This window comes from Aulonocara stuartgranti, assembly GCF_965226115.1.
Source record: "Aulonocara stuartgranti genome assembly, chromosome: 5".
Lineage (NCBI taxonomy): Eukaryota > Metazoa > Chordata > Actinopteri > Cichliformes > Cichlidae > Aulonocara > Aulonocara stuartgranti.
In genome coordinates, this window is record NC_138943.1 from 14,897,123 (window position 1) to 15,035,280 (window position 138,158).

The window sequence follows — 138,158 nt, forward strand, 5'->3', positions numbered from 1 at the left end:
AGATGAATGTGGCCAAGTACAGGGATATCCTGAACGAAAACCTTCTCCCAAGTACTGGGGTCCTCAGACTGGGTGAAGGTTTACCTTCCAACAAGACAATGACTCTAAGCCCTTCTACTAAATACTGAGCGAAGGGTCTGAATACTTCGGACCATGTGATATTTCAGTTTTTCTTTTTTAATAAATCTGCAAAAATGTCAACAATTCTGTGTTTTTTCTGTCAATGTGGAGTGCTGTGTGTACATTATTGAGGAAAAAAATGAACTTAAATAATTTTAGCAAATGGTTGCTTTATAACAAAGAGTGTAAAAATTAAGGGGGTCTGAATACTTTCCGTACCCACTGTATGTGATAATTATTGTGGGTAAATTCTTCATTCATAAATGTCGATTTCTGAATATAAAGCCGTCCTTTTCATAAACTTTACGAAGAACTGTGCCTCTTCCTGTCATCTGTAAAGTTTATGGACAAAAAACAAACAGTGGATCTGCATCATATGGTTAATGAACTAAAGCTTTTAGAAAACCCCAAGGTTTTAATTTTATTATATGACTTTAATTTAAATTTTTGTTAATTTTATTTATTTCTTCAGTTGCTTATTTTTATTTTATTTTCATTATCTGTCTTTTATATTTTGTAAGACAGCCTGTCGTGGTATTATCTGTTGGATAATAAGTTGGAAAAAGTCTTTGGCAATATTGCCATATTTGTTATACTTGTTTATGGAAGCCAGTTTCCGCTACTAAAAAAACAAAACAAAAACAAGTATCCATAACTCAAAATTTCGAGAAAAAAAAGTCGAAATTTGGAGAAACATAGCGAGGTAAGGATCCCCTTCTTTTTTTTTTGTGGCGGGAGTATGGAAGTATGGGCTTCCATACTTGTTACATTTGTTTAATTAATAAAAAAAATAAATAAATCCATTGCTCTTGTTTTTTGTCCAGTAAAATTAAACTGGGTTTAACCAAATTTTCTTGAACTAGCCCATTAGTTGCATACAAGTTTTCAAAAAGTCTGTATGCACGGGATTTATCGATTTTCACTTTATTTATATTCCACTATTCTCATTTAACTTTAAGACCAAGAAACCTTGTTCTTGTCAGGGTCCTGGGTCTCCTGACCCAGCGTTTTAGTTCTTTGTGATTTTTGTATTATTGTACTTGGTGTGAGTCTCTAGTTTCGATCCCTTGCCCTTCATGTTTCTCTATGTCCCCTCTGTTCTGTGTAAGTCTGTGTCTGCATGTTTGAGTTCCCCTCTGTGTCTCTCGGTTCTTAGAGTCCTCTGCCTTATGGTTTATGTTTCTGTGTTTCCTAGTTGCTGTCTCCACTGTGTCAAGTTCGCGTCTCTGTGTGATCCTTCCTGTTTTACTTTGTAGGTCCGTGTCTTATGTGAATGTGTCCTGCTTTGCTTGTCTCATCAGTTCTAATTTCCCCCAGCTGTGCTCTCCTTCTGTGTCTCATTCTCCTCGTTACTTCCCAGTGTATTTAGTCCCTGTGTTTCTCTGAGTCAGTGTTGCGTCGTACCCTCAACAAGCTGTGTGTGTGTTTTGCCTCCGTGTTACCAGTGTTTTGTTTCCAGCTCTAGTTCCAGTTCAGTATTTCTGCTTCAGTGTTTTAGTCCACCAGCATTTTTGTTTGTCTTTTGGTGAGTTTAGTTAGTAAGAGGTTTTCCAGCAATAAAGCTGCGCTTTAAGTTGAACTTCTGTGTCTGAGTCCTGCATTTTGGATCCACCACTCCTGCTTGCACGCCTGCCACACAGCCAACCATGACAGTTCTATTATTAGTCTGTGGATAGAGATGCTGCAATAAGCCCGTTTTTAAAATGACTCTTATTCTGAAACGCTTCACCGGATAAGCTATGTCACGTCGAACGAGTTGATTGGCTGTCTCATGCACCGGAAGCCAAACAAGGATTCGGCGTTTTGATGATCTTACGTGTCATTTCCAGAGTGTCAGTGATTCAGATCTGCTGTAGACTATTAACGAAAAAACCCAGGTGAGTTTTCATTTACTCTCACGCTGTTCGCAGACTTTAAAACCTGAATATTAACCAGCTACCTGTCGATTTGTGTTCATTGTAGATAAATAAAGTCAGCTCTGTCAGCTGACGTTAGCTATTTAGAGGCACTGTAAGTTCACTACAAACCAAAACATGATCATTGTCACATTTTATCTCACTGTTTCCCTTAAAAGTTAATTCATTTACGATAAAGTGCTGATGTAATCTGTATAAAACGCAATATCCTTAACAGGTTGTTTTAGTAGTACCCGTTAGTTCTACCTGTTTTAATCTGTGTTTATTCCCATGTGTATCCTCGTTTTATCGCCTGTTTGTGTTGGTTGGTTCTTTGGTTTGTTTTTCGACACTTTTCAGGGACGTAAATATCACCCTATCACGTGTTCCAGACCGCCTGATAGAATGAATGAATGAAATCTGTTGATCTGAGGCGACACCATGACCTCTTCTTGTTCTTCCTCTTCTTTTTCTTCCCGACGCCACAGCGTTTACCACAGCGATCTGCTGTCACACCAGCCATCGACATGTCATCACTACAGCTTTAAATGTTCTTTGTGCTCTTATCCATCTGCCTGAAAGCTCGATATTTAACACCCTTTGTCCAGTTTATCCACTATCCCGCCTCTTGTATTTCTAACTTTGTCTCCAAACCACTTCTGCCTGAGCTCTCCCAATGGAAGTCTGAGCATCTTGATCTTTATCGCCTCCATGTCATTGGCTAATAATTAAGTTGAATTTAATGCAGCCAAAAAGGTAGCAAATGCCTGAATTACTGCATCCAAAAGAGTAAATGCAGTAACAAAATCACCATCACTGTGATTTTTATTGTATTATTAACTCAAGTGTACAACTGTAAAAAGCCATTTACTTTTATTCAAGGCCAGTAGATATCAGGAAAATGCACAGACGTCTGTAACACAGATTCTTTGCTTTAACTGTAAGTGGACCAGACATGTTTACATATATAGTTACTTTCAAAGGTCCATTTTGAATCAGGAAGACTCTGACCTAAGTTAAACACGTTAAAATAACAGTGCAGAAGTTTAGTAAGTAAGAATATAAATAAAACAAAGTGGAATTTAATCATCCATTTTCTTCTTTTCATACTATTCACCTTTCCACCCTGAATAGAATTGTGTAGTAAAATGGCTCAATAAAAATGCGACAAACCAAAGTAAACAACACAGTGGATCAGGAAATAGTCTCTGATTTGCTTATTTGTGTTTCTGTCCCCGATCACAACGTCTCCACTCTCATGTGTACATAAATGTTATATTTTTATACTTTAGGAGGGCAAAGAAGTTCACATTTAGAGGTCAGAGAGAGAGAGAATAATTTTCTTCAAAGTAAAAAAGTGACTGTATTTGAAAGTCACTTTTAATTTTAAATCCAACACAGAAACAAGCATGACTGATTTTTTTTTTTCTGTCTTTCCTTTAGAAAATGTCTGATTTTAATGATGAATGTGAATCTGGTCTTTTCAGGGCATCAGCATCTGGTTATTGATGAACTTGGGTAACTGTTGGTAACGGCAGAATCATGAAGGCTTTGATCCTAGTGGGGGGGTACGGGACCCGACTGCGACCGCTCACCCTGAGCGTCCCAAAACCCCTCGTGGAGTTCTGCAACAAACCCATCCTGCTGCACCAGGTGGAGGCACTGGTGAAAGTAAGGCATGGATATCAATGAGGATTTAATGATGCTACTGAGAGGTTATTTTGTGTTGTAGTCATGAGTCACTGTCTCTGTATGTTTTCAGGCTGGGGTGGACCATGTGGTTCTGGCAGTGAGCTACATGTCAGAGCTGCTGGAAAGAGAGATGAGAGTGCAGGAGCAGAGAGTACGTATGACAACCTGCACTGTTACAGCAAAAACCACCAGGTTTCTCCTGCATGGAGGCTATATGATGGATTTATTAATCAGGATATCATTTACTCAGGTGTAAATGTGCACAACAGTCACTGTTGAGTATGTTTGGTTCCCTTTTCAAGAAACTTTCGGCATCTCTGCTTATTTTTCTTGTTCTAGTGTATCCAGGATATTCAGAAAGTCGGTAACAGGTTTTAGGTTCACGATTTCTCAAGACAGAGAGAGTTGGACTGGAACGGACTGTTTCCCTTGAATGCAGAATTGTCAATAAAACACAACACTCGTGAGCACAGTCACCGTGTGTGTCGTGTACTTTACAATCTTTAATCAGCGTGACTTCCGTGTTGTGCTTGAACAGGACCTCAAAGACTCGGTTGTTGGACTTGTTGGATTTCTGTATCTCTGGTCACATGTTAGGAAATAGATTCAGGAGACATTCATTTGGATTCATGTGTGATTCCTAACTGAGCCCAAACATTAAAGTTGAACCTGTCTGTTTTTTGTTTTCTTCTCAGCTCGGGATTCGTATCTCTCTGTCTCATGAGAAGGAGCCTCTGGGAACAGGTGAGCTTGTCTTTACTACAGACAGATCCAGATAAGCGTAAATGGCTCTCTGCAAGTATCCAGTAATTCAACATCGATTAACTCGTCTTTTAAAAACCATAGTAAATTATTGTGAACCATATAAAACTGTATGTTTGTGCACAGCGGGTCCCCTGGCGTTGGCTCGAGACTTGCTGAATGATGACAGTGAGCCGTTCTTCGTTCTCAACTCAGACGTCATCTGTGATTTTCCGTTCAAAGATCTGCTGCAGTTCCACCGCAACCACGGCAAGGAGGGAACCATTGTGGTGAGAGAGACTGTCCAAGTATCTGCATATTGACAGGTTTTTATTAGTTTTAGGTGGTTTAAGGGAAGCTTACTACTGTGTGTGTGTGTGTGTGTGTGTGTGTGTGTGTGTGTGTGTGTGTGTGTGTGTGTGTGTGTGTGTGTGTGTGTGTGTGCGTGCATGCATGAAGGTAACACGGGTGGAAGAGCCCTCTAAGTACGGTGTGGTGGTGTATGAGGCGGACAGCGGGAGGATCCATCGCTTTGTGGAGAAACCACAGGTCTTTGTCTCCAACAAAATTAATGCCGGCATGTACATCTTCAATCCCAGCATGCTCAGCAGGATCCAGGTGAGGAGGCTCTTGCACTCACTCATAGTGTCGATGTTGGTGTGTTATTTAGTAACAGACTCAGTGTTTCCCACAGATGGACTTTACCTTGGTGGGCCAGCCTGTTAGTATCTGGTATTATTGAAGACTGAAAGCTGAAAGGGAGCTCCCTTTCAGCTTTCAGTCTTCAATCCAAACTTTCAGCCTTAGTTTGGATCAGAGCGAAGAATGCATCTGGGTCACTGTTCAGCCTATCATTGTGGCAGTCACTGATATCATTCAGCTTCTTGATCAGAGCTCATCCTAGATTCAGATGTACTCAGACTTCACTATCTTGGACTGTAGCTAGTGATTGCAGTCCTCCTGCTCTGAATATCTCCTGCGAGACCCTGGGTCACTCTAACCCGAGCCTACAACAGGTTTGCATCTCTGAGGTTGAAGAGCGGACTACAAGAACTACAGCCACCAGCTCCTCTTCAACATGGTGGAGTTTAAATCTGCCAGCAGGATGAGACTCACTGGAGAGACACCTGATTATGTGTGAATCTGTGGGAAACACTGAGTCTGAAGACACTATAGTTTTGTTTATTTTTTTTGGATCATGTTCATGACTTTTTATGCATTCTTTTTGCAGCTGAGACCAACATCCATTGAAAAAGAAATATTTCCTGTCATGGCAGGGGAGGGACAGCTGTATGCCATGGAGCTGCAAGGTAACTAATACTAATATTAAGACTGCAGTACTACAGCACAGGACTCTTCTCCTCCAGTGGCGTAGTGGTCAAAAAGTCACTGGTTTGATTCCAGCTGGAGACACAAATCCTCTTTGGGGTTGCGTCAGAAAGGGCATCCTGCGTTTAAAGAAAATCTGCCAAATCAGACATGTAGAGCTGCCCACTGTGGCGACCACTGGTGGCAGGGAAGCAGCCGAAAGTAGCTTCTACTACAGCACAGGACTGTAAAGCTGCATGTGAGATCTGAACATTCAGCTTTTGCCCAAAATAGGGGCCCGTGGAGAAGATCGTATTAATCAAAATGATGCAAGTCAGTTCATAAAAGTATACAGTGGTGACCTCACCTTTTTCTTAACACAGCAGTAGGATCAGTAGGATGGAAATGTATGGTTTGAAGCTGACCTGTGTGCTTGATCTGGTCTCTGCAGCTCACAGCTCCACCAGACGTAAGTGTTTGGGCTTTTCGTGCAGGTCTGGAGAGGAAACGTTTGCAGAAAAGCACCACTAACCTTTATGCTCAGACCTAAAGGTTCTCTAGAGTTCTGATACAGATGTTTAAAAAGAAAAACTCCAACAAAAAACATAAGAGCTCACCAGCAGGAGGAATCACTAGTTGGTGCTTCTCTACATCCTCATTCCTCTCTGACATCCTTTGGCTTTGCTGAAACAGTGGAACCACGTAGTGAAACCTCCACCCCATCCTGACCTGTAGTCCAGGCAGGCTTACTGGTCCCAGTCAGTAGTGGATTTCCCTTTAGAAGATGATGTGATTCATCATGTTTAAGTAGTAACAGAAGGTCCTCGAGATTAGCGGCGAAGCATTTACAAAACTTAAGAATCACAGGATAAATAAAAAAAGATGGGCTTGATTTGTTCTTTAAATTTTCTTAGAGGAGTAGGAATTTGTACAAGTGACCTAAATTCTGTTTTGTCTTTGTAATAAATATGGACAAACCTATGTCGGCCTAAAAGGTTAAATAAATTCATTACATTTTAATAACTGAGCTCTGGCTAGTTTATGCTTGAATAAATAAATAAATTCAGGTTAAATCTGTATGTTAATCAGAAACCAGAAACCCTGATGTTTTTTTATGATGCTGGTGCTCGTAAAAACCCTGATTAATGTTGTTCGTACCAGTCGTGCTTTCCTGTGTTTTTATTCAGGTGTTTGGATTAATCTTTTTTCAGGATTGGTATTTATTGAATTATGAATTGATGGTGATTTTTCTCCCTCTTTTTTGTTTTTTTTGTTTTTAACAGAGATCTGTAGAAAATCCATCAGTCTTTCCAGTGAAAATGTGGCTTTTTTTTAACCCACTGAACTGCATTTTCAGTTTTTAGTTTAAATCTGTATCTCTGCTTGTCCTGGTTTCCACTTTTGCCCCCACAGCCTAACCAACGGTAAGGGGGTGACACCATGTTGCAGTGGTTAGCACTGTTAGACGCTGGGTTCGAACCTTCTGGTTGATTTCTGTGTGTTTGTTTGCTCCTGAAATTCATAGACTGCGGTCATACTTGTTAGGTTATAACTGGTGATTTTGGTGGCCGTAGGATTAGATGTGAGGGTGCCTGTTTGCCCCGGTGTTCTCCGCCTCTTCTCTCTTGATCCTGCCCCCTCACAACACTTAGCTGGATATTTGGTTGAGGCAGATGAATGATTTGTGCAGCTATTAGAACAAATGCTGAAAACTCTGCTGGCAGTTATGTAAAATTTATGGCAGAGTTTGCAGTCAGCAGATTAATGTCTGCCTCTTACTGTGACCTCATTATTCAGTGAGTCACCTGTTAAAGATCACTAGGAGCTGCCTGGTTGCTTTCACCTTCCACCCTCTGTCCGTCTGTCTGCAGGTTTCTGGATGGACATCGGCCAGCCTAAAGACTTCCTGACAGGGATGTGTATGTACCTCCAGTCAGTACGACAACACGCACCTGAGAGATTACGCACAGGCCCCGGTTTCCTCGGCAATGTCTTGGTTGTGAGTGCACTTTGTTGATGTGACATCAAAATAAGGGCTTGTACTTCATGATAATGATGATCCCCATTTCTTCTTCTCTGAAGGATCCCACGGCACAGATCGGGGAGAACTGCACCATCGGCCCGAATGTTACCATCGGCGCCGGCGTTGTCGTGGAGGACGGCGTGAGGATAAAGAGGTGCACGGTGCTGAAAGGGTCAAGGGTTCGATCGCACTCGTGGCTGGAGAGCTGCATCGTGGGGTGGAGCTCGTCAGTCGGCCAGTGGGTGAGTGGGAAAGATGTGTGGACGTTCTTGATTCATTCATTTATTGTGAGACGCAGCTAATTGTGTCTCTGTCTGTTTAACAGCAGATCTCACTTGTGGTGATGTTTGTACTCTATAACTTAGCCTAGTTTTCTTTTTTTCTTTTTAGACCTTGTATCTGCTTACGCACTCATGGATATAATTTATTGGAATTGCTCAAACTTGTCTGTTTTTTTTTTTGTTTGTTTTGTTTGCTTTGTTTGTTTTGTTTTTTTGTCTTAAAGTAATAACCAAATGGGACTTTTGGCCAACTTCACAGTTCACTATTATATCTGTCCTTTTCACATAACTTATAGTAGCTAACGCCAGAGAAGCAGTAGGAGAACAGGAGTACCGAAGGCTGTGGCAGCCGTACTCTTTCTGCTGTCTACTTAAATCCTCTGTTTCATCTCGTACAGCACATGCACAAAGACTTGTCACGTGCGATGGTAGATGACTTGTGTCTTAATGTGCATCCTCAGGTGCGTATGGAGAATGTGACGGTGCTGGGGGAGGACGTGATCGTCAATGACGAGCTTTACCTGAACGGTGCCAACGTCCTGCCTCACAAATCCATCAACGAGTCAGTCCCGGAGCCGCGAATCATCATGTAGCGTCAGATGGAGGAAAAATCCCAGCGCCTTTTATATGAACACTATGAGGAAGACCCAAACTGTGCCAGAGAAGAGGGAGGGACATTCAGGCAGTTGAATGGAAGCAGGAGGAGGAAGAACAAAAGGCTTCTTTGTCTTTCTTTTTATAAATTAATTTGGACTTGTTTTAGCCCTGCTTGGCTGCATTTGTCAGAAAAGGTGACGTGTGTCATGGAAGGTTTCTTAAAGTACTGACAGGTCAAACTCTCATGTTGGCAAATATGAGAAAAGTCGAGAGAGGGGGCTTCTTGGTGGAGTAAAGATCAGTATACTGAGAGGGAAGGGGGAAGTGGGTGTGTGAATATATGAACACTGCTGGTTAGATTTACTATGCATTTACACTTCCTGAAAAGAACAATCAAACCACAGCTACAGGTTGATGTCATGACTGATGCTCAGATTCTGATCTGACTTATTGTGAAACATAATGCAGTATTGGTCACAGTTAAAGGTCCAGTGTGTAGGATTTCTGATGCTCCATTAACATAAATGTAATCCAGGATTTATAACTAGTGTTTCTACTGAAGACCAAAAAGGACAAACAGCACTGGCTATAAGTAAATGGAACTGAAGGTGCTCCTACATTGTTGTAAACAATAGACTGTATATCAAAGATGGACAATACCACCACTGTTTGCTTGTGGAGGCTGCCACGTTTTTGTTTTTGTTTTGTTTATTTGGAAGTAGAATATTTACTTACAAAAGTGTGAAGTTGTGAGCTGGGTCCAGCAGAGGTGAAGACTAGGAAAGAGATGAGACCACTGTCAGCACACTGTTTAATCCACGCCACACCCCAATTTTAAACCTTGGCAAAATCTTAATGGTTGTATTATATTTAAATATATTAAAATCACTGTCCGTACAGTTGTTACCAACCTGCAAATGTGTTTATTTCTGCTCTTGTTGGAAACAAAGGGCGATTCAGTATCTTGCAATCTACAACTTCACCACTAGATGTCACTAATTCCTACACATTGGTCCTTTAAAGCCATAGCAGTTTATTATTGAGGGCAGCAGAGCAAGCTGTAAGCAACTTCATGGAAATGCGAATGTTTTGAGTTGGAAGTCATGTTTGCATCCACCTGAATGTAATTGACATCAAATAACACTCAATAATTTGATTTGTTTTTATACGGAAATACCAATGACTGCAGCTTTAATCATGGGAAATGTTGGTTAAGTCTTGTGTTCTTGATGAGCTTTCCAGGTTTCTCTGTTCTTTGAAATGGCTTGTTTCAATGTCAGACGAGTTAATGATCATCAATATGTGCTCCAATACTGTAGTGGGTGAGCTGACAACTTTATAATGTGGACAACTTTAGTCTTTAAGATTAATTTTACATTATAAATAAATATACAGCGCTGTCTAAAAGTTCCTACTCCACATGAAGTAAGCAGTTTTGTCACAAATTAGGCAATGGCCATCAGATGCAATAATCCTCTTAAAGGTGAGAAAAGCAGATAAGGAAAGGTTTTCAGTATACTAAAAAAAACTTCAAAGGAACAGGAGTATAAGTCATTGCTTCCTGTCAGGGTTTTCAGAGTAAAAATACTTAGATTGTAAATTAGCTTTCAGCCTCGAGGAGAAGACGCAGCCTAATTTAGGACCAGTTTCTTGCATTGTCACCAAAAATAATAGTCCTGAGGCCAAAAAGATGGAAAGCGCATGGCACCATGAAATTACTGGACCTTAAGTTGGAACCACTGACATCACTGAAGTCCACCAATGACTGACAGATTTCTTTCCAACTAAAAGTAGGGGCGTGACTCCAAAAGATCATCATATAATCTCATGACCAGACTGCCCAAAACTAAACAAAATGTATCCGACCATCAGTAAACTTTATAAACTTCATGAATTTGACATTGCATCAGTAAATCATAACATTTTCAGTATCACTAATGTTGACACTCATTCTGTGTTCAGTATTTAATTTGTACAATAATCTGTGTATATAATTAAAGAGACAACTTTCAAACAAATCTAACGCTAACATTTTAGCCATGTGTCATTTACTGCTACTAGCATAAAAATCAGATGATTTTGAGCTTTTACAAACAAATGTAAAGTAAAAGTAAACCGAGCCCAGTGTAAATCCCCTCTGTCATTAGAACTACTGAAACTTTTCTTTGACTTATTTCAGGGTCATAATTAAACACTCACATTCAAATTTCTGAGCCAGATAGAATCCTTGGAAATGAGAAACCTTCAGTAAAGAACTGTTAATCAGCCCTGTGCTAAGACTGGAAAAGTTGTTGGTGTTTTCACATAGCAGTTTCTCCTTAACTGCTGATAAGACAGACATCTCTCCCCTGAGACAGTTTGTAAAAACAAAGTGTTTTAACTTGAAATAATTACACGCCTGAAAATCTTTTAAGGGTATCTGTTCTGCTTTTCTGGGTTGTTTTTTTTTAAATGTTACTGGGTCAGATTTTCATATTATATGTGAACAAAATAGACGTTGAAGGTCCAGGGTGTTTTTGTGTTTCTTTACATACTAAATGGGGACAGTTCACAAGCACTGGGTAAACCCCTCTGTAGGCTTCCAAGTGCCAGCCAGTCAGCAGATGAGGGGTTTAAAGTTTGAACTGAGGGGCTGCATAAGGGACTGGAATAAGAAAAATAAGGATTGTTTTTAAACTTTGAATCATTCTGTGATACTGGAGTGGAGTCAAAAAGCATAGAGCAGCAAATTAACAATATAAATGCAACAGGTCGCCTTTAAATAAATGCTCTCCTGTGGGAGGTTACTGAAACTGGTCAACAGGTTAGTCCTGTGTTAGTCCACACTCAGCGCTGGTGTATCGATGTAAAGCAGTGATTCTGCTGTTTGTGGTGAGCACTATTAAGAGCTTAATGTGCAAAAGAGTTTGAGTGAAGGAAGTTGGTCTTTGTAAAAAAATGTTTTTAATTTCTGAAAGGAAAAATATAATCTACTGACCACTGCAACACGTCTGATCTCGTATTATTCGATGTTTAACAGGTGAAGGTCACAGTAAATCTCATGTCAGTGATAAAAATTATCACCACAGTTAGATTCGCCTTCCTGGTCTCTCTGCTTTACCCATGAAATGTAAAGGGCATGAACATGTTTTTCTTAAAACGTCACAAGCCTTTGTGAATGTTCTAATTTTAATTTAGAGATATAAAAACTTTATAGAGTCAAAGGTTGTTTATCATTTTTACCTGATGTACATAACATCTGAAAGAATGTTTTACATTTAAATCCAAATCTGTTGGTTTTACAGACACTTTTGAGCTTCGTTAGATTACTTCACTAGACTACCATAGAAATTGAAATGTATACACAATTACATTTTGTTTTTGCATCTAAAGTATATTTGTATCTAAATAATACCAATTTAAACATTAAATTGCACTAAAAAAGTCATAGCTTTTTATTATTACGTTTAGTAAAAAACCCAACTCTTGCACACTTGACGTTTGGATGGATCAGGGTGTGTACCACACTCAAAAAGTCCCTGTTATTGGTCCAAAAACGAAAAAATATTGATGACACACAGAAATGTAAAACTACATTTTCACAGATACAATTATTAAAGCTTGTAAGACTGACTATTACCAGTTAAGCCAAGTTAGTTTATATGTAGAGCCCATTATCTCGCCTAAAAGGCTTTATAGACACATGACACAGACAAACATATTAAAACAAGAAAGAAAATATACAAGTAATAAAATCTAAAAGGCTTTCAGTGTCTTTTAACATTAAAAGAAAAACCCTAATAAGCTATTGAAATGTTTAAATTCTTAAATAAAACTCATCAAAACTCAGAGATTTCTGAGTGGAAATAAGAGCTAGCTAAACCAAAAACCTGTAGATAAAGAGGGCGTGTGCTGTTCCACTCTCACAGTCACAGGTAAAATCTTCATTGGTACTTTATTGTGCGTGCCAATGTAAGGAAACAGCTTCTCAGTGAAACTGAGTTTGAAGGTGTGTATGTGTGTGCTGGTGTCAAGATCGAAGAATGAGAGTTTCCCTCTGTCACAGTCCAGCTGAACTTTGACCCTCTGGAGCTTCTTCACTGAGAGAAGTTTATCAGGAAGTGGTGGAGCAGCTGCTGTGTATTGTCCATCCTGGAGACATATTTCCCAGAATCCAGTCTGTAATTGTTCTTTTCTCTTAACAGACTCTATTAGCACACCGAGGCACCTGATCCCATCCTTTCTAACCTCAACATGCCAGCTGTGAGTCCCTGAGTCGAAGCCCTCGGAGCCCAGAACAATTGGATGGTGGTCGAACCTCTCTGGATTGTGGGGAAGCTGCTGTCTCTCACCGAGACTCACACTGGTCAGATCTTCTGAGAGGATGAGTTGTTGATGAGCTGTGTTTGGATCCAGAATCACTGGAGTGCAGGAGACCATCTCCTTCATGTTCTTCCAGATGTTGAAGGTTAGGTTGCCCAGGTGTTTGGCCACATCTATCAGAGCTCCTGAGACCACATGTGGTTCCTCCAGCAGGCTTGATGTTTTGCAGAAATGAGACATCTTCAGCTCTCAGGTTCTCCTCTGTGGCTCTGATAGCATCTAAAAGAGCTGCTATTTTTCTGCTCAGAGCCTCCATCTTCTCCTTGATCATCTGACTCTTCTGCTCCTCTTCTGCCCTCAGAGCAGTGATTCTTGCTTTTTCTTCTTCTTGTAGAAACTGGTGCATTTTTGCAAACTTCTCCTTGATCTTCCTCTCTGTGTGAAGGGCCTGGACTTTAATGTGTTCTCTGGTTTGATCAAAGTCTCCTTTAACTATTTTAAAGTGCTTCAGTTTCTCTTTTAAGGGCTGTAGTAACACCTGAAGCACTTTTCTGTGATCCTCCGCAGCTTCTTCGATGGTTCTGAATTTGTGTTTGTTGTGTATTTTTGAATCCCTACAAACAAGACACACTAGCAGCTGATGGTCCAGACAGAAGAGTTTGAGTTTCTCACAGTGCAGACTGCAGTGAGCCTCTGACTCCAAAGAAGCTTTTTGATTTCTCTCCAGTAAGAAAGCTTCACACAGGTTCTTTAACACCAAGTTACAGGGTGGGTCATCTGACAAATGCAAATTCTGCATTTACGTACTGGTTTCTCCTTCCACCACATTTGCAGGCAGTCTTTACAAAAGCTGTGGCTGCATGACAGCATGATGGGGTCTCTGAAGATGTCATAGCAGATCGAACAAGAGAGATTCATTTCTGACTGAGAGGACATTTTGCCTCTGAGTGAAAAAAAATGCAGCTGGGGTAATTAGAGACTGAAGATGTATCTTGAAACTTACTGTTCTTCCAGCTGTGGCTTCTTTAAAAGTCCTGCTCGTTATATGAAATCAGCAGCAGGTAGAAGTGGCAGTATCCCCGATAGTTAGAATTCCTCTTTGCTCCGATAGTGAATCTCAAACACACTGCTCACAAAGTGAAACTGTGACATATAACTGATGCCTGGTTTGATTCCAACTAATGTTTCTGTTGCACCTCTATTGTGGCACTTATGCTACCTTTGCCTACAAAGCCTCTTATCTGCATTTACAGTTCTTTTGTCTGTTACAGTCAACCAAAAACGGTGGAGAAGCAGAACGTTAGATCATATCTCAGCAACTGGGAGAAATTTGCCTTCAGGGATTTCTGCCTGGCAGGCTCTCTAACACCTGTCAGAGATGTATTGTAGGACACAGCATATGGAGAGGACTATGTATAGGTGACTGATTACTCGTGACAAACAGTGGAAAGTAGGCAAATAAAGTGCAGGCGACATCAATCAGAGAAACAGGAGAGAAGATGGGAAGCACAAAACAAAATAAGATACAAGAAAACTATTTTTTTTTTCATTTTTAATGCTAATCCTTACCTTAGAGATAAAAAGAGACTAGCGTACAGAAAATAACCAGAGTACCAATCAGAACAAAAAGGTAGCAAAACTCAGCGATATCACCAAAAAGTAAAATTATTGTGACAGTGTTATTGTTACATCTTGAAAAATGCATATTCGTGGATCCTTTTGATATTGTGGAAGATGAGTAATACTGTAAGATATGTTTTCACAGAATCGAAATATTCTGGGACGTCTTGAGTGATCAGTGGTTCTGGAGTCAATGTGAACTTCAAAAAAAGGTTTACTGATTATATGACACATGACTGTGAAACCAGAGCGTATGGTTGAAGTGTGACTGTGTTTAAGAGGAAATGTGTTTTGCAGTGTGTGCATGCATTTCTGTTACTGGTAGTGCCCCTCAGGATGGCGAGTCATCGCTACTTTAAACCACAGTACTTCCTTGCGTTTGAGTGGCTTCCTTGAGTCAAAAAGAAACTTTTTGTCTATTATTTGAAGATATTTTCTCTGCAGGAATGGCGGACACTGGTGTGGAACTGGACAGACTTGTTGCTGCAGTGCCCCAGAATCCAGATGAGCAACAAAAAGATGACAAATTGGCACAAACGCTGCTGTTTGTCCTCCTGACTGTAGTGCTGTATGGCATTGCTGCACAGGCTTTTTTTATTAACCTGCTTTACCACCGTGAATTGGTGAGTATCAGCTCAGTGTACTCTAGTCTTTAAATCTAAATATTTATTGCCTGCTTTTTATCCTCTCTTATTGTGACTTTAGAGGTATAAAAATGAATTGATTAACTGTAACAATTATGCAATTGTTGTGATATATCAGCTGATAAGATAGATACTACTGTAGCACATATCTAATTGCAAAAGCTTCTATTACTTTGGGCACATTTGTTGTGAGCTTGTCTCGTTTTAACAGTCATTTGTTTATATTTTACTCAATTTTCCTGTACTTTTAAAAAAATTTATTTTATTTTTTAAAAATTCTTCTCTGTACAAGTAAACGTTGTACTCTATCATCAAATATGACGCATTGACAATTTCTTTCAAACTAATTTGTAACTTCCATTGCAGGCTGTCTCAAGACTGAACAACAGATCAGGTACACAAGTCTCTTATTACATTTAACCTTAATTCAACCATGAACTAAAATCTCGAGACTAAGAATATCTTTTGTGAGCATATCTAAAAAACAAAACATACCCCTCCCCGCATTTTAGATTTTTGATTTCATTGCAGAACAAGATGAACCCATCCGTGGTTTTGCACATCTGACAGGATAACTTAAAATAAACAAATAAACAAACAAACAAAAACAGCATTTAGATTTTTGTTTCCATTGCAGAACAAGATGGTAGAATCCGTGGTTTTGCACATCTGACAGGTTGGATAACTTTTTTTTTTTTTTGTAAATAACACAAGTGTATACCATCCATAAATAAAATAACCGTCGTCATGATTTTCTGATTTGCACGATTTTTGCATTTGTTTCTCTAATTAACGGTCAAACTGTATAGAAAAGCCTTCATTTCCCATTGTCAGTGATAAATACTTTGTCTTGCGTGCTGTATTTATATATCAGATGTAAGGCAGCAGAGTTATATGCTGAGTATAAACGGTGAGTTTGTTTTGAAACTGCAATAAACACACCAAGATTTGATTTCAGAGAAAAAAGAAGCTAAGAAGAATATTTTTAATTTTATTCATTTGTTGGCACATTATGTGAAGAAGCCACATTAATTTAAATATTTACCAAATAAATAATAATAACACTAATAATAATGATTTGGTGAATATTATCACAAAACTAAAGTCCTGCATTATCAACTGTGTGCTATCAGGGGCATTTAGATCTTTTTTAAATGGGGTGGCACAAGACGGATGAAGAACAAGGCGAGGTGACTACAGGAAATTCAAATTTTTATGACGGCGTACAAAAAAATCTGATTAATAAAATGCTGGGTATAGTTTAGAAGCAAATGTGCGGGTGTCTTCTGTCCCTTCTGTCAGATCAACTCTGCAGTCCCTATTTCCTTTTGAACAATTCATTGAAACTAGCAGTTTCACAAAACAGATCATAACTGGCCCAAAACAGGAGCTGAACTTTACATAAATTGGTTTAATTGTTTGCCGTGTCTGACTGAAAATACACAACTTTAAATTGCTACATCCATCTTGTCTTTTATCCCTGCAGGCGGGTCGGTTCAAGAAAACGAGGTGATGCTTTGGCATATAAATAATCTGACTGTTCTCAGCGGCATGGCCTACAAAGATGGTAGGCTTGAAGTTCAGGAGGAGGGATTTTACTATGTGTATTCCAAGGTTTGCTTTAGTGACCATGGGCTCTGGAACCAGTCACCTGATTTTTTTCACCACTTTGTTATGAAATCTGCTCACCTACATGGAAATCATTATACCCTCATGCAGTCACAGAAAGAGTTACGGGTGAACTCAAGCGACTTGAACAAGGGTTCAAGGTGATCCTTTAATTTCTCACCTGTCTGCAAAATTACAATTTATACTAAACAAATCATTTTACCAGCTTTAAAGGTGAAAGCATACAAATGATACACACTTAAACAAACTACAATGTCATTCTGTCATCGGTGCAGCCTCATGGAGTGGCTCTTTAGGCTTTCTTTGCTTACCATAATGACAGAAGAAAAGCAGAAACTTATTAATTCTTAACATAACAAACAAAGTTAAGTTAAAGGCACACAACAAATCTGACAAAAGAGGTAATTATAGCACAATATATGTAGTACAGAGATAAGAGCAGTGCTGGGCATTATAACAGGTTCTATGTGTGACATTTTGCTGAGAGAATGTCATAAGATAAAATCAGTATGACAATGAATTCTTGCATTTACTGTCATGCTTAAATGTAGTTTTTGTGTCTTTGAAAAACACAAAGATTACACATCCCTCATCATTTTTAGTTCAGATGGCATCTAAATGTAGTAAAAAGTTAAAAAAAATCCCAACATTTTAACATTTTATTGAGTTTTTTGTGAACATGATGATAAAAAGTGATGGTTTGCAGACACAACAAGTATGTGGATGAAGAGTGGAAAAACTGAAGCACAGAGGTTGCGTTGTTCTTGTTGGTGGGTCCATTAAAATATGCTGCACACATCTTGATTGCAAAACTCCAATATATCTGTTGGAAAGGAAAGCAAACAGACCCATTAGTGACAGTTTAATTGTGCAACAATCGGCCACTCTGTCGGGCTGCTGTCGTACCAGAGTGTGTGCAGTTGAAGACCGTGTCTGCGTGGGTGTAGAACTCCTCTCCGAGGATGGAGCGGTAGTCCATGTGACTCGTGTGGGCAAAGCATTGCGTTGCATCTTTAAACAGCAAATCACTTTCTCCATATTGATGAGACTCAAAGAGCCTGAACTCTGTGTTTGAGTTGACGGCCAGAGCTTCCTATATGGTCAAAAAACAAGTAATAAATACATTTAGAGGTATAATTATCCACCTGTGTCCTCGACTCAACTTTGGGCTGCATATTGGTGCAAAAATGATGCTATGCCATTAAAACATAGAGCTTCACTGAGCAAATATAAAAGCAGGAAGATAAAAAGCATTCTGCAAAACTTTTATAATAAAGAAATAGAGCTGAGGTAAGTCAAAGCAAATGATTATAAAAAACACACTGAGTAGTAAAGTAATGTACTGGCAGTAGTTTGCTGCTGGGGAGATTTTAAAAACAGATTGTTTAAATAAAATCTAAACAGACCTGTGACTTCATAAGGAAGTCGTACACTCGTGCTGTGAGCACGGGCCGTGTCATGACGGTGTTTGGTGGGATGACTCCCAGATTACAAGTCTCCCAGTCTGACAATGGGGCCCGGCGACCGTCAGCACACAGCAACTCAAAGTCTGACGATGACCACCCCTCTGCCCAGCCAGTGGTGTTCAGACCTGCAGGATGTAGGAGATGTAGACATTTGTCATGTGAAGTTAGAGTCTGTTAGTGTGAGTGATCGCATCACCGGTTTGATTTTGAATATCTCACCGAGGATGTTTGTGTGAAGGCTGTGTTGCTCGAGAAAGGCCACGTCACCATAGCTTTTCCCGCTGCGATCTCCAACTAAGCACCTGAGCAATGAGTAACGGGTTGAAGGGTCAGTTTAGTAAAATGGTTTAACTCTGTTTCCACCACTAATTTATATTAGAGGAAACCCCAAGAATCAGACTTCAAACAATCGCTTGGTGACAGTGGGAAGAAAAAAACTCTTAACAGTAAGAAACCTCTGGGAGAATGAGGCTCAGGGAGAGGCAACCATCTGCTGAGGCGGTTTGGGGATGAGTAGAAAGAGAAAAAAGTAGAGGGGCTTTATATTCTTCACTTGTCTCACACTGATGTTATGTTTTCTAGTGTTGCGCCATGGTCATGTGGAAATTCTGTTATAATATTTTTGGATGGAAGAATGATAGTAAAACCCATTTGAACCACTTGATTTCCAAAAATGCTTTGTTTAAAAAAAAAAAAAAATCTCTGTCAACTTTAGTATGTGTCTACAGATGACCCATAGAGACGAACGAAATTAGTTTATTCAGATTTATGCGCATTATGATGACGGAAGATACTTCGAAAAAAGAGGACAATAGAACTTAGAAAGACTAGATTTAATAATATTTGACGCAGGACATACACTTTACTACACATACCTTAAAGCTCCCATATTTCCATAGTAACGCTCATTGTGATTTTCAGTGCAGCGTTTGGTTGCAGTCTCCCCTGTGCCTCCGATGCATACCTTGCAAAGATTACCCTCAGATCCAGGAAGACAACTTTTCCAAAACACCTCATTGTACACTAGGAAAACACAAAGTGGCAGACTGCAGTCACGTGAGGGTCGAAGCAGCGTTGGATTAATTTAAAAGGATAAGGATCCAGCAGTGTGGGGTGCAAAGGTCCAGAAAACATGAACAAGATATTTCTAAGAAGTGGACTTGAATGAACACTGATTAGTGGTGAATAAGTTTAGTAAATCAGGATTTCCCATGAATTTTTCTGAAAACACTACCTTTGTCAGGATCACAGGGGGAGCTGCTGTTGTTCGCCAGGCTTAAGCTGTGTCTGTATGGCAGGAGCCAGCCTGCAGGGCTGTAGGTGTTGCTGTGGCAGGAGCGACGGCCTCCGAGATTCCCGATGAATATGTTCCTGCTGGAGCGCTTTGCGACTGCTAAACCCACAACTGAGGGAAAGACTGAACAGAGCAGCAGACGTGGTTTCTATGTAGAAATAAGATCATTGTAGACTGATTATGCAGCTGTTTTTTGTCTTCATCTCACCATCTGTCTCCAAGTGAGTGGATCCTTCAGCAGGCACGCAGTTTTTTCCTGTGAAAACCCAACAACACAAGAGTGACACAGAAAAGCACGCGCTTTATTGATTAATCTGATGAGACTTTTTGTTTTGTTTTTTTACAAGGGAAAATGCTATGCAATCCTACTGGCCCTGTGTGAAAAAGTAATTGCCTAAACCTATTAACTGTTTGCGTCACCCTTGGCAGCAAGAACTGCAATCAGACATCTGCGATAACTGGCAATGAGTCTTTCACCTCACTGTGGGGGACTTTTGGCCCATACTTCTCTGCAGAATTGTTTTAATTCAGCTACACTAGAAGATGTTTGAGCATAAACGTCATGTTTGAGGCTATGCCAAAGTACCCAGACTTTGGTTAGGCCAATCTAAACCTTCATTTCTGTTATTTTGAGCCATTCAGAGGTCCTCGTGTGTTTGCTTCATAATTACATTACATTATTATATTCTGCAACAGTCCTACCATAATATTCCGTCACAACGGGGACAAGACCACACTTCCCTGCGATGAACGAATGCGTGGCATCCAGCGAGACAGCGTCCACCTCATCCCTCTGTGGTAAAGGCACACGTCATTTTAGCTTGTATAGTGTCCTAGAGAGTTTGATAAACATCTCAATAATCTGCAGTCTAGATGGCTTACCTTAATTTTCTCGATACAGTCACGCATTGAGACAGCTCTGACGCACACCAGTGGGTCAGACTTTATGCTGAGCGCCCACTGCTCACACTTCTTCTGCTCTGCGTAGCTGATGCAGCACCATCTAATGACACTGTCCTCCAGTGAGCTTCCTGCAAACACAAAGACACCGTAAAACCCAAGCCTGTGCGTTCTGAGTTTAAAAATGTACAACCGTACATATACTAGAACAAGCACCTTCATGCCCAAGTCCTTTGAGCAGCGCCACATAATCCAGCCCCAGCACCTGACTGACATCTATGTCGTCTTGCAGGACAACGAGTTTCTCAGTCACATCTCTGAAGAGAAGATCGTTTTCTCCAAAAGATGAGGAGCTGAAGAGTTGGAAGCGCTGCCTTTCTCTTCCTTGCCGACCAAACAGCGTCTAACAAATTAATAAAAAATGCTTGAACAATCAGTTAGTGGGTACAGTAACAGCTATGACCCTTAGGCACAGAGATGGAAATTGAACAAACTATTTACCTGCACAGTTGCTAGAAATTTGCGAACAACCTTGCGAAAATTAACTCTGGTGACCATGCCCCCTCCTGGACCACGACCCAGATTACAGCTTCTGTACTGGCTGAGGGGAGCTTGTGTGCCATCAGTACACAGTAACCTGAACTCATCACGCTCACTCTCTGACAAAAGAGACAAATAAAAAACTGAAAGGTAAACAAGTCTTAAGGGTGGGTCAGTGCAACTTTCTGCAGTTTGGTGGTTGAACTGATTTAAACAGGATATTTACAGCGATCAGGCATAACATTATACCCCCTGCAGGTGGGGTATAAGTGAATAATGCTGACTGTTTCTTTATCTTGGCACCTATTAATATGTGGGATATATTTAGGTGCCAAGAGAACATTTTGTCCTGAAAGTTGATGGATTAGAAGCAGGAAAACTGGGCAAGCATAAGGATTTGAGTGAGCTTGAAGAGGACCAGATTTTGTTGGCTAGATCAGAGCATCCCCAAAACTTGCTCATTGACAGCTGGATTAGGCCCCAGCCTTTCAGCGACCCCGAATAATAAGCAGTTAAGAAAATAAGTTGAAGGACATTTTGATGAACAACATATTATATTCTATATTTTGGTTTTCTGTGCAAGCTTTTTCTGTACATTATCTTTTAAAACCTGTTAGTCCTGATGACTATGTGTAAAATAAAGGAACAAACCCCTCTCAGTTTATGGTGAAAGCAGTTTGTAGCACAAAGATCAGGAAAGTTTATTTATGGCTAAAACATAGCAGCAATACAAAGTAATACAGAAGTTTGATCATGAAAAACAAAACAAAAATTTGATAATTGGCTCAGTCCCAAGGTTGTGCGCAGCTTAGCACTTTTCTTTTAAGCACGTTATCTATCTCACATGCATTAGCTGATTAGGCTCAGCAGTTGCCCTAGCATGAATATGGACCAGCCGGGGTACCAGAGGAAACACACACAGGCTGTGGGGTGCTATTGTGGTTAGCACTGAACAACTATATCACCCACTGTCATCAGAAAGACTCTGTTCAGTCAAACTGTAATGTCATCTTTAGTTTTATTGTTTAATAACAACCAACAGTCAGTTTGCCATGACTTTAGGAACTTAACATTTTTTTATAAATATGATATTAATAGACCCCTTTATGCAAATGTCATTTTCAAAACATTTTGCTGGTTTTGGGATATCCCCATATATATTTTTATTTCAATACAATATAAAAAAAATGCGTACCTTCAATAGTTTCAAGTGCTAAATGGTCCACAAATGCAACATCCCCTATCCCCCTCCTGAGACATCTGTAACAGAGCAAAACAGGAAATAAAAACAGTTTCCTGATGTTTTAACTGGTTGACCTTTTGTAAAGCCTGACCTGAGAGCTCCCTGGTTGTTGTAGAAGAGCTCGCTGTGGGATGTTTCGCAGTGGTAATTCTTCTGGCGTATGTAAGACTTCTGGCCCTGGCACAAAGTGCACAGAGGAGGTGCCATCGCACCAGCACCAGGAATACAGCTGGCACTGAAAAAAGTGCTGACATCTGTCAGAGGAGGAGAAAAAACAAGTCAGGGTGGGGGACTGAAAACCCAGATCAGAAATGAAAACACATTTATGGAAAAAATGCAGCTGACAGTTGATTACAGTCAGATTACCCTGACTAAGCGGATGCTCCTTTGCCCAGCTCAGGTAGTTTCGGGACAGCAGGAAGCCGAGCGGGAGACTCCATCCAGCTGTCCATCGAACTCCGCTGTGACAGCTCCTGTGGCCCTGCAGGGATCGTATGTCCAAGCTGCTGTTTCTCACCACAGCCACAGACAGAGTACAGCCTCCTGTAGATAAATATATAAACAGACATGTGGGTCTTTTCATATCAGTATCAACCAAATCTTCAATAACCCCACCTGAGTTATTGAAGCTATACAAAAAGATTCCTTTTTTAAGAGTCAAGACTGGGTGCTTTTTCACAGGTTCTATTTTTTGTTTTTTTGAAGTTCAGAATGTCCACTCCAGGTGTCCCAATCTAAAACTGAAATCTCAAGATGCAGCTCCTTTAACATTACCAAGATCTTAACTCCTTCAGTAAACATAATTTCATATTTAACTGGCAATTTGGAAAGTGTTAAATATATAAACTATGCTAGAAAATGATTATATGCATGAGGAATTACGGCTAGAAGACTAATCAAAATGTAGGTAAAAAGGGGACCTTTCAGATGCTACAGCATGTTGTAACTAGTCACTCTTCCTGCACAGCCCTGAAAGATTGACACAAAATTTACTTTTTCAAGTTTTCTCTTGTGAATTATTATTAATTATTTTCTACCTTCATTTTGTCCATGAAGCTAGCTCTTACATTGCTCAAAAATATGAAAAAAAGGTTATTAAAAAGCACCAAATTTCAAACCACTCCTGTACTCTGAGGGTGTTAAAGTCAGAACATTTTCACAGTATGATGGTACTATTTTGCATGGTTATGCTCATTCTAAGCTCCAAGCTCATTCTGAATGGGGTTAAGTTCGAGAAACGTATTTTTCAATAACCCGCTTTTTAGATCAGTGCTGAAGATACATCTCAGAAAAGTGAGCTTAAACCTACCATCACTGTAGATCTCCTTAGCAATGGCTACAAGGTCAAACTGCTTGACAGCTGAGTAAATTTCTCCTGCATCTAAAGTTACAATGTCAGCACGATTAGCCTGAAACAAACAATTGACAAAAAGAGTTTTAAATAGTTAATTTTACATCTCAGCAAATTCAATTAATACAATGCTAATACACAGTTATCCCAAAAAGAAGGGATGTGCAATGTACTGTTTATAAGGTTGGGGAAACCTGCAGTCAGCTGAGACTAAAAAAGTCACTTGACTTGGATGAGTGAGGAAACGTTTCTCCCACTGAAAACGCTACGTCCAGATGAACAGAATCAACTTTTGGGTAATGTACTTGCACTTTATTGTGTCCTCCATGTTATGGTGCTTTCTAATTTTACTCCACTACAGTCTGGATGTAATCATTGAGTTTTGTAATCCATTTATTTTACAGCTTAATTTCATTAGTGTAGTTCTCCTTGCAACTTCACTATTACACTTCTCTCTCTCTTATAGTCCTGCACACATATTCTGTCTTGCTTCTCGTGACTTTCATTTGCATTTGGTAAATTTTTATTTACCTCATTTTCACCTGCCTGCCTTATCACCAGTGCAAACAGGGGGCTAAAAGTCAAACCCAGCCCCACCATGAACACAGGAGTCACTCCAATCACATATCTCACCACTGTCCTCATACATGTCGTCCACCATCCACACATAGTTCTCTGGCACTCCCTCGTGCAGTATCGCAGTTCTTCTCTTGGCGCCTTATCATGTTATCTCCATAAAGACAAGTGCAACTCCTTCCATCTTTCCATACTTTTCCATCAACACTCTTAAAGCACACATGACATCTGTTGTGCTTTTTCTCAACATGAAGCCAAACTGCTGCTCACTAATCCTCACCTCGGTTCTTATCCTAGCTTTAACAGCTCTTTTTAATATTTTCATGGTAAGGTGAATCAGCTTTACTACATCTCTGCTCATCACCCTTGTTACTGATATGCAAGCAACTTTAAATAATTTGCTCCAAGCTGGATTAAAACGCCTTTTTATTGTGTATTGCATTGTAGACTTGCTCACCTTGATCCTATTGATGCAGTCAGTTGTGCTAGATGCTCGTATGCATGAAAGTCTGGCAAAAGCTGCCAGAGTGGCTGGTGACACCACTGCTGCCAGAGCTTTAGCTAGTTCTGCACACTTCCTCTGTTCAGGATCTGACACTGCGCACCATCGCATCTTCTTAGCTGCCATGAAGGGAGCAGTTCAAATGGTTAAAGAAAGAAAATAACAGCCATAAGAATGCATACAGTCCTTCCAACTTTCAGTAAATTCAAAAGACTCTACAATATTCATATTATTAAACTCAGTTTTATTAATGTCCTGAAAAGCAAATGCTCCAAACAGATGGTAACAGGAACCAAAAACACCTCAACAATACGAGGCTGAAGAACATAAAATATTTCAAGAAACAATAATAATCACCTAGTTCAGTAACAACACTTACCACTTACAGAGCACACAAAGATGGAAAAGAGTAAAATGGGATAAAATCCTTGCATTTTGACTTGCTCTTGATCAAAGATATAATAACTCTGCAAACAGACCGCAGTCCTCTCTGTTAAACTAAAATCTGTGATTTTAGTTCAGTGATTTTCTGAAGTACTAGAAGCACTGCTACAAACAGGGTAATAGCAGACCTATTGCGTAAGGGCACCTCCTCCGAAAACAGTAAAGTCACTCTTTGCACACATATGGAAAATATTTTGCACCATCTGCAACAAGGACGACCCCTATCCAATGTTTTGCTGGATTTACAGCTATAGAGCTGAGTGTTCCTTTAAGGCACTTGACGTTTATGTTTTGGGAATGCCGAAGACATTTTACACAATAATTAATAAGAACCATTCAAATTGGTCCCCACCAGCTGAGGGCAGCAAAGACATAAGCACAGAGTAGTTAAATATGCATGTGCTGATTCAGTTCTAAGATCAGACTATTTTTTTAAAATGTGATGCTGGCAAGTGAACAACAGTTCAAACAATCAGCAGGTGAGCCCGTCACGCTCTCCATTATTCCTGTCATGTTGGAAATGCAGAGTTTTGAGATTCTGACTCTTCTGTTTTTTGATGAGGAGCATGAAGTCCTAAACTCCGGAGGACAGTCTGCAAATGCTGGATTCTCTTTGCGTGCAGCAACATCACCGGTTTCTGTTTTTCCAGCTTAGTGGACAGCCTGTCGATGAGCTCCTCCAACTGTCAAATGAAAAATCACCAGGAGTGACACAGTCAGTATCATGAACAATAATTTAATAATTTAATTGAATGCACCACCCTCTCAGCTCAGTTTCTTTTCCTCCACAGACAGAGATTTACAGGTCAAATGACGCTGTAGAAGAATGCATGGAAAATCTGAGCCATCAGGAAGAGAAACTTCAGAAGTTACTTCAGGTAACTAGCATCATGATTAAGACTGCACATGCACACATTGCAAAGTTTTCCTTTCCATAAGGAAATAAATGTGAACCCTTAGATTTATAACAGATAGTTAAAAAATGAAAAGGGTAATGTATGTCATAACTGAATCTGTTTTCCTACCTTATCACACTTACTTGTTGCGTAAGATATCTGTTGTTATAAGTGCTTATACACTTTGTAGATTCAATAATTGCATAATATTTGAAATGTCAGGAATTTAAAATATCTTACTCTAGAACTGGTCGAGGAATTACCTAACAAAAATACTTTTTTCAACAAAAGGCAGTTCACTTCATTAATAATCTCTAAAGCTTCACTCACACAGGCGTAGAGACTGCTTGGCAACTCCAAAAGAGGTTGGTGAGTGGTTCCTGGCTCAACTAGTTGAGGAATATGCACTTTTGGTGGTTCCCTAGCAACCACTGTTCGCTAGGGAACGCAAGTGTAAAATTAGTCTTTACACTTGTGTGACTGGGGTACTAAGCTTAATACTTATGTGAACCTAAATGTGAAAGGCACCAAATTTTGGGCTGTGATGATTAAATCAAGCTAGTATAACAGCAAACAATGTAAGTTTATGTTCAACATAAACAGTGACAAAAGTATCTTGTGTCCTTACGTCCTTCAACTCTTGACAGATAGCATTTTTTTCCATCACTTCATCCTTTCCACTGGTCTGCAGCCAACTCTGTAACACCCCTTTCAGCTTTCGCCATGCCCTGAGTGAATAAAACACCGGTGCTATTTTCACATCACATATTGCAAAGAAAAGAAGAGTGGAAAAACAGATTTCTACCGGAGTTGCTTTCTGTCCAGCTGGAAACTCTTCATGTCCTGTTGAATCCTGAGAAGCTCGCTCATCAGAGCTGACGTTGAATCACTTGTTGCATTTTTAGCATCAGGAACCTCAGTTTCTCCACCAGATGCACTCAGACGTGTTTCTTGAAAAAGCAACAAAACAGTTCTTTTGAGTTTGGTGATTTAATAAGTTTTTTTTTTAGTTTTTTTTTATAAATATTGAAAACATACTCTAGAAAAAAAGAGCAGGGTCTATACCTGGATATGCAGATGAGTGGGGATCTAAAGAAGTGACAGACTGAGGAAAACGCTCAACTGGAGAGTCTCCAAGACTTGATTTGAACTTAAAAAGAAAAAAAGGTTTAACCCAAATTGAGTTACTTAATACAGCAACAAATAGTTGCTGATATGTCAAACAGGTGTATCTTATCTTACTTTATTCTGTGTCCCAGTAGTCATGAAAGCAGAAGGAGGTAAAAGAGGTTCTTGGTTTTGGGTGTGCTGAAAAAAGTCCATGTTGGACATTAGAGATTCAGAAGGTGGCACAGTTGACATGACACTGCACTCATGTGGAGAGGCAACAAAAACTTCATCAGCATGGCGGCAGTTTGACGCTGGATGGTTTTTCTGTGTGGGACAACTGGACTCAGATGAGTTTGGAGCTGCTTTAATGTTGGTGACGGCAGATTGTGGCTGGGCACTTGAGTAAACGGAAAAGAAAAAGCTTTAATCAGTGATTCCTACACTGACTTTTAACACAATGCTTCAATTTAAGTAAGCTTATTATAGTTCAAACGATATTCAGATGCTTGTCTTCTGTTTTTATTTTCATGTATTACCACATACAGCATTGGAAAAAGGATTTTACCATCAAAAAACATGAAGCAATGTTTCTTTTACTGATAACTTCTCTTCCCTTTACGGGACTAAAGGCTGCAATGTTTGGGTATGCAGCCTAAAAAAAAAAAAAGTCAAACTGCATGTGTGGAACAGTTTCACGGCTTGTCAGAGTGAAGTACACACTCACAGCTTACTGTGCAATCCAGCTGCAGCTTCCTGCTTTGTTGAGTCAGAAGATGAAACACTGCTCAGACAGAAGCTCACACTCTTTTTTGCTGGCTGCCCTCTCGTCTCTTGCTCTCTTCGGGGTTTGCACAGTGCCCGCTGCTTCCACCGTGCAGCACAACGTTTAACAACTCTCTGGAGGTGTTGTGATCTCTGCAGGACACAAGCAGAGAAGTGAGGCACTGAAATCTTAGGTCTAGAAATCACAAGAAATGCACAATAACCTACTTGCAGTTGACTGTGTTGTGTTAGGTTTGTTGTGAGATCATTCATATGAGCGGCATATGTGAGGATGCGTGTCACCCCCTCCCTCAGCAGCTGGTCTCTGTAGACCAGTGCAGCTCTGGCAGCATGTTCTTGCTTTCTCCGCTGCTCTGTGACCCAAATCCTCCACCCATACAACACCTGCGTCAGGTCCAGAAAGTATAAGAGGGCTTGTTAGACCCTGTGAGCACCATTTCTGCAATGCATTTGGTGGTGTAGAGAGAAAAGAATGTGGAGGCAGGTTATTTACCTTGGCCTGAAGTGTGAGGGACCAGTGCCAGAGTGCTCTCTCCGTTTGCTTCGCCTCTCGCTGTCTGTGCTGCAGCTGTTAGCAGAAAGAAAAACCAAAGCCTGTTTAACTGCTCTCAATCAAAACCAATCAATACTCATTCATTAGAAATGCCACATTTGCAGCATGACGACAATAAACACACAGACAGATCTCAAAAATCGCACAGTCAGAATACACAGAGACAGCCTAAATCCATAGAAGAAATGTGGCAAGGTCTTCAGATGGCCAAAAATAAACCAACCTTCAAAGTGCCATAAAAACCTGGGAGCAAATGAAGTAAGGGGAACTGATGCCATTTTAAAAGTAAAGACTGTCCACACCAAATACTGATTTGATGAATCAAATCTATTGATTTAAAGTCTGACTTTGCTGTTTTCCCATAACTCTTTTTCCTAACAGAAATGATTAGCAGTAAAAGCAAAATAGAAGCAAATGGTAGATATTCACTTCTTTTGAACAATCAGTCTGTTCAGACCACAAAAAAAGGAAAATCAACAAACCTTTGTTTTCCACTGCTCAAAGTACATCTGGTACATTTTTAATCTCAGCAATAACAGTCCCTGTCGTTTCATCACCTACAAAATCACAGTTTTAAACAAGTTAGATTACAGCTTGATGACAGTATAGATGTATATGCATTGAGGGATAAAAGAAGTTAGAACCTTATTCTTCTGGTGCTGGTAGTGATGCTCTTTCCAAGCTTTCAGCGCATTAGAAAGGAGTTTGGAGTTATGGTGTCTCCTGGCTTTTTCCATGATTATCCTCTCCCTCCGAGCCTCCCTGGTCCGATTCCTCCATCGTCTGAAAAATTGCAGCAACCGCACTAAACACAGAAATCATTAAAAAGTTTACAACAATTTGGATACACCTGGTAACCAGACAACACAGTTCTGATGCAACAGTTACTTAACAGGTACAAAATCTTTGACAACTGCTGAGGTAACTGCTGCATTTGTCTAGGCGGTATCTTTCCATGACAGCCAAACAACTCTAAGACTAAGAAAGACATGCTGGAATATCAAAATTACTTACCACTGCTCTTAATGGTTACAGGTAGGTGGCAATCACAAGAGCAAAGTTAAGTTTGTTTAAAGAAAAATAAATAACTAAAAGGAGTTAAAATGGCACCATATGACATTACTTTCATTTATAGACTGCTGAGCCCTGCTTAGTGCTTCCCTCTGCTGGAAGCGCTTTGACACCGCAAGTGTTGTTGCTTCTCTCCACGTATGAAACACCTTGAAAGATTTAGTGAAAAGAAAGCAATCGGTGTTGAAAATATGAAGACGCCTGATGATGTTGAACATGTATGCATCAGATCGCTTTGTAACCTTAAGCTGAAGGGAGTGATCGAAGTGATTCTGTGCTTGTTGCTCTTCGAGCCGGATCTCTGCTCGCTGCTCTGCATTTTCCCTCCACTCAGTAAGCGCCACTCTGGAGAGACATGACTGAAACTTAAGATCCTAACAAACACCTAGGATTTCTAAACAGAAGAAATGAAATTCTGATTTTAGAATGAAACACAGTATTTGTCTTTATTACCTGAGAAAACACTGAGTGTGCTGCTTGTGAAGCTCCTCTGCATTGTCATAGATCTGAGACATCTGCAGGTGGTGTTTCTGTGAATACAGCAGGCCACAATGCATAGACTTCAACATTGTTTTCATGACCCTAAACAAATAAAATCATGTGGTTTTAACTGATATAAGATGTGCACCTTCCAGGCCACAAAGGAGTGTTTTAGAAGTTTAACTTCATGCCAACTCTGAACCTCTTCCAGCCTGCTTTTCTTTGCTCTCTGGACCTGAACAAACTGACACACACAGAGAAAAAAGAAAATGGATACATCACACATGAATATAATAAAAATCAAAGCGGGGAAGAAAAATCTATCAGCTTTCATAATGGCACTCCAAAGCTTTGGTCTCATTTAGGCAGTCTCATGCTGTCAGAGATGCTGAGCAGAATTTATAAGATACACATTTCCACATCAAAAAGCAAATTCTTTCAGTCTTTTTCAAATCTTAAGCACTGATTCCTTACTGCACAATGACTAAAGTAACAGATGGAGTGCAGACTAGACTCAACAAAAATGTAAAATAATCACCTTTTCCCATTTTTCTACAGCCTTTCTTAAGCAGCGCAAATCACCCTGATGGCAGGCCTGCTGCTCTCTGTTTCTCCTGAAGTAAAACAAATAAACGATTCTATTAGCCGACAGCACATTTAGCTCAAGCCCAAATTATTCAACAACTTCACCAAAACGTCTTCTTGAGCTTCACCTGTCTCGTAGCTCAGTGCTGTTTTCCTTCCACTGCATCATCGTCCTGTGTAGAAGTGTGCGACGATACAGACTACGTGAAGCCTCCTGTTTCTCCACCTCTTTGATCCGCTCTTGTGTGCGCTGCCTCCATCGCGTCCAGACTCTCTGCTTCTGGCATCTCTCGTCATGAAGAACTGCCTGGAAAAACTTAAATGTTATTTATCACCAGTGCAGTGCACCACAACAAAGTTTTCATCTGCAGTTGACGTACCAGCCGCTCAGAAAGCATCTCTTCCTTGAGCTTCTCCGACTTCCCCCACCAGGTGTAAAACACCCAGGCGCACTGGCGCCGCCTGACAACACAGTGGACAGACAGATCATTTGGACATATTCATCCACCCACTGAGGTTGAAAACTACAAAGTCTACACACAAACCAGTACAAACCAAAGTCTAGATAGTGCAAACTGAATGTTCTCCCTGAGATGCCTAAATAAAGTCAATCTGATACTCTGACTGCCTGGGAAATGATTCCTGATTGTGGTGCCTCAGGGCTTGGATACCACAGACAGTTCCATAGAAAACTACCTTTTTTGTCTTTGAGTTACAGCCAGAGACCAGCTCCCACGAGCAAAAATGATCCTCAATAAAATTGGGGTCAATTTGGCACAGAAGATGATGTCTGCTTTCTGTTTAAAGACTGTGGTGAATCTGTATGCGTGCATCCCACCACTCAGAATGGGACCAGTGATCTAAAAATAGAGGGTCTAAAAACAGCATCCACACTGAAAGTGGCCCAGAGAAGCCAAAAAAATAAGAACCTTAAAGGGGAAAGCAGCCAAATTTAAAAAGGTATATTGTTATTTTAATTTCTTGGGAAGAGTTGCATAACTGAAGAGGAGAAAGGTGATAACTCACCGATTATAAGCTTGAGCTTTGAGTCTTCTCTGTTGAAGCATTCTGCTGTGGAGGGTAAACTCAACCCAAGACTGGAAACACCGAGGTAGCATACGGTCTACAAACCAAATGTCTGCACGACGCTCCAGTTCCTGTAAAAAAAAATAAACAAAAAAACAAAACATAACAAGTTGATTGTGTTGTAATGTAAAAGCATCTGTATCTCTGCTGTCTTGAGTTGTATTTGAAAATACCTGCATGTATCTCTGCTCAGCAAGTTTCTCTCTCCAGTGGTGAAAATGTCTTCTAAGCAGTGAAGTGCTGCAACGAGAACCAAATTCCATTTGTAGCACCAGTATTACAACAAAGAACTGTGAATATAGCCCTGTGGATTGGGAAATGTATGTAAGAGCACCTGTAGTTACTCAGGGCCATCTCTATGAGGGGTTTAAAACTGCAGTTTTCAGCTTCCTCCACACGATCCTGCCATAGTTTCCAGTACTTACGAGTCATCTGTGCAAAAAAAAAAAAAAAAAAAAAAAAAAAAAAAAAAAGCATTTCAGATGCTTTGAAACCTTCAATGAGATTAACACTGACTGTCTGCAGTGTGAAGATCAGTTACCGTTTGCTGACAATGTTGGATAGCCATACGGTTGTTCAGTCGATATGTTTTGTTCAACACGACATTAAGAGACAACCCTCGCAATCCAGCACGCTGCAATGAGAATGTGCTGAGATGAATACATGAATTGATCGTGCTGATCTTTGCTTATGAGTGGGTCCATTATTTTATTTATTTATTACCATTAAATGATGTTGGTAGTGTTGATTTGCTGCATTCTTTCTTTCAGTTTCTTCTCTGCACAATGCCACATCTACTGAAGAGCTCAAGAATCAAACAACAGTGCTAATAACTTAAAACTGATTTAGTAGCAGGTAGAAAAACTAGTTTATCCAAGTTTTATCCATTCTACAGGTGGATCAGGATACAAGCTCTCCAACGCACTAGTGCTCTGCACTGGATGCTCTGCGTGGCCAAACTGGCTGCTGCTTGCAAACGGGTCTCTTCACTGTGTTTGCAATCGAGAGCATTTCTCCATTTACTCCAACACTTCCTCACCAGGAGGCGAGAGCAGGCATGCTGAGCCAAAACTGAAGGCGAAACACAAAAGAACAAAAAATAAAAATGTGTTAAGAGATAGCAAAATAATGATGCTTCAAGAAAGCTGTGTGGGTATTTTATAATGACCTTGTGTTTCTTTCTTGGTGTGGCGATACGACACATATCTTATCCACTGATGCAAAGCTCTTCTTTTCAATCCGGAGATATAATGAAACGCAGCTCTGGATTCTTTTTCTTTCTGGCAAGAAGCAGCCGTCTGCATCTCTTTCCACTGAAGCCAAGCCTTCAATACAAAATATATCAGGTGACTCATCACCAGAGAGAACACACAGGAGTAATATACCTCAAGGTTCACTACTCTTTGGTTTTCTTTATACATTTTACCCTGGGAGCATGTCGTCCATGGGCATAATATAAGTTGACAACCACCTCAGCTTAGATAAGCATTTCAATTCAGTCGTATTTTATGCTGTTTAGGACTTAGACTCAGTAAGAGTTAGTTTTCACAGGATTGTCGTATAACTGAGCTATTTTCCCATTCCTGATTTATTTTTGCACATTTATCTCACTTAAATGTTTCAGATCAAATGTTAATATTAGATAAAAAATAACTGAGGTTCATATGAAATGCAGTTTTAAGTAATGATTTCATTTATCAAGGATAAAAATAATCCAAACCTACAAGGCCCTGTGCGATAAAGCAATTTCTCCCTAAACCTAATGACTATTTGTGCCACCCCTGACAACGAGAACTAAAATCAGGTGTTTGCAATAACTGATAATGAGTCTTTCACATCCCTGTGGAGGAATCTTGGCTAACTCTTCTTTGCAGAATTATTTCAATTCAGTCGCACTGGTGTGTTTTGGATCATTGTTCTGCTGCATAGCCCAAGTGCGTCTGAATTTCAGAGCATGAACTGATGGCTGGACATTCTCATTCAGGATTTTCTGGTAAAGAGCAGAATTCATGGTCCATCACAGAGTCACCACCATGTTTGACTGCTGGTGTAATGTTTCTTTTATGAAATACTGTGTGAGTTTTATGCCAGATGTAACGGGACTCAAACCTTCCAAAGGGAGATGGTGGTATGATGTGAATCTACTTGACTTCGTCTGACAGGTTCCATTTCCATTATTTCTTGATTCAACAGGTCTGCCTTGAATCAGGCTGAGGTGTGGCTATTAAAATTGAACTCAACTTTCTAAAGAATGTGATTATCACAGTTAATTTAAAATTCAATAATAACAACAGATGAAATTATCAATATATTATTGTTATTATTATTTTTTGTATTTCCTTGGGTCATCTTTATCTAATTAGTTTGACAGATTGGAACAGCCTGAGTAGATCAGACTGCCGAGCTTACTATCATCTATCATCACCATAAATCTCTCTTAAAGACATACTTTGATGAGCAAGTTTTTACTGTGCCTCTGCTTTGAAATGAATGTTGTCCTTCATTTATTCTTGGTGATAATTTTTTATTTATTTTAATTTTTCATAATTGCTTTTAATTTACATGTTTATAATTTTAATTGTCTTTATCTTTATAAGGGGCGACTGTGGCTCAGGGGCTTGGGAAGCGTATCTGTAACCGGAAGGTCGCCGGTTCGATCCCCGGGCTCTCTGTCCTGGTCGTTGTGTCCTTGGGCAAGACACTTTACTCTACCGCCTACCGTTGTTGGCCAGAGGGGCTGATGGCGCGATATGGCAGCCTCGCTTCTGTCAGTCTGCCCCAGGACAGCTGTGGCTCCAACCGCAGCTTGCCTCCACCAGTGTGTGAATGTGAGAGTGAATGAATAATGGCATTGTAAAGCGCTTTGGGTGCCTTGAAAAGCGCTATATAAATCCAATCCATTATTATAAAAATAAGATTTGTCTTTATCTACTGCCTTTGAACTTCTTCTAATGTCAGTGTTCCTACACTTTATGTTGTTTCACTTTTAATTCTTCTTAAACATTTTGTAGTTTGTCACTTTGTTTTGAAAGGTGCAGTATTGAAAAAAAGTTATTGTTGTTATTTTTATTATTACTATTGATAATAATATTAACATGTGATTCACAGGGGTGTTCGATCACGCCCTTACCCTTGTCTTTAAGGTTAGCGCCCTCTGTTTCTGTGCTTGATCCTCCAAAATGTGAAGGTCTCGACGGTGCTGTAATCTGGTCTGCCACAAGCTCCACACTGAGCTGCAAAACAAAAACAAAGGTAAAACCAATATTATGGTAAAAATCATAATGCTAGAAGTTTTCATTTGCTAACACAAATCTCACTGCATAGCTGAGAGCCTGTACTGCTCAAGAGCTGATTCCAGCATTCTGCTCTTCAGTCTTCTCATCTCTGTGAAAACCTCCCATCTGTCCAACACCAGACGCATCCGCTGCTTGTCAGCTGATAATAGAAACAAAGTGGGTGATGACACGTCAGTGAATTATGAAATCTGACAAAAAAAAAAAAAAATCCCCAAGCCAACATTACGCTTGAATGGTAAAAGTCACACCAAATGACTGAGCCTTTTGCTGTTGCATCTTCTTTTCCCTCTGCAAACACACAAACATTCGCCAGCTGTGGAGAGTCCAGTTGCACAGGTAATACCTGAAATAAAAGCAGCATGAATACATGAACAGACTTTGGTTATTCAACTATAAAAGTCCTTCATAATGTCCTATAATGTACTGTAATGACCTGTAGTGACAGTCTGCTCGCATGTTCAGACTCCACTCCCTCCTGGATGACCACCACTCATCTCTCCATCCTTCAAAGGTTCTTCTCAGTACCACTCTGTTATAATGCGACCTGGAAAACACTGGAATTAGTGAGCAGGTAGGAAAACGAGGGCAACCAGATGGCAAACTTGAAAATGCTTTCAATTTCCAAAATAAATGAAACAGGTTACTTTGCTTCATGAGGAAGAACTCGGCCAAAGGTGTTCTGTATCCATATCTTCAGAAACTTTCTTGCAAGGTGCCTGCAGAAGTTAAAAGAATGGAGACTTAATTTTCAGGAAGACAGTAACATGATAACAATGGGTCAAGGAATAGTCTCAGCACCTTATTCTCAGCTCCTTGAGTCTTCCACCTTTGTTCCAGCTGTATCCAACTCTGTAAGCGACCTTTCTGATGTGAATTTTGCGCACTTGTTTTGCTTCGCCACGAGATCTGACATAGTTTAAACGGGGTCTTACTGGATCTGAGTTTCCGCTGCTACTTTGCATTTTTCAAGCGGCTATTATACAGAGCACCGAATCGTATCACTTCTCATATACAATCATCCTCATTTTACACTTTGAAGGCTGTTGTAGCTTACATGACAAAATTACCTTCATTTATCCTCACGTTAAAACTCTTTACAAAGTGCCGCGCGTTTGTTTTTCCTTATCACGTGACCACTTGGTGTCTTCGATACACAGTTGTCAACAGCAACAACCTCCGCTACCGCTCCACACTAAACTGGTTGTGGTAGTTGTAAGAGTCAAGGTCTGCTTAATAAACTTCTCAATATGGGGTGGTGTTTTTCATACACCTCCCTCTACAACAGTTTACATTCTGAAATGTTTACTTCACACGGGAAGAACGTACTTAAGGTCCCCTCAGTTTAACGACGATGACACGAAATGTCAGTCGTTGACTGCCCGCGAGGACGGGGTCTTTATTTTCATACGGACCACCAGGAGACAAGCGGTGGAGAATCACAAATCGAGCGAATCCTGAGACAAAATATGGCCGTCTCTAATAATGCCTGTCAAGTGCCTTTTACCGTAGTATAAAAAAATCACTACAACGCTATTTACATTTTCAATATGTTATATACATACGTATAAACCAATTTATTGGGAAATTAATTGTCATATATTGATTTAGATTTCAAAATAACTATCGCCAACGAACACCTGCCAATTTTAATTTTTACAAAGGCGCGCTGGTCACGGCGTAATCTTTGCCAGGACCTTCTTAAAGCGGTGATCAGAGGAAAATTTCTGCTACGACTTAGAAAACAGAGAAAGAGAAGACTATTATTTGAGATTTCACCGGTTCCGTGTGATTTAATTTGTTGTTTTGGACCAGTCTTATTGTGTTAGGTTACCCCTCTATAGTGTGTGCTCCCTGAAATCACAGCGACAACTCTACCGGCTCACGATTTTGTGCTCGCTGGGTGGGCATTTATCCCCAGTCCCCCAGCTAGTTAGCTAGCTGAAAGTGCTAGGCTAGGCTAGCCAGCTAACTAACGTGATCAGCTCGGCCGTTAGCGACCGGCATTCCCCACAGCATTCAAACTGAGTAAGTCCGTCTTTTGCCAAAATTTGACTTGCAAGTCGGTTGTCTACACAACTTTTGTGCCATGAATTCGCCTTATGGTTAACTGTGTGGGACGCTACCATCGTTTGGCTAACCCTGTATCAATCTCTTGGCTAACTAGTAGCGTTTATTTCCTAAAGCTGAAATGATGGGGAATGTTTTGTATTAAAATGTTTACATGTATTTAACTCGCTGGATCCTTTCATTGCAAAACGGCTTCGTTTACAACTCAAATGCGATAGCCAATTAGTAAATTGACGTAAATGCTTTGTAATATAATGACATGTCAGTTCTCAGCTGCTGTCAATTAAATTGCTAATTAGCCAGCAACAACCTGAGACTCTAGGGTTGTTCTTTAACTGCCCGGTGCAGGTAAGTTCCATGAGTTTTTCTTCACGACAACTTTTCTATAATTTTGTTTTCTCGTGCTGCCTAGTTTAAGATGCCAATACATCTGATATATTTTGCAGCAACAGAAGGAAGCCGTGCTTTTGTTTTTTTTTGGGTTTTTTTTTTTAAATCTTCGGAACATGCGTCCTTTCATTTGAAGTAATTGGCCTTTAAGACTGTATTTAGTGGCCTTAGTCGAGTATAATTGACTTGTAAATGTTAACTTGTCATCCACAGGTGTAGAGTCATTGGTGGCTGAGACACTGTCTGCACTGACTGAAATCCATCATGGAGAAAGATGCCTGTGTAGAGCCTAAGAATGGTGAAGCTGCTGTCGACCAGCCTAAGCTGGCAGCCACAGCTCCTTACAGATACACTAAGGTGACAAAATGCCAGCTGTGTCATTGTTTATCAAGTTTAGATGTTGCTGTGAATTAAACTAGACTATCAATTTATTTGCAGGAGGAGCTTTTGGAAATCAAAGAGCTGCCAATCTCCAATGAAAGGCCTGAATGTCTCTCTGAGAAATATGACAGGTATGAATTTGTAAAAGTCACACTGGGTAATACTGGAGAGGAGATTATGCTTCTCAAATGAGAAAGCATGGGTGAATTCTAGTTAGGAAAAGTACTAGTATTTCTCTATGCTGTGAAATACTGATTTTTGACACAGACCAACAGTTATTCAAATGTATGTTTTGCTGGAACTGAAGTGTATGTAATCAAAAGTTACTTTGATTAAACAAGGTACAGCAGAGGAGTTTCTACACAAATATGTTCACGGTCTTAACTAAAATTTGCATAAAGTTTGTAATAATCATTGACATGGTTTAACTGTCAAGAAGACTTGCTCCTGCTTTTTGGAAGTCACGTGTACTTTCAGCTTGTCTCTTGCTCGGAGCTCATTTAAATTCCTTGGGGTAATTCTTAAACAACAGTCAAAGATTTGTTCAGATGTCTGCTTGAGAAGCTAAACAAACACTTGCGCTAGAAGACTTGTATCTTTGTCCCATAGCTGTTAGAGCCAGGAACAGTGGTTATGACTAGGGATGGGTACCGGTGTCTGGTGCCATGATGGCACCGGTTCTGACATAAATGGTAGTAACCAGACCGAAAAGCAGCGCACATTTCGGTGCTTTTTTTTTTCTTGAGCTGTGATACACTTCTAGCCAATCATTTTACGTTTCCGAGGATAGTAGGTGGGCCCAGGAACGTACGTTCTTTTAGAGCAGAGCTACAGATTAAAAATGTCCAAGGCGAAGCGGTCAAAAGTCTGGCTGTACTTCACAGCAAAATATGCAAACTCAGCAGCCTGCAACAAGTGCTTTAAGCTGATACTGTGATACTGTCAAAGGAGGTAACACCTCAAATCCGATGAAACACCTGGCGACGCATAGCGTTTTTTTTTAAAAGCCGAGAAATGTGCCGTATTTGATAGCTTGCTGCGAGACCTCACACCGAGCACATCTACTGCGGGTGGGTTGCCTGTTATGCAACATCCCCCAAAAACACGAAGAGGAGAGTCCTGGCCCCTAGCCCTGCCAGTGTAGCAGAAATGATAACTGATGATGATGCAGCAGCAGCCGTTCTTCTCTGCGTGAGTAGCTTCATGTTGTTCGTGTGTAATTTACGTTGAGTAGGCTAACCACGTTATTACATTAATGCATGTAAGGTGAACTAGCAAACATCATCATAGCTACATGCGGCTGTCCTCTTGTTTGATGGCAGATACTCCCTTCACCCTGGCCAAAAAGGCTAAAAAGACCAAAGAAAAAGTGGAAAACAGTTAAACATGAGAGGTTTTTGGACAAAGTTTGTGTTTTTTTTTTTTTTTTTGTTTTTTGTTTTTTTTTTCCATTGTTTAAGCACTGCTTCCAGCCAAGAGTGATACCATATATGCCCCATAGCTGCAGAAAAGGCTAACATTGTTATCTTTTTACAAAAACCAGCTGAACATGAGAGGTTTTTGGACCAATTTTGTGTTCTCCATTCTTTAAGCACCGGTTTGAGCACCGTTTGAGCACCGGCACCGTTTCAAAAGTACCAGTTTGGCACCGGTATCGGATAAAACCTAAACGATACCCATCCCTAGTTATGACTATATGAAAAGTGGGCTCATTAAAGGGTGGGTCAAGCTGTTTTTTGGGGTTTTATTTTTAATCATTAAAAAAGAGAGACCTCTTCACCCCTTCAAAGCCTACTAGGAGTTGCCCTCGAAGATCTTTTCTGAACTGAGCAGTTTGTCATTATTTTTTAGATCTGCTTATGTTTGCAACCGTTAGTGTGGTGAGGTGTGAGGGTGGTCTCTGCCTAGGCAGCTACTCTTGCTAAACCCTTCAAACAGTTTTAGTTGTCATCTAATCACATCTTTATTGATGGATACTGAAGTGTCAGAACTCGTCATTAAGTGTAATGTCTTTATGGGAGAGTTCACGAATGACTTCAGATTAAATGTGATTTGTCTCAACTGTTGGAAAAAATGTTTATAGTAGTCTGTCATCAGAGTTAAACACTGCTAGTGCAACAGTATCAATTAGTTTATTATTTTGAAGATCTGATTTTCTTGCACCCTCCTTTTGGGTTGTATTCTGTGCTCACAGCATAAAGGTTGAAATGGATGGCCTCACCTGTGTATTGTATTTTTCATTGTTACTCTTTATTTATTTTTTCCTAAACAGGATCCCAGTTGAGGCTGTAGTTGTCTGTCTTAATTTGAAATTTGACTTAAAGTATGGACTTAAGTCTTGTGTGGCTATTGTTTGTTTGTTTTTAAATAGTGATGGTGTCTGGGACCCTGAGAAATGGCATGCCTCATTATATCCCACTTCAGAGCGAAGCTCACCTGTGGAAGGTTTTAAGAAGGACTACATGGATGACAGAGTTCCATTAAAACGAAGAATCCCAGGTAAATGGAGATCGACAAACCATGTGACTATCGTGCATTACGTTGTAGGTACGAGTGGCAGCAAAATCAAAACACTGCATCAAGCGCTAGCATTTCCAGTAATCATTAATTCTGTGGTTTTAATCCCTAGTTATGTACAAAACGAAGCAGAACAAGGCAGGTCCGTACAAAGATAGACTTGACAAAAAGACAAAAAAGAGACCATATGCGCATACAGAGTGGACTAAAGACGTTAGCGTGCTGCCCAACTTTCATCACGCACATATTTATAATTATGTCTTAAGTGTGAGTGCATACACTCACGAAGTGTTTAGTAACTTCAGATTCCTGCAACAAGCCCAGGTCTAATTTACTTTGGTGTATCTATTTTCTGATTTGGACAATTTCATTTTACAGCTGTCATTTAAAAAAAAAAATTCTGTATCTCGTTTACAGGCCAACACAATCTATTTGTCTTTTCAGGTTGTAGTATTACACAACATTTTTAGATCCAATAGAAATAAAATAAGTGTTTCATAATTTATTCAATTTATTGTCTTTATTTATAACTGGCACTATTGTTTCATTTTATTATAGAATCTTACAAGAAAGAGGCAAAATTGTATTCCATTGTACTTTATTAGCTGCTTCGCTGAAAAAAAAAAAAATCAACACAGCAAAAAAAAAATCATTGCAAAACAACATACTGGAAAACAGTTATTCATCACTTGATTGCTTCAATACAACACTTGGGCACATATATGCGGGACTTTTCGTGGCTGTTTTGATGTCGCTCCCTCTGTCAACCGAGCAAATCTTGCTGTGGTAGCAGCTTTAAACTCTGTATAACCCAGGTTAACCCAGTCGGAAACATGACTTGAACAATTTTTCTTCCACGAAGGAATCTGATAAAAAAAAAACGATCTCTTTACCTGTCTGCTTCCCGTGGCTGTCATGCGACCGGCTATGGCAGTAAATAATACAGCAGCTTCTTGCCATTCTTTGTGTCTCTGTTGATCTCTTTGTGACTGTTGTCTTGTAATAGCCCGTGCACGCTAGTACCAATTGCCACTTGTACCTACAATCCTTTGCGATTTTACCCCCGAAATGATGTCACATTTTCGATCTCTATTACTGATGGTAGATGGTTATCCTTTCATCTTTGCGTTTTGTAATAACAATGTTGTCTAGAAACTTAACTGTGCTCTGATCAATGAATGTTTAGGATTTTAAGTTCCAGCCTTGCACAAGATTTCTAAACTGCTGCAGTGGAATTGTTCATGTAGTCTATGTACTCCAAAAAACTTTATTTTTTTTTTCCCCTCCCCCCCCCCATCTGTTTTTTAGATCCCCGTGAGCGGTTAAAGGAAGATGACCTGGATGTAGTACTGAGCCCACAGCGACGTAGCTTCGGAGGTGGATGTCAGGGCAATGCTGCCCCTCATATCCGTCGCCCAATCAGCCCCTTGGAAAACAAAGAAAATGATACTCTACGTATGGGAGGGACACGCAGAATTGGCAGTGGACGCATAATTGCTGCCCGTGCCTTTGAGAGAGAAGCTCGTGCAGAGAAGGAAAAGGAGCGTGAGAGAGACTTGAAAGATAAAAGATTCAGGGTTGGTGTTTGTTGCTTTCAGTCGATGCAAATGACCTTGCATTTAGTTCTAATGTGATATTGAATGCACTTAAATTTTTTGGAACTTTATTTTACACGATACGTTTTGTTTTTTTTTTTTTGTTTTTTTTAAACTGTCTAAAAACACAATTCTCTTAAGACTTGAACTAAATTTATAAAAGTGTTTCTGTGCAGTTACTCTTTAACTGTCCCATCCCATATTTCTAAATTGATATTGTTTGTCCCGTGTAATCATTTGCAGAGAGATTTTGGTGACAAGCGTGTGTTTAGCGAAAGGAGGAGGAATGATTCGTATGCAGAAGAGGAGCCAGAGTGGTTCTCGGGGGGTCCCACCAGCCAGTCGGAGACAATTGAGCTTATTGGATTTGATGACAAAATCCTGGAAGATGATAAACGCAAATCTAAGCGTTCAAGGAAGCGGACAGAATCTTTGAAAGAAGGCATGTCAAGACATTGTTGGAAATACTGCTAACATTTTTAGGGACTATTGCATTTCTAGTAGTATTTTGAAAGTCAGTTCAGTAAGACTTTTCATGTTAAAATTGTGACTTGTATTTAATTTTATTGTCACACATCTTGTATGCAGTAGTGGAATGTAATGGCGGACAGCCTGAGGAGCAAGATGTGGGTTTGCAGCCGACAGCTGATCAGGAAGTTCCCCACACTGATGTTCTTCCAGAGCCTTCAGCTGGTGACTTCGACTTCAATGAATTCTTCAATTTAGAGAAGACCATGCCAGGACTGGCCTCTGTAAGTACTGGGGTGCACTATGGTTTTGTTTTGCTTATTGGTGTGAAGCTCACAGATGGGGTGTCATTAGTAACTTCTAAAATATCAGTGTGATCTTAATTTTTCCAGATAAGCTTAACAGTAGAGGTTTTCATGTTTGCTCACCCCTGAACCAGACATAACTGTCAACTTAAAAACAAATGATACAATCAAGACTCTTACAAGCCTGATATTTGTGGCTTTTAAAATAAATAAATAAATCTGAATTTCACAAATTGTGCATTTAGTCATATAAAACTAAGTATTGATACTTTGTATCAGTGCAAGATTACCTCTGCTGCACTAGCTTGACCTCACTGAATTTCGTCTTTAGTTGGTGAGTCATGTCACTGAATGGTGCACTATCAATGTTCTCTTCTCTGGGCTTTTGCATGGGGTTAATGAGATGTTTAAAAGGCATCAACAATCCAAATTTATGCCCATCATTGTAGCTTGGATGCAGTTTCTAGTTTGAACTAGAAAAGCCCAACTGCAAACTACTTTTAGCATTTTTAGATTCAATACTTGCTGGTAAATGAGAACAAGGTCAAAAAGCAGTGCATTCAGTGACACTGCCCTCAGTCTTCTAGCACCTTTTTAGTGCTAAATCGATGGAAAGCGCTGCAAACGTAAGTGGCACATTTGTTCTTGCACCCTTCAATATGCAGATTTTTGTATCCTAGTCTGTCTCACAGGCCCCCATTTCTGTCTTACAGATGATAGAGGATGTTTTGGGAGAGGGCCCTGCGTCAGCTAGTCGCTTCAGCCAGTGGTTCTCTAGTAACCAGAGTCCATGCAGCCGGTCCAGCAGCTTGAGGTCAACTCCTCATGAAGAGCTGGAGAAACTTGCTGGTAAGTGATTTGATTTCTTGACCACTGAATCAAATCTATTTTCTGTAAAAGCAGTTGTAGGGCACATGCTTGTCACCTCTGTGATAAGACAAGTCTTTACATGACATCTGACGTTAACACAGTAAAACAAGGGTATGAAGGTATGCAAGGAGAAGGTGCTAACAGGTGGGGATGTGAAACCCCTTGTTAAACAAATGACTCGCTGGAGCGTTCACTAGTTGCACTCTGTATGACTCTGTATGACAGGAAGCACGAACGGTGGTTGGAAACTACTAATGTGGCTACGTGATGGAAAAAGCTGAGCTTAAAGCAGCTGATTTAAAAACCTATTACCAATGTTACAACAGCCTGGGTTTATTTAAAAAAAAAAAAAAAAAAAATCAATTTTGTGTGAAACTATTTACAGTTTCCTGAAGTGCTGAAAGGCTGTTAAGTTAATGTTAAGTCATGATTAAAATTTCTAGGAAAAAAACATGACCTAAGCTGTTTCTGTGCTTACATTTCACTTATGCTGTGTCTTTTGTATATTTTGCTTTGTCACTAGATATATCTACTCTTATTAATCCTAAACTGGGGAAATTGACTAGTTACAGTAGCACAAGGGTGAAAGAAAAGCTGAATTGTTTATATTAGAAAATTATTAAAAAGAAAAATGAAGAATAACAAAAGATAAAAAGCAGAGGTTGAATAACTATAAGAGTAATTTGTATGTACAAATGGTATTATACACACCAGTTTTTACAGTGGGGCAAAAAAGTATTTAGTCAGCCACCGACTGTGCAAGTTCCCCCACCTAAAATGATGACAGAGGTCAGTAATTTGCACCAGAGGTACACTTCAACTGTGAGAGACAGAATGTGGGGAAAAAAAAAAATCCATGAATCCACATGGTAGGATTTGTAAAGAATTTATTCGTAAATCAGGGTGGAAAATAAGTATTTGGTCAATAACAAAAATACAACTCAATACTTTGTAACATAACCTTTGTTGGCAATAACAGAGGTCAAACGTTTACTATAGGTCTTCACCAGGTTTGCACACACAGTAGCTGGTATTTTGGCCCATTCCTCCATGCAGATCTTCTCGAGAGCAGTGATGTTTTGGGGCTGTCGCCGAGCAACACGGACTTTCAACTCCCGCCACAGATTTTCTATGGGGTTGAGGTCTGGAGACTGGCTAGGCCACTCCAGGACTTTCAAATCTTCTTACGGAGCCACTCCTTTGTTGCCCGGGCGGTGTGTTTTGGATCATTGTCATGTTGGAAGACCCAGCCTCGTTTCATCTTCAAAGTTCTCACTGATGGAAGGAGGTTTTGGATCAAAATCTCACGATACATGGCCCCATTCATTCTGTCCTTAACACGGATCAGTCGTCCTGTCCCCTTGGCAGAAAAACAGCCCCATAGCATGATGTTTCCACCCCCATGCTTCACAGTAGGTATGGTGTTCTTGGGATGCAACTCTGTATTCTTCTTCCTCCAAACACGACGAGTTGAGTTTATACCAAAAAGTTCTACTTTGGTTTCATCTGACCACATGACATTCTCCCAATCCTCTGCTGTATCATCCATGTGCTCTCTGGCAAACTTCAGACGGGCCTGGACATGCACTGGCTTCAGCAGCGGAACACGTCTGGCACTGCGGGATTTGATTCCCTGCCGTTGTAGTGTTACTGATGGTGACCTTTGTTACTTTGGTCCCAGCTCTCTGCAGGTCATTCACCAGGTCCCCCCGTGTGGTTCTGGGATCTTTGCTCACCGTTCTCATGATCATTTTGACCCCACGGGATGAGATCTTGCGTGGAGCCCCAGATCGAGGGAGATTATCAGTGGTCTTGTATGTCTTCCATTTTCTGATGATTGCTCCCACAGTTGATTTTTTTTCACACCAAGCTGCTTGCCTATTGTAGATTCACTCTTCCCAGTCTGGTGCAGGTCTACAATACTTTTCCTGGTGTCCTTCGAAAGCTCTTTGGTCTTGGCCATGGCGGAGTTTGGAGTCTGACTGTTTGAGGCTGTGGACAGGTGTCTTTTATACAGATGATGAGTTCAAACAGGTGCCATTCATACAGGTAACGAGTGGGGGACAGAAAAGCTTCTTACAGAAGACGTTACAGGTCTGTGAGAGCCAGAGATTTTCCTTGTTTGAGGTGACCAAATACTTATTTTCCACCCTGATTTACGAATAAATTCTTTACAAATCCTACCATGTGAATTCATGGATTTTTTTTTTTTTTTTTTTTTTTTTTTTTCTTTTTTCTTTTCTTCCACATTCTGTCTCTCACAGTTGAAGTGTACCTCTGGTGCAAATTACTGACCTCTGTCATCATTTTAAGTGGGGGAACTTGCACAATCGGTGGCTGACTAAATACTTTTTTGCCCCACTGTATATATTCAAAGTGCAGCAGGAATGATAAAATGTTTTTATTTTTTTATTATTTTTGTTTTTTTAAAGCATGTGTTTATTGTGCATATTGCACAGTCTGTCAAAATGAAGGACCTACGATAGCACTTGGATAAGGATAGAAATTGCCCTTCATTTTGTTTGTACTAATAAATGCTGCTTGCTGTCTGCAAGCTGCAGGCATTGATTAAACATTGAGTATTCCTTCTCCCAGTATCAGATATGAAAGATTTCCTTGAAATATCATTTTGAGGCTGTATTGTCTGCCCCAAGCAGTTGTTATTTAATCATCAGGATAGCTTGCACGATTTAAAGAAATCTTAGAAATGTACCCTTGACATTTGCACACCACTTTTGGGATATATTATCAAAATCCTGACCTGCTGCTATTGCATCATATGTGATGCTATTTGAGTACAAACAAAGATTACGCTCCCGAAATGATCTGGATTGCTGTTAAATATCCTAAATCTTATTCCCCTTCTGATTCTCTGAAGGGCTCGAGCCACGTTGCACGTCCCCCAGCCGAGGCAATGCCTCATATTTTGCACCTATTCAGTCTTCTGAATGCAAGGAGAAGGTGGACATCCTGGAGCTGCTGCATAAGGCCAAAGTAGACCTGAAACCTCTGCTTTCTACGCTCTCTGCCAATAAGGCTCGGCTTCGGGACAGCAGTGAGTGTCTGTTTACTAAACCATTTCCACAGCTGAGCTCTACTCAGTGTCATGTGGATTAAGTCTACCTTTTCTGTTCCAAACCACACACATCCTATTACCAACTTTTTTTTTTTTTTCCTATTCATCGAGTGACAGTCACAGTTCAGCAGGCTCATGCGTTTGCCTTTGAGTAGGTATGGCAAAAGAATGCCAAAAACAAGCAAGTGCTGAATGCCATGGTGCACACGTCGATGATCCTTGACAATAGCTAGATGAACTCGGGAGATTTCAGCAGTTAGCTATCATGTTTTTCAAAAATGGGTATATGTAGAGAGAAGCTGAATTTCAGGCTTTTGAGTTTTAACATTCAGCTGCACCTCTGTCTGCAGTAACACACTGAAAGCTGTTGCAGGATACTGTGGAATTTAATTTAACACAATTTATAATTTAATAAATCCATTAAATGAAATGGTAATTTGCTTTTTAACACTGAGCTCTGATACAAGAAGGTTGAATTTTGTTGTATAATCTGTTCCCAGCTAATTCTGGAGTTGTACTCTCATTGGAGGAGGTGGAGGGAGAAATGAAGGGAATGAGGCTAGACTCGGAACCACAGAGACGAAAGGTGCCACCTGCCCAGAGAGGAAATGGAACGCCCTTCATGGCTGAACATTTAGAAGAGGCTTTAACTGGCGGGTTGAGTGCCCGTCCGCGCTCACGTGACACAGACATGTCAGCCTTTAATAAACTGGTCAGCAGCATGAAGGCAAGTGGAACTCTGCCACCTCACCCCAAAACCAACACAAACACTGTAAGTATTTCTACATATTTATAATTATCTTTTACTGCATGTTGCAGTAAAACGGGTGAACTCGGGCCCTGTTCAATGCATCCTGCAAGCTTAAGAACCCCCCCCCCCCCCTTCTTTATTTATTTTAAATTAGGATAGAAAATGATGGGCATAAATTTGCTTAACTGTTGAGGTTGTAGCTTGTATACCCTTTTTTGCAGTGCAATGTCATCTTGTAAACTGTCCTTTGTGCAAGTCAGTGAAGAAAACAAAAGTACTAGCTTCTTGAATTGGGCAAAAGAATTGTCAGAATAATATAACGGAACATGAATCTAACAGCGTTACTCACTTGCAGAATGGACGCTTTGACGTGGAATTGCATGCACACGTCTATCTCGTTCAGTTGACTTTTTCCTCCCTGCCGGTGACTTGACTAAGGCTAATTTGTTTGCAGTTCAGAATGTAGAGTAGCAGACTGATTACTTTGTTCTACTTTGATTTACCCCAATTTTCCTCCCTCCTGTACAAAGCAGCAAACTGCAGATCAAGCTGTAGTGACACTGCCTGATGCCCAAGTACCTGCACAGCCACAAAAAAATATATTCCAGGTGGGTATGGTTGCTGTCCTGAGGATAATGAAGTGTTCCTACAATCAGTCAGGGCTAGCTGTTGACTATTCACAATAAATCTACAAAATCATAAAGTAAATGAGAAGTTATTGGAAAATGTTTTCTCTCTAAAGGAGCTCTTGGGAGTTCGTAGTGGCTCCCCGACGCAGTTTGGCAATCTGCTGAGCAGCGCCGAGGCCCCAGTGACTTCTGCACCTCTACGTGGCCTACTACACAAGGGCCCTTCACTCCCTCTCTTTCCACAGAGGGCACCCTCACCTGAATACTTCAATAGTCGGTTGCAACCTCCTGCAGGTAAGCTTACTGAGGAGTGCCATGGAACTAGGAAGAATGATGGTATGCAGTTCTTTAAATTGGATTAGCACATAAATTGGTCAATAAACAGTTCTTCATCCTCTCCTACCTAAAGGATTTCCTGTTGGTCCTCAGCCCATGCTACCAGAACAGTTTGCTGATATACACAGGTCAATCAGTCCTGGATCTGCTGCACAGCAACAGGTTACTGAGATGAGATTTCATGCGGTTTGTTTGGTTCATATGTAAATAGTTAAATATGCTTTCAGTAAACTACTGTTTAAATATTATAATGTATATGTTGTGATACATGTTGCTTGTAACAGTCATATTGATAGTAGTAGCATCATGGAGTAAAAATTACATTTATAGGCCTTTGAGCTAAAACTTTGACTTTTGATGAGTTGGGTTGGGTCTACCTTGTCTTTCCAGATGAGGGCGCTCTCTATTCCTATTAACCAAGCAGACTTGGAAGCACTGGCATTCCAGCAGGATCTTGCTCTCCATGCCCACCACCAATTCCAATCTGGCTACAAACAACCACAAGACAAGTCTTTCCGAAATAGGTTTGTTTTGGCTTTAATTGTGTTTAAATACCACATAGTATAGAGACTTTAAATGGTTATGATATCAGTCAATTTCAGCAAATTGAGTGACATGCACTTTAATGTGTCTTATTGAAGTCTATTGACTGCTTTTTACAAAACAAATACTTTCTTTATAAACAAAGCTGAAGAATATACTGGCTTAATATGTGGTAATATAATGTATGCCTCCAAGGATAATAAATAATGTTGGTTGGAATTTGTATGGCTGAGTGTGTTTGGTTTTTGTCCAGACCGCAGCGTCTTAATCGTTCCCCTGGACCAGGCTCTCAGCCTGCTGGAAGAAACTCTCCAGGAAGTACTGTCACCAGTATGGTAAGCATAAACGTAACTCTGCAAACTTCTTCCCAGTGTTGTTTTTAAAGTTGTTTTGACTTATTTCTAATTCATGCACCTGTTGTTATTGCTAATATTAACTTTCTTTTCTTCCTCCCCTGCCTATGTCAGTTGTCCCCTTCATTTACACCCACATCTGTGATCCGCAAAATGTACGCAACAAAAGAGAAGAGCAAAGATGAACCTTCAAATCGCTCAGAAACAAAGGACGACTCAGCAGCACATTCTCACGATGGTGCAGTATTAATTTACCGTATTTTCCGGACTAGAAGGCGCACTTAAAATCCTTCAATTTTCTCAAAATCGACATATAATCCAGTGCACTTTATGTATGAATGCTGGTTGTGCTTACTTACCTCGAACCAATTTTATGTGGTATACGGCGCACAAAAATTTGTCAAATGTTTTAGTACGACTTTGGTAAGCTACGAAGCCGGACTGCTTGATGGATTGTCGGAGCGTTACAGCTACCAGTCAGGAGCCTCACGGAGTAATCTGGGCCCAAAACAAAGTCCTCTTTAGGTCCAAAACTCTGTGGCATCACTGAGAGTTAAAAACTGTTCTTTCACCTTTTGTAAAATGATCAGTGTTGCTGCTTCACCAGGTGTAACAATTAAGTTTAACATCCAGGCATCCATGAAAACAGAATTTTTTATTAAATTTAAAAGTTAGAAGTTAGCAGGAAGTTAGCTCGCTAGTTTCCACCTAAACATGATGTACCATGTTCTGACTGAAATGAAGACAGAAAACTAAACATCAGTAGCATTTGTAGGGTTACTGAAGTTGGGCTAGCTGGTATATGATGTGCTACATGATCGCTAGCGACATAGCTATGTTAGCATAACATAAACACAGTGAAGCTGGAGGATGAATGCTAACTTTTTTCCACTCAATAAAAGTTAACATGAGGGTTCTTGATGGTTGGGGACAAATGCAATTGCATGGCAGGATGCTGTAAATTTCTGTCAGAACAACTGAGATAATCCATCCACATTATGAGGTTAGTCATTAATATACTGCAACAACATGGGAATGGAGCAGCTGCGAGAGAATTCAATATTGATGAATCAATGGTAAAGAAGTGGAGGAAGCAAGAAGAATGAGTCGAGTAAAATTTGAGTTATCTGACTGTTTTGTTTCGCTTAGTAATCCGGTGCGCCTTATGGGCCGAAAAATACGGTACCCAGAACTAGTTTGATATTTAACTTTCACTTTCATACCTGTGAGTGAACACATACCCTGTAACACTGAGATCTCGGTTGTATGATTACAGGCAGCAGCTCCCCAAATCTATACCTGGAAGCAGTGGATGGTAATGTAGCTCAGTCAGGGGGAGTAAAGACCAGCTCACAGACGTTGTCTAGCAAAGAACAAGAGCGCCTCAGGCCTGGCTCTACTGGACACCATCCACCTGCCATGGTACCTCAAGGACCATCCTCATCTTTCCCTCGTCCTGTCTACCCAGTACCGCTGCTATCCCACGTACCTATGGTGCGCCCTCCTCCCCAGCTCCACCCTGTGGTGCAACGTATGCTGGCACAGGGTATCCAGCCCCAGCAGTTAGGACCTGCTCTTGTGCAAGCAGGTTGCTGGCTTTTTTTTTTTTTTCTTTCAAATCCTTTTGCTTTATAAAAACACTAAAAACTGTATTAAAGTGTTCTGAACATTAAACCTAATTGTTTCTGATCTTTAATTGTACTCTCAAGGTATGTTTCCACCACATGACCTTGCACAACTTCAAGGCTTGCCTCCTGCCCTGCTTGGACAACCACTGTACCCACTAAGTACAACTGGGCATCCACTTCTACCTTCCAGAGCCAGTACTCAAATGCAGTTAGCAGCAATGCAACAGCAACTTCAACAACAGCAACGACCAAGTGAGTGGAGGAAAATTTCAAATATTCAAATTCAGTGGGACTATGTGGCTATGGCAGAATTATCCTCACAAATGTTATTAAAATGTGGTGTATTTAATTATCTTGTTTGAAGACTTGTCGATTGAATACTTTTGTCTTGCAGTACATCCCAGTGTCCTTGGCACTCAGTCACAGAGCCAAGGCCCCCACCGGACGAATGGCTCCCAGCGACACGGCGGCAGCCCCCCTCTAGGCCTCGCCAAGTGGTTTGGATCAGATGTACTAGAGCAGCCACTCCCCTCTATGCCAGCCAAGGTCATAAGTGTAGATGAATTAGAGTTCCGGCCATAAGAAAATAAACACTGTGCTGGAATTTTTTTCTTTCTTCCCCCCCCCCTCTTTGTCCATCTCCACTTGTTTACTGTGAAAATGTGAACTTTAATTTGAAAGACAGTGCACAGAACAGGATGATGTAACTAAACCATGCTTTAACTTCAGTATTGAAGTTACTGCTTTTGAAGAGGCAAGTGATGGAGATCCGTTTTGCCAGCTGAGTGAATATATTTTTTTGTACGAGACTGCACCGTAAATAATGTATAGGCCCAATTGTACAGACATGGGAAAAAATCTTATTCTCAGTGTATATAGATAAGGTGTTTGTTTTTTGTTTTTTTTTTTTGTTTTGTTTTTTTTTGTTTTGTTTTGTTACCCCCCCCCCTTTTCTTAGTAAAGGGGAGCTGTACCAATCTTGCAGTTTGACTGAAAACTGCGACAAAGTCAGCAAAAGCTAGTAGCATTCCTTTGTCGCGTCGCAGCCACATAATCTTGCATCACCTGAATCGTACTGAGAGGGTCACACGGTGAAAAATGTTGGCATAATTTTAGCGCATACATCTTCCCTTTCATGGCATAGATAGTGGCCCTTTCCCCTAGAAGTGGAGCATTAAAGATGCCTCTGAGGGATGCAGCAAGCTGTTTGTGCCTTTGTGGGTTTTTTCTTTTTTGAACTGTATCCTCTCCAATCCTACTGGTCACTAATGGGGGCAGCACTGCTCGCAGTCATTTTTCTTTTTGAGGGTGGTTGGGATTCAGTTTGTGTGCTATTAAGTTATAAAAAGCACAAATAGAATTAATAAATAAAATCTTGATTAAACATTTTTGTATTTCCTCTTTAATGCAATTAAATGTTTACGTGGTTGAATGCTTACACCTGCCACTAAGAGTTCAGTTGTAAAACTTTCCACACTAACAAGACACATGGTTGCAGTAACTTGTACTTTTGTGAAACAGAAAATAATTGTTTTATTATGAGTCTAATTCAGAAGCAGTACTTCACACTGGTCTGAGATGTTTGTTTTTGTTCACCTTAACATGGCTAAGGGTCACGAACTTGTAATTCAAACACAATTTCAGTACAAACTGTTAGTTTAGAAATTACTAAAATGGTCAAAGTTTAAACTTTTTAAAGGTAAACTTTAGATTGCAAAAGATTGTATTTACAAGATCTTAAATGTTCAGTGTAAATCTGATCTTTAATTATGAGAAACTGAGGTTGCTTTTTAAATTTATTTTATCCTGAGTACTTGTGAAATATTTAAGGTGGTGGTGTGTGGATTGATCGTTGCACTCAGTCTTTGTGGGTATATACACTTAAACATTTTATTAGGTACATTTATTCAGCTGCTGTCTGATTAGATACTGGTTTCAGTCACATGGCAACATCCTAATTTGGACATGTAGATGTAATCAAGAAGATCACCTGAAGTTTAAATGGAGCATCAGATTGGGGTTGAACTTTGAACATGTCATGCTAAATGGGCTGCACTGAACATTTCAGAAACTGCTGATCTACTTGGGTCTTCTTACACAAGTATTCTTCCTGATGTCCATCCCTTTATAGACCACTGTGTGCCAGTGCTCTGATGGCCGCTTCCAGCAGGATGATATACACAAAGCTCATTCTCAAACTTGACACCAGAATCACTGCCATGTTACTCTAGTGGACTCCAGTCACCAGCTCCAACATCATGGATGTCCATCTGCAGCAACTACGTGGTGCATGATGACCCAACATCTGTTTCCTGCACCTTGTTGAAGTCTGTTATGAATAATTATGGCTATTCTACAAGTAAAAGGGGTCCAATCTGGTTCTAGCAAAGTGTAACTATTGAAGTCGCCCAGTGAGTTGTGGTAAATAGCCTGCAGTGTTCTGTGTCAGCAGATGAGTGGACAACCTCGGTAATTTAGTGATTTTTTTTTTCCACTTGAGGAATATTAACTAACCCCCCCCATTTCTAAAACTGGTAAACAGCCAAATTATTGCTACAGTTCATCAGTGGAGATGTATATTTAATAAGTACAGTTGTATTGCCTTGTGCAGCTCGACCCTTACCTGAAGTGACTGGTGCATTGTGCTCTGCATGTGTTTTGAATAGGCTCACAGACAGCGCTCATAAAGAGTGACGGGAGGAGGGGGTTGTGGTTGGCTGGTTGGGGGAGGGGTTTTCACAGACAGCAGGCAGGAAGAGACCTGCGTACAAACATAAGGCATGAAGAAATGAAAGACCTCTGCAGCGCCGGAGTACTGCTGCAGCGCCGATCCCACCAGAGAAAAATAAAAAATACACATTCATTGTCAAAGCACTGATATCGATATATATTTTTTATTATTACAAAGCGAGCGACCCCCACCCTGAAGAAAGCAGGGTCAAAGTTCACAGGAAGCTGGGGGGCTGCCATTTTTCCCTGCTGCTGCTACTGCTAGCCTTTAACGTTAGATGCTAAAACGACGGGAGGGGCGGCTGGTTTTGGATTTTGTAGCTAGCTGCTTTCGGTTGATCGAAATCCTCACGCATAATCTGCCATTTCTCCGACCTTTGTCGCCAACAACCATTGTTATTGGATGAATTCGGCATGGAGAAAGTAGCAGAGCCGTCTTGGACTTCTTCGTACACCTACCAGGTGAGCAAGCACAGTGCGGAGATGCTACACAACCTCAACATTCAGAGGAAAGATGGAGGCAGGTTCTGCGATGTGATCCTGCGCGTCGGCGAGGAAAGCTTCCCTGCCCATAAAGCAGTATTAGCCGCCTGCAGCGAGTACTTCGAGTCGGTCTTCAGCCGTCAGACTGAGGGCGACGGCGACGCCAAGGAGCTGGAGATGCATACGATCAGCCCGAAAGTTTTTAAAGACATCCTGGACTTCGCGTACACGTCTAGGATCGTGGTCCGACTGGAGTGTTTCCCGGAGTTGATGACAGCTGCCAAATTTCTTTTGATGCGCTCGGTTATTGAGATATGTCAGGAGGTTATCAAACAGTCTAACGTACAAATCCTCGTCCCGACCTCTCGGGGAGGAGATGCCAGTCTATTCCAGGCCACGGGGGCCACGGAGCTCGGTTTCCCGGTGGCTCACCAGGGTCTGGTAAACGGAACGGGAATGCTGGTGAACGGTCAGAGCTTTGCTAACAGCATGCAGATGCATGTGGACGGAGGTGAAGACGCGGCCGCGATTCTGGAGGACGGCGGCGAGTCGTCGGTGCCAATGTTGGAGCCCGTTGAGGGACTGCCAGTCTCCCCATCCGCGGAAATAACGGGGAACGCGTTTCCTCACGACGCTGGCTCCCCGGGGTCGAAACGGTGCAGGGGGAGACCAAAGAAAGCTGGCGGAGCCGTGGAGGCTGTTCACTTTAACAACAGCCCCCAGAAAGACAACGGACTGTTTCCCTGTGGGACCTGTGGCAAAGCTTTCACCGAGGCTTCCCGCTTGAAGAACCACGAAGCGCAGCACGGAGCCTCCAGCGGGGCTGTAAACAACCTCAGCGACAGCCTGTCAGCCCCGGCCGGAATTTCTCTTCTATCTCAGCCCGGGCTGCTGGAAAACGGCGTGCAGTTACACGGAGGCCTCGCCTTGGACAACGGCCGCAAGAGAGAGAGGACCAGGCGGCACGTCGGCTGTGACATTTGCGGGAAAGTTTTCCGCGACGTGTACCACCTGAACCGACACAAGCTCTCCCACTCCGGGGAGAAGCCATACGCCTGCCATGTGTGCGGGCTCCGGTTCAAACGCAAGGACAGGATGTCGTACCATGTGCGCTCCCACGACGGCTCAGTTGGCAAACCCTATGTGTGCCAAAGCTGCGGTAAAGGGTTTTCAAGGTGAGTTGAATGAGATGTATAAATAATGATGATGATGATGATGATAATTGGTCAGAATCTGTTGGGAGTTGTAAAAAACAAAACAAAAACCACACACAGTGCTGTTACTGGGTCTTAATGCCCTAAATTTCCAGATCATCCCAGACAGAAATGTGCTTTGTTGTTCCTTAATATAATTAAAGGTACATGTGTAAATCAGCACATGTAATTTAGTCCATTATGTGACGGTATCAAGTGAGTGCTTCTATATATAACAGTCAAAGCAGCTTTTAGAGATGCACAGACGCCACCATCTTTCCAACAGCTAAGGATCTTGTCCATGGTTTCTAACTACTGCCGTGCAGCCATGCATGCACCTTTCATATAACATTATCACTACTTTACCTCCCACTATGCGTCCTGCCACAGCTGTCAAATTCAGGATAACCAGTGTAAGTAATCGTTAAAGTATCACCACTATGTTTTGTTTTCAGATACTCAAACCAGTTGAAGGTTGGGTTTTAGCTCACTGCCTCCACCTACTGCTTTGGAGGTTAATGTTTCTGACATGATGAAGAAAGCAGCAGTTTTTTTTTGTTTTTTTTTTCTCCACAAATTTTCCAGAAATCTTGTGTGTCTCAGCACAGGTATGACTGAAGAGTTCTTACTGGCCGCCTTTGTGAAGACATACTTTTATGTTTTCTCTTAAGCTACTTTGGCTTCAGGTTGGTGAGCATACAGGGTCACCAGTCTGGCTTCCTAGAGCCCCTCAATAGAACAGTGACACTGTTAATGTTATTAGTAAACCCTCTTTTGAGGAAAAGGCTGCTTTACCTTCAGCCTTGATTTGATTATTTTGTTTTTAAAACAAAGGAGCCTCTTAAGGACTCCTTTGTTATATTAATGTCATACAGCTCACCTGTACCTCGTTGCCAGCTTGCACACTGTGGGAGGACAGCTCTCTGAGACATGAATGAATGTAATTAATTTGAGTAGCTTCCTTCTCGTGATTGATTTTCATGCAATTGAGAAATTAATATAGTACTAATATACAGAGTTCCATACAGGTTAACAGGGAGTTCTGATTTTAGGCATATCAGTTCATGATGCACAGACTTTAATTTGCACTGTTTTCTTTCAGACCAGACCACCTGAATGGACATATCAAACAAGTACACACAACAGAGAGACCTCACAAGTGCCAGGTAGGATCAATATGTCTGTCTTACTTAGTGAATAGCCGCATCTAATGAGTTTCTTTTTTTTTTCTACTGTGAGAGGCATTAGCTCAGTGATTTCTGTCTTTCAGATTTGTAATGCCTCTTTTGCCACAAGAGATCGTCTCCGCTCTCACCTTGCATGCCACGAGGACAAAATCCCCTGCAAAGTTTGCGGCAAGTTCCTGCGAGCTGCCTACATGACAGACCATCTCAAGAAACACAGTGAAGGAACTCATAACTACTGTGGCATTTGCAACAAAGGTAATTCCTTCAAAAAACAAAACAGCGTTGTACTCGGGTTCGAAATCTGAAACCTTTCTACCCCCTATCTTGATCAATATCCAGAGGGTGCTGACGTCCTGGATGTTCACAATATACAGACTGATATTATTTGATATATTGGTAAATGTGCTTTTAGGAAAAATAAGACACGAGTCTAGAGTTATGGTTGATGTACTGCCTTGTGATCTTGTGATATTTAAAAGTAAGATTTTGATTATATAAGAGATTTTAGTTGTTTTTTTTAGTTGGTTGCTCTTGTAGCTTGTGGGTTGAAGTTGAATAACATAATCTGGCAGTGAATCTGTTTGTGAAGATTAACTTCACTACATGGATGTAAAATTACATCTCAAATTTTTCTCTGTTGATTATCCATAAAATCTGCTGTGATCTTCATCTGAATCACAGTCATAGACAGATCAGTCTGATTTACAAACAAGCCTGACCGATTTATTGGTGGTCCAATATTATCAGCCAGTATCAGCATTTATAATGGTGAATAAATGGAAATAAGAAGACAAGTGGGGAAAAACGTCCATCAGTTGTTCCTCCATTACTCTGAATGTTCCCTGATAACAACAGCAGCAACTATAACTGTTGGGCAAAATCCGTTTGTCTAAAAAAAGAAGGAATAGCATCTCTCTGTCCCAAAAATCCTATATTGGGGAGGCTTCATTAATCACTCACAGCCCAGAAGTGCGTACTGTAATTCCAGTTAAGTAAGCGAGTTTTTCTTATCATTGGCTAGATTGAAAAACCTAAAACTTGATCTCAGACTTGGGGGGGTTCAGAACAGTGCTGACCAACTTTCTGCTCCAGGCCGTGCACTCGTATAAGAGGGTGTTTGATGCGTCATTTCATATCAGTCGAAGACACTGTCAGATAAATGGGTGATAAAGAATATAAAAAAGTTTGGAAGTCCACTCTGCTGCAAATGAGGGAATTTGGCAATGCTGCCAAAAATGTGTGATCTGTTTGATCTTATTTAAGCGCTCTGTGTGCTCTCAGCGACGCAGTTCATTTCTAATGCGACAGCAGCACAGAACTGGTGTGAAACTAAGCTCGACGCACTTAAATATTAAAGACTACTCTGTGCATTCACGCCTCATACTTTTTCACAGCCTGATGCGAGATGTGGCCAGATCAAAACAAAGTGGATTTTATCACTCGATTATTCCTGGTGATTAAGAGCCTGTGACTAAATTAGTGAACTGGTCAGTCTGTTTTATTAGCTGCGGTTCCAGTATTGTAAAACTGACTTGGCAGCTGGTTGGGGACCGAACATAAAGGGCAGGTTTTCACATTTTCGACATCTCCAACTGAATGCATGCAAAGTCCTGCAACAATGGTGACGCATACAGTTTGGGTTGCTGTAACTTCACGGCTTCTTTTAGTGTTATTAGTCATGTGCAGCTCAACATGTTGCATGTATGAAATGCAGTTCTTCAGCAGATGGTGTGCATGTGTCACACTTAAATAAAAGAAATGACAAAAAAATTACTCTTGCAGTCGATTTTAAATCAAAACTCTGAACATAACCTTGTCCTCATCAGGTGTTCAGCAAAAGTTGCTATAATGATCTACTAAAGTCACGACGGTCATTTCAGGTATCCTGGAAATTGCTGAGGGTTCAGATTTTAGTTTTTTGCAATTGCATGTCTGAACATTGAATTTCATATGGTGCTTACAGTCTCAGTCATACATGTTGAAGGTTTCTTCACGTGTCTGGTTTTTGCATCTTTAGGCCTTTACAGAGAGTGAGACTCAGTAGAGTCTCTAACAGGCCAGTAGTGATCATGCAGGTTGGACTCCTCTGGCTGACCTGATTATTTACTGTTCTGACGTGTGTCTTCAGTACTGTTGAAAATTTATTGGAGAAATCTAATTATATTTAGACTGATTTCAGTGTGTTTTTAAAGGAGTCATTCCATCTGTAAGAACTGTGATCCATGGGAAAAGCCCTTTCTCCTCCCAGGGGCTTAGTAAAACTGTAGTATTATTATGTTGTCTTTATTTTTACAAGTCCAGACAATACAAAAAAAACTGTTTGAAGCTCTGTTGTTTGACATTGTGGAGCAGTACAATTCTCAGTTCACCACACATCCAGAAATGAATCATGGAGTGGGAGCAAACTCGAACAGTACGCCTTTGTTTCAGGACACCTCTCTCACAGGCGGGGATGTCAGTGTGTCAAGCAACTTCCTTCTTCTTTGTTCCTTTGGTCCCAGGTTTCTCCACCGCATCCTACCTTAAGGTGCATATAAAGACACACCACGGTTCTCCACTGCCCCCCTCTGCCACAATGCACACCTTCCCTGAGCCAAGGGGGGAACTGCAGATGCACAACGGCAACCCTTACCACATGGGACGCCAGTGCTCAGTGGAAGGCAAGCAGCCGCCCGCCCCATCCCAAACTTTCATGTTTCTGGCTTTCATTTGTTCTGCGGCCGTTTATTTATTTATTTTCTTTGGGGGGGAGAAACATGCTGCTGCATCTCTGTATATGTTAACACACGCATACATCAGCTCCTGCTTCCAAGCTTTTTGCTGAAACATTTACTATTGCACCTTCATTTGTCAAGTATTGCACGTCTCTGTGACGACAGTTGCTGTAATTATTCTCTAACTGTGGCACCAATTTTTTTATTTTTTTATTAATGATATCCAGGTTAATTAGGCATGCGGTCAGTGTTACATAAAAAGCTGGAAATGCCAGTGAGCTCAGGCCAGCTTCGTGACTCATGCCAAAGGTCGGGGTGGTAGGGCTGCGGGAAACTATTGTCACACCCTAGAGCATTAAATCTGTTTGGTAGTTGGAGAACTAATTTATCTTTTAACATCCTGGACTCATCTCAAACTTTAGGCTTTATTTCTAATGTGATGTGTACGTACAACTATTCTTTTAAACCCTGTTTTGTTTTGAAAACTGCCTACATATTCCTGTTGCCACTTGGAATAACTGAAGATCTATCCTTTTTTTTGTAATTCTTAAGCTGACCATTTTTTTTTATTTTTATTTTTTTACTCTCAACCATGTTAGCAGGTCGCATACTAATTCACATTTCTTTTATTTGTACGCGTGTGTCTGTCCAGCATGGCCATGGCCGTATGGTTAACAGTGTCTGTATCTGCTTGGCTGGTTCATCAACTGTTGTTGGGCTATGCACAGTGTTGCATGATCGTCCTAACGTGTGCTCCATTTGCCCTGGATTCATTGAAATTTTCGTAGTTGTGCCATTTCTGTTGGAGAAACTGTGAACCGAACCCACAAGTGGTTAAATGTAATATCAAAGAAAATGCTGTCTTCTGTTGATTTACAATTTAATGACTTGGGCTTTTAAAATAATGGATTACATTAACAACTACACATAATATGTCAGTGGAAACATCAACAGGGTTCTAAAATTCACACCTCTTACCTGTCACAGGTGCAAATTAAGCATGAGAATCCCAAGAACCACTGCAGGATGCTTTGAAATTATATGTGGCATTTGTAAAATTAAGTGCAGCAGTCACAATTATAATAGCAACTTCAAACTGTCTTTTCAGAAAATGCATACCTTTTAGTCAAAGAGCTATTAGAAAGCACTATTACTACACTATATATTAAGCTCTGATACTAAAAAGGGAAAATGATGTTCTTACTTAAAAAATTTAATTTTTTTTCCAGCAATATATGTCACAAACTTGCAGCACTATATTTACTATATTTCATTAAAAGAAGCCTTCCATATATATATATCTGAAAAGTTGCCCACCGTTATTGATTATATATCTGTGATTGGACAATATTAACTGATAATATTGGTCAGGATCTAGTTTGGGGGATAGCTGGTCTTCTTTCTTTTTTTAAACTTCTAAACCTTATAAAGGAAAGTGAGCTTCTGTTGACATGACACAAAAAAAGCATGTTTATACCAGATAAGTTAAACTTGTTTTACCTCATAGGCCACATACAGCCAATTTGATCTTTAAGTGTACTGGACCAGCAAAACTCTCCTTTCTGTCGGTGTAAAGACATTTAAACATTTAAGCAATTAGATATTAACATATAATATGGAGAAGTGCAGTTTCGACTGTAGGTCTCAGTTTTTCTACTTGCTAAATGTGTAAAATTAAAGAACAAGTTCTGTTAGGTATTTGGTCAGACTGTCCTTTATTTATAAACAAGGTTTTTTGGGTTTTGTTGTTGTTGTTGTTGTTGTTGTTGTTGTTGTTGTTTTAAACAAAACAAAAAACCTAGAAATTTCAATAATACATAATAGGAAGACATGAACTTTTCAATTTCTCTAGTTCTTCACAACTTCAGTATAGAATGAATGCGGGAGGTTTTCATCAGCAGAAAAGGCTGTAAAACTTAAATACAGGGAAATACAGTTACACACACAGGGGTGCACATAAGTGGTCCGCAGGTGCGCATTCGCTGTCAAAATAAAAGACGCGCTGCGCACCAGATAAGAAGTTGCAACGCGCGTTCGCGTACTTATAAAAGGCGCTGTTTTTGTCTGCTAGAGCTCTGTGCGTTCATCATTTGTTTGAAGCCAGATCACCTCCTGCAACCACTTTTCCGAGAATACGCGCTTCTTTTGCGGTTCGGACTCCTTCTGACATTTCTTTGGAGGTGGAGGAACACCAAAGTAATTGCTTAAAGGAGCTTCTTCGACATCTTTAAGAGTTCTAAACAAATGTCTGTCCTCCAGAAAATTTTATGTGCGCAAACGCGCGTTGCTACTTCTTATCTGGTGTGCATCTTTTATTTTAACAGCGAATGCGCACCTGCGGACCACTTATGTGCGCCCCTGGTTATACAGACATTTACCGACACCACTGACAAGCACACGTCCCCCCCCCCCCCCCCTTTTTTTTTTTTTTCCCCTCTACTTCTTTTTTGTTCTTTTACCTGTAACCTTCACTTCGTGTCACAGGACCAGTGAGACGTGTGAACGTTACACTTCTCTCCCTGGGGGGGCATTGTGACAAGATACAGCTGGATTCGCAGATGCATCTGGTGACATTAATTGCTGGCTCCATTCTTTAGCTGCTTTAATGAGCCAGCATGTGCAATCAAAGGATCCCGTGTAGTTTTTTTAATTGCACCTGTGTTTAACAAATCAAGTTTCAGCAAGGATTATAATGAAATGGCACAGTTTGATTAAAGCAGTCAGGCAGCCAGGGATTTATTGTTTGTTGACTGTGAGCTGAGGAAAAGGTTAATTCATTCATCAACGCCAGCTTTAGTGAAGGGACTCACTCAGCATGGGCTCATTTTCAGTACTGTACATGTCTAGTATACTGTGTACAAACAGCATTAACACTAGTGATGAAGTAAAGGTATTTTTGTCCGTATGGTTTCCACCGGCCTGTTATATCTGTCCCTCCCCCTTCCTTTCTCCCTGGCTGGGTGCTGTGTAGACCTGTGCGCCAGTCGCCAGCTGCTTCTCACCTCGTCTGAGGCAGAGGGGCGCTTTCATGGGCTCTCTGGACACCCAGTTCTTCCCCAGCCTGGCCATTCAACCCTCTGCTTGCAGCCTGAGCTGCTCATGGGGAAGCCAGGTGGGGCTCCATATTTCTGGGAGTGTCGCTCTGGCGGGGTGCCTGGCTTCCCCGTCCATGGGCCTGTCACAGGTCAGTACAGTCCAGCAGGAGGGTGGGTGGGGGCATGGTGCTAGCATGGCCTATTGGTTGGATGAGCACAGCAGAATTCTCAGTGGACACCGGGCAAATGGACTGAGCTAGATGACTGTGTAGTTAAATGCTGTAGCCACATTTTGGAAAGAACTGTATTTAATTATTCATGTCTTTCAGTCATCGTAACTGGTTCTGCCCGTGCTTGGTGCTTTCTCATGTGACCCCCGAAGTTTACATTTTATTTCTTTTCAGGTGCCAGCCAACAAATGGATTAAAGATGTTTTTTGAGAAAGCCTAAAGCCTAATTCATGCCTCTCTTTTTCTCCCATTTGTCCCCCCCCCCCCCTTTCTTTTGCCTCACCTCCCTCTTCATGTCCATGCTGTATCTACCTCAGACGGGCAGGAAAACGCTGGTAAATGTCCTCACCTGGAATCGGAAGAATCAGATCCTTCATTCGGGGATTTGTCCAACAGCGAAGAGCTTAAATCTCCACACAAAACCGACGGACCAGAACTCGAGATGCCCTCTTTGCCCTGCAATGGCGCCTCTGCGGGGGCTTTGGTCTCTCCAGAGGCATCTAAAGCCAAGACAGACCCTGAGAAGAAATTTATCTGCGGGATCTGTGGTCAGGCTTTCCGCACAAAGTCCTACCTCAACAAGCACCAGCACAGAGTTCACAAAGCCCAGAAGGTCCAGGGCGTTTCGGGGTCCAGCTTGAGTGATATAGCCCCTTCCCTGACGTCTCCCTTCTCCCCTCAACAAAACATGTCTCTGCTCGAGTCCTTTGGCTTTCAGATAGTTCAATCAGCTTTTGCCTCTTCACTGGTGGACGCTGAGGTGGGTCAAAGTGGAATTGATTTTGGAGGAAAGTGACCTTTTTTGCTTGAGGCTTTACAAGTTGCAGGAAAGCCACTTTTTCTTAGGACAAAGCTGGGTTGCCCACAGAAGATACTCTGTATTTGGGAATATCTTTGCCTCAAGACTACTTTTTTTTTTTTTTCTTTTTTTGTCATGTTGGTTAATGTGTATCCAATATTTTTGTGAAAGACTGCCATATAATTCCTACCTTTTCTACTTTTCCAGATTATGTATGTGTCTGGCATTTTGCTTTATAAAGAAATTACGTGAAGGCTTTATTTCCTTTAACCGCTAGGGATGTGTCGAAGTTCTGTTTTCTTTAAAGCCCTTTTCAGACCCTGATTATATTTATCAGTTTGTTAAAGTGATGGCAATCAGACAATTCAGACATGGGTCACTTTAACATTAATGTTCCTATGACAGAGAGCCATTTGGTGTAAAGACTCAGCCCACTGTTTCCCGTAAGTAGATTTTTGTGCTTGTGGCATTAAGTATTGCTGTTATTGAGTAATTAACCACACTCCTTATTAGAAGCAAGGTCTCTCTTGTGGAATTCATGATGGATAAACGCTTGTAGGTCTGACCTAACGAGTTTGGTAATTGTTAAAGAAAAGTGACCAAGACATTCAGTCAAAGGAGCGCACGTCTGAAAAGGGCTTTCAGCTTTTATGTGTGATTTACCAATCACAGTTAAATCCCCATGTTTGAGATGAATTCTGTACTGCATCGTTAAAACGTAAAGTAATCTTTGTCCTTTTGCTCACTTCACCTACTCTGGTGTACTTGGTTAATAGACCCATGGCCATCACAGTGAATTTTTAATGCTTTATATCCTTACGCTCCCCTTAAGTCTTTAAACAGATGTCTTTACCTCAGAGCAACAAGAGGGCTAAATTCTGTATTCATTACCTTACTTACTACCTTTAAGAGAGGACTTTTTTTTTCTTAAGTAAAGAGATTTAATTTGGCTTAAAGTTTGCTAGCAGGGCTTTTTTTAATCTGTTAAATGCTAAAGAAGAAATATTAATAACAGGCTTGATGTGCATTTCATGCTGTTTCTTTTCCTTTTTTTTTGCTTCCAGTGTGTCAAGTGTCAGTTCTTATGCCAGTGAGTAGGACTGGTAGGTGTTAGGAAGCACTTAAAAAGCCCTTTGTTATGTGTTGAGTTGAATTATTTGTGAAATGTTCCTTTAAGGAGAGGGAAGCCATTTATTGTTGTGATCTTCACAGTGTACCTGAATGCTTTTCCTATGAGATTTTTTTTTCTTTTTCTTTTTAACATATTTGGATGCAAAATCTGTCTTGAATCGTCATAAGCTTGTTAGCGTTGAGGTTTGTTTTCCTGCTACATGGACAGCGTTTCCCAGTCTTGTTTTTTTTAGGTGTTAAATCAGTTGTGTAAATGAAACAGGGACCAAGGTCAGGTATATTTTCGGTATATATTTTGAGAAATGTAGATTATATTTTATTAACTTATTAATGCCCTTGATTTTGTGTAGTTCTTTTTTCCCCCTTTCATTGTGTGAAAACAAAAATCTTGTGATTTGCTCAGTTTGATTATTTTCACTCTAAATTATATTAAATATAGATGCGTGTTTGTTGTTTGTGTGTGTTGTGCAACAGACATCGAGAGGGTTCGAGGAAAGATTTGCAATGTGATCCACCAACCTGTGAGTCAGCAGAACATATTTGGCTTTCTTTAATGTGTCATTGTTTCGTGTCCTGTTACTCTTCTCCCTCCTCTTAGATTGCTATTGCTGTGTTGTTGCCGCCGCGTGCTGCGCTTGCCGCAATGGTCACAGAGTACCTGTCTGGGTGTCTCACTGTGTTTATTCACAGACATTCCTCTGAACACTGCTGTTTCTTTTCATGTGTGCTTATAAGGGTAGGGGAAAAAATCCTTTTACAGTGTCTTGAAGCACAACGCAACATCTTCGGTGTGGCTGACGGTTAAAGACCCGAAGAATTGGTGTTTTGAAGCTGAAACCAGCCGATGCTTTGAATTTATATAAAAAGTAACCCATGTATCTGCAGATGTAATTCACTTTATTGATTAAATTACCGACAAACACAAATCCCAGTTTTTCACAATGTTCTTTCATCCCTCTTTGTTGTAGTGGTGGTGAATCAGAAAACACCGACAGGTGGCACTGAAACATTTGTGGAAAGGGATCTGCTCTTTTTAATGCTCTAAATTTAATGATTTAGTGTCATGTGGACCTCATTTTTCATTGGTTGGTGTTTTGTTTTTGTGCTTTAAAAGTGTATCATGATGCAAATCAGGCTGGGTCCAGCAGCAAACTGTGTGTGTGTTTCTCTGTTAACAAAAACAGAGTGTATAATTGTGTGTGACTTTCTGTTTGATCTGTTTCCTGCTTTCTGCTTAATTATTATTTGTGGGTAATTGAGTCTGTTAAATTCAGTACATTCCCTTATTATTTATAGTTATATTGTGATTGTAACAAGTGTATATACCTTCCATATACACCTCTATAAATATATATAAATATATATATATATATATATAGATATATAAAAGAACCAACCAATATGATCAGTGTTTGTAAGTGGTGGTCCTGTACATAAAAAGATTTTTTTTTTTTTTTCTCCGTTGGTTTTGTTTGTTTTTTTTCTTGTCTGTTTTGTGGAGGGATGTTAAGTTATGGCCATTTGAAGGGTAAACTGCATGTTCTGGCATGCGAGCCGAGGTGGGGACTGATTGTCGATCACTGGTTGGTGGCAGTAGTCGTTTCACTGCTCACTGTACTATAACTCTGCTCCGGTAGCGCTCAGGCTGCCAGCTGACCTTTTTTGATTTTTCTTTTTTGATCCACTCTGCACTAGTATTTACTCTTTGAAAGGTAATAAGGGTTGTGTTGTCATAATTATTATTTCAAGACAAGTGTAAAATGCTGTAAGGATGTAATTCAACCTTTCTTTTTTTTGTAGTTGGTTTGATTTTTTTCCTCCCCCACAGGGATGTATAATTTGTTTCATTTATGTTGGTACTCCAGTGTAAAACATGACGTATTATTTCGGCCTGGGTGTTTTTGCTTTGTGCTTTTTGTCTGTTGCGAAGTGCCTTCCAAATACTGATTGTGCACAGCAGTGGATTAAAAAAAAAAAGGTCCTCTTTTCTATAGGTTAATTATTGTACAGAGTGACTCGCATTGACACTTTTGTATAAAAACACAAATGTAAAATATGTTCACTTGGTATTTTATCATCGTACACAATTGCTCTTAAAACATGTGAGCTACATGTTTTGTTATAACGTCTTTGGACATATTTCAATATAAGCTTACTTTTCTATAGATATTTGTTTTTGTACTCTGTTATTGAGTCTCATCTCTTGTCTTGGTACAGAGGTGAGCATCAAATAAATTGCAACTTAAGCCCCCCCAACTGTTGTCTTGTTATTACTCGTACTTGGTCTTTTGCAGCTGTAGTCCAGTTCCTTACAGTTTTTCGTGTGCATTTAGAGATGCTTTTGTGGAGATCATTGTTTGTAATGAGCAGTTGTTTGAGTTACTGTTGCCTTCCTATCAGTTTGGAGCAGTCTGGCTCTTCTCTAACCTCTGGCATCAACGAGGCATTTTCACCCAGAGAACTGCTGCTCACTGGATTATTTTTTTTTTTTTCACCATTCTCTAAAAAAACCCTAGAGGTGGTTGTGAGGAAAATCTCTCTGAAATACTCAGTGGCGTGTTCACGGTCACTTAAATCGCCTGGTTTGTTGTGAAGTATTTCACCCACATGATCACTTTAGTGCCAACAATTACCCACTTTGTCGCAGTGCCACTCTTTTTGACAAAATGAGAACCATCATAGCTTCTGTTTGATCGTGATAATAACTGTAATAATGTAGTGTCCTGTGTTTTAATCTAACAAAGTAGACAAACAACTTTAATTAAAATGGGTCTGAACTGAAAGGTAAAATTAAATGATCTATATTGTTTTCCTTAAGCTACAGCTAGGTAACTTTAAATCAAATTACTGAATTTATGGAGTGTTGGTTTATGTCATGTTGTTTTTTTTTTTTTTTTTTTTAATTAAGGATGTTTGACCTCAAAGAAGAAAATGGAGTATGAATATGTTCTTCCTCTTTGTGTCATTACTCTTTTTAGATTTTAAGCGTAAGAGGGCTGAATCACGAGCACAAATTAATACACTAAAACTAAAACACAATGCAGATGCACAAATAAGCCATGCAGAATGAACAACGGTAAAACCACAAGTTTAGGGATTTAGACTATTGTAAACACTTGGTTTAAGACATTTTTTAAACTCTTTGATATGTATGTCACTGCAGCTTAAGCTGGGAGGTCCTGCCTAGCAGGGTGGCATAGAGTAAATACACATATAACGATGGAGATACATTATGGTATATCTACAGTGGCTATCTTACCACAATATAGCCAAACAACAACCCTATAACAAACATGCAGAGCCAGTTGATGGTCCCACAAACCACATAAGCAGAAGGACGCCAGACTTGTAGGAAGAGGTCAGCAAGGAGAACCATAGACACTCCAGCTGCAAGAAGATTCAAACATTAAAAAGCTATTTAGATATGAAGCTCAGTCAAGTATGGGCGCAGAAATCTTTTATATAGGAGTTGGGTAAAAAAAAAAAAAAAAAAGGAGTAACTCACAAGGCCCAAGCTCATAAATGCAAATGACACAAAAGATCAGAGTGATGTTCACATATGGGATCCATGAATTCAGATCCTGTAAAAGTTGGATTGATGGAATGAAGCCTCTAACATACAACAGAAGAAGAGGAAATGTGCTGAATGTATTTACCTTGATTGACAACATGACGGTAAGAACACACATGGTGATACCCATCAGTAGATAGCCATAGCCCATAAGTTTCTTTCTGCCAGCACGATCGATCAAGAAGGACTGATGCACAGCAAATAAGCAAAAACTGATAACAATGTTCTTCATGTTTGATTATTTTTTATGAAATCTTCGTATCGAGCATGTTCTTTCCTCTTTCCCAGTCTTTACTTCTTTATTATTTATGTAAATGATCAAATGTGCAGAATCGTGCCCAAGAAGTAAAACTAAAAGACATTTTTAGAATCACCCAATAACCAAGAGCTTTTTAGATGTAAAGTCTAATTTATGCAACTTTACTTACACACAACGTTATAGCGATGAGCTCTGTTGCTCCAATACCAATGGCCAAGTAATGCATCTTGTCCTCTGGCACTCCAGACTCACGGAAGATGTCAAAGGCGTAGAAGCACAGCTGAACAAGAGGATGACAGATGAAAGGGAACTAGAAACTGCAATTTCGAACAGATTTAAGTTGATAACTGTCATATCGGCAGAGAAACATAAGCATACAGCATTGATGCCGCAAAACTGAAGGCCAGCACAAGGGATGGCTAGAGTCAGCAGTTGCCATCGCACACAGCGAGAGGTGAGCAGATCCTTTACAGTCTTTGCCTTTTCTCCCTGAGACCTCTCCCGCTCCAACTGCATGTCGTCCAACTCCATCTTTAAGTTGTCCTCCTGCCACAGCCACTGTAAAGCTGTTGGACACAGAAATACCACAAGGATTACATCCAAAGTCTGTTCCATCAGTCTGCCAATTCAATTCAATTCAATTTTATTTATATAGCGCCAAATCACAACATAAGTCGCCTCAAGGCGACTTATGTTAGATCTTTACTGAGGTTTACTAGTGTGGTCAGTTACAACATTAAAAGTTCTGACGAATGAAAACAATTGTTTCTTTACAGTGGCAGTATCAGTTCATTTTTGCATTTTACATAATGGAGGAGAATAAAAATAGCCAAGATTCCAATGTGGTGCATTGGATGGCTTTGGAAAATGTGAAGGAGGACATAAATCTTGGACTTTTCACTGTATTTTTATAAGTTTTACAGCTTTCCCTGCTGATAAAGACATCCTCTATCACCAAATTATAGACTCCTGTAAATTTACACATGTACTTCTGACAATTTAAGCCATGCAGATAGTGTGTACTTCAATAACATGTTTCAGTTGAAATTGCTGAAACATGTTATTGAAGTACCAGTTTCACTGGTCCAACACACATAAAATCAAAGTGGGCTGTATGAGGCCCTCAGTGTTAAACGAGTTTGACATCCCTGGCCTAATATATCCTCCTGTTAATATCTGAGAGATCAGAGTGTCTGAAAGGCAGTGCCTGCTGTTAATAAACAACAAATGCTTATGCAATTACTGGCCATAGGTGACAGGAAGGCTTCCACTGTGAACAGCCCCAGCCCACCATCGCACACTTAAAACAGCCACGAAGAAGGACCAGATGAGCTGGTTGGTAGATTCGTCGATTGGAGTTTTGTACCTCACCATCCATGTGTAGTTCACAAAACTCTGAATGTGCTGCAGAAAGGTTAGCGAGGTTAAATAGACAAACTTTAGCAGCCAAACTTGACAAAATAGGCAATTTAAAGAAAACAATTTGGACAATCTGTAATTTGGTTGTTCTTATTTTCACATTTTAATATTGACATATGTTATCAACCCATTGGGTGATATTTTTAGTCTTATATCTTTTATAATGGGGTCAGTTCAGTTGTTATTTAGAAACAAAGTCTATGCAATATCAATTATATGCACATCATCATGGGTTTAGGAAACATTTATCCCGTGTGCAATAAATTATTGGTGCGCACAAAAAAAAAAAAAAAGAACTAATGGAAATGTAGGTACCAGCTTTATACTTTGATTTTTTCCCCCTTTCTTTGAATATTTATGTTTACCACATTTAGGTTTTCCAATTTCCAACAGCTCCTTGCATATGCACAAACAATTAAGTGGTGAAGTAAATAGAAAAATGGGTGATGGATGGATTGTTGAATAAAAGCTTCTTTGTGTTGTTTTTCATTTTTTTAATCTCATGTTTTTCTGAAAAATTTCAGTTAAAAAATGATTTAGTATACAAATAAGATAAGTTTAAAAAAAGTCTTATGTGACATTTTCTTAACCATCAGCACTTTTTAAATGTTTCTTCTTTCTCCTTTCTGGCTTTTGTGTTTCATGAGAATCCGATGCTAAAAGCAAACTGCATGGCGAGTAAGTAATATCACTACTGTTATTGTAAATTACAGTCAACAGGGACTAGAAATCAGCAAATCACAGGCTCTTTTCTACTGAATATCACATTGGAGGCAAATAACTTTTATGTGCCATCAAATGTCGTGACAAAAAGTTTGAAGAGCTTACTGGCTGGTGAAGACTTTAATAGAGCACTACTGTGAGGACATAATCTTTAACCATAGCAAACTTCATTACAGTGAGATATACAATAATACTGAGTGTGAACATATTTTATGTGTACACTGCGTAACTAACAGGCATCTTACCACTTACCAATGCTTTAAGCTTTGCAGTGATTAATAAAAACACGTACATGTTGCCAAACAGTCACTCCCTGCTGCTGTTACAGCTGTGCCTTATTTAGTAGATACAGACATGAAACTAAAATGTCATAATATTTTTTGAAGTTCAACATAAAACTAGCCAAAGGCGTTCTGCAGCATGTTTTTACAAATGTTGTACTTTTACTCAAACACTGTATTTAAGAATAGCTTTCAAAAACAATTTGTACTGTGTGTACGTTTTTGCAATTACAATTACAGATGCTTTGATTTTGCAGCATGTTCTGCTATTTTCTGTTTTCTTAATCAATTTGCAAAATGTAATGTATTTTTTTTTTTTGTGAATTTTGAATAGATGCAGCCTGTAATGCAGTCTTTATTTACCTAATTTTTAATCTTTATTGTGCTCAAATTATTAAAATCAAAGTAAAATCCAATAATATGTGACAATGCTGTTTTGCTGATTTCTTTATACAAAGCTCTTTCACAGAAATTAACGCTTCTGATCTGTTGGCAGGATACTGCAGGTCTGCAGTGGATGTTTCATATAGTTTTTTACTTTAATAGTAAAATCTTGTCCTTAAATGCATTTGTATAGGTTTACAGTGAACTAGAATAGATAGATAAAGCAACAAAGACCAGTTTACTCACATTTATACACTCTGTGACCTTGAGATTGTATCAATCATGTTTCATAAAACACGTTAATTTCATAGCACATGACATTCCCATAGTTGCTATCACTGCAGCTGTGCCAGTATAGTCTGTTTTCTGGTTAGAAATTAGTTTTTAATCTGTGACGCACACAGAAAAACATGAGAAAGTACAATGAGCTAAGGTCATGCGGCTCTGATACACAGATAAAAAGAACACCATTATTGACTGTGTGTGCAGCATGGGCGTGTTATGTTACTGCAAACGGAGTCCCTCGTTACACGTTTAAAAGATTTAACTGGTGTGTTTTTGTTATTCTTGTAACTTTTTCTTGTTTTTTTGTGTTGATGTTTCTGTCTCCAAAATGTTGTTTTCATTGACAGCCCGATGAAGATAAAATTTACTGATACACCAATGAAACGGAAGCAAACCTGAAAGGTTTGAAAGATGTCAGTGTTTAGCTGAGTGGCCTTATGGGCATGCATGATCTTGAGAGCTTGAACAGCTTGTGGCTACAACTGTAGCTGCCTCCACCAGTGTGTGAATGTGAGAGTGAATGAATAGTGGTATTGTAAAGCACTTTGGGTGCCTTGAAAAGCGCTATATCAATCCAAACCATTATTATTATTATAATGGTCACTACACTGGACAGCTCTTCAATGGCTGTTTTCTTGCAAAATCTTATTTTTGTGTCAGTGCTGATGGTGTACTTGCACATAAACCACTACATTGGACACTGATGTGTCACTCCATACCCTGCCACCCAGTCAAAAGGTATGTTGTCCACCTAAGTGGACATGTAAAAAACTAAAAGTACATGTTTCAAAAAATGAAGTTCAAAAATCTTTTTTTAATGCCTAAAGATGAATAAAAATACTTAAGAAAAATCCTGATCAAGGTTGTCATAATTCATGCATGAAAGTGTTAAGTCACTGCTGAACTGAACTTTAAAATATTTTGCTCATTTTTAAAATATGTGCTTCACAGTTCTCTGAACGTCATGAAATCTCAGCAATAAATTAGTAGATCTTTAAACTGTGCTTCAATTAACAGTCACCACATATCTTGTTAAATAAATCATCGCATACAAATCAAAAAATAAATAAAAGTATATTTGCTGCTCATGTCTTCTGTGCGCAATAACCAGCTGCTGTAATAAATGTATTATGATGATGATGATGATGGTGGTGATGATGATGATGATTATTGTTGTTGTTGTTATTCAAATTATTTGTTTCTTTATTGAGTATAATAACACTGGACTGTGTACAGTAGAACAAAACATTGTCTATCCCGAACACAAACTTTAGTCCACTTCAGTCTGAGCTCGGAGCTGTAAATGTGTTGTGATCAGTGGTTTCATATGTGTTTACTTTAATATTTATTTTTCCCCAGTGTTAAGTTTACAGTAGCTAATTAAGACAATCCAGCCTACAAATGCAATAGAGTATATGCAGAAAACAGTGTTGGAAAATAAAAACATTAGACTAAGGATAAAATATGTAGTGAAACTACAGGGTCAATGTGATCTATGAGAGTTTGTTTGTGCTAATGCTGATCCTTATTTCAGCAAGGTTTGTCTTGGATCCTTTTTTAAATGATAGTGATGATTGTTAAACATTGTCATGCTGGACTGGCATCAGTTTATTGTGGATGAAAGAATGGGTTTGGCAAAGGTTTGGCAACCACGGCTGTAAACAAGCTGCCATCATTCTGTAGTAATGATTTCAGAACCAAGATCTTGGGAAGTGTGTAAAGAAAGAGCAGACTGATAGGAGAGCATAGAGGGACCATGTTAGGCTCTAAACTACTGTGTTGTTGAAAAGCATTAGACGGGTAAACTTTGCTGTCCTTGCCTTGCTCATGTCTCTATCTTTCAATATGGTTATAGATCACAATGTTGACCAGCATGGCAAAGATCCCATCTAAGAGCTATTTCTGGCAACATTTTGGTGAAAATGTGTGTAAGATTACACTCAAATCAGCAGGAAGTCAGTTGGAATAGCCTTTATTTCTTCTGTTTTTTTGCTTTTGTGCTCTGATTTAAGACTGGACATTAATCTTCAGCCTCACGTTTTAGTCTCTGAAGAGAGCCACTTTAATATAAAGTGTTGTGCAGTCTTTAACAAAGACGTATAGACAGTTGTTATTTATTAATAATAATAAAAGAACAAAACATCATAAAAATGCATTTTTTTAATTTGCTGAATCAGGTCAGGTATCCAGCTCTGTCTAATAACAAAAATATGACTTTCTGTGGAAAAGATGATTTATACCTTATTACAGTACACTTAATATAAAGTAGTTTCAATGACTTGTTGTCTCACATCAATCAGTGACATAAAGCATAATGTGAAAAAGTCAAAGATAAATTCTTTTAATTGCCATTTTCCTCACAGGAAAAACATTTCAGATAATGTTTTTCAAAGATATGAAAAGCGGCTCCCAAACCACAAAACTTCTTCCCGCTGATGCAGATCAGGTCAAAGTAAGGCATGCGCTGGGTGTGACTGCATGTTTCTGGAGAAAAAGTCTGTCTACAAGGCTGTGGAAAGACACACTTCGCCCAGCTGATACTGAGGTTTGGTTTGAGCTTCAAAATGGTTTTCCTGGCCTTTGAAATTGAGCCTGTGAAATTCACGCATGATGACTGACAGAGACTTCCCCTTGGTCTCAGGCAGGAAAAGGCCAACATACAGTGCAGACAACAGGCAGATCGCTGCAAAAGGCACAAAGCAGTACTCACGCAGCCCGCTCTGTGAAGGGAAAACAAAATGTTATCAGTCATACGTTTATCAAACACTACATTAAAAATTCTGTGTATTCAAGTTATCATTGGGAGAAACAAGCTGTATTTAGCTAAGTACATTCACTATTTAAAAAAAATAGAGGGGGCAACATCAGGAAGGGCATCAAATCACTTATGTCAGGAGTGTTTAACTCCAGGCCTCAAGGGCCGGAGTCCTGCAGGTTTTAAATGGTAAAATGGTAAATGGCCTGCATTTGTATAGCGCTTTACTCAGTCCTTAAGGACCCCAAAGCGCTTTACACTACATTCAGTCCTTCACAAACTGGTGACGGAAAGCTACATTGTAGCCACAGCTGCCCTGGGGTGCACTGACAGAGGCGAGGCTGCCGGACACTGGTGCCACCAGGCCCTCTGACCACGACCAGTAGGCAAACACGGGGTTAGTATCTTGCCCAAGGATATTTGTCATGCAGCCAGGAGGCAGCCAGGAGGCAGCCTGGGATCGAACCACCGACCTTCTGGCTGACCTGCTCTGCCACCTGAGCTACAGCCACCCCAGGTTTTAGATGTGTCCTTGATCCAACACAGCTGATGTAAATGAATAAATTACCTCCTCAACATGTCTTGAAGTTCTCCAGAGCCCTGGTAATGAACTAATCACTTGATTCAGGTGTGTTGACCCAGGGTGAGATCTACAAACTGCAGGACACCGGCCCTCGAGGCCTGGACTTTGAGACCCCTGGAGTAGTGAGTAGTGGGAGTAGGATTCACACCCATCCACTTAGAAAGCTGTATTTTGATATTTTGCAGTTATACATTTTTTTAAGCCATATACTAAAAGAAATATTAAAAGAGGATTCTTTTGTACATCACTTATAGGGCCTGTATATTGATATACTGATGCATCATGACTGTTAATCCCTATTGTGGGTTGAACTCCAAAAATGCTGCTCCTAAATTTGTGTTCTTACCAGCTCCAATATTAAGATGGTAAGCTATCTAATAGTCAGCATTTTAACACAAATGGTATATAATTGTAATGTTGGAGGAGTGCTACTGTCTCATTTGGCATCTTGGTTTTCCGACATGGACTAAACCCATGTGACCCACTGGCTTTTCTTTTCTTTTCTGTTTTCTGTAGTGGTAGAGCTGGGACCCTATTCAGAGAGACAAGTAAATGTCAAACACCACACTGAAAACTAACCTATCTTTGTACCATCTAGCCATCTCCACTAATAAATAACATGGTAACATGAAAAGCGCTTTATACAGTGCCCCAGTCTTGTCTTAGTAATAATATTATTGGCATATGAACACCATTCTTGTGCTTATTTCTCCTCGCTGCAGGTTTGCTAATTGGATGGATGCATGGACAGATGGACAGACGCTGACTAAAGTGTGGATGTAGCAACAGACTGACTACTAAAAATGGGAAGATCATTCCAACGACGAACAGGTTGAGCCACATCATGGAGCCAGCAATCATGTAGGCTGCCGGCCGAGCCGCCTGATTGAAGATCTCTGTGGGAAGAATGCCAGTCACTCCAGCTGAGAAAAACAAAAAAAACCAAACAAAACCGTACTGGTTAGATATATCAATATAACATATCAATATAACCACTGTATCACACTTTTACACACTCCTGCAGTACTCTGTAGTGTATCAGAGTTTAAAGTGATACAGTGTGTAGTCATTTTACTTTAGTTGTGGAGATGAACAAAGGAGTAGCCAACCAAGTAAGATGCTGAAAACTGATAAAATGTAGTAAATATGTTGATCTAAATAAGTAAAATGTGTAGATAGTAAAACACGATGACATTTTGTTTCAAATGTATGTTTGAGTACTGAAACATTTTGAACCTGTCGCATGTAAAATCCCGGTAAAAGACTTACCTGGTCCCATGCCAAAGCTGAGAATATAGGTGTAGACACAGGTCATGGTCAGGTACGACATCCAGGTTGTATGGTGCTGTGTGCATGTGGGGAGGAAAGCAGTGAGCAACTCCTAGTCAAGAACATTATTATATCTGACAGAGACCATAGAGTTGTGACAAGAGAAGTCTGTAAAAACCCCAAATCCCAAATATGTCACATCACTTCCTACTTTACCCTGTGTGTGTGTGTGTGTGTGTGTGTGTGTGTGTATATATATATATATATATATATATATATATATATATATATATATATATATATATATATATGGTGCAACAATACTCGTATCGATATTGAACCGTTTGATACAGTGCTTTCGGTTCGTACGCATATGTATCGAACAATACAAAATTTGTAATTTATTTTTATCAGCTTTCCTTCTGACGATGCTGTCTGTGTTGAGCGCTCAGTGAATCTGCGTTCGACTACTCCGCCTAGGCTGCACTGTCGAGCGCAGATCCACTGAGCCTTCAACACAGACAGCATCATCAGAAGGAAGAGCGCAGGGCAAGCTAGCAAGACAGAAGTTAAGGTCTCCTTGCAACATGGCAAATTGAACCTCCCCCACCCTCATTCAGATCTGGCGTTTGGAATTATTTTGGTTTTCATGTGACATATGACCCTGAAGGTAAGCGCGTCATGGACTAAAGTAAAACAGTATGTTGGATGTGCCACGCAATACTCAATTACATGGGTGGGAACTAGTGTGTTAGCGCGGTTAGGGTAGCTCGTTGACAGAGATTTGCCGTGTTGTGGCGTTGACGTCATTTCAACGAGATTAACGCTGACAGCACTAGTGGGAACACAACGAATATGACTGCACATTTACACCGACATCATCCTAGTGCAAAGACAAGTGGAAGCAGACAAAAACAACAAGCATGCATGCTACAAACTTTACCCGAGTCATTTAGACAGCCGTTAGCACATGATTCTCCTTATGGGGACCTGATATGTTTAATATTGTGGCGAGCTCAGACAAGGAGGAGACGGAGGTGTCGTTTGGTCTTGCTTCCCGTGAGCTAGCCAGGGAGCACAGCCGTTTATTGACATCTGCAGAAGAACACTGCCGCTAGCTAACTGCTCAGCGCGGCAACCGCACAGCAACAACAACACACAGAGCGCCCTCTGACCCCGGAAGGACACACCGTCGCAGCGAGAAGGCGTCACCCGTCACTATGGCAACATAAACAAAACATAACTGTACAAACAGAACCCCGAACAGCCCTGACCCGCTACATAGCCCCCACCTAAGGGGTCAGTCGTCCCCGACGACCCCATTTCCCCACACAAAGTCCTGCAAATGTCCAGGTGCCTTCTTTTGTCACTCGGGTCAGAACATGGGGTGCCACCATCATCCCACTTCTGACACCAATGTGGCGAGCTCAGACAAGGAGGAGACGGAGGTGTCGTTTGGTCTTGCTTCCCGTAAGCTAGCCAGGGAGCACAGCCGTTTATTGACATCTGCAGAAGAACACTGCCGCTAGCTAACTGCTCAGCGCGGCAACACCACAGCAACAACAACAACAACAACACACAGGGCGCCCTCTGACCCCGGAAGGACACACCGTCGCAGCGAGAGGGCGTCACCCGTCACTATGGCAACATAAACAAAACATAACTGTACAAACAGAACCCCGAACAGCCCTGACCCGCTACAATATGCTGCTGAGAATATAGCCCAGAAGAAGCGTATAGTATAGCTTTTATTTTGGAAAGAGCCATTTCTCTGTAATAAACTCTCTTTTCCAAAGATGAGTGATTCCTCAATCAGATACAGGGCTTGCACAATCGCTAGCCCGTTACGTCGGGCTAGCGATTTTGCAACCCCAGTCGGGCTACCAAACTCTCTCTCCCGTCGGGCTATTGTAGGAAAGAAGGTGCGCATTCGCTGTCAAAAAAAAAAAACGCGCACAAGATATGAAGTTGCAACGCGTGTTTGCATACATAAGATTTTCTGGAGGAGGACAGACATTTGTTTAAAACTCTTAAAGATGTCGAAGAAGCTCCTTTAAGCAATTACTTTGGTGTTCCTCTACCTCCAAAGAAATGTCAGAAGGAGTCCGAACCACAAAAGAAGCGCGTATTCTCGGAAAAGTGGTTGCAGGAGGTGAGCTGGCTTCAAACAAATGATGAACGCACAGAGATGTGGTGAGGAATGTGCCGTGAAAATCCCACTTTAGCGGACAAAAACAGTGCTTTTTATATGGACGCAAACGCGCCTTGCAACTTCTTATCTGGTGCGCGTCTTTTATTTTGACAGCGAATGCGCACGTGCGGACCACTTATGTGCACCCGTGTAAATAACATAATGTTCTGCCGGGTGTGTTGTTGGTTTTCTCTCGATTTCTGAGTCGACAAGCGCCTTTGTTACTGGGACCAGTCATTTTAAGAAAGGCCCCCATTAGAACCCATGAGAAATGCAAGAAATGCATTATTGCTCAGTCTGCAATATCTTTCCCAGAACAAACACCAATTGCAAATAACATACGAAAAATAAACCTGAAAAATCTGTTTAGAACAGCGTATTATGTTGCAAAGAGTGAACTACCACTGGCAAAATTTAGCAGTCTTTGCAAACTTCAAAAAGCAAATGGCCTAGATCTTGGTTCCACTTGCCTCTTACCTGTGACTTCAGCGGAAATTTCAAATTCAGGATCTGACACAGACTGATTCATGTCATACACAGTTCTTACAAGTTCATAGAAATTTCTGTTCAATTAGAACCAAGTATTTGAGTTGATGATTGTAATTTTTATACAATGTTGTAATTTGTTTTTCAATAATTTTTTGATTAATGTTTTGTTTCCTTTACAATATTATACTTTAATGTATAATATTGTAAAGGAAACAAAACATTAATCAAAAAATTGCTCCCTTTTTTATTCGGGCTACTTACATTTATTTTGGGCTACCAAAAACTGAAGAGTCCCTGCCCGAAGGGCTACCAGGGATTTTGAAATTTTGAGAGCCCTGAGATATATTTATTTTTTTTAATTACTTTTGTTTCAGCAACATTAAATTTAAAAACTGTACTTTTGAGTTAAAATATATATTTATAATTTTAATAAATGACAAATTAAAAAAGGCATGAACAATTCTTTTGTATCGAAAAAATATGGAACCGTGACACCAAAGTATCGTATCGAACCGAACCGTGAATTTTGTGTATCGTTGCACCCCTAATATATATATATATAATGTTCTTCCTCTACCCCCCCCCCCACACACACACACACACACACAATTTTTGCACATGTCGAGGAGCGTGTCAGGCTACATTTCACTGTGTGTTATACTTGTATAACTATGCATGTGACAAATAAAGAACCTTGAACCTTGAACCTCTATTGTTTGTCCATTATGCATTTCTCTTCTCTCTAGATAAATATCAACATGTGCCTGAATGCTAGCTCACAATGCCTCCCAGTGGTTCGATTTTGACACTGATGTGTCTTAGTTCCTTACCACTGGTTAAAGCTCATACAAAATAATCATAATCCTTAATAAAGTACAGTAACTATCAAGAACTAGATGGCTTTAGTCACTTTAGTCAATCTGGGGAAACCTGGTTTAATGACAGTACAGATGACTACGATAACACCTAAATTCAATATTGTGTGTGCATATATATATCAAATAAATGAGCTGATGTTCACATTTAAAGTAAGCTGATTACCTCAAATGACAGAGCGATCGTGAAGACGACAGCCCAGAAGGTCATGAGGGTGAAGCCTCCTGCCAGCATGAACCTCCGACCTTTGTGCTCTACCAGCAGGTTCTAAGAGAATCGTAATGTGCATCAGACTCTGTTCTTATTGTGTCAAATGAGAACACGAGAGTTAGGTAACCAACATATAGCAGAAAGAATGACTGAGCGAAAGCAAAGTATTTTTATTTTATTAGTATTAGTTTTTGAAGAAAGCAAAGTGGAGTAAACATACTCAGAATATGGCTGTTAAATACTTTGTTTAGAGGTAAGCCCATCTCTCTCTTGTGTCATTTATAAACAGTTAATGTATTTGTAGTCAAAATGGGCAGCCTCTTTTTAAGTTGGGAAGGCTAATGCTGCAAGTAAATAACTTTATCTGCGTCTTTGCAATGAATTAGATAAATAGTTTAATAGAAGTCAGTCAGTTAACGTTAGATACAAACAACTATCCAGATTTTTCTAAAGGAATCAGAATCTGTCTACTCTGACCCCTGAAGTTCATTACACAAACTACAATAATGGTGTCACAATAACACTACATGAAAACACAAGTTTGAAGGTTTACAGACCTTCAAACTTGTGTTTGCTTCTTTGCTCTTTTCATTAACCTATTAAAATCTCGTTACTGCTGTGAAGGTCAATAAACTTGTATGAAAAACTTTTTACATTTAAACAGACAAACAAACAAGATAAACCCCATAATTCTGTAGCTCGTAGGACCACTTTAGCAGAAATCACTCAAAATATTCCTTTTCTGTATATCAGTCTTTCACATTGTTGTGCAGGAATTTTAGCCTACAGTTCTTTACAGTGTTGCTTCAGTTCATTGAAATGTGCAGGCATTTGTTTGTGCACACCTTTCTTAAGGTACTGCCACACTTTTTCAGTCAGGTTGATGTATGAACAACACCTTGTTTATTCTCTTTTCAAGTCATTCTGTTGTAGATGTTCCCCTGTACGGGGTATGTATGGGCCAAACCAGAAAACTTCCCAAACTTCTGCTTTTATAGGACACAACACATGCTGATGATCCATTAATCAAGTGTATTTAAATAGCAGTGCCTGACTGCTACCTACTCTCTTAATTCCTAGGGAAGCAGGAAACATATCATTAAGTTTATTTTGTTTTTATTTTTTGTCAATTATTAAGGATTAAAGTAAAGGGAGCATCAGCTACTGCTTGTGTCTTTATTTTCCCTGCATGCAATGGCTCTGTCCCCCACCGGAGAGGCACTCCCCATTGTTACAGAACTGTTAGTTTAACTTGGTGTCTTTGTATCCACAGAAAGATTCAGAAATACCCAGAAAAACAAAAGGGTTATAATGACTCTTTAGCAATTCAATCAATTTTTTACAGACTTCGTAGCTATGCGTAACGTTGTGCAACCTGCTAAAATGATTGCTGTATCACATTTACGCAAGGTCATGTAGGTGTTCCCACTTACTGGCTGCATATACACTAGTAGGGGTTATTTTCAGTCCTTATTCTGCAGCCTTCAATACAGCTTTAAAAACAATGCAAACAGTCTCTCTTTGGATGTAGCTGGTTACATAATGTGAGCTTTAATTATGGGTACTTACACACATTATACAGGCTGTGAATTCACATGTCCCGGTGCCGATTGTAGCATACTGGATTTTGTCATCTGATATTCCAGCCTCTTTAAACACATATGATGCATAAAAGTAAATCTGCAAGAAAAACAGAAGATGTGAGGTCACTTAAAACCATCATTCGATTTTCACAAGATTTTAATAAGCTGATTACGGTAGTATTTGTACAAAGGTAATAGTGTTAATACCCACTGCCCTCTCTAAAACCTCAAGCATGTGGTTAAAAGCCTTGAAACACATGATCATGTAGTCAGCGCTTTTCCTCATGACAAACTTGTAGCTCTCAAATTTAGTCTGTATGTGTGGCATGAAGGTTCCTATCAGGCTCTTCAAGCAAAACAACAGGCATCACATATTATTCATTCAGCAGTACAGTGAGGCCTGATACTTAATCACCAGCATACATAATTAATGTGACATGCAGAAACACTAAGAAACCCATCCATCATCTAAAATTTCTGATCAACTTTCAAATTAACCTGTGGCCAAACAAACATCTGATGCATTTCAGGATAAGTTACAGCGATCCTGACACACCCTCACAGCCAGAACACACACAAAACATCTCTCAGATCACAGCACGGATGAAATTTCTTCTTACCGAGTCATTGCCACAGAGCTGCATGGCACTGCTAATGATCATGACAGAGATGAGCTGCCAGCGTACAGAGCGATCAGTAAAAAGCTCCCAGGGGTGGCTCGCCCTCATTCCTTTGGTTTCGGCCTGTTCTTGCAGGATCTCATCCAGCTCGCTACTCTGGACCTCACAGCCTCGCAGGCGTCTCAGAGCTGAACATAAAAATCAAAAAATAAAATTAACACCTGATAATGATTTCTGTCTAAAATATGTTTTTATATGAAAAATATCCTGAGCTGAGAGTAGGGGGTGATGTACTGTTTGCTGCTGGTTGACATAATACAGTACGCACCATTAATACAAGCCTCCTTGTCTCCTCTATCAATGAGCAGATATCTGGGACTCTCTGGGAACCATGGCAGGGTCAGGAGCTGAATGAGTCCAGGAATGGCATTACTGGCAAGAAGGTACTGCCAACACGGCTCACTGCCCAAAATCTCTCTTTAAAGAAATAATCCAGAGTGTTACTGTGGATATTTGTGAAATCTACTTAACACATTTCTTTGTCAACAGATTATAGAGTATATGGACAATTATAAGCTGCACGATGAACAAACCTGAGTCCGACCACCTGTCCTAACACGACACCGAATGCTGTAAACACAGCTGATGACAAAGAGATAGCTCCTCTTAAGTGCTTTGGTGCACTTTCTCCAAAATACATGGGCTGCACATTCATGCTGATACCTGTAGAATGATCATGTCCTTTTAGGAGTGTTTGTTGAATAGTTATTTTTATTATATTATAAAATATATTTTGCTTGCATTGCTCTGTTATACCTGAGTTTACCGGTTTGCATGCATATTACTTATATGTTGTACTAACATACCGGCATTTATTCCAACCAGGACACGTGAGATCATGATCATCTCAAAAGATCTGGCGGTTCTACTCGTCAGTGCTAAAAGTGCAGCAGTCATGAGAAAAATGTTGTTCAGCAGCAGGCACTTCTTCCTTCAGGAGAAAAAAGAGGACAGTTATTTTTAATTATTATTATTTTTTTAATACAGACTGATGGATGAGATGTTACGTCATATTACAAGACCACTACGCAGAAAAATTTATTCTAGAGCTTTGGTTGAGTGTCACAGGAAGACTTGAACATTGTTAGACTTTTAGTTTTGTGGACACAAGAAAAAAAACCCAAAGCTTCATCATTTAAAAGCACTACAGTAAAAGTGCAGGAATCAATCATAATCAACATGAGTATAAAAGAAAAAACTCAAGTCATTATATAAATATGTAGTGTTGTGCAAAAGTCTTGGGACAAGTCTCCTTTCTTTATATTTAGTTTCCAAGGATCTAGACTTCTTGTAACTTTTTGAAACAAATGAACCAGTTTTAGTATCTTTCAGCTTTTTGTTATAAGCAACCTGTTGTAAAGCACATAATTTGTCTACATTTCTTTCACTGAATTTATGAAAATGTAAAAGATAGCACAGTTTGAAAGCATAAAATAGTATTTTTGCACCACCAAGGTGCTAATAGCTGAAAAGTGTGCTATTTTTGGCATGGTGTGCAGTGTGTCCTTAAAAAATTTGAGGAAACTGAAGACAAGAGAAAAACAGAAAGTCTCTTCATCTTGACAGAGAAAAGAACAAAAGGCAGCTAACATCCAACAAGAGTTCTGAATACCTTAAAGCAGCCTGGAGAACGATTCCTGAAGACTACTTAAAGAAATTACAAGAAAAAAAAAGCTGCTTAACACAGTTCAGAGTGTGTTCAAGAGTAAAGGGGGTCATACCAAATACTGACTTGCAAACTCGTTGGAATTGTTCAATTTTGTATATGCTGTATTTTCACATATGTTTGCACACTGCTCCTACTTTCTATTTTCCTAGCACAGTATAAAGAAATGAGTAGTGGTGCAAGACTTCTGCAGAGCAGTATTTACACGTGATGGAGGAAAGTAAATGAACGATCTATCATTCGGACAGCAGGTTGATCATTTGTTCTTTGCATGTTGAAGTCTCAATTTGTAACCTAGTGCACATGTGCTTTTACACCTTTACACGTGCATTACCTCCCAAAGCGTATGGTCATAGGTCCTGCAATAAGAGCTCCAGCAAACCCCCCCAACGAGAAGATGGAGACAATGATTGTCCAGACTAACGTCACCTGGTATTCCTCCAGCTGGACGTCCCATCGCTCCAAGAATGTTTCGTTGATAAAACTTTGGATAAACTGTGAGAGAAGAAGAGTCAGGCCAGCACTTATTACCACTTTCATTACATCTGAGCCACACTGTAGCTCCTTTAGCCAGTTTTTATTATTGATCTTCTCAGCAAAGAAACCTTAAATATTATATTTTATGAATCCACATCAGGAAGCAGGTGTCAGTGTTATTGTGAATTATCAAAAGGTTACAGAATTGTTTGCTTCTGGGTAAAGTTTGTGCTCTTTAATCAGTGCAGCTGCTGGGCAAAACATAACACTGCATCCAGAATCAGTTCCCAAAAAACCCTGAAACCAATACAATAAGAATGACTAATCACAGGCACAAGTAACCCAATTCTTGTTTTTGCCAAATTACACCGTGACCCAAATGTGAAATAACAGGCAAGAGTTTTCATAAGTAGCTAAGTACATGTACTATCAGTGCATGACTCTTGTCAACTCTTTTAGAAACCATATGTACTCACACGTATGTGTATAGCTATAAAGTAATGGCAGGAAATCATTTAAAATACAAAAACTTACAGTTGTGGGAGCATTCATTATTGCCAGGTTATATCCATACTGAAGAGTCCCTCCAATGGATGCAGAAGCAATCATCAGCACCAGTGTCAGAGGACTGCCCTGTTAAAATAAACAGACAGACATACAGACAGACAGATAGCTAGATCACAGTTGTTTTGTTTTGTTGTTACATTGTCTTAGAAAAAAATTATGTGTGTTAGAAATGTAGTAAAATCACATTTAAAAACTAAAGCCTGTCACATTACCCTGCAAGGTGTATCACCTAAACAGCTACCAAGTAATATAGCCATGCTGCACATCTGCATAAAGCTTCTACAAACACAGTAAAGGTATTTTAAACTCCAAAACAGACGATTTACTAAAAAAGACAAATTTGCTCAATTACCTTTTGTGCACCAGCATGCGACATTGTTGGTCAAAGGAGGTGGTAAAATGCTAAAAAGAAGTGGCACGATCAAGTCTGAAAACAAACCAGGCGTCAGTCCCCCATCAAATAATCCTCTACGCACAAGGTCAAGCCTGATTGGCTGCAGTTTTGCAATCAGCAGGTTGACGCACACACACGACCAAATAGATCACTGAGCTGATGTATTACCAGATCTTTTCAAATGCCACTGTAATGATTTACCATCTTGCCAGTGTGCGAGTGTGATAACAATTAATGTCACTTGGTGCTGTCAGTCAGTAATTAAGAACAGCAAAAATGAAATCAGTGAAGCTGCCCAACCATAGAGGAGTACAAGGAGGTACTCCTGATAAATTCCAGTATATAAAAAGTACCTATTTGCACGAAAGGATACACATCAATATCTCAAATTTGAATAAAACATCTACAAACAGAACGTACGATCTAGAACTGATCTCAGTACACTCAAAAAAATATGTTTGTTACGTAAATACAATGCAAAACTTTTAATGGAATCTGGCGATTTAGATAAGCAAATAACCATTATCAATTATTATTATCAATTAATTAGATAACATTTCATAGCTTCCTGCAGGCGCTCGCATTACTTACATGAATCTTAAGATGTTGCTTTTCCTGGTTAAGTCGATATTTTGTCTCTACACGCTGAATTGTTGATATCGTTTATATATTATATGTTATATTATATATTTTAAAAATATTTTTAATAAAAGTATTATTATTAAGTGTCCTTCTCCATAAACTTGCTGTTTATGTCCAGCAGATGGAGCTGGTTTGATATGCTGCTGCTGTTCTTTTATGGCATTGCAAAGGAAACCGCAGCGGATGCAGGGGAGTAGTTTAGCAGTTTTATAGCTGTCTATATATATCTAGTCTCTAATGTGTATATTTACATTTCAAGGAAAATACATCATGATTACAGTCATACTGATATTGGTGTGACGCTACCAAACTGTGCTGGAGCAAGGTGATGCTTTTTTTTTTCAAGTGAGGAAATATATTCACGTTTAGCAAGTGTGGTTAAATATTCAAGGCATTAAAGATAAAGTGAGTGGTCAAAGCTGTCAGAGCTAAATTCAGCCAGCAAAAAAGCGTCCTTTGGCGCTGAAAATCATTTAATATATAAAACAAGTTTTATTTGCGCCTGTTTTTTATTTTATTTTTTATTTTAGCTCTGATAGGAGCGTTAATTTCGGGTGGGTTGCTCTCCCAGTTGTTTTGGTTGTGTCCTGTAGAGCTTCAGACTACACACTATGAATACATCTTCCACTTCCACTCTCATCGGCGCATTTTTGCGGTTGAGTCTTAGTAAATCTGTCATTTGAAGTGTTTATTGCGTCAAGAAGTGGATTCTTTCATAAAGTAAGGCATTTCTATGTTGCTCAGTCACTGGTGTTATGGTACTCTATCAATCTGTCATCAGAACTTTTGATCCTCTGTTAAAATTACTTCGCTATTTATAGAGACTCAGCATTCACTGTTTGTATTTTCAATGAAAAACGCTCCTGCTTAAGTGGACAGGAGCGAGCTTTGCCTATGACTTGCTGTGCAGGGTAACTAATCAGATATTGCGGCACATTATGTGTTTTTACACAAATTTTACTTGTATTTTATTTAATTAACGACATGATTAATTCGTTGTTTGTATAATGACACATTTATTTAATTATTAATGTATTTATTGATATAATTTAGCACTTTTAGGCCTCCGCTATAGCACTACAGGAGCGGTGTAAATCAGCAGGTTCCCTGTTTTAGCTGGATTAATGCCTGGTGATATCCTCTCTAATGTAACTGTGCAGCTGACAAGGAAGCAGATAAAAGAATACAAGATTTTTCTTTTAACATATTAGGAAACATGCTTTGAATTTCCAGGTCACTTTTATTTAGTGTATCTGAGCACTTGTGTTTTCAGCTTTCTCGAACCTGATAACAGCTTGCTGGCACTGTTAGCTAAAGGTCGGGGAATCACTACACACATAACAAACTGTCCTCTGAGTTTCTAAATACCCACCACACATGTTATGGGATCGCAGCCAGTCAGAGAAAAGATATTCTGGTCTGCACCAAACTGTTGGACAGATGAATGAACAGACGGAGCAGCAAAGCTGCAGGAAACCCCAAAGAAGCCAAAGAAGAAAACTCTGACTAATTTTGAAACCTAATGATATTAATGAGGCAACACTGAGGCGAAAAAAATAATTCTTATTTAGGCAATCTCTAATGAAAAGTTGCCTTAAAGGGAAATTCTGTACTCTAATTGGCATTTAATCGGTTAGAGTGGATAAGAATAAGAATGTTTTATCTTTAAAATCATTTAATATTTATTATTGGATATTTCTTTTTAAACTTGATGTAGCAGGAGTGGAGAAGACGTGGAGAAGGACATCTCTCTCACACTTTAAATCAGATTAAATATTAATACATAAAAACTGAACTCTTACATTTGGGCTAAGAATTAAAAAACAAACATAGATGTCATACTGAGGTCATAATGGGATGGTACCCCTCCTCCTCCTCCTCCTCCCTCCCTGCCTCTAATTGGTCAGCTCTGACGGGATTACACACCAATTTCCTCAACTGAACACTGTGAAGTTAAACCCTCGGACATCCAGGAAGGCAAAGAAGGTAAAGTCGACCGCGGTTAGTTTTCTGCGCCCCAAAAGAAGCTGTGGATAGATCAGATGTTAATGTTTGACACTAGAGAACAGGTCAGGTGTATGCTCGCCGGATTAAATGTGGTCTCTGCTGATGGTCGCCGCTGCGGCTGCTGCTTGTCCCGGGGTCTGCAACACTAATGACTGATATGGCTTCTTAACACACCCGCGTTTCAGTGAAACTGCTCGTCATATTCCTGCGGTTTGGAGAGCTGCTCATCATGATGACTCGGATTTTCTGGGGAACAATTTTACTCATTAGCGGTGAGTAGCCAACCCTGCAGAAAAGCGTCCGATTGTAATCTCACTCGTGAAAGTGACGTCAAACGCTGTGTTAAATGTTGAAAAACAATTAAATAGAAATTAAACAAAGTTAATAAGCTTGAATGTGAGCATTCCTCCCCCTGTGCTTTCTTTGGGCTCTATTATTTAACGTTATATAATCATTAAATTGAATAACTTTATTATTTATTTATTTTAAATGGCTTTAGTGGGTGTGTTTTAACTTATGTGGGTGATCTACTTGGACTAATTATTCTATCGACTATATTTGTGACTGGAAGGTGAAGAGTGTGTGCAGTCACATTTCTCATAATCGTTTGGTGTCAGTCATCACCTTAAACAATAAACCACCGCGCCTATTTCTAGGATCTATTTTCAGTTTTTTGGTTGTAATTGCGTGTCTTCACGGGACCAGCTGTATTTATAGTGCTTTCATCTCATCCTTTTAGTGGGTGCTTGACCCTGTTACTATTGTTGGGTGCCTGTTACTCAATGAAGCATTAATATCAAATTGAAGAGTAAGTCATAATGGTCCATGAGTAGACTGTTAGATATAACCTTCAGGTTGATCGTAATAAGGAGAATATGAGACACCTGGTTTTCATTTGGAGGGGTATGGAAGCTGCTTTCTGCCACTAAACAAAAACATTGTTATTGTTAATATTTTTTGCCATCCATAAGTCAGAATTTCAGGTTATTCTGTTACTGTCTCAATTTTGAGTAATTTTCTCAGAGGTTTGAGTTGGAAAGTGGAAATTTTGGCTTATAAAAGGAAGAAAAAAATATTTTTTTTTTGGTCAGAAACAAGCTTCTATCGATGGGCAGCAATCAGATTATATTAATATGTATTAAAAAATGTTTCTATAGGTACTTCTACAATATCTATGGTACTCGATAGTGAGTTAACAGTGAAATTTGTGGTATTTTTGTCCTGCATGGTTTGGGGTGTTAATCCCATGTGTGTGATATTCACACTATACCTGCCCTACATTAACAGCTGTTTATGTTTCTCTCTGCAGGCTCTCTCTTTACCTTCGGAGCAGGGCACAGCAGTTCAGTAACTATTGAAGCCAATATTTCCATCAGTATAAACTCCACTGCTCCTCCAGATGCCTCCAGTAGCAGCTCTGCGGCAACTAGCAGCACAAGCACAACAATTCCAGCCACAACCAACATCCCTACAGTTAAAAGTAAGCAAGTCATGATCCATGAAAATCTAAGGTCATGATTGAGATGTTTTCCACATGCCGCTGTCCTTTTATCCACTCTCTCTGTATCTGTAATCATATGTTAACAGGTTCTCTCTTTATAGTCGGACCAAGGCAGACAAATGCAACAGTTACTGATGCCACCATTTCTATTAATGCCACCTCCTCTGCTGCTAACACCTCAGCAAGCAGCTCTTCAACAAACACCAGCAGCAGCGCAACCAAAAGCCTCACTGGAACCACTACTATCAACATCCACCCTGTTAAAAGTAAGTTTCAGTATATGAGTATCACAAGTACGTGAAGATGCAGAGGAAGTCTAGGGTCGCTGTCAAACCATCTATAGGAATGTTTCCTGCTTTTCAAGTCATATTTCTGTTCATGGCAGCACACGTATACAATCACTGCGATGTTTCCCAACAGTGCATTAACATTACGCAGACAGTGTGGCGCGCGCTGATAATTGATCCTCTTAGTGTGAGCCAGGGAACAATTATGTTAAATGAAAGATTAGGGCCAGTGTATATGAGCAGTATACAATTAGCCGTTTTACAAAAGCTGCACCTACAGTGTTGAATTATTATCTGAAAAACACCCTTTCTTGCCCTAAAGGATGTATTCATTCTCAGTCCTACTTCAAATTGCCATCAAAATCACATGGAAAGTGAGAGGGGTTGTCAGGCAGATGCCTCAGGCACAACGGAGCGCTTTCACAGAGTCTGAAAGGAGGAGACAATACATGTAGACTGCAGTCCAACAGCCCATTTACCGTTGGAATGAAGTGTGTGACGAAGGCAGCGTGTAATACAACTATCTGTCTGGATGTTCATCGCTCTCACAAAGTGGCATCTGTTTTTGGATGGTTGTGCTGCATTCACATTTGTTTGAGTCAGTAGTGTAGGAATTTGGTTGGCTGTACTGCCTACGTAAAAGAAATGTCATGTTTTGTCCTTGTGTTCGTTTAATCGGTTATTTTTGTCCTGTTGTTTTGTTTCACAGGGAAAGCTGAGATTGCTGCTTGATAAAAAAGCTGCATTGTAGGCTTTATTTTTTTTGTTAAGAACAATGCAACCTGCAGGGATGGGCACTCTCCTGAGTCCCAGTAAGACTGATGGGAAAAGATTTTGTTTGCATCCTCCCACTGGGGGTTTTCATTGACGTTCTTTACTGTAATTGTTCCTCTCAGGTACAATGAAAGACGTAAGCCACCACAAAGCCGTCCGCAGCTGGGAACTAAAGTCTACCGTTTGTGGCGTGGGTGTGTCAACTGTAGGATTTCGTAGGTGGTGTTGTTTCAGGTCTTGGTAGATTTATACTATTTTTAGAGTTATCACATCCACCTTTGTCATCCTGACTATTGTAAATACAGGCACTGGGATTGCATATGATTTACAAATTTTGGGTAAAATTTACAGATATGAAGAGACTGAGTTAAAATACTGAGCTCCTGTAGGCTGCTCATTTACCATGGGTACAGTCATATTAAGCAATCTGTTTGAGCCTCCTTTTGCTTTCAGACCTGTCTTAATTCTTCATGGCAAACACTCATCAAGGTGCTGGAAACATTCCTCAGAAATTTTGGTCCATAGTGACACGACAGCATCCCACAAGTGCTGCAGATTGGTCCACTGCACATGATGTGACTTTCTCATTCTACCCCATCCCAAAAAGTGCTCAGGTGTTACTAGGGATGGGTACCGGTATCCGGTGCCATCGTTCTGACATAAACGGTAGTAACCAGACTGAAAAGCAGAGCACATTTCGGTGCTTTATTTCCTGAGATGTCATACACTTTAGATTCTAGCCAATCATTTTACGTTTCCGAGGATAGTAGGCGGGTCCAGGTACATACGTTCTTTTAGAGCAGAGCTACAGATTAAAACAGTGTTGCCAACTTAGCGCTATATTTAGCGAGTTTTCAGACCCCTTAGCGGCTTTTTTTTCTAAAAAGAGTCGCTAAAAAAAGACGTGAAAGCGCGTATTGCTTTTACTCTCAACAAGCAGCGGGTGCTGTAACGCAGTCAGTTCTTCTTTTACTCTTTTACTCTTATGCTGTTTTGTGGATCACAAAGTTTAAAACTACTTAAACACACACACAAAGTAACTCACCAGAGTGCCTATTTCGGGTCACTTTTGCCGGTCCAAGCCCGGGTAAAGGAGCAGGGTTGGAATTGTGACATTTAAAAAAAAAAAACAATAATTGCTAAAAGAAATTTAATTTGTAGTTCTAAATAAACTCTAAATGCATTTAGGACGTTTTTTACTCACTTTGTCTCTTCCACGATGTTATAATCTATTATTATTATTATTATTATTTCTCTCCAATTATGCAAATTAGGCGATGACGTCATTTAGCGACTTCTAGCGACTTTTAGGACAACCAATAGCGATTTTCCTTACTGAGGAGTTGGCAACACTGGATTAAAAATGCCCAAGGCGAAGTGGGCAAAAGTCTGGCTGTACTTCACAGCAAAATATGCAAACTCAGCAGCCTGCAACAAGTGCTTTAAGCTGATACTGTGATACTGTCAAAGGAGGTAACACCTCAAATCCGATGAAACACCTGGCGACGCATAGCTTTTTTTTTTTTTTTTTTTTTTTTTTTTTAAAGCCGAAAAATGCGGCTGTATTTGATAGCTTGCTGAGACCTCACACCGTGCACATCTACTGCGCGTGGGTTGCCTGTTATCTGGAGTAAGCAACATCCCCCCCAAAACCCCGAAGAGGAGAGTCCTGGCCCCTAGCCCTGCCAGTGTAGCAGAAATGATAACTGATGATGATGCAGCAGCAGCCTTCTTCTCTGCATGAGTAGCTTAATGTTGTTCGTGTGTAATTTACGTTGAGTAGGCTAACCACGTTATTACATTAATGCATGTAAGGTGAACTAGCAAACATCATCATAGCTACATGCGGCTGTCTTCTTGTTTGATGGCAGATACTCCCTTCACCCTGGCCAAAAAGGCTAAAATGACCAAAGAAAAAGTGGAAAACAGTTAAACATGAGAGGTTTTTGGACAAAGTTTGTTTTTTCCATTGTCCAGCCAAGAGTGATGCCATAAATCCCCTATAGCTGCAGAAAAGGCTAACATTGTTATCTTTTTACAAATAAACAGCTGAACATGAGAGGTTTTTGGACCAATTTTGTGTTCTCCATTCTTTAAGCACCGGTTTGAGCACCATTTAAGCACCGGCACCGTTTCAAAAGTACCAGTTTGGCACCGGTATGGGATAAAACCTAAACGATACCCTTCCCTAGGTGTTACTAAGGGAACCAAAGTGTGCCAAGTAAATATCCCGCATGCCTTTACATCACTATCCTGAACCTACCATCTGAATGTTGCAGCATGCACTCATCTATCCAAGCATGTTTTTCCAGTCTTCTTCTGAGCAATTTTGGTGGTGCCAGGCAAATCTTAGCCTCAGTTTCTTGTTCTTCAGGAGTAACACCCAGTGTGGTCTTCTGCTGCTATAGCCTATCTGCTTCAAGGTTTGTCAAGTTCTGCATTCAAAGATGCTTTTCTGCAAACCCTGGTTGTAACAAGCGGTGGAGTTACTGTTGCCTTGCTTTTGGCTTTAAGCAGCCTGGCCATTCTCTTCCCATCACCTCTGGCATCAACGAGGCATTTTTACCCAGAGAGCTGCTGCTGCTTTTTCAGTCCATTTGCCGTCAGACCTAAAGATGAGAGCAGGTCAGCAGTTTCTGAAATGCCACCACCAACCAAACCACATTCAAAGTCACTTAAATCACCTTTCTGCTCCATTCTGATGCTTCAGGTCGAACCTGACCATGTCTACATGCCTAAATGCACTGAGGTGCTGCCATGTGATTGACTGATTACATATTTGTGTTACTGGATTGAACAGCTTTACCTATAAAATGGATTTCTACTAGCTAGCTACTCTACCAAAAGACTTTCATTTTGGTTATTAGCTTCAGTGTGAAACACTACTGCAAAAACACTCTGTCAACTTTAAACATGGTAACATCATTAAGATCAACAACATGAAGAGTAACACCAACATTATGTCTCATCTCAACAGAGTTTGTAGCAGCAGCGGTTCGGTCTCATTTCGACGACTGTCCAGACTCCCACCGACACTTCTGCTTCCACGGCACGTGCCGCTTCCTTATACTGGAAGAGACACCCGCATGTGTGTAAGTTAGCGGATTTATGGTTATAAAACACCACCTTTGCATCCTGTCTGTGGTCTCACATGAAAAACAACACTTTTACAGTTTAAAGCTGAAACTGTTTGAAACTGAAATTTAAGGCACTGCAATCCTGCTGATGTACAACCTGCTGTTCAAAAGTGTTGCAACACTGAGCAAAATGTAAATCCAAAGAATTATTTGAAAAACACGTCAACGTCCCACTGAACAGAAAATGATACCAAGGCAGTGTTATGTGAGCAAGATCCCCTCATCACCTCTGCCTTTGGTGACAGTCTGCACTTTGGGAATGAGGAGACCCATTGCAGATGTTTTGAAATCTAAATGCTTGTGATTATTAATTTCTGTAGAATATCAGCTGCTCAAAACTTTGAGATCTCCTGGGTTTTTTCTTTTTGTTTGTTTTGCTTTTTGGTTCATAAAGCTCCAAACACTTAAACAAGTCAGGACTGAAGACTAACTAAGCAGTCTTTTTTTTTTTTTTTTTTTTTTTTTTAATATATTCTTCATTTGGTTTGGGATCGTCTTGTGGAAACAATTAAGGCCTGCTTGAGCCATTAGACCATCAGTGAGTGCATCATAATCTTATTCATGTCAATGGAGTTTGCAGTGTTTTATTATCTCAAATACACAAATACATATGGTTTAGTCTTTATGGCAGAATCTAAAGCTGCTTTTGTGGATAAAAATACAAACTTTTGTCACTGATGTTGTGTGGGTTTTTATTATTATTATTTTATTCCTGAGCTAACGCAATGATGTCCAGTACAGGATATTTTTAATGTTTTTAAACATTAAAAATATCCCGTGGCCCCAGTTTTCAGGCCTGAAAATTGTGGCCAGTTAGTTCTTACAGAGAGTTTCTTGGATTTTGTGAATCTTTTATTATGTCATATACCAATACAGATATTTAAATCTCCATATTTGCATAATTGTTGAAGTTTGACCCCCCCCCCCCCCCCCCCCCCCCCCCCCCCGTCTTTACACCTAAAAATAACAAAAAACCAAAAACGCCTGCTTTACAGGTGTTACATAAACCTAATTATTTGTGAGATGTTCCACCGGGTGTGTAGGGTTTGTTTTTGGTATTATATTGAGCCTTTCTATATAATTTTTTGGTGACCAGAGATAATTCGAGCCTTTAAATCATTTAGTTCACATCAAGATGGCCCTGTTCTGTGATAGTGCTGTTCTGCTACCCTTTGCAAAATGATTTAAAAACAGATTTACATTTTGCATTCTGGTGTCTGTGGTATCAATATGATTCATTGGATGAAATCACAATCTTTAACTACAACTGTTGTAACTTTCCATTTTAGCCAGCAGTGGTGTCATGAAAGTCCATCAGCGGCTCTTTTTCATCCAGATTTTCTGTGTTGCAGATGTCATCCAGGCTTTATCGGGATGAGGTGTGAGCATGCAGACCTCCTCGCTGTAGTTGCAACCAATCACAGGCAACAGACCATTGCCACGATGCTGGTGTTGTGTGTGATTGGGTGTGTTCTCATCATGGTGTTATGTACAGTCTTACAGTAAGTTACATAAATATCTTGTGCTGTAAGCAACAGATTAATTGAAAATTAGATGAAATTGATGCCACAGTGAGTTTGCTTGGTCTATTTTTCTTCCAGCTGCTGGTGGAGACAGGACTGTCGCAGGCGCAGCCACGCACATCACCATGTTACAGAAAAGCACGGCGTGTCCTGCTGTCCATCTGAGAGTGGTACTTGACTTTACTTTCTTATAACAAAGTGCATTTTTAACTTCATAGTTCCACTTACACACTGCAGGGGATGCAGTATCCATTAGATGAATATGAGAGGGTGGAAGCTGAGAGCAGTGAAGACTGTGGGCAACTAATATGGGCTGTCAACATTTGTCGTGTTTGCACAGAGAGTGCATCCATTTATCTGTCTGTGATTACGGTTAAAATTTTCTGTTATGGACATTATTTTTAATGAAATCATTTCTTTTTCTCAATACTTCCTGACAGCTGTGTGTGGCTCAGAGTTGTTTGAAGAGCTTCTGCATTAAGCACAAACAGGCCACAGAGATTTCTAGTAAGATATTGTCAGGGACCCTTTTTAGACTAGTGAACACCAATCTGTGAACATGTTTGTGACTGGTGTAACTGGACAACAATGCAGATAGAAGGTGCAATCACAAAGATTCAAAACGCTGGGAAACGGACATTAAAAAAACTTGGCAGATAAATGTATATCACATAACGTTTTTTCTTTCAAGGTCAACTTTGGACTGCTTGGAGTACTTTTATTAGTAGTAGTTTTTAAATTCTTATATTTTGCCCTCCGTTATCCCCTTGAACTGAATTTATGATGTGCGCTTCACCCCACCCAGGCAGTTGAGGCAGCTGGTGGCCCCTCCCCGACTGCAGTTCTGCTGTAGCACTCTTCCTATTGCAAGGGAGTTTGTTCTTCCCACTGTTGCCAAATGCTTGTGTTGGGTTATGTGTTATAGTTTTGTAGGATCTTGACCTAGCTATATAAAGCAACTTGATTGTGTAGGTCTGGCCAGTAAACTGTGTGCTGGTGCATGCTGGCAAAATATACTACTTTAAAAGTCTTGAACCGTTGATTACTAGAACTTTGAATTCAGTTAAAAGTCCCGCTCCTGCTCCTGACCTCTCCATCATTGGGATTGCAAACTGTGGTCTCTTCAGGTTATAGATGGAGACCCAGCTCTCATCAGCAGTGACGATCCCCTGTAAAGGTTCGGTTAGTTGATAGTGATTGTTATTTTTAGATCATTTCCACGAGGGAGCTAAAAATAGAAGGCCCTCTGGAAGTAGGAAAGGGGTGCAAAAAGTAGAGTTTCTATGGAAAAAAAATAAAAATAAAAAAAATAATCATCATACCTCATGTACCACAACAGCGTCACCAATTTAATGTTCGTCTTTTGTGGAATTTGTTGATAATCTTCTGAATATTAACTATTTAGACAATTCCTTAACATAAACATAAATGTTTGGGCTTTGTCTTTCAGTGGTCTGAGAAAACATCTCACTTGAACATGAGCTCTTCGTTTCATGCCGTGTTCAGTCTTCCTCATCTGCCTGGTCCTCAAACCCCACGGCTTGCATCCAAAGTGGTACAGCAGGCCAGAAGGGAAGTGATAATACAGTATCTTAAATGTGACTGAGGTAGGCCTCCTTCATGTGGGAGGTTAAATGCTCCATTTCTCCTATCTGATGACTGGGACCTTTTGGACTTCAACAATCTAGGAATGTGTTTGCTTTGCTCTTTGATTCTACGAAAATACTCAGAATTGCAGCAGACTGTTTGACCCTCTGAGACTGATGCTGCCGCCAAATCATGCATGAGAAGAGCCCTGTGTGTCCTGATTAGAGTTTATGGCTGGCCTAAAGGACATGGGAATTTATCTATAAGGCCATTAATCACCCTGTGTGGATGCTGAATAGAAAAGGCGTTATTTCAAGCTGCAGGACAAGAATAATTCACTTGAGTCATACATCCCCAATTCCTATTTTTGTCTTTTAATATCTTTGCACATTTTCATCAGAACACTATGAGCACGAAGGACATTTTAATAATTTCTGGTGTGGGGAAACCGGTGCTTTAACATGTTTTAGTGTCTGTTTTTAGGGAAGGAACTCACTTCACTCGACAGAAGTAGAAATTGTTAGACTCATGCACATTGATTTCCTGATCTTAAATCAAAATGTATATGCAGAGACTGCAGCTTTAAGTTATTCCTGTAGCGTTTTTGATGAAACTTTCTTTATTGCTCCTGAAGCGAAAATGGTTGTCAGTTTCCGTTTTTTAATTCCTAAGCTGTACCTGTACATGTGCATGCATCAGAGGTTCTTTGTTTTTTTTCCCTTTTTTTTTTTTTTTTTTAAATTTGCAAGCAAGAACTCTACCAACACGAGTGGCCACTTTATCCTACAGTACCTTTGGAAAATTGCGCTCATCTGCAAGCTTCTTCACTGCTTATAAAAAAGCTAAACAAAACAGCACTCACTGCACGATGTAGACACTTAAACGCATCCACATACGAGAGATGCCATTTCTAACTGCCTGAACGAGCACTGATGGGACTAAGCACGCGGTTTGCACATATACCCCTAAGCATGCATGCACTTAAATCACAGCTTTTATTTTAAATGCAAAGCATACGAGTGCCGTGTTTATAGCAATGCTCAAAAAAAAAAAAAAAGGAAAAGGGAAAAAAAGCCTCTGAAGTTTAAAGTGGTTATTTTGAAATTTCTAAATAATTTTATGTTACTGGTAAGGGAATTAAAGGACAAATTGACACTATTGTGAAGCATGTGCACATGCTTTGTGTGTTCACTGTGAATGTGATGGCGTTTCTATGCCAAAAGCCTCTGAGTGGATGATAAACTTGTCTTTGTTTACAGTACGTGATTTTTGCATTGCAGAATTTGCATGTGTATTGCAGGATTGAAACAGATATATTTGGGGGATTTGCTGGGTGAACACATCCTGCTGTTGAGCTTCTCATGCATTATCCCTTTATGGTGCCAGACTTATGCTGGCACAACTGGAAAGCCTCCATTATTTGTTTTCCAATGAAGAATTAAATATGCAAGTGTGTGTCTGTCTCTTTCATATGTCTCTTAATTGCTGTTCCATCTCTCAAGTCTCTTTTTCTATTCCTTGCGTGACCTTCTTTTCACTTGTGAAGCGCTCGCTCTCTCAAAATACCCTAATTTTCTGATCTTCTACTCTATTTTTCTGTGCCATTGAATATTTCAAGATGCAGTAATGCCAACACGGAACTCTGAACCCCAGGCACATTTGAACAAAGAGCTGCAGTCTTGAGTGCTTTTATGGCTGAGGGAAACGTTTTGTCCAGCTTCTGCTATATAGCCATTCAGCCTGTTTATTTATTAATTTCTTTATTTCACAGAATCTATACCCATTCACATTCAAACATTCATCCTCCAATATGAGTCCGCTTCACGTGCTGACATGCTGGGCTTTTGTTTTGATTGTAAGTCACTGGATTGACATCTTCCCTCATGACATGCTGCACCTCCTCTGCTCTTCCCTTTGGCTCTCTGCATGAGAAGCTTGGTTTTGGTTTTTTTGCAATCCCATTATGCCTGCAATTGGATTTCTGTGGAGCCCTTTAGAGCCGTCTGGCTGAGCTACTAAACCAGCTTTGAATTAAGCAGCTCTTACGGATGACTCCCTAAAGATATACAATACCCTTCAACGTACAAGCATTCGTACGGGGAAAAATTTTACTGGACACGACTCAAGGTGAAAATACGACTTGGGGGAAAAAATTTTTTTTTTTGAACACTGTGGGAGGGGTGTCGTCTTTTTTTTTCTTTCTTTTAAAAATTAAAAACATTGACATTCTTCCAAAAAAGATTTAATCCGTATTCTATAAGAGGCTGGAGCTTGCTGTAAATAGCAATTCCACTTTGGTCTCTCTGCAGCTCTTTTGATCCTCAGTCCAACATTCCCAGTATCTGCCTCTGACCAGATGGTTTAAAGTGGGTACTTACAAAGGTATTAGGGTTAAGCAACCCTGCCTTGTTCCCCTCACTGCTAAGCACTGAGAAATATCATTAGGGATGATCAGAGCTTTTTAGCTCCTGTAAAGCGGCCTGCTAATGAATAACCTTTTAAAGAAATGTACCTGCATAGCTGATGCTGAGCACAAATTGAGAGAATGCAGGCAACTTTCAGGACACTTTATTTTACAGCAAGACTCCTGCCATGATATTTCAGCTGATCTGTGGATGTTTTATGTGACTTGACACAATCAATTGCAAATACATTTGCTGCCTACAATTCATAGCAGCTCTGCTCAAAGCAGATGGTTACTCGGTTGTTTTGTATAATTTCCCTAAATGTGGGGACAAGTTCCAAATAACCGATTATTAAAAAAGATGGTAAAAGAATTGACATGTCCTGAGTGCTGCAAAAACATTTCTGGGCTTGTCTTCTAAAACAATTCCTCCAGTGGTTAATATAAACTTCTTAATTTAAAAAAAAAAAAAGTTGTAGTCCTCAGTTATGCTTTCCACTGGCACTACCTTGGTGCCAGCAGACATTTTAGCCTGATGGTGCAGATATGACATTACAGAGAAGCAAAGACACAAACTATAGACTTCAGTGCTGATTTTTTTTGCAGTCAACCACCTTAAAGTCACTGACATCAATAAAATATAAATCAAGTCAATGCACACAGCCATATAGATGTGCTCAATACGACCTCACTGGTTATTTGTGCTGGTCTTATTATTTCAGAAACCACTGATCAACTGGGATCTTTCCCAAACAAGCATCTTTAGGGTTTACAGAGAATAGTTGATTAAAGAGAAAATACCTGGTGAGCAGCAGTTCTCTTGCAGAAAATGCACTGTGGCTACTACAGGTCAGAGAATAACCAGACTCCTTTGAGCTGATAGGAAGGCAACAGCATCAAAACACGTTACATCCAAGGTATGCAGAACAGCATTGCTGAACGCATAACACCTTGAACCTTGACGACCACACAGGGACTTCAGTCAAACAGGAAAATTAACACATTTGGACAGTAGATTAGGAAAAGAAAGTTGCCTCGTTTGATGAGTCTCGATTTCTGCTGTGACAGTCAGTTGGTAGGGTCAGAATTTGGCTTAAAACACCAGAAAACCATGAATCTATCCTTTGGGACACTGTACCAAATGAGCCGATTATTATTGCGCAACATGTCCACTCTTTTATGACCACAGTGTTCCCATCTTCTAATGTCACAAAGCTCAGATCATCTGAAATAGTTCTCTTGGACATGGCAATGCACTAAAATGGGCTCTAGTCTCCACACCTTGATCCAACAGAGCACCTTTGGGATGTGGGGAACAGGAGATTTGCATCATGGATGCGCACGTGCCAAACAGCATATGGCAATTGCATGCCATCATATCAACATGGACCACAATCTCTCAGGAATGTTTTCAGAACCTTGTCGAAGGTCTGACAGTTTGCTGCCTCACTTCATATTCTCTATTTTCAGAGACACAGTATAGTTAGAGGCTTATTTTTCCCAACATATTTTATAATACAAAGACATGAAACATAACTATACAATATGTTAAGATTTCTTTACATTTTTCTATCAGCATTTCATTTGTCTTATGAGGATGAAGTAGTTTGATATACTTAAGTCAACAGTCCATACATTATTTCGCTAATTAAGCCAGTTTGTTCTGAGTAGATTTCACTTGACACCGTTTGTTTCTACTGTAACCAAACAAATTTCCCACGTGTGGGACTAAAGGTTATCTTATCTTATGACTCATGTTAGTTCATATGCTGCTGGAGCCGTGACGGCAGCTCATCCAGTGAAATCAGCCGATGCTCCCTAGGAACATCGAGTTGGCCATCCTTATGTCTGTCTAAAAGGAAGCCGTGAATACCCATAGACCGAGAAGTGAGGTAATCATTAACATAATGGTCCCCAATATGAGCTACTCTATCAGCTGGCACACCACATTTTTGCAGTGCCTGACTAAAGATGGCCGGACTGGGCTTTGCTACACCAGCCTCTTCTGATGTTATTAAAAAGCTAAAGTATGACAACAGCCCACAAACGTGTAAGATTGCTTCCAGGCGGTTGTCAAAGTTGGACACCACACCCAGCTTCAGTCCAAGAGAAGAACAACTTTCCAGAGCCTTCTTTGAGTCTGGAAATACCTGAAACAAAGGAATATTATACAGTTTAATATGACATTCTCCAAACATCGGGGGCAAAGTTTAAGTTGCTTTACAAGTCAGATATTTAATGTGCTCTGTTCTTCTGGTTCAGTATGAAATGCTTATTATGATGATTATAGTTAAAAGAAAATACACATCCTGTAGCCTTTATTTATATATTGTTGCATAAAATTTAAAAAAGCATTATTCGAGGAACTGTTTAAAATCTTTAAACAAGGTGTTTTAGGTGTATGAACGTGTCAGTGATCATTTACCTCCCAGTTATCTGCGCTGCAGAAGTTATGGTAAAGATTGTTGGCTACTGTGTTTAGCAAGTCTGGCTCCTGTACACCACACTGAGAGAGAGTGTCCCGCACCACCCCCCTCCACCATGACTGTCCATTCAGGCCCTGACTGATGCCGTAGTTTGGGTATCTACTGGAATACTGTCGATAAACCTGCCGGAAAGCAGCGTCGACCTCCACAGGACTGAGGCTCAAGCCCATACGCTCTGCCTCCTTGCAGTACTGCTCTCCCACAGATGAGCGCACCTTCAGCAGGGTGTCCTTCACATCCCATAGCACCCAGCGCAGAGGAGCTCGCATCACACCTGATGGACACCAAAGAGAAGACAACAGCTGAGCAAAATATGAGTTATCTAATCAGGCTGTTTCACACAGAGAAACATGTTTGAATATTATTAACATTATTTATTTTCTTGTTACGGGAACTGTTTTTCAGGGTGACGATTTTAAGACATTCAAAACTGCTGCTGTAATACTAAGCGTGACCAATTTGACCACTGGTCAACAACATTTCCTGTATTTTATTACACTTTTATTATTGAATATGTTTTAATTATAGTCTGACAGTATTTGCTGAACCACAGCGTTTATTAGCCACAGTCATTAATGATCTATTGTACAATTGCTTGTCTCTGTCGTACCTACCAAGGTGTGATGATAGTGAAAGTGGCCAGTGGGTGACACTGTGGAGATTCGTGTGAGATTCATGTTTTACATTGAAACTGCAACATAATCCTGGCATTACTGCTTCAAATATTTCACTGTATCACAAAGCCTCACTTTGCCCATTATTAGATCTTACAATACAAGAGAGAAACCCCAACAACTGGGTAATCCTCCAGAAAGCACTTGATGACTGTTGGAAAGAAGAAATTACTTTTCATAGGAAGCAAGCCTATCCCAGCTACCATAGGGCGAAAGGCAGGGTATAACCTGGACATGTCACGAATATGACGCACAGCTAACAGACAGAGAGACAGACAACCATCCAAACTCGCGTTCACACCTATTGCCAACTTAGAATAACCAAATAACTAACGATAACGAACCACATGTCTTTGGACTCTGGGAGGAAGACAAAACTCACGCAGAAAGGTTGTGGAGGAACTCAGGTCTCACCGCAGGACCTTCTTGCGGTGAGACAACGGTACTAACCATCATACCACTGTGCTGCGCAGGTCGTCTAATGCTATTAAAATACTTCAGATCCTTCTACTATCCACGTACAGAGGTGTCTGATCTTCCAGGAATGGCGATATTATTTTCAAGGAGGACTGAGTGGTCAGTGTGCAATGACCTCATGTTGATCTCTAATCTGGAACATAATAAAGTTTAGCTTGGCAGCACATTTACCATGGGGGTATACCCTGCTGGATAAGTCCAAATCCTGTTTCGTTGTGTAGCTCCAGGTTTCAGTTCAACTCATATTTGGTTTTAGCAACGTGTTTCTTGCCCCCGAGGTCACCATAATTGGATATGTAAGAGTGGAGTTTGACAATAACTACGTAGCGTTTCAAACTAACGTACCTGCCCGCACACAGCAGTTTAACAGCAGAGGCCAAAGCTTCAGCTTACAGCAAAAACCTCAAATTAGAAAAATGCCGAAATGATACTGAAGTCTTCTCAGCTGTCAACGAAAATAAACAGCGACTAAAGTTAGCTGCCTGCTTTCTTCTTCGTCCTCTTTTCCACTCTGTTCTCTGAGTGGCGGCTGCTACTGCCATCTTCTGAAACAAACCGTAAAAATTCACACACAAAACAAACAAACAAAAAAAAAAAACCCAATAAAATACCAATTATTCTTCCACGTCTCCCAGCTTGTTACTACACACAATAAGCGGCTGTTTAATAATTCTGGTGGAAGCTCTGGTGGCGTTTCTCTACTTATATAAGGACTAAAATAGCGTACACATACATCCATTCCAGTAGATGGCGGTATGGCCAAAAATAAGGAATGAAAAGCGTCATCATGTACGCATGCGCGTAGGCTCACATGGAAGAAAGTGGCAGTAGAAACAAAACAACTGTCACTCGTCAAAATTTCCATGACATGTAGTCTTTTTTAATTAGTTTTATTATTTTTCCAAGACATAAGTATAATCTGATGCTGCTGAATAATGGCAACTCCAGCTATTCGGACGTTTCGGAAGTTAGAGGGCCTGTTCTGTGTCTACAAACCTGCTGGTGTTCACTGGAAACTGGTACGGGACAGCATCGAGACAAATCTTCTTAAAGGTGAGTGTAGTTTATTTTTCACTGGTGTCTTGTGGTCCTGTTGTCAATCACCCATGCGTGCTGTTAAACTGAGGCATGATGCAGCTAATACTCAGCATGCCTTTAACTTAACACTTGAATGTCCTTGCGTGTATTACACCTCAGGTTTGAATGCTGCGCCTTCCCAGCCACTTCCCCACGAGGTTCGACTCTTAGCACAACCCAGACACGAGAGTGAAGCGTCCAAAGGACTCACGGTATCAGCAGTATCGGTTCCTGTACTATCCAAGCACCCTCTGGGTATGTACATCCACCTTACTGAAAATGTTAACAAGTGTTGTCTCCGCTCTGAAGATACATTAACAGATACATTAAGATACATTTATCTGACCTCATGGTCCATGCAGCTGTTTTGTTAGCATCATTGTGAAAAACCAAGTGTAAGTGAAACCAGCTGCACCAACCTCTCGTCCCTATCACTCCACCTTTAAAGTATAAACACCTTCACAACACAGTCAGATGCTTTAGTTTGCAGTAAATCATCAGGTGGCAACGTTCACAGCCCTTCTTTTACAAAAAAAGACAAAACTTAAAATCTGTTACTTTTACAGAACAAGTGAAAAAAGTACACTCTTTCTTTTCTACAGTTTTACATGTCGCAGCATTAAAAAAAAAATCCTCTGATCTCCAGCAATTTTTTACATTTGGTAAATATGACCTCGGATGAACAACAGTGGATAACATAATTTTGTGTCATTGTTTATTTAACAAAAATTAAGCCAAATTTCAGAGGCAGTGTGTGGAAAAAAATTAAATACACAATTGTGTATAGACTTTGATTGAGTGATCATCAGCCAGTGTGACCACCTTTATAAAAGCAGAAAGAGGCAACAGGATGAGGCAGTTATAAGGTCATGCCAAACAATCTGAAGTCCACCATTCTACAGTTGGAGTGATCATTATAATGATTATTATAATGTAGAGAGATGAGACCAAAGTGGAAAGTTTTGGCCATAATGGTCATTGGCCATTTTTACACTCTGCCTCAGCATTTCAGAAGCCGAGATAAATAAATGAGACACAGTGTGTCATGTTGTTGTTCATCTTAGGTTGTATTTGCGTCATTTTTGGTAGCAGATGATATTTGACACATAAACCCTTTGATTTAAAAGAGGTTGTACTTTCTTTTTCACAACTTTTTTTCCACTTTGATATTGAACAGTGTTTATAACTTTTTCTGTGGAGACACAGAAATAACAGATTTCTGTGTCTCCACCGTTTTACCCTGTAACAGGTCATCCATGAAATCTGGTTTCAATTTAGATGTGACTGGAGTAAATTAAACCTCAGGTGTGGTGAATAACACTGTAGTGAGTGAATATAATGTTTCATTTTGATTTTAGTCACAGGACCTGAATTCCAGCATATCCGAGTTGGAGTCGGACATCGCCTCGATACTTTCTCCTCGGGTGTTCTAGGTATAATTTTAGAATTGCTCATTTGAAAAAAATCATTTGTTAATTACAGTGTTGGCATTCGTTTTGTGAATGATCTGAGAATATCCACATATTTCTAAAATGTAAAACGTCAAACACACAATAATAACATGGACTGAACCATCACTCACAACCACTAGCACTTTATATAGCCTCTGTAGAAATTATCCACATATCTCACTTATCTTAACTGCATCACTGTATAGTTCTGTGTAAATAATCATTCTGTACAAACGATAATTTTTAATCCTACAAGTGTTTATAACTTGCATAGTTCGCATTTCTGTATAACTGTATATCTCAGATTTCTGTATAGTTTTTTATTTCATATTTATATCCTGTTCATAGCCTGTTCATAGCTTGTACTCACTACAGCCTGTACATACTTATAGTTATAGAATATTCATAACATACTTCATACCGTGTACATTATAACATACCATAATAGACCCATTTCTGTAATATACTTACATATCTATATTACTGCTAATATATATTGTAATATATCTATATCATGGCTAAAGCACTTCTGGATGGATACAAACTGCATTTCGTTGCCCTGTGCATGTGCAATGACAATAAAGTTGAATTCTATTCTATTCTAGTTCTTGCCGTTGGGAATGGAAACAAGGCGCTGAATGATTTCTACACCACAAGAGTGACGAGGGTAATTTGTAATTTTCTCTCAGACATAAACTGATGCAGTTCAGATCCAACGCTGACAGATCCAATTCTACAATATTTCTTGCAGGATTATACCCTGGAGGCTGAATTTGGAACTGCAACAGATAATTTCACTAACACAGGTCGAGTTGTGGAAAGATCCACCTATGGTATGAATAATTTCTCTTTTAGTTTGAGCCTCCTCAATCTTTCACTTAAAATAGCAAAGTCCTTTTCGATAAAGTATCATGGCGGCACAAAGGTGTTGTGTTTAGAATTGTCACCTCACAGCAGGGAAAGGGTCTTGGCTACGAATCCACTGACCTGCTGGAGTCTTTGTGAGGACTATGTTCTCCCAGTCCTTGGGCTGGTTTCTCTGCAGTCCATAGACATGCGTGTCAATTTAACTCAAAAATATGGTGACTCTTATGGTGACTCTAAATTGGCCGTAGATGTGAATGTGAGTTGTCTGCATCTCTTTGTTAGCCCTGCAACAGAATACCGACCTGTACAGGGTGTACTCCACCTCTTGCCTTATGGAAGTTCAGCCCTGCCTGTGACTGAATTGTGTATGTGGTTTTAAAGGTTTTATAAGAGCAGTTCTAATTTATATACCTGAAGTGCAAGAATATAAGCAAAACACTTGTTATGTGAACTGATGTCCCTTTAAATATACTTAAAAAAAGCTGTCTCCTAGATCACATCACACAGGATAAGCTGGAGAGAGTGCTGTCAATGCTGGAGGGAGTCAACCAAAAAACATTGTTGACGTAAGACGTTACATTTCTGTAAACCTAATAATGGCATCTTTTACCCTCTGCTTTTGCATAAGACCCTCTGTAAATATTTGCAACAGTACTAAACGATATTTGATTAGTTTCTTTTTTGCTGTACAGGTATTCCAGCATAGACATGCGCTCACAGGAAGCCTATGAGATGGCTGTGCAAGGTTTACTGGGTCCAGAGGGGAAATCGACACCCATCTTGACCGGCTTACGTTGCATTCGCTTCCAGCCTCCCAACTTCACATTAGGTAATCTTCACTTGAACACATAAAACATATTTGATGATTTAAAAAAAAAAATGCGGGTCAAGTTTCAAACATGTCTCCTGTTTTTACAGAGGTGCAGTGCCTAAATGAGACTCAGAAGTATCTGCGTAAAATTGTGCATGAGATAGGACTGGAACTGCGTAGCACAGCAGTGTGTAATGGAGTACGACGCACCAGAGATGGACTTTTTACCCTACAGGATGCTCTGATCCATCACCACTGGACTGCTGCTGATGTCATGCAAGCCATCCAGTTGTATCATTCCACTAAGAGAAATAAAAAACCTTCTAAGGCAGCGAACAAGACATCTGCATTACAAACGTCTGAAGACAATATCACAGAAACTCAACAAAGTGAAATTAATGACGGAGTTGCTAGGTAGATCGTGTAAAATAACTAGTCATTTAAGGCCTATCATTGACCTATGACCCGATCAAAAAAATATTTTATGATGCTGCATAACTTCCCACAGTTTAGCTCAGTCAGGAAAGAGGTTTGCAGACTAGAAATCCCGGTGAACATTTGACCAGGATTTGTATACAGGATGTGTATACAAATGGTTGTAAACATTTAAAGCAATACTTTTGTAAAACCCATTGAATTAAACCCAGAAGTCTGCACATATCAATCGATATAAAATTCACTGTGGTGGAAAACAAGAACTGTATTTTGCAATGCTGTAGTATTGCTTAATTCCTTAATGTTAATATTATTTCTTATATTCTTAATGAATTTACAATAATAAAGACCAAAAAGAATGCACGCGTTTGATTATGATATCAGTTTAATTGCTGTGGGTTTGGGTTTTTTTGTTGTTGTTGTTTTTTAGGTCTGTAGATGAGTTCAAATACATGCTTTACTGGCACAAATACTCCCCCAGCTGGCCAAAGGTCAACATTACACTTGTTTTGGTGGCTCCAGACATTGATTAAATTTAAACCAGTAATGTCAAACTAGTAGTGATTAGACTAACTGGAGTCATACTCAGGTCTGATCCTTGTTAAGTTTCAGTGTATGTGGGAAATAAGCAAACCAAAGAAAAGCAGCCAGCTTTCCATTTAAGAGAAATGATAGAGGGTCTGTGCCACAGGATAAAAATGGTAACTTGAAATTAAACCACTTTGCTTCAATTTAAAATGTTTGGGTTTTTTTTTTTCACAGCATTATGGTGATGTCTAAGATTAAAGAATTTAGTAATGTGAAATTATTTATGGGGAAATGAGCTGAATCTTCAACAGCTCATGCACAGCAGGGGTCCAGCTCCAAATAGGCAAAACTGGAGCCCTGCAGGGCCTGAGCTGTTGTTCTTTAACTTTTGTCATTGGCTTGTTTTTCTGGCTCACCACCTGCCCTTGTTCTGATGCGGATTTGCATGCATTCTTCTATTTTTGCTTGCTGAAAGACAAAAAAGTATAACCATGTTAAGCTCATCTGCAACAGCAGAAAAATCTACCATTGCCAGGTAGTTTGATGTTATTGTTGTTTTAACATGTTTAAGCCTGAAACAGAAATAACCACATTACTCAACTGAACTTCTCATAGGTGGGTACATGATTCCCATGGGATCAGTAGTTCTCTTTCCCACAACACCTCCTTTGGGACTATATGAGATTATTGCAGTGGCGCCATTGTTGAAATGCTCTTCATACCATTGTCGGACTTGTTTTTCCACTGCTAACACAGTTGTCTTTGTCAGTCTGGAAACCCATAATTTCCATGAGGGCACAAATTAAGTACACAAGCAGACGTTGTTTATCTGGAGATTTATTAATCATGCGACACGCCATTAAAACAATTGGTTTAAAGGTACTTGGTCACAAAGGAAATGCACGGGAACATAAAAATACATTTGCATATATAACTGCTGATCATGTCCCTGGCACTATAATTATAGGGGAGTAATGTTTATTCATAATTATGTGTCAGATCTGACAGTTGTGATGACTGAATTAAGATGAATGCCAACTTAGAAGAAAGGCTAAACAAAATCACAAAAAAGCAAGTATAATTATGTTTAATATATATTTACTATAATAATTATTTACCACTGTACTAGATTTGCTCTCGGTCACATCTTGATCTCTGGTAATATCTGAATGGGGTATTCTCCTGTTTAAATTAATCATACTATATACACATTTACATTAAATTTCAGTATAGTAAATCCATAAAGTGAAGAGGGTGTAGACTAAACATTTAGTCGATGTACAACAACAGAGATGAACTTTGTGAAATTGCACATAAAATCTTAAACTTGTGATTTTAGTTGTTACAGCTTCATCTGGAAAAATGTCAATCGTGTGATTTGAAATTATTTGAAGTTGCACAATATTGCACAAAAATTGTTATATTGCAAGATAAAACACACACGGTGCAAATATAATTAAATACAGTAAGCTTGTATATGTATTAAATTATTGGATAGCTATTAAGCAAACACTGAAAAAGCCTTCACTTTCTGAACTATATAACTTTGGTCACTACTAACTATAAACTAATATTCTAATATAAGGCCTTTGAAGAAATAATTTTATATCTAAATATAACAACACTGAAAATATGCAGTAGTACAAATAATAAAATATAATGCACTGAGTTACAAGAAAGCCAGATGAGTACAGCGTGTTCTTGTTTTCAGGATTTCACCACTTGTTTTTTTTTTTCTTTCTTTTTTTTTGAAGACAAACACATTTGTTCAGCAACATCTTGAGCTTTTTTTCTGTTCTGGCTCTTTGTGCAACACTGTGGCTTCTTCTCTTGAGTCAATTCTTTGACTCAGCTTCCTGGCAACAACACAGCAACAGTGCAATCAGCTGATGACACAGCAGTCGACTTTACAGGGCATATCGATGTTAAAAGATGTGGGTTTTAGAGAAAAACATTAACATTATATACATACCTGGCTACAACTTCCAAAGACTGGATCACGTTTTCACCTGTGGCAGCACTGCACTCCATAAACTCAAAGTCATATTCCTGTGGAGTTGAATGAATATCTGCACTCACTGTGGGTGTTTTGATCATTAAAACTACTGAACTGAATGTGATTGTTTCATGAGTGGGTGTAATGCAACATATTCGCACCTTAGCAAGAATTTCCCCCTGATGAGTTTTAACCCGTCGTTCTGAGCAGTCGCTCTTGTTTCCAAGAAGCAAAACAGTCACATTTTCAGCAGCAGACTCCTGCAGAACAGGAATCATTTTGATAATCTTATTGTATTCTAATTTTTGCCTCATAACTTTTGCACTGTCCACTTCCTGCTGTGACAAAACAAATTTCCCACGTGTGGGACTAATAAAGGTTATCTTATCTTATCTTATCTTATGTTATTACAAACTAGTCTAACTTTGCAGGCTGGTTCAACTGTTTCAGACACTCACGTCCCGTCCACTATAAATAGTTGATGTTTTAAATTTATTAATACTTTTTTCTACTAATAATCAAAATATGTGCTGCTGTTTTAAATACACAATTCAGTATCACACTTATAAGCCACTTTATTAGGTATACCTGTTAGTACCCCTGTTGGACTCCTTTTTGCCTTCAGAACAACATTAATTCTTCCTGGCATTGATACAACAAGGCACTGAAAACATTTCCCAGAGAGTTTGGTCCATATTGACAAGTGTGCCAAAAAAAACCCAAACATTAAACACCACCACCAGCCTGAATAAGGCAGGACTGATCCATGCTTTCATGTCGTTTACACCAAATTCTGACCTCAGCATACGAATGCTGCAGCAGAAATCGAAACTCATCAGACCAGGCAACGTTTTTCCAGACTACCGTTAACCAACTGTGATGAGCTTGTGTGAATGTAGCCTCAATTTCCTGTTGTTAACTGCCAGGAGTGGCACCCGGTGGGTTATTCTGCTGCTGTAGCCCTTCTCCTTCAAAGCTGATAAGTATTGTGCATTCAGAGATGCTCTTCTGCATACCTTATGGTGGTTATTTGTAATTTTTTTTAAAACTACTGTTGCCTGCTTATCAGATTGAAGCAGCCTGACCATTCTCTGATCTCTCGCAACAAGGCAGGTTGTGAGAGAAAAGTTTATTGTAGATGAGTGTCTGAAATAGATCCAACAACCATGTTCAAAGTTAACTTAAATCATCATTCTTCCTTGTTCTGATGCTGTGTTTGAACATCAGCGGGTAGTCTTCACTATGTCTACAATGCACTTGCATGTGCTTAGTTCATTCCTTTTTTTGAAGCAGTTGAACAGGTGTGCTAATGAAGTGGCCAGTGTAGCCCCGCCTATTAGAACCAAATACACTAAATGAATATAAAAGTAAATCACTGTTTTGACAACATAGCATGTTTAACTAGTAATTTCAACATCTGTTTAAAAAATAGGTGTTGAAGTTTGAAAGGGAAGACATACCTGAATACAGTTTGCCCAGTAACTGACTGCGGAAAAGCTATTGGTGGAGGTGATGTCATACATCAAGAGAAAGGCCTGGGCTTTGTGGAAGACCTGTTTGGTGATACTGTGAAACCTTTAAAGACAGAAAAGCACGACATTAAAGGTGATCTATTAATACTTCCTTTTTGAAACCAGGAAGACACTAGCTCTGCATACTGTAGCACATTCTAATTACTTTCCTCACATTCACTCAAAAGTTAATGTCACAAATTTGTCATTTAATGCAGTTTGCAGAGGCTACCCTGAACATATTTTTCAAGACACACCCATGCCTCAGACTTCCCTCCTTGAACAAGTAAATGTCAGATGTTTTTGTAGTAAAAATAAAATAAATAGATCTTAGAAGCCTGCCCATTAGGTGAAGAGTTGGAATAAAGCTTCACTTTATTGTTGACATTAAGGAGGCTTTTTGTAAACTCTTGGGGAACTGCATGTCTCAAACGCTTTCTCACTCTTGCTATGTTTTTTAGTTGAACTTATCCAACACGAGTCTGCCTAAAATCTGCAGTTAAAAGTGAGCATCTTTAAATTGCATCCGTGTTGAATCCACCTCTGTCACTGGAACAAAATCTGCATTGTATCCTGGAATACAAAACATTATTGAGGAGTGCCAAACCAGTTCTGAAACCAGTTACACTTGAGCAGTCTTTAAATACTGCTCAAGTGTAACTCTGATCTGAGCATATTTGTCTGTTACATGTTGAAATTGGCTGCTATACCGTATCTATCTACAAAAGCAAGTGTTACTTAAGTAAACACTGTTACAAGTAGTAACTGCAGATCTCGGTTGAATTCCAAGGTGTACACACTGCTTTGAACACTGGGTGTCGCCTACTTGGAAGCCTTCCTTGTCAGGCTTCGGAACAGCGGGACAGTGTGTCCTTGGCCATCGGGGAAGTTTATCTATACACTGAAAAAACACAGCCACTCCCTAGAACAGCAAGACTGCATGTGGCACAACATTCAGGACATCCTAAACCACAAAATAATAGCCTGTACCTTTAAAAAAGAGATGGCGTCTTCTCTGATGATTGGCTTTATTTACAAAACAGATATAAAACTGTTCACGTCTGGCTCAAACAAACTCCAAAAAGCAGTAGTTGTTTAGAAAACCTTGATATAGAAATTTGCTTCTTTTTTTCCTCTCTCTCTGGATATGTATGTTTCCTTCAGGATATGTCGCTGTATTGTAGTTTGGGACTCGTGCGTACAAGTCTGTAGTTAACTTTTAGTTTTATGAGCAGTATGATAGAAATGAGTAAGCAGAAATGAACTGTCATGCACAGGTTTTGCCATTTTTCTTGCTTTATTAGAAGGATAGACTTTTTGCACTCATTATGAAGTCATCTTTGCTTTTTCCACCTGGCTCAATTCTACTCCTGACAAACCCATGCTATGAAGGAGAAAATCACAAGGCTTGGCAGAATTCAGAATTTCAACTAGATAATTAACGCACTTTAATGGACAAACTGTGCTTTTTGTCTTTATGACGTCACAGAAATGCAGACGTATTGCTCCCAGTGTTTTTATACTCAGACAAGTTGCTCATTTACAGAATTTAACTAACGTGAAATGTAAAAGATAACCTGAATTCCAGGGCTGTGAAAAGTCAGACAAGTTGGACTTTGATACTGTCATACGTAACACACTGACGACTGTGATATTTGTTATTCTCCTACAGGCAGCCTACTGTGACCTACGTACATTATAATATATGTACTGTTCAAAACAGACTAGAAAAAACATTAATAAAACTCAAAAAACCTGTTAAATGTATTCTCTCCAATGTGGCTTCTTTCAGCGACAAAACTGTGCAAAAGTCTTGATAAACCCCTCATTTCTTTATATTTTGCCTGGAAGGACTTTCTTGTAATTCTTAAAGTGGTCTTAAGCAATAGTTCTCCAGCTTTCTGAAGGTGTTTCAAAGTTTTCCTTTGGATATTGGCTACTTTTTCACTCATTCTTAGTCCAGTCCTTGTACCATAAAATTGACCTTTGAATAATTCAAGCGTAGATGGCATAACATGGCACCTGACTCAAGGGGAGATACATTGTTTTGTCTACAGCAAGGAAACACTTAGCAAAGAACCCATTTTAAATTGTATCTTTGGGCACTTTGTTATTAGCAGCCTGTCAGAAAAACATAATTTGTTCCCATTTCTTTACTTGAATCTATGAAAAATGCCAAAAAATAGCACAGTTTGACAGTCAATAAAACTGTTATGCTTTTATTTTAACCAACAACATGATTCCTAAAGAGTTGCCAGTTTCCAATTTTTTTGTCACTTCTTGGCATGGTGTGCTGTGTGTCCTTACAAATTTAGGAAACTGGACAAATGGAGGACCAAATAATAACTGGCAGGCTTACAAACCAATCTACAGCAGATTACTGCTATCAAAATATAAAGAAACTTAGAGTGGCTCAAGACATTTGCATAGTGATATATAATTTAAATGCTCTGTGAAACATCAAAAATTTGTCTCACTGATTCATTCTAAGAGGGGCGATCGTGGCTCAAGAGTTGGGAGTTTGCTTTGCAATCGGAAGGTTGCCGGTTCGAGCCCTGGCTTGGACAGTCTCGGTCGTTGTGTCCTTGGGCAAGACACTTCACCCATTGCCTACTGGTGGTGGTCAGAGGGCCCGGTGGCGCCAGTGTCCGGCAGCCTCGCCTCTGTCAGTGCGCCCCAGGGTGGCTGTGGCTACAATGTAGCTTGCCATCACCAGTGTGTGAATGGGTGGATGACTGGATATGTAAAGCGCTTTGGGGTCCTTAGGGACTAGTAAAGCGCTATATAAATACAGACCATTTACCATTTACCATATAAGAGGAAAATTGAGACTTACCTTTCTTGACCTGCTGTGTCCCATAGCTGTAGTATCATAGGCTTTCCATCTATTACAACAGGCCACATCAGCGAATCCAGGCCTATAAACAATATTTACGTGTATATTTAGAGTGTACATCGCTGTGCATACACATTAGTAGGATTAATTGTGAGATTAACACCAGGATCTTACCAATTGAGGAAGGTATATCTAAAGAAAACTTCCCACTTTGAGCTCTTTTCATGAAGGAGGTCTTTCCCACACTGCTGTCTCCAATCATTACCACATTGTAGCGCTTTGATTTGGAGTCTACCACTCCCGGATTACCAACTGAAATTAAAATGTCTGGTCATACATCATCTTTTAATGTAAAATTTCCCTATAATTATTGGTAAGCTGCACTGATCATCTTCTTACCCAGAGAAAATGTTTGATTCTCTTTAACAGGAAAAATTCCAGAATTACAAGGTTGGGCTGAAGTCTTCTCACTGTGGAAAAGACAATCAAACAAACTTCATGACATATACAGTGTAAGGATTTGCAAGGCTGAAATGGTCAGTTTTCAGAATGTCTCAAGCTCATATTTGAGTTGCCGTGCACTGAACATTTGACAAGGAATTTTGTCATTCACTTGATTTGTTATTATTTATTTAAAACAATAGAGATGAGGAAGCTGTGTGCTGTTAAACCACACCACTCTGGTGACATTCACACCTCATCTCTAAGCAGGTCAGCTGAAAACAGTGCATACACTACTACTAAGCTAGTGTACAGTAGTAATTGCATAACTGTATTTTTAAAGCTTGCAAAAAGAAAGAAAGTACCATGCGGTACACAAGTTTTTACCTTATCAAGGCATAACAAGAAATCATCCGGTCATTACCATGTTCTTAAATTATTTTAACTACAGCGTCAGAGGAACAGTCAAGTCAAAATGCAGAAGCAGTGTGCAAAAAACTAAACACACCCTATGATTCTGCATTTTCACAGAATTAAGTTGAAGTAATTGTTTTCTCTGTGACTTTATCAGTCTCTCACATTGCTGTGAAGGAATTTTGGCCCGCTCTTCTTTCAGACATTGTTCCTTTTTACTGAGGTTTGCAGGCATTTGTTAATGCACAGCTCTTGCTACCACATTTAATTTACGTTGAGGCCTGGATTTTATGTGCATTATGGCCAAACATCTCTACTTTGGTCACATCTGTGCAAAGGACATTGTTCGAGAAGTTTGTGGCTTTTTCAAATGCAATATTGCAAACTTCAGCCATGCTGCCATGTTCTTTTTAGAGAGAAGAGGATTTCTCTTGGCAGCATGGCATTGCATGGTCTGACCTAGGGGTGAATTTGTTGGGACGTTCACTTTTGGGAAGATTAGCAGGTGTCTTGAATGTTTAGGGATCGTTGGGAAAGGGACACTTCTGGCTTTATAAAGGTGGTCACACTGAAGCAGTAAAAGTCTACTTAGTTTTACACACACTCCTTCTGAATTTTGGCTTAGTTTTTGTTAACTACATAATGACACAGTGTTAATATGTTTTATGTGTAAAAGCTCAGAATAAAAAAAAAAACAGGTATACTTTCCTTTTGTATGTGACTCAAATAGATTAACAAATTGTAAAATGTTTTCAACAATCTCATGGACATTTTCTTTTGGATGTTACAAAGTGAACTTTGAGGTGACTGATATTACAGTTGTCCGTTGCTATATATGCAATATGAACATGAATATTCGAATATTCAGTATAACACATAACAGACTACACTGTAACAAATTTGGACTTATCTATGAGTTACAGTGAGTAAGTCAAGTAGGAAAGCCAACACTTGAAAGCTAATTAGGTAGCTGGACAACCCTAGCCTTTTTAAAAATATCTGTGTGTTAGACCTACCTCACAGTCTCTGAGTGCTCTTCACTCTTTGAGAGGCCTGATGATGGTTTCTTATCACATTTTCCAACCTGCAGAAAGAAAAGTAGGGCTTTTTATGCTTCTAAATGTGCATGACAAACTCATTTCATGATGTGAAAGTGCAAATTATTCTACTTGGATTAGTTATCATCTAGTAATCAGTCGTCTCCTAATAATATCTGAAGCTGGAATATCTGACATACTGGTTTCCCATTCTTTGTCGATAATAATAATTTATTGTGACATCTTTAAAGCCATTATTTGCTGATCTCATTCAAAGCCCTTATCTGCCAGGTTTCTGAAGAAGGTGAACACATGTTCTCGTTTGCTGTATGTGAAACATGCTATGTAAACCTCACGTTCCTCTTTTTAGTTCCCTGTGTCACAATGACCTTGCCACAAACAATCCAGTTTGCAAAGTGTCTACTGCAAATGGGGTGTAAATAACAATGTAGGCTTGCCTATGTGAAAGAACACTTGTCCAATAATAACTATTCACTATTCACAACTATGCATAGAATTATAAATACAACAAAGTTTAATAAGGTATTGCATTTAATAGTCAAATTTAAATGTAGTCTGTGCATGAGGTTTTGGAAAAATTGAAAACAATTAAGATTTCTACTAAATACTAAAAAACTAAACTAAACAAAAACCCCTAAACATTGCTGCTTACCTCTGAAATTCTGGCATCTGTCCCACTTTGATCATCTATTATTGTGCCCTCTCCTGTTTTGTCTTCTATACGCTGATGTCCACGGGACTTTCGGTTAGATCCCAATTTTCTTCTCCTCCCTCCAGATGCTGATTCTGACACAAAATCATCTTTTAAGGATGTAGACAGGAGGTCATTTGCAGTGTGATGTTCTGTTTCTGCTAGCTGGTCTTGGGAAACAGGCCTCGCTTCAACTGTTTGCTCAGGCAGAGGTTTGAATTTAGACTGACCCGGAGGGCTGATTTCCACTGTTTCAAATACTTTCTGTTTTCCTTGTTCGCCATCATTGTTTTTGTGATCTGTGTGAAGCTGAAGTGCTTCTTCTTTGATTCTGGAGACACTTTCAGTTTCCCCGATGTCTGTTCCAGTCTCCTTCGCTTCGTTATCCACCTCCTGTTTTTGATGGAGCTCTTCTTTGTTTCTGGATCCAAGATTCCTGCGGGTGGAGCCCATCTTTCTTCTCCGGTTGCTCAAATGTAAATTTGGACTTTCACTCCTCATCTCTTGAGTTTTATTATGAGCTCCTTCATTCAAGTTGCTTGGATTTTTCTCACTAGCATCTTGATCTTGTACTTCTTTTATGCTCTCTGGCCTTTCCTCATCGCTATGTGTATTTTGCCTGGCCTCACCAAAAGACACTAAGCTCTCTTCTGCTATGCCAGTGTCTGTGGCAGCCTCGGTATTTGGGGGCAGCAGCTGATTTATGGAGCGTCTGCTTCTACCCGTGACCACAGTGGTTATTTGTGTCTCAGTGTTTGTAAAATTGTCTAGCTGTGGCGGCTCCACAATAACTTCTCTTACACCACCTGTGATAACGCGTGTAACCAGACTGATAGTTTCTTCACGGAGAGAGGAAAACTGTTCAGGAAGAGGGGCCTTAAAATCTTCTACTACTGGTATCACATTGAGCTCTGTACTGCTTGGTACAGAAAAGGTTTCAGCAGCTTCCTGTTGTTTATGAACAGCAGAGAATAACGGTTGTGCAGTTTCATTTTGTGGTATATCTGTAGTTAACGGTAACTCTACCACGTCCAACTTGTCAGTATTCCTCACGTCAGCTTCGGTGTGAAAGTCACTTTCCTTGGTTTCATCTGTGTTGTCTGTTTCTTCCTCTTTTTTTCTGTTGAGTTGACTCCTGCGAGAAGAACCTATCTTTCTCTTCTTCTGTTGTGGATTTATTTGGAAAGTATTTCTGTTACCTGATTGAGTTTGTTCTTGCTGGCCGTTGCTTGCATCCATTGCCTCCAACGCTTCTTCTTTATCAAGCACCTTCAGAGAGCTAGAGCCTTCGATGCCAGCATGAAATGAGGTATGCTGCATGTCTGAGGGAATTTCACAAACTGAGGCTTGTGGTGATTGCATCAGGTGCTTTGTAATTGTGTCACATCCTGTAAGCTGATCTAAATTCATAGCATCTTGAACAACTTTATTTTCCTCATTGAAATCTTTGTTAGATTTGAGAAGTCCATCTGTATTGCTATCCATATTATTCTGTGAGAAAAATGCATCTTCCTCCGACAACTTTTCTTTATTTTTGCCTTCTTTTGCTGTTGAGCTAATCTGCACTTCTTTGTCAATGGATATGAGGTCTTTTTCTTCTTCCTCCTTTGTTATATCTGTTGCTGGTGACATGTCAATTGTTCTGAGTTTGTCATTACTTGTGGGTTTTTCTAAAATGTCATCTTTAGGTTCCTGGTATGCATCAGGGTCCTTGACACCCTGTCTTCCTTTATTTCTTCGGCTTGAACCCATTTTCTTTCTATTCCCTGTATGGCTGAGGCGTGTGTGAATTTCTGTAATGTCCTGAGAATTATCCTGATGGTGGAAGTCCAAAGAGATATTTGTTTTAGATAAGGATGTTTGGTGACTCTCTGTACTTGCGCTGCAGTCAGTCTGATACATTAATGCACCCTCTGACTGCTTAGCTTTGGTGACCTCAATTGGGTTGCAATGCTCATGTTGTTCCCTATTTGTAGTCAACACATTTTGAGATGCTAAAAATGTTTCTTGTGCAACACTGCATTCAACTTCAGTGCGTTCTCTTGGGCTGGTTTGGTCAGTTGTTATCTCAACTGCAATGGTACAATCTGTTGTTCCACTTAACAAAATATTGCTGGGTAAATTTCCATCCTGCCCTAAAAGTTTTATGTGCTGATCTTTTTTGACTTCTTCCATCCCAGCCTGCACTGGTTTATCATTAATCACTTTAGTATCTCCGTCATTTTGATTTTTAAAGGACTTTTCATGATGTGGCACAGACAGAGAAACATCATGCTTGTTTTCTTGCAGTAATTCTTCAGGTCTTGTAGCCTCTGTTGCTGACATTTCTGTTGTTTCAGGGGTTTCATCATCAATTGCATCTTCATCTTTAAATTCCTTATCACGCTGTCTTCCTTTTATTCTGCGAGTGGATCCCATTTTTCTTCTATTTCCCCTGGATTCGGTGACAGTATGGGTTTGCTTATCTGTGCTCACAGTATTGTCCTGAAGTTGGGACTCAAAAGGTGGAGTTGTTAATGAGAGTCGAGTTTGTAGAGGGAATCCACTGTCTTTAGTATTTGGAACATCACCTCCCTTGATTTCCTGAGTCACAAAGTGCTGTTTAGCTTGGTTGCCATCAGGGTGATGAGGATCTTTGACTTCTTCAGTCAGAGCAGTTTCAGATTTAACCACTTCTTCCATCACAGATTCCAATGGTTTATCTGAAATCACATTAAAGGTTGTCTGATTTTTATCTTCCTTAAGGTTTTCACTTTCAGAAATTAAACTGTCCAGGCTAATCTCAGAATAACTCTTTGCAGTTGGGCTCTGTATGTCAGGAGAATAAGCAGGTGTAGACACTTTAAACATGGAGGTGTCATGTGGCACCGACAGACAAACGTCACGCTTGTTTCTTTGCAGTAATTCTTCAGGTCTTGTAGCCTCTGTTTCTGACATTTCTGTTGTTTCAGGGGTTTCATCACCAATTGCATCTTCATCTTTAAATTCCTTATCACGCTGTCTTCCTTTATTTCTACGAGTGGATCCCATTTTTCTTCTATTCCCCCTGGATTCGGTGACCGCATGGGATTGCTTATCTGTGCTCACAGTATTCTCTTGAAGTTGGGACTCAAAAGGTGGAGTTGCTAATGAGAGTTCAGCTTGTAGAGGGACTCCACTGTCTTTAGTATCTGGAACATCACCTCCCTTGATTTCCTGAGTCACAAAGTGCTGTTTAGCTTGGTTGCCATCAGGGTGATGAGGATCTTTGACTTCTTCACGCAGAGCAGTTTCAGATTTAACCACTTCTTCCATCACAGATTCCAATGGTTTATCTGAAATCACATTAAAGGTTGTCTGATTTTTATCTTCCTTAAGGTTTTCACTTTCAGAAATTAAATGCAGTAATTCTTCAGGTCTTGTAGCCTCTGTTGCTGACATTTCTGTTGTTTCAGGGGTTTCATCACCAATTGCATCTTCATCTTTAAATTCCTTATCACGCTGTCTTCCTTTATTTCTACGAGTGGATCCCATTTTTCTTCTATTTCCCCTGGATTCGGTGACCGCATGCGATTGCTTATCTGTGCTTACAGTATTGTCCTGAAGTTGGGACTCAAAAGGTGGAGTTGTTAATGAGGTTGGAGATTGTGGAGAGACTCCACCACCTTTTCCGTCTGAAATGTCACCTTCCTCGTTTTCTTGAGTCACAAAGTGCTGCTCAGGTTGTTTGTCATCAGGAGTTGAAACTTCCACTTTGGTTACAGATTCATCAGGACTCTGCACCATCACTTGAAACTGGTAAGTGTTGCTATTTTCAGTTTGGCCTAAGTCTCCAGAAGTAAAGGAAGAGTTTTCTGTGGCATCATCAATCACATTTTCAGATGAGAAATCATTCTGCAGCACTTCTTGAATTTCTGTTCTTTCAACCTCATCTTCATGCATTTTCCTGACAGTTTCATCTGAGTGATTGGCATCTTTGACCTCTTCACGCAGAGCAGTTTCAGATTCATCCACTTCTTCCATCCCAGATTCCAATGGTTTATCTGAAACCACTTTAAAATCTTGCTCATCTTGATTTTCGTGAAGGTTTTCACTTTCAGAAATTAAATGCAGTAATTCTTCAGGTCTTGTAGCCTCTGTTGCTGACATTTCTGTTGTTTCAGGGGTTTCATCACCAATTGCATCTTCATCTTTAAATTCCTTATCACGCTGTCTTCCTTTATTTCTACGAGTGGATCCCATTTTTCTTCTATTTCCCCTGGATTCGGTGACCGCATGCGATTGCTTATCTGTGCTTACAGTATTGTCCTGAAGTTGGGACTCAAAAGGTGGAGTTGCTAATGAGGTTGGAGATTGTGGGGAGACTCCACCACTTTTGCTGTCTGAAATGTCACCTTCCTCGTTTTCTTGAGTCACAAAGTGCTGCTCAGGTTGTTTGTCATCAGGAGTTGAAACTTCCACTTTGGTTACAGATTCATCAGGACTCTGCACCATCACTTGAAACTGGTAAGTGTTGCTATTTTCAGTTTGGCCTAAGTCTCCAGAAGTAAAGGAAGAGTTTTCTGTGGCATCATCAATCACATTTTCAGATGAGAAATCATTCTGCAGCACTTCTTGAATTTCTGTTCTTTCAACCTCATCTTCATGCATTTTCCTGACAGTTTCATCCGAGTGATTGGCATCTTTGACCTCTTCACGCAGAGCAGTTTCAGATTCATCCACTTCTTCCATCCCAGATTCCAATGGTTTATCTGAAACCACTTTAAAATCTTGCTCATCTTGATTTTCGTGAAGGTTTTCACTTTGAGGAATTAAATGCAGTAATTCTTCAGGTCTTGTAGCCTCTGTTTCTGACATTTCTGTTGTTTCAGGGGTTTTATCACCAATTGCATCTTCATCTTTAAATTCCTTATCACGCTGTCTTCCTTTATTTCTACGAGTGGATCCCATTTTTCTTCTGTTTCCCCTGGAATCTGTGACCGCATGAGATTGCTTATCTGTGCTGACAGTATTGTCCTGAAGTTGGGACTCAAAAGGTGGAGTTGCTAATGAGGTTGGAGATTGTGGAGAGACTCCACCACTTTTGCTGTCTGAAATGTCACCTTCCTCGTTTTCTTGAGTCACAAAGTGCTGCTCAGGTTGTTTGTCATCAGGAGTTGAAACTTCCACTTTGGTTACAGATTCATCAGGACTCTGCACCATCACTTGAAACTGGTAAGTGTTGCTATTTTCAGTTTGGCCTAAGTCTCCAGAAGTAAAGGAAGAGTTTTCTGTGGCATCATCAATCACATTTTCAGATGAGAAATCATTCTGCAGCACTTCTTGAATTTCTGTTCTTTCAACCTCATCTTCATGCATTTTCCTGACAGTTTCATCTGAGTGATTGGCATCTTTGATCTCTTCACGCAGAGCAGTTTCAGATTCATCCACTTCTTCCATCCCAGATTCCAATGGTTTATCTGAAACCACTTTAAAATCTTGCTCATCTTGATTTTCGTGAAGGTTTTCACTTTGAGGAATTAAATGCAGTAATTCTTCAGGTCTTGTAGCCTCTGTTTCTGACATTTCTGTTGTTTCAGGGGTTTCATCACCAATTGCATCTTCATCTTTAAATTCCTTATCACGCTGTCTTCCTTTATTTCTACGAGTGGATCCCATTTTTCTTCTGTTTCCCTTGGAATCTGTGACCGCACGAGATTGCTTATCTGTGCTCACAGTATTGTCCTGAAGTTGGGACTCAAAAGGTGGAGTTGCTAATGAGGTTGGAGATTGTGGGGAGACTCCACCACTTTTGCTGTCTGAAATGTCACCTTCCTCGTTTTCTTGAGTCACAAAGTGCTGCTCAGGTTGTTTGTCATCAGGAGTTGAAACTTCCACTTTGGTTACAGATTCATCAGGACTCTGCACCATCACTTGAAACTGGTAAGTGTTGCTATTTTCAGTTTGGCCTAAGTCTCCAGAAGTAAAGGAAGAGTTTTCTGTGGCATCATCAATCACATTTTCAGATGAGAAATCATTCTGCAGCACTTCTTGAATTTCTGTTCTTTCAACCTCATCTTCATGCATTTTCCTGACAGTTTCATCTGAGTGATTGGCATCTTTGACCTCTTCACGCAGAGCAGTTTCAGATTCATCCACTTCTTCCATCCCAGATTCCAATGGTTTATCTGAAACCACTTTAAAATCTTGCTCATCTTGATTTTCGTGAAGGTTTTCACTTTGAGGAATTAAATGCAGTAATTCTTCAGGTCTTGTAGCCTCTGTTTCTGACATTTCTGTTGTTTCAGGGGTTTTATCACCAATTGCATCTTCATCTTTAAATTCCTTATCACGCTGTCTTCCTTTATTTCTACGAGTGGATCCCATTTTTCTTCTGTTTCCCCTGGAATCTGTGACCGCATGAGATTGCTTATCTGTGCTGACAGTATTGTCCTGAAGTTGGGACTCAAAAGGTGGAGTTGCTAATGAGGTTGGAGATTGTGGAGAGACTCCACCACTTTTGCTGTCTGAAATGTCACCTTCCTCGTTTTCTTGAGTCACAAAGTGCTGCTCAGGTTGTTTGTCATCAGGAGTTGAAACTTCCACTTTGGTTACAGATTCATCAGGACTCTGCACCATCACTTGAAACTGGTAAGTGTTGCTATTTTCAGTTTGGCCTAAGTCTCCAGAAGTAAAGGAAGAGTTTTCTGTGGCATCATCAATCACATTTTCAGATGAGAAATCATTCTGCAGCACTTCTTGAATTTCTGTTCTTTCAACCTCATCTTCATGCATTTTCCTGACAGTTTCATCTGAGTGATTGGCATCTTTGACCTCTTCACGCAGAGCAGTTTCAGATTCATCCACTTCTTCCATCCCAGATTCCAATGGTTTATCTGAAACCACTTTAAAATCTTGCTCATCTTGATTTTCGTGAAGGTTTTCACTTTGAGGAATTAAATGCAGTAATTCTTCAGGTCTTGTAGCCTCTGTTTCTGACATTTCTGTTGTTTCAGGGGTTTCATCACCAATTGCATCTTCATCTTTAAATTCCTTATCACGCTGTCTTCCTTTTATTCTACGAGTGGATCCCATTTTTCTTCTGTTTCCCCTGGATTCTGTGACCGCATGAGATTGCTTATCTGTGCTGACAGTATTATCCTGAAGTTGGGACTCAAAAGGTGGAGTTGCTAATGAGGTTGGAGATTGTGGGGAGACTCCACCACTTTTGCTGTCTGAAATGTCACCTTCCTCGTTTTCTTGAGTCACAAAGTGCTGTTCAGGTTGTTTGTCATCAGGAGTTGAAACTTCCACTTTGGTTACAGATTCATCAGGACTCTGCACCATCACTTGAAACTGGTAAGTGTTGCTATTTTCAGTTTGGCCTAAGTCTCCAGAAGTAAAGGAAGAGTTTTCTGTGGCATCATCAATCACATTTTCAGATGAGAAATCATTCTGCAGCACTTCTTGAATTTCTGTTCTTTCAACCTCATCTTCATGCATTTTCCTGACAGTTTCATCTGAGTGATTGGCATCTTTGACCTCTTCACGCAGAGCAGTTTCAGATTCATCCACTTCTTCCATCCCAGATTCCAATGGTTTATCTGAAACCACTTTAAAATCTTGCTCATCTTGATTTTCGTGAAGGTTTTCACTTTGAGGAATTAAATGCAGTAATTCTTCAGGTCTTGTAGCCTCTGTTTCTGACATTTCTGTTGTTTCAGGGGTTTCATCACCAATTGCATCTTCATCTTTAAATTCCTTATCACGCTGTCTTCCTTTATTTCTACGAGTGGATCCCATTTTTCTTCTGTTTCCCTTGGAATCTGTGACCGCACGAGATTGCTTATCTGTGCTCACAGTATTGTCCTGAAGTTGGGACTCAAAAGGTGGAGTTGCTAATGAGGTTGGAGATTGTGGGGAGACTCCACCACTTTTGCTGTCTGAAATGTCACCTTCCTCGTTTTCTTGAGTCACAAAGTGCTGCTCAGGTTGTTTGTCATCAGGAGTTGAAACTTCCACTTTGGTTACAGATTCATCAGGACTCTGCACCATCACTTGAAACTGGTAAGTGTTGCTATTTTCAGTTTGGCCTAAGTCTCCAGAAGTAAAGGAAGAGTTTTCTGTGGCATCATCAATCACATTTTCAGATGAGAAATCATTCTGCAGCACTTCTTGAATTTCTGTTCTTTCAACCTCATCTTCATGCATTTTCCTGACAGTTTCATCTGAGTGATTGGCATCTTTGACCTCTTCACGCAGAGCAGTTTCAGATTCATCCACTTCTTCCATCCCAGATTCCAATGGTTTATCTGAAACCACTTTAAAATCTTCCTCATCTTGATTTTCGTGAAGGTTTTCACTTTGAGGAATTAAATGCAGTAATTCTTCAGGTCTTGTAGCCTCTGTTTCTGACATTTCTGTTGTTTCAGGGGTTTCATCACCAATTGCATCTTCATCTTTAAATTCCTTATCACGCTGTCTTCCTTTTATTCTACGAGTGGATCCCATTTTTCTTCTGTTTCCCCTGGATTCTGTGACCGCATGAGATTGCTTATCTGTGCTGACAGTATTATCCTGAAGTTGGGACTCAAAAGGTGGAGTTGCTAATGAGGTTGGAGATTGTGGGGAGACTCCACCACTTTTGCTGTCTGAAATGTCACCTTCCTCGTTTTCTTGAGTCACAAAGTGCTGCTCAGGTTGTTTGTCATCAGGAGTTGAAACTTCCACTTTGGTTACAGATTCATCAGGACTCTGCACCATCACTTGAAACTGGTAAGTGTTGCTATTTTCAGTTTGGCCTAAGTCTCCAGAAGTAAAGGAAGAGTTTTCTGTGGCATCATCAATCACATTTTCAGATGAGAAATCATTCTGCAGCACTTCTTGAATTTCTGTTCTTTCAACCTCATCTTCATGCATTTTCCTGACAGTTTCATCTGAGTGATTGGCATCTTTGACCTCTTCACGCAGAGCAGTTTCAGATTCATCCACTTCTTCCATCCCAGATTCCAATGGTTTATCTGAAACCACTTTAAAATCTTGCTCATCTTGATTTTCGTGAAGGTTTTCACTTTGAGGAATTAAATGCAGTAATTCTTCAGGTCTTGTAGCCTCTGTTTCTGACATTTCTGTTGTTTCAGGGGTTTCATCACCAATTGCATCTTCATCTTTAAATTCCTTATCACGCTGTCTTCCTTTATTTCTACGAGTGGATCCCATTTTTCTTCTATTCCCCCTGGATTCGGTGACCGCATGGGATTGCTTATCTGTGCTGACAGTATTGTCCTGAAGTTGGGACTCAAAAGGTGGAGTTGCTAATGAGGTTGGAGATTGTGGAGAGACTCCACCACCTTTGCTGTCTGAAATGTCACCTTCCTCGTTTCCCTGAGTCACAAAGTGCTGTTCAGGTTGTTTGTCATCAGGAGTTGAAACTTCCACTTTGGTTACAGATTCATCAGGACTCTGCACCATCACTTGAAACTGGTAAGTGTTGCTATTTTCAGTTTGGCCTAAGTCTCCAGAAGTAAAGGAAGAGTTTTCTGTGGCATCATCAATCACATTTTCAGATGAGAAATCATTCTGCAGCACTTCTTGAATTTCTGTTCTTTCAACCTCATCTTCATGCATTTTCCTGACAGTTTCATCTGAGTGATTGGCATCTTTGATCTCTTCACGCAGAGCAGTTTCAGATTCATCCACTTCTTCCATCCCAGATTCCAATGGTTTATCTGAAACCACTTTAAAATCTTGCTCATCTTGATTTTCGTGAAGGTTTTCACTTTGAGGAATTAAACTGTTCAAGCTAATCTCAAGATGGCTTGTTGCTGTTGGTTTCTGGACCTCAGGAAAATAAGCAGGTGTAGACATTGTAAAAATGGAGCTGTCATGTGGCACAGACACAGAAACATGCTCGTTTCTTTGCAGTAATTCTTCAGGTCTTGTAGCCTCTGTTGCTGACATTTCTGTTGTTTCAGGGGTTTCATCACCAATTGTCAACTGTCTTGCTTTACTCCTTCGAGTGGATCCCATTTTTCTTCTTTTCCCAATGGAGTCATAGACAGTATGGGTTTGCTCACTTGAAGTCACATTATTGCTTTCAAGTTGGGATTCCAAAAGAGTATTTACTTCAGATGGTATAGTTTGTACTGAACCATTTCTCATATCAACATCACTGTCCTCATTCTCCTCATTTAGAGTTTCTAAATGTCCTTCTTTTCTTTGATGCTCACTTTGTTTGTAATTATTTGACACAGAATCATCAACAGACTTGATAGCATTGCTGATTTCAGTGGCTACCAACTGACTAACTGCTATGTCAGTGATCACTTGTTGCTTGGAATCATACATCTGAATATCCTCATTTTCGTCCTGTAAGCTCTCCGGATGTCTGTTATTTGTAGGATATGCATATTGTTTTTCATTAAGATGTTCCTGCTCTGTGTGAAATACATTGTTTTTTACTTTCATGTCAGATGAGTGAGTATCCATCTCAGTTTGGTCTTCTGGTTTTTCAGAGTAAGTAACAGCATTTTCCGTGATATCAATACCCTGAATTTTAAAGGAGTACTGATTTTGGTACATGTCCTGTATTTCTATGGGCTTAATGTTCACTTCATGTATTTTATTCATAGCACTTTCTGATTGCCATGCTTCTCTAACTTCAGATAAGCTACAAGGATCCTCATTTGCAGTCAACTTCTCTTTTGATGATGAAAATGTTTCCTGCTCAGCACTGCACACGACTTCAATATTTTGTTCCGGGCTGTTTTTATCTGTGGTTATGTTTGGTGTGACTGCCTCTAAAGCTTCAAATTCTACATGTGACTCATTTACCAAGTTGTTACCCTGTAACCTTCCATCCTGCCTGAGCATCTTCTTGTCATCGCTTTCTGTACTTTGTATTTCTGCTACAGAATACGCAGTTGAAGGCTCCTCATCTGGCACGTCACTGGATGACTGTTGAGCCACAGGATGCATGTTTTCTTTGATTTCTTCACTTTGCATGTCAGATTTGTCAATCTCTTCAAGCTTGATTTCATTTCTACAAGGGTTGCACTCTTGCAGATTATTGATTTCAGGAGTTAACATTTCCATTTCACCCTCAGAATTTTTATCATGTGTACTTTCTGAACAGTCCTTAGCTAGTGCAGACACATGATCACTTCCTTGACCGAATTCTTCCTGCTGCTTAAGTTCCACTGCCCGTGGCATTTGTATTGTTTCAAAGGTTTCATTACCCCTGCTTTTTTCCTCAAGTTCCTTTCCAGGGTTGCGGTAAGGTTCAGTTTCTAAATCATTTACCAACTGCTTTCCTTTACTGCGCCGATTAGACCCAATTTTTCTCCGGTTAAACTTGACCTCTGCTGAAGGTGGATGTCGAGTTTCTGGTTTAGAATCCTCTCGGCTGGATAAAACATTTAAAGATTCAGTACTTTCGTCTGCTGCGTAGCCTTGTGCCACAGAGGAAGCTTCTGTTAAGTGGTACTCATCAGCCTTAGGTACTTCATTTTGGCTTTGTGCCACTCGTCGTGACCCAAGTCGCTTTTTCTTTGCATTTTGCGAAGACATGACTTGAAATCCTTTCTCCTAAACATGAAATATTCAGTCATGTAATGTATTTGCAAATCCAGTTGCAATCTACAGCATACAAATTTAGAACAGAACACTAAAAGTAGTTGACTGAATATAAAAAAAATAAAAAAATATTCAAAACAATGCGAGACACCAATATACATTAACATGTGCACCAAATGTGTTAACACCAAATGTTAGGCAAGCAAGTGAAAACGCTGCCGTTAACTAAACTGCAACTATTTCATTTACCTAAACATAAGATTGATGAGTTGCGTAAATTTAGCTAAATGTCTTCTACAAAAAAAACAAAACAAAAAACAAAACTTATAACACCACGTGTACTTACCACCGAAATCTGGCAACTCCTCGTGTCACAGCATGAGCTGCTGTGTTATGTCAAGTCATGCCTCTGTTCAATAGGAGTTACATTTCACACATGGGGGTGTGTTTCAATGGCAACTGTGTCAAGCTTCCTGTGTGGGCTACATTTGCAGCAAACTATAGTACTTCCTGAATTTAAAACGGGTTCATTTTCAGCATTTGCCTTTTTAGTTCTAGTGTATGCAACTATGAAAACAAAGCAAATGTTACAGAAAACTCACCTTGGAAAAACATTTATTGAACAAGATGTTAAACTGTATCAGTACATGTTGTTGGAGCTCAGACATTCAAAAAAAGAAAAAAGAAAAAAAAAAAAGAAAAAAAAAGAAAAAAGAATCTAGTCAATGCTTTCTTTCGCAAAGGAAGGCATTTAAAAAAAATTAATTACAGATGATCATGTTTTAGGGATAGACTACAATAACAGCACCATATTTACAGCATTTGTTAAGAGTCTTCTTTTCTGTTACTGGTATGAGAGAAAAAAAAAACCAAAAAAAAAAAACCCCACACCACTCCCTCTATACCATGTCACAGTAACCGAGCAAGAATATTAAAATAAATAACCAAACCAAAAAAAGGAAAGAAAATGAAATGATGACTTTAAACAGTTTTAAAAAGAAAAGTAAAACCAAGTACTCATTTTCAAAGCATGCAGGGCAAGACAGAATTTAACAAAAAACCCAAAAAAACAAAACAAAAAACAAACAGTTTACACCTTTCTTGATCATTCAACAGACCATTAAGACCCAAACATGGCCAACCTTAAATTGCCATGAGCTACCCAACAAAATCTAAAAAGAAAAGACTATAAAAATGTACTTTTTTGTAACCATAGCATAAGCCGGTAGATGAGCTTTCCAAGATCTTCATTTCCTCTCATTAGACCGGGAACGACTGTAAAACAAACCAACCAGTGAATAAATGCAAAATTGATGGGGAAAAAAATTGTTAGCTTAATATTAAGTTTGAAGTTCAAGAACAATAAATATAAAAGTTATTTTGATTTACCTCCTCGATCGCGAGAAGGATCTTGAGCGCTTACGGTTCTTCTCTCTGGAAGCAGACCGATATCTGCGTCTATCTCTTGAAACAGACCTGAAAAAATGTTTTTAATGATTTTTATCATTTGCCATAGACAAATGTGTGGCGCAAAAAAAAAAAACAAAAACCAAAAAAACCAAAAACAAACAAAAAACAAAAGGTGACATGGCTACCTGCTGCGGCTGCGGCTGAGGCTCCGTCTCCTTGGCGATCTACAATGTAGGGGAGGGGGGAGGAGTTAAAAAGAAAATTAAGAAGAAAACATTTTTTTAGAAATATTAAGAGAGCATATTTAACATTTCCCATCTCTAATACAACCTTTGAAATTAGTTTTTCTTGATCCCTACAGAAACATGGGTTACATGTGGAAACGTGGTTACACGTACTTCCTGGACTGTTAACAGAATGATCATCTGTATCCATGAACTGGTCAAATGTTTATAAGGAAACTTTGTCCAATGAACACAAATCATGGAGCAAGATATCAGAATGTAAAACAAAATCAAGGCTCGGCATTAAGGCTTGTCTGAGAGAAAGACCAAACAAATTATGTGACAGCTTTTTTCCTTTCTTTTTTTTTTTTAAACCAAGCATAAAAACATTCTTCAATCACCGATCTACTGTGATCCTCCTTGTGCACAATGCTCCCCAAAAAGTAAAATACCTCCTTTAGCAGCAACACAGGAAAGACTGATTATTTTTGTTTTTTGTTAAAAGAAACTTTGATGTGGGACACATCCTAAAGCAACGAAAAATAGGGTAACCTACAAGTAAAAGGGTCTTTAAACCGAAAACCCCCCCCAAACAAACAAAGAAAAAAAACCCCAAAGAAACAAAACAAAAAAAAACAAATTAAAACTGCAAAGAAAAAAAGTTTACTTCCTGTGGTTATCACTCAAGATAGCTTAATGTCGAGCCCTGAAAATGCACTCAGTAGAACAATTACAATGAACACCAGATAAATGTAGTTCATTTTTGAAATGGAAATTAAAGAATGGTGGTCAAAATTCCTTGACCGGTTTTTGCAGCACTGCACTGAATTTTCTCCAAATTACATAACTGCTGAAGAAAACTGTCAAGCAGCTATGAAAGCTAGATTAAGCATTAAAACTACAAAGAGCAGGATAAAAGAAACTTACTATTTTTGGGGGAATTGGACAAGATAGAAATGACGCAAGGAAGCCAGACTGATGGTGAGGGAGGTCGAATTGCAGAGAAGATTTGCCACAAGATGCAAATGTTGGAGATATGAAGTTGCCTGGTGGCTGGTTCGAGGGGGGTAGTTGTAGATTTTCCCTGCCTTTTTTGGGGGGGTGGGGGATGGGAAGGGATGTAAGCCAAGGGCTGTCCCCGCTGATACAGTAGATGTTTGGAGAATAGAAAGAGTAAAGACGCTGATTGGCTGATAATGTGAAGTGGACCGCTGTCGATTGGGTAAAGGTTGGAGGAAGGAGGAGGATGCTGGGAACTGCATGCTCAGGAACCAAAAGCTTGGTGGAACCTGACGACTGGCGGTGCGCCTGGGTCATGTGACAACACCAGCCAAGCTGATTTGGGCTCACTGGTCAGCAGTCACATGATGCTGAAAGAAGACTAGTTGATTGACTCAGATGGTGAGAAGCGTGGTGGTGACTCTGAAACGGGGTTCAGTTTTATTAATAGATGGCAACTGAACTCAGGAAAAAAAATATAAATAAAATTTACACCTGCAGAATGTAAGTGTAAAAATATTTGATGGGAGATGAAGGGCTAACTATGCTTCTGAAGATGTCTTTGTAAAATAATATCACTCTGGCAGAGCTTGTTGTTTCAACAGTTATATTTTAATAAAAGATTTAACCGTTTACATAACCTGCCACTAATATACCCTTGAAATGATAAAACAATGAAAAAAAAAAATTGTATCAAAATTATTACTTCAATCTTCGTGGGATCAGGGGCCGTATTCACAAAATATCGAAAAGCTTGAATGTAGCTCTCAAGTGGCCAATTAGTAGAAACATGAAAACGAAAAATGAAAAAACTAAACAAAACACTCATCACTTGCTGAGTTGGGGGAGACGGGTTAGAAACTCCAGAGCTCTGTCTTATAGAGCCTGAAAATAATGTACTTAATTTTGGTGAGAAAGCTGGCAGGACAGGACTTGTTGAATGCGAATTCACCAGGCATTACCCGACTGTACTCACAACAGCACAATCACATGTCCAAAGAATAGTTGAGATCTCCAGTTTATGAGCGAAAACTGTAATGAAATGAGTGCCTACTATGTAAATGTTTTTTTCCCCCCTCTTTGCTTTAGTCTGGCACTTTTAGTTTGCTTTAAAAAGAAAGTATGACACTTTGTGAATACAGCCACAGATTTTTTTTTTTAATTTTTAAAGAAATAAAAAAAGGCAAGAACGCTTGAATGCAAGTGTGCAAACAATTTGTTTCAAGCTGTCAGAAACTTGATTCCTTGCTTAGTTTCAGTTTAGACTATGACAAAACTAAAAATAGATGGTAAGAAACTAGATTTTTGCTAATATATTTGGCCATTTAGTCGATCTAAAACTGTTTTGCCAAAATCAGAAGCTGAAAAATAAGTGTGTATTTAATGAACGTGTGCTTTGTCATTTGTACTCTTATTGAACACTGCAAGTGAGAATTTTGTTTGAAAAAAATGTCTACAGATAAATAAAACAGTAAAATAACTGTCAAGTAGGAAATGCATACCTGCGTCTAACAGGAGGACTGCGTCGCCTAAAATCATCTCGAGGGTATCGGCTCCAGGATGGAGGAGGGCCACGGCTCCTGGAGCGTTTTTCTCCAGTGGATAACTCAACGCGTACTCGACAGCCACACATGGTTCTGAACAGAAGTCAACAAATGAGCAGAAAGCAATGCAAAAATCAAACACAACTACTAATAAGTGTAGCATGTTGAAGGAGTTACCTGCCATCCAATTCTCTCACAGCATCTGAGGCATCTCTGGGATCTTCAAACTCTACAAAAGCAAAACCTGGGGGATTCCTGGCAACCCAAACACTTCTTAGAGGACCATAGTAACCAAACGCTCTTTCTAACTCCGTCTTATTTCCATTGTTTCCCAGATTCCCGACATAAACCTTGCAGTCGAGGGGACAGTCTCGATGAAAAGCAGGGTCTTAAAAGTGACAGAAACACAAACACCCATCAAACGATGAAGTAGAACAAATTACGTATCATTCATCAAAATGTGCAAATTAAATGTAAATTATGTTAACCTGCATTAAAATATTTTATTTTTCTATGTTGACTAATCCAAAGCCCTTCCAGCCTCAAAGTTTTCTGATCTACTGTACATAGCCTTACTTTAAAAGACTTATTTCTGCAGCCAACCATGTAAAATAAAGTCAACTAATGCCATTCCTTGTTTAATTTTATTTCACCAATTTTCAACTTCTTTTTCTTGAAAAAACAATCAAGCAAAAAAATAAATAAATAAATAATAAAAGCTGGGGTGAAAGCTCAGTCTACCGCCCTGCATCTTAGACTGTCCACAGAAAGAGCTTAAAGTGCTTTGAGTACTACTATCATGATAGTGATGGAGCCACATGTAACTAGAGTGTGAAAAAAATTTTGACGAGACAGCATGAGTCCACCATGACACAGAACAAACAGTGGTTGTGGTAATTCAGTAAATGGTTTTGTCTTCTTTAACTTCTTGTGTAATGTGCACATATTTAGAGAATATAATTTTTTATTGACAAACTCATTCATTGGAGTCACCATCTGTTAGCTTTGCAGTGTTTGAATTAGGGGCTGTGTCCAGCAAAGTACTTTTTGCCTGACGATAATGCTAGGCCATCCTCTGAAAATGTCCAGCTGAGAATACTTGAGAGCACTTAGAAGTCACCGCACATTTTCAGCACAGACAATTTGGTTGCTATGATACATAACATCTACTTTACCTGACTGCTACTGACCTGGTGAACGAACTGTTCTTCTAGACCTTTATATTTAACATCAATATTGTGGTAGACATGGATACTCAGAGAAGCAACATTCACTTCTCATCCATTGTTGCTCAGATGGTTGTCAGCATGTGTGCAATGGGAAAGCCTGTCTGCATGGCATTTGTCCCAGTTCTGCTTGATGGGGTAAAAAGTGACAAGCACAGCTTTCTATCAAAAGTTCAAGATCTTAAGGCCTGGCAACCAGTAAAACAACCCAATCACAAAGCTTGGGAGAGATGCTCAGTGCCCCATTGCTGCTGGCGTTTTAACAATACCATCAATACATGCCACTCCTATTCCAAGCAATTCCAAGAACATTGCTCTTAGGAACTACGCTGGCCTCAGGAAAAAAATACTTTGGTCTTTGGACACACCCCTTAAGTTCACAAATACTGTAATTCTTTTAAAGTCACTTAGCATGTTCTGTGTTGTTTCATGGGACACCAGGGCACCTCCCTACTGCAAAACAAAGCAAGAAAAGCTACACGACTAACTGTCTGAGTTGTCATACCTCCCATTTCAAATTTATTCTTGTTTAAGTCCAAGACTCTGTTATCCCTGAAAAGAAAAAAACAAAACAAAATTACAAGAAACAGTTACAGTCAAACAGCTCTGAGAACAGTTAATCTATGGCCCCATTTAAAGCTGGTATCAGTGAATTGTTATATTTGCATTCACTTTGCAGCACTGCAAAGCCTTTTCTAACAAAGAGTCTCATTCAGGTTTATACATGACTGGGTTGCTTATAACTGCAGTACCTACACAGGATTTTTAAATATTTAACAACCGCACACTTAAAAAAAAAAATCCAAAGCCAACGCGTTTCTTTTTGGGGGTGGGGCGGTCTCTTTAGTGCTTCTTTGGTGCTTTTCGGATGAATGGTGAATAAAACTATGTTGGTTAATTGGTCAGAGGTATATAATATATAATACAACAATAAGCTAGAAAATGGGGTGGCTTCTATTAGCAGACTCCTGAGCCTTAACACTGGCTATACATTTCCAGGCTAACAGCACCAAAAATAGTTCGCTTTAGCTTGATTGTTGACGGGTAACATTAAAATTGGATTTTAGTTACTCTAAAAAGACATTTCTTAAGAATATTACAAATTACTTTTGAGTCCAACTTTTCATCCGAACGATAATGCAGCAAAGTTTTCCACCACCCTTCAAAACCAACCATGCGAGGATTAACGTTACGCTAGCAAATTTAGCATTTATTACCGCGAAACGATTTACAAAAGAATTCGTCGCGATGCGAATCGGCATCCTAGCTGAATTCACACGAGAAACGTGTGGAAGACCGAACCTACCTTCCTGTATGGAATATAACTCACCTTTTTACAGCTAAAACTCAACAAAAAACCGCTTGCAGAAGATTTCACGCCGCTCGTTTAAGCAGCAGGCCTAGCCTGTTAGCTTATTAGCGCCTCGAGTAAAGCGGAAGAGCGAGGGGGAAAAAAGAAAAAGCCCACTCTTCTTCTGCGTGTGTAAAACGCCATTAAAACACCGATAAATGTCTATACTGCCACCTACTGTACCAAAGTGGAATGTCTGCCACAACACATTAAACTAGCAAACATGTGAGATCTTCACCCAACTTTTATAACAGAAAAATGTAACCAGAGAAAGTTTAGAACATTTTACATGACTGAATTTTTTAAAAAGCGCCTTTACTTCCATCATCACATCATTATATTTAAATATTACTGTTATATGTGTTACTTCATAGGATAATCAAGGTATAATAAAGTGAACCAAGCTGCTATTAGTCTAAGGAGCGACTGGACTTTAAGTTTTGTGAAGACGTTTCACTTCTCATCCAAGAACCTTCTTCAGTTCTAAAAGCTGCTATTACATTGAGTTAAACTTCATAATCCCTTTTAGTCTACTTTGGCTATAGGTAAACCTATCCCTGCCCCGAGCCACTTTAATTTATATCTACACTGTTAAAAACAAACTCAAAGCAAGCTTATTTGTAAAGGGCATTGTTTCATTTATTCATAGAGGTCAAGTAAAATGTACAACCATGTAAAAAAAGGGGATACAAGTTGAACTAGTAAAACTATAGCCTAACTTTACATTTAAACTATGTACACCATGTACTCTATATACCGCAATAACACTTATTTTTTTTAAATGATCTAAGAAAAAAAGTGTTATAACTGTGGAGACTGGCCAGATGTCATACTCTTGCTTCTGTCTTCTTACTGGTGCTTTTCTTTTCAGACCTTATCTGTGCTACAAGGCTGAAGATTTTTTTAACATCTGTTCTTGTTCCTGTGTCCTGTAGCCGGTAATCTTTTTCAGCTATTTACTGCAATACTAGATTTCCCCTGTGTAAACACGTAAGGCTCTTCTGCCTGAAAAAATATCGTCCTTTCTTCTGCCATGTCAAGCTAACCTTTGAAAAAATAAAATGTCAAGATGTTCTTATTATTGTGACATTTTAAACCCCATCACCTCATGGAAAAAAGGAAAAAAAACATTAGAGGTGTTCAATGGAAATAACTGAAACTGAAAATAATTAGTCAAAAATGTTTAAATAAAAGCACAAATGCTATCAGAGGAATTGCAGTGATATCTATAAATGAACACAGGCCATTTTTATACATACATAGAGTACATATACATTAAACACATATTAGTGCATTTACTCAAGAAAAAAAATATTATAATGCTTGTATTTTACTTAAGTGTTTCCATTTTATGCTGCATTACACTTCTACACCACTCTAATTTAGTGTTTGTGAGTTGTGTTGTAGCTCTACAACAAAAAAGGATTTTACACTGTTTCCTTCAAACTCTTGATGCTTTAGTGATGTAACACTTGCTTGAAGTAATTCAAATATGTGTAGCAATTCTTGTTTCTTCCTTTATTTACCCCCCTTTTCAAGTATCTAACAAACCCTTGGCCTTAACTATGACCCTGACCTTTTGACTATCCTCAGATTTTTAAAGAGAAATTTGATTAACGTCTTAACGTTTGGCTGCAGTAATCACTATTATGATAAGAAAATGCACAGACTCAAGCATGAAGCCCACTGTCTAGATAAAAATTCACTGCAAATGTTTTTGCTGTGGTGCATAAAATGTAGTCATAGTACAGATACGATGTTTTCTATGTTCTGTGACAAGAATCGCACAGTTTGCTCAGTTTGACCTTAAGAAGATAAAGCAGTGCAAAAACAGCTGCCTGCCATTTAGTAGTTACATAGGAACACAAGTAAATCAACAGACAGGGCTATTGCTCAACACATGTGACCTCTTAGAAGCGCGCAGGTGGGTGGGTAGATAATGTATGTACACTTCCCGTATAGAGGCGCATTCAAGACGAAGTGTGGAAAAGGGGGAAGAATTGTGTAACAGAAGTCTTCATGCATCTCTGACCATGAGGCTTACCTCAGGTCACAAAGGGGCACAGTCAGAGAAAAATTAGCAGCTCAGTCTTTATTTATTGCACGATGGATGGATGAATAGGGAACTCTGTTTTGCTTGTTCTCCAACGTTATGTGTAACCATATGTGTAATCTTTAATTAGACACATATTGGAGACATTAATGTTTCATTTAAACTTGTTGCGAAACACCCTGATTTGTATCCCATTCTGACACGGTTTGTGATAACGGTGTTGTGATTTAACCGTCTAACATGTCTGGTTAAAGCCAATCGGATTCAAATTAGTTTTTGAGCAATTAGTCATTTCAACCTCATGCTTTTGGTTAATGATTGCCTGACGTGACAGGTTAAATTGCTGTGTACTAAACTTCTTAGTAATCGACACCCTATGTAATAATTAAGAATAATAACCCTTATTACCACAGGTTTGTTGAGCGGGGGTATCACTACTTTAAACTTTTTTTTTACTGAACTGGGCTCTAAGGAGGTCAGGAGGGAAACTATTTAGTGGATGGCAAATGGTTTACAATAACTTCATGTACAGCAGAGGGGTTTGTGGGACTCCAAATTATGATGACATTGTGTCAGTGACAACAATCTGATCATAAATGTTCAATGAACGTGAGAAAATGCAGAAAAGACCACAGAGCATTGTCATTGGATTATTGGATGCCCTGTGCATAAACAGATATACTCAGCAGCCATTTTATTAGGTACACATAGCTTAAAAGTACACTCTGTCCTCACAGTCCTATGATGAAACATCCTTTCATAAAGCAAATAAGGGAAGTTTTGACTCTGTGTTATGATTCATTTGAATGTCGCAGCTGGTTTTATTACACTGACAGGTGTTTCTACCACTTTGTTCATTGATATAAACTCAATGAAATGCAGAAACCTATTTGGGGTTTTTAATATATAAAAAAATGAAATAAAATAAAATAAAATCTCCTTTACAGTTGCATTCTGTTTTTGGGATTTAAATCAGATATTTCCTGTGGCAGTTTACTTAGAACACATCCAAATACTGTGTGAAAGCCCTGATTTAAAAAAAGTCTTCAGCTGATTTGAAATGATTTCAAAAAAGTTTCATTCTCTCCGAGACTCAAAACAAA

General features: G+C 39.7%; 13 protein-coding genes, 1 long non-coding RNA gene and 1 pseudogene across 37 annotated transcripts in view; 7 read left to right on the top strand and 8 right to left on the bottom strand.

Moving 5' to 3' along the window:
* Window positions 1–1,373: 1,373 nt before the first annotated feature.
* gmppb (GDP-mannose pyrophosphorylase B) lies at window positions 1,374–11,642 on the top strand. 2 transcript variants are annotated; one of them, XM_082532447.1, is made up of 11 exons: window positions 1,374–1,997; window positions 3,503–3,686; window positions 3,778–3,858; window positions 4,403–4,451; window positions 4,596–4,738; window positions 4,908–5,066; window positions 5,680–5,758; window positions 6,208–6,225; window positions 7,628–7,755; window positions 7,839–8,021; window positions 8,522–11,642. In XM_082532447.1, the coding sequence occupies exons 2-11, from the start codon at window positions 3,558–3,560 to the stop codon at window positions 8,651–8,653; spliced, it is 1,101 nt and encodes a 366-aa protein (XP_082388573.1). In that variant the 5' UTR covers window positions 1,374–1,997; window positions 3,503–3,557; the 3' UTR covers window positions 8,654–11,642. The 2 variants fall into 2 exon arrangements, with proteins under 2 accessions (XP_082388573.1, XP_082388574.1); XM_082532448.1 differs by lacking the exon at window positions 6,208–6,225 and having other exon boundaries at window positions 1,376–1,997.
* An 867-nt stretch (window positions 11,643–12,509) lies between these two features.
* Window positions 12,510–13,895, bottom strand: LOC309707521 (zinc-binding protein A33-like; annotated as a pseudogene). The gene has a single exon. The product of its transcript is annotated as a zinc-binding protein A33-like (transcript).
* Window positions 13,896–14,933: 1,038 nt separating this feature from the next.
* LOC309707293 (tumor necrosis factor ligand superfamily member 14-like) lies at window positions 14,934–17,468 on the top strand. Of its 2 annotated transcripts, XM_082534546.1 has the most exons (4): window positions 14,934–15,202; window positions 15,590–15,617; window positions 15,861–15,899; window positions 16,710–17,468. In XM_082534546.1, exons 1-4 carry the CDS (start codon window positions 15,026–15,028, stop codon window positions 16,994–16,996), a joined length of 531 nt encoding a protein of 176 aa, XP_082390672.1. In that variant the 5' UTR covers window positions 14,934–15,025; the 3' UTR covers window positions 16,997–17,468. The 2 variants fall into 2 exon arrangements, with proteins under 2 accessions (XP_082390672.1, XP_082390673.1); XM_082534547.1 differs by lacking the exon at window positions 15,861–15,899.
* A 29-nt stretch (window positions 17,469–17,497) lies between these two features.
* Window positions 17,498–25,213, bottom strand: sxph (saxiphilin). The gene is made up of 17 exons (XM_082534545.1): window positions 25,104–25,213; window positions 24,680–24,843; window positions 23,605–23,704; window positions 22,662–22,838; window positions 22,387–22,549; window positions 22,248–22,312; window positions 21,014–21,171; window positions 20,729–20,915; window positions 20,495–20,643; window positions 20,315–20,405; window positions 19,821–19,868; window positions 19,553–19,735; window positions 19,194–19,341; window positions 18,538–18,620; window positions 18,259–18,443; window positions 17,759–17,945; window positions 17,498–17,675 (listed from the first exon to the last, which is right to left on the bottom strand). Exons 1-17 carry the CDS (start codon window positions 25,156–25,158, stop codon window positions 17,632–17,634), a joined length of 2,187 nt encoding a protein of 728 aa, XP_082390671.1. The 5' UTR covers window positions 25,159–25,213; the 3' UTR covers window positions 17,498–17,631.
* Window positions 24,952–36,496, bottom strand: sfi1 (SFI1 centrin binding protein). 2 transcript variants are annotated; one of them, XM_082534536.1, is made up of 30 exons: window positions 35,827–36,496; window positions 35,673–35,744; window positions 35,462–35,572; window positions 35,277–35,371; window positions 35,071–35,167; window positions 34,863–34,965; window positions 32,901–33,057; window positions 32,642–32,803; window positions 32,456–32,526; window positions 32,274–32,366; window positions 32,067–32,164; window positions 31,906–31,972; window positions 31,673–31,803; window positions 31,027–31,108; window positions 30,775–30,953; window positions 30,600–30,675; window positions 30,210–30,305; window positions 30,035–30,111; window positions 29,824–29,926; window positions 29,634–29,730; window positions 29,155–29,315; window positions 28,993–29,067; window positions 28,451–28,525; window positions 28,165–28,341; window positions 27,899–28,089; window positions 27,307–27,571; window positions 27,130–27,214; window positions 26,870–27,014; window positions 26,693–26,792; window positions 24,952–25,851 (listed from the first exon to the last, which is right to left on the bottom strand). In XM_082534536.1, the coding sequence occupies exons 1-30, from the start codon at window positions 35,988–35,990 to the stop codon at window positions 25,678–25,680; spliced, it is 3,579 nt and encodes a 1,192-aa protein (XP_082390662.1). In that variant the 5' UTR covers window positions 35,991–36,496; the 3' UTR covers window positions 24,952–25,677. The 2 variants fall into 2 exon arrangements, with proteins under 2 accessions (XP_082390662.1, XP_082390661.1); XM_082534535.1 differs by having other exon boundaries at window positions 35,050–35,167.
* A 195-nt stretch (window positions 36,497–36,691) lies between these two features.
* eif4enif1 (eukaryotic translation initiation factor 4E nuclear import factor 1) lies at window positions 36,692–52,321 on the top strand. 8 transcript variants are annotated; one of them, XM_082534537.1, is made up of 19 exons: window positions 36,692–37,053; window positions 37,699–37,842; window positions 37,924–37,997; window positions 40,238–40,365; window positions 41,692–41,960; window positions 42,222–42,420; window positions 42,567–42,730; window positions 43,465–43,600; window positions 46,500–46,676; window positions 47,198–47,469; window positions 47,979–48,056; window positions 48,191–48,371; window positions 48,487–48,599; window positions 48,804–48,937; window positions 49,210–49,291; window positions 49,424–49,547; window positions 50,586–50,897; window positions 51,019–51,189; window positions 51,332–52,321. In XM_082534537.1, exons 2-19 carry the CDS (start codon window positions 37,750–37,752, stop codon window positions 51,517–51,519), a joined length of 2,895 nt encoding a protein of 964 aa, XP_082390663.1. In that variant the 5' UTR covers window positions 36,692–37,053; window positions 37,699–37,749; the 3' UTR covers window positions 51,520–52,321. The 8 variants fall into 8 exon arrangements, with proteins under 8 accessions (XP_082390663.1, XP_082390667.1, XP_082390666.1 ...); XM_082534541.1 differs by having other exon boundaries at window positions 48,487–48,575; XM_082534540.1 differs by having other exon boundaries at window positions 47,982–48,056.
* Window positions 52,322–53,693: 1,372 nt separating this feature from the next.
* On the top strand, window positions 53,694–66,695 carry patz1 (POZ/BTB and AT hook containing zinc finger 1). Of its 4 annotated transcripts, XM_082534018.1 has the most exons (6): window positions 53,694–55,325; window positions 56,446–56,509; window positions 56,614–56,785; window positions 59,032–59,190; window positions 62,216–62,428; window positions 62,827–66,695. In XM_082534018.1, exons 1-6 carry the CDS (start codon window positions 54,082–54,084, stop codon window positions 63,303–63,305), a joined length of 2,331 nt encoding a protein of 776 aa, XP_082390144.1. In that variant the 5' UTR covers window positions 53,694–54,081; the 3' UTR covers window positions 63,306–66,695. The 4 variants fall into 4 exon arrangements, with proteins under 4 accessions (XP_082390144.1, XP_082390146.1, XP_082390145.1 ...); XM_082534020.1 differs by lacking the exon at window positions 62,216–62,428; XM_082534019.1 differs by lacking the exon at window positions 59,032–59,190.
* A 994-nt stretch (window positions 66,696–67,689) lies between these two features.
* LOC309707399 (solute carrier family 2, facilitated glucose transporter member 9-like) lies at window positions 67,690–71,810 on the bottom strand (the record flags this gene model as incomplete). The annotated part of the gene is made up of 7 exons (XM_082534707.1): window positions 67,690–67,826; window positions 67,945–68,020; window positions 68,096–68,197; window positions 68,439–68,549; window positions 68,648–68,835; window positions 69,517–69,673; window positions 71,757–71,810. The coding sequence occupies 7 exons, from the start codon at window positions 71,808–71,810 to the stop codon at window positions 67,690–67,692; spliced, it is 825 nt and encodes a 274-aa protein (XP_082390833.1).
* A 1,966-nt stretch (window positions 71,811–73,776) lies between these two features.
* slc2a11a (solute carrier family 2 member 11a) lies at window positions 73,777–85,125 on the bottom strand. Of its 2 annotated transcripts, XM_082533411.1 has the most exons (12): window positions 85,060–85,125; window positions 84,675–84,773; window positions 83,998–84,158; window positions 82,804–82,928; window positions 82,531–82,660; window positions 82,266–82,414; window positions 81,938–82,125; window positions 81,304–81,414; window positions 79,690–79,791; window positions 75,969–76,044; window positions 75,495–75,622; window positions 73,777–74,081 (listed from the first exon to the last, which is right to left on the bottom strand). In XM_082533411.1, the coding sequence occupies exons 1-12, from the start codon at window positions 85,081–85,083 to the stop codon at window positions 73,863–73,865; spliced, it is 1,512 nt and encodes a 503-aa protein (XP_082389537.1). In that variant the 5' UTR covers window positions 85,084–85,125; the 3' UTR covers window positions 73,777–73,862. The 2 variants fall into 2 exon arrangements, with proteins under 2 accessions (XP_082389537.1, XP_082389538.1); XM_082533412.1 differs by lacking the exon at window positions 85,060–85,125 and having other exon boundaries at window positions 84,093–84,158; window positions 84,675–84,760.
* LOC309706678 lies at window positions 74,094–75,511 on the top strand. The gene is made up of 4 exons (XR_014276769.1): window positions 74,094–74,821; window positions 74,954–75,064; window positions 75,216–75,321; window positions 75,422–75,511. It is a non-coding gene; the product is annotated as an uncharacterized lncRNA (long non-coding RNA).
* Window positions 85,126–87,627: 2,502 nt separating the features above from the next.
* On the top strand, window positions 87,628–97,596 carry tgfa (transforming growth factor, alpha). Of its 3 annotated transcripts, XM_082533415.1 has the most exons (8): window positions 87,628–87,729; window positions 87,936–88,022; window positions 89,060–89,230; window positions 89,338–89,517; window positions 93,290–93,404; window positions 94,802–94,951; window positions 95,051–95,142; window positions 96,423–97,596. In XM_082533415.1, the coding sequence occupies exons 2-8, from the start codon at window positions 87,980–87,982 to the stop codon at window positions 96,428–96,430; spliced, it is 759 nt and encodes a 252-aa protein (XP_082389541.1). In that variant the 5' UTR covers window positions 87,628–87,729; window positions 87,936–87,979; the 3' UTR covers window positions 96,431–97,596. The 3 variants fall into 3 exon arrangements, with proteins under 3 accessions (XP_082389541.1, XP_082389540.1, XP_082389542.1); XM_082533414.1 differs by having other exon boundaries at window positions 87,659–88,022; XM_082533416.1 differs by having other exon boundaries at window positions 87,659–88,022; window positions 89,353–89,517.
* A 1,515-nt stretch (window positions 97,597–99,111) lies between these two features.
* hdhd3 (haloacid dehalogenase-like hydrolase domain containing 3) lies at window positions 99,112–103,465 on the bottom strand (the record flags this gene model as incomplete). 5 transcript variants are annotated; one of them, XM_082534027.1, is made up of 4 exons in its annotated part: window positions 99,112–101,113; window positions 101,389–101,723; window positions 102,064–102,101; window positions 103,212–103,465. In XM_082534027.1, 4 exons carry the CDS (start codon window positions 103,463–103,465, stop codon window positions 100,721–100,723), a joined length of 1,020 nt encoding a protein of 339 aa, XP_082390153.1. In that variant the 3' UTR covers window positions 99,112–100,720. The 5 variants fall into 5 exon arrangements, with proteins under 5 accessions (XP_082390153.1, XP_082390156.1, XP_082390154.1 ...); XM_082534030.1 differs by lacking the exon at window positions 102,064–102,101 and having other exon boundaries at window positions 103,212–103,290; XM_082534028.1 differs by lacking the exons at window positions 102,064–102,101; window positions 103,212–103,465 and adding an exon at window positions 102,946–103,180.
* A 69-nt stretch (window positions 103,466–103,534) lies between these two features.
* Window positions 103,535–107,979, top strand: trub2 (TruB pseudouridine (psi) synthase family member 2). Its single transcript, XM_082534032.1, has 8 exons — window positions 103,535–103,653; window positions 103,798–103,932; window positions 105,036–105,110; window positions 105,734–105,795; window positions 105,880–105,961; window positions 106,489–106,561; window positions 106,688–106,824; window positions 106,914–107,979. The coding sequence occupies exons 1-8, from the start codon at window positions 103,536–103,538 to the stop codon at window positions 107,222–107,224; spliced, it is 993 nt and encodes a 330-aa protein (XP_082390158.1). The 5' UTR covers window position 103,535; the 3' UTR covers window positions 107,225–107,979.
* A 611-nt stretch (window positions 107,980–108,590) lies between these two features.
* rab44 (RAB44, member RAS oncogene family) lies at window positions 108,591–128,676 on the bottom strand. Its single transcript, XM_082532407.1, has 10 exons — window positions 128,595–128,676; window positions 116,678–128,260; window positions 115,984–116,051; window positions 114,512–114,582; window positions 114,287–114,424; window positions 114,113–114,194; window positions 111,226–111,340; window positions 109,927–110,025; window positions 109,742–109,818; window positions 108,591–109,625 (listed from the first exon to the last, which is right to left on the bottom strand). The coding sequence occupies exons 2-10, from the start codon at window positions 128,240–128,242 to the stop codon at window positions 109,538–109,540; spliced, it is 12,303 nt and encodes a 4,100-aa protein (XP_082388533.1). The 5' UTR covers window positions 128,243–128,260; window positions 128,595–128,676; the 3' UTR covers window positions 108,591–109,537.
* A 170-nt stretch (window positions 128,677–128,846) lies between these two features.
* Window positions 128,847–138,158, bottom strand: part of srsf3a (serine and arginine rich splicing factor 3a) — a 13,112-nt gene continuing 3,800 nt past the window's right edge. For 2 of the 3 annotated variants that reach the window (XM_082533354.1, XM_082533353.1), the window contains 7 exons: window positions 134,982–138,158; window positions 134,157–134,203; window positions 132,603–132,813; window positions 132,384–132,518; window positions 129,844–129,882; window positions 129,638–129,724; window positions 128,847–129,523 (listed from right to left, as the gene is read on the bottom strand). The exon at window positions 134,982–138,158 is cut by the window's right edge. In XM_082533354.1, the coding sequence (XP_082389480.1) occupies window positions 129,496–129,523; window positions 129,638–129,724; window positions 129,844–129,882; window positions 132,384–132,518; window positions 132,603–132,813; window positions 134,157–134,163 (507 nt within the window). In that variant the 5' untranslated portion in view covers window positions 134,164–134,203; window positions 134,982–138,158 and the 3' untranslated portion in view covers window positions 128,847–129,495. The remainder of the gene's footprint in view (window positions 129,524–129,637; window positions 129,725–129,843; window positions 129,883–132,383; window positions 132,519–132,602; window positions 132,814–134,156; window positions 134,204–134,981) is intronic. The other variant, XM_082533355.1, reaches the window with a different exon arrangement.

What these genes read in the sequence shown, in the direction of transcription:
- patz1 (XM_082534018.1), top strand. Translation starts at nt 54,082, where the DNA reads ATGGAGAAAGTAGCAGAGCCGTCTTGGACTTCTTCGTACACCTACCAG. An exon ending in TGCGGTAAAGGGTTTTCAAG is followed by an intron (nt 55,326 to 56,445) that starts GTGAGTTGAATG and finishes GTTTTCTTTCAG; the next exon opens with ACCAGACCACCTGAATGGAC. An exon ending in CGTCCATGGGCCTGTCACAG is followed by an intron (nt 62,429 to 62,826) that starts GTCAGTACAGTC and finishes TATCTACCTCAG; the next exon opens with ACGGGCAGGAAAACGCTGGT.
- slc2a11a (XM_082533411.1), bottom strand. Translation starts at nt 85,083, where the DNA reads ATGTCGCATGCTGGTGCACAAAAG. An exon ending in ATGACCATACGCTTTGGGAG is followed by an intron (nt 82,929 to 83,997) that starts GTAATGCACGTG and finishes TTTCTCCTGAAG; the next exon opens with GAAGAAGTGCCTGCTGCTGA. An exon ending in CCTGGTTGGAATAAATGCCG is followed by an intron (nt 82,661 to 82,803) that starts GTATGTTAGTAC and finishes ATCATTCTACAG; the next exon opens with GTATCAGCATGAATGTGCAG.
- eif4enif1 (XM_082534537.1), top strand. Translation starts at nt 37,750, where the DNA reads ATGGAGAAAGATGCCTGTGTAGAGCCTAAGAATGGTGAAGCTGCTGTC. An exon ending in TGAAAGATAAAAGATTCAGG is followed by an intron (nt 41,961 to 42,221) that starts GTTGGTGTTTGT and finishes AATCATTTGCAG; the next exon opens with AGAGATTTTGGTGACAAGCG. An exon ending in AGCAGCACATTCTCACGATG is followed by an intron (nt 49,548 to 50,585) that starts GTGCAGTATTAA and finishes GTATGATTACAG; the next exon opens with GCAGCAGCTCCCCAAATCTA.
- LOC309707293 (XM_082534546.1), top strand. Translation starts at nt 15,026, where the DNA reads ATGGCGGACACTGGTGTGGAACTGGACAGACTTGTTGCTGCAGTGCCC. An exon ending in TGCTTTACCACCGTGAATTG is followed by an intron (nt 15,203 to 15,589) that starts GTGAGTATCAGC and finishes CTTCCATTGCAG; the next exon opens with GCTGTCTCAAGACTGAACAA. An exon ending in AAGACTGAACAACAGATCAG is followed by an intron (nt 15,618 to 15,860) that starts GTACACAAGTCT and finishes TTTCCATTGCAG; the next exon opens with AACAAGATGGTAGAATCCGT.
- trub2 (XM_082534032.1), top strand. Translation starts at nt 103,536, where the DNA reads ATGGCAACTCCAGCTATTCGGACGTTTCGGAAGTTAGAGGGCCTGTTC. An exon ending in CGAGACAAATCTTCTTAAAG is followed by an intron (nt 103,654 to 103,797) that starts GTGAGTGTAGTT and finishes ATTACACCTCAG; the next exon opens with GTTTGAATGCTGCGCCTTCC. An exon ending in AACCAAAAAACATTGTTGAC is followed by an intron (nt 106,562 to 106,687) that starts GTAAGACGTTAC and finishes TTTGCTGTACAG; the next exon opens with GTATTCCAGCATAGACATGC.
- sxph (XM_082534545.1), bottom strand. Translation starts at nt 25,158, where the DNA reads ATGCAAGGATTTTATCCCATTTTACTCTTTTCCATCTTTGTGTGCTCT. An exon ending in GGAAATATGGGAGCTTTAAG is followed by an intron (nt 18,621 to 19,193) that starts GTATGTGTAGTA and finishes CTCATTGCTCAG; the next exon opens with GTGCTTAGTTGGAGATCGCA. An exon ending in CCTTCACACAAACATCCTCG is followed by an intron (nt 18,444 to 18,537) that starts GTGAGATATTCA and finishes TACATCCTGCAG; the next exon opens with GTCTGAACACCACTGGCTGG.
- tgfa (XM_082533415.1), top strand. Translation starts at nt 87,980, where the DNA reads ATGATGACTCGGATTTTCTGGGGAACAATTTTACTCATTAGCG. An exon ending in CAACATCCCTACAGTTAAAA is followed by an intron (nt 89,231 to 89,337) that starts GTAAGCAAGTCA and finishes ATATGTTAACAG; the next exon opens with GTTCTCTCTTTATAGTCGGA. An exon ending in CAACATCCACCCTGTTAAAA is followed by an intron (nt 89,518 to 93,289) that starts GTAAGTTTCAGT and finishes TCATCTCAACAG; the next exon opens with AGTTTGTAGCAGCAGCGGTT.
- sfi1 (XM_082534535.1), bottom strand. Translation starts at nt 35,990, where the DNA reads ATGCAAAGTAGCAGCGGAAACTCAGATCCAGTAAGACCCCGTTTAAAC. An exon ending in TACAGGCTCTCAGCTATGCA is followed by an intron (nt 34,966 to 35,049) that starts GTGAGATTTGTG and finishes TTTGTTTTGCAG; the next exon opens with CTCAGTGTGGAGCTTGTGGC. An exon ending in TCTGTCAAGAGTTGAAGGAC is followed by an intron (nt 25,852 to 26,692) that starts GTAAGGACACAA and finishes TTCATTTGACAG; the next exon opens with TTGGAGGAGCTCATCGACAG.
- gmppb (XM_082532447.1), top strand. Translation starts at nt 3,558, where the DNA reads ATGAAGGCTTTGATCCTAGTGGGGGGGTACGGGACCCGACTGCGACCG. An exon ending in AGGTGGAGGCACTGGTGAAA is followed by an intron (nt 3,687 to 3,777) that starts GTAAGGCATGGA and finishes GTATGTTTTCAG; the next exon opens with GCTGGGGTGGACCATGTGGT. An exon ending in GCAAGGAGGGAACCATTGTG is followed by an intron (nt 4,739 to 4,907) that starts GTGAGAGAGACT and finishes GCATGCATGAAG; the next exon opens with GTAACACGGGTGGAAGAGCC.
- rab44 (XM_082532407.1), bottom strand. Translation starts at nt 128,242, where the DNA reads ATGTCTTCGCAAAATGCAAAGAAAAAGCGACTTGGGTCACGACGAGTG. An exon ending in GAGCACTCAGAGACTGTGAG is followed by an intron (nt 114,583 to 115,983) that starts GTAGGTCTAACA and finishes TCTTTTCCACAG; the next exon opens with TGAGAAGACTTCAGCCCAAC. An exon ending in TCTTTGGAAGTTGTAGCCAG is followed by an intron (nt 109,626 to 109,741) that starts GTATGTATATAA and finishes TGTTGTTGCCAG; the next exon opens with GAAGCTGAGTCAAAGAATTG.